Source organism: Dendrobium catenatum, unplaced genomic scaffold, assembly GCF_001605985.2.
Source record: "Dendrobium catenatum unplaced genomic scaffold, ASM160598v2 fragScaff_scaffold_290, whole genome shotgun sequence".
NCBI classification, from domain to species: Eukaryota; Viridiplantae; Streptophyta; class Magnoliopsida; order Asparagales; family Orchidaceae; genus Dendrobium; species Dendrobium catenatum.
The window spans coordinates 243,887-388,065 of record NW_021318752.1 but is presented as its reverse complement, the minus strand read 5'-3'; the positions used below and the strand labels follow the sequence as shown (position 1 = coordinate 388,065).

Below are 144,179 nucleotides of genomic sequence, written 5' to 3'. Positions count from 1 at the left end.
AATGAAGGAATTTATGACTAATAATAACTTCCATGATATCGGTTTTAATGGTCCAAACTTCACTTGGTGCAACAACAAAGAAGGCCTAGCAAGAATTTAGGAGAGGTTGGATAGAGTTTGGTTAAATTCCAAAGCTCTGATGGAATTTCCTAATTCAATGGTTAAGCATCTCCCTAGAATTTATTCGGACCACTGTCCAATTCTGCTATAGATTGATAATAAGAAGCACCATAACAACAGAGAATTCAGAGTTGAGAACATGTGGTGTTCTTATGAGGCAGCAAAAGGCATCATAGCAAAATCCTGGAGGAAAAATGATTTTGGTAATTCTAATGATATTCTTCAAAGGAAAATTAAGAGGTCTCTCAAAAACCTTTACTTTTGGAGCAAAAACAAATTGAAAGAACTGAATTTGAAGATACAAGAGTTGAAAAATGAGATTCTACAGTTACAAGACAAAGAAGCAAAAGATGAAGGTTTGAGCCAGGAGAACCTTATTATTCTTCGTAGTAAGGTGATTGATTTCAATACAAACCTGGCTAGAATTTCTACTTGGTGGATACAAAGATCCAAATGTTAGTGAATGGAAGAAGGTGAGAAGAACACTAGATACTACCATACATTTGCAATGGCTAAGAAAAGAAGCAACCAAATTTTACAAATAGAAAGGGAAGATGGATCACTGGAAACAAACCAAGAAGCTATTCATAAGATTATGGAGAAATATTACTCAAAGAAATGGGGAAATTGAAAATGCAGTTTGGAGGATTGGCCTAAATTTAAAACTTCTGATTGCATCGAGGAAGACAGCTTAAATATTTTGAAAGCTGATTATACCAAAGAAGAGCTGATATTGAAGCTGAGGAAACTGGACAACAACAAATCTCCTAGAGCTGATGGTGCCAACGCATGCTTTTTAAAAAAATTACTAGAATATTGTTGAAGAAGCAACTTGGAATGCAATTGATGAGTTTTTCAAATCAGGCAGGATGCCCAAGCAATGGAAGGAGACAGTGGTTCTGTTGATTCCAAAAGTTCAAAATGCTAAAGAATGCTCCAAATTCAGACTAATTTGCCTCTACTAAATGGTCTACAAGCTAGCTGCCGCCATGATTCTTAACAGATTCAAAAGTTGCCTCCCAAAAGTAATATCTGAATATCAAGGGGCATTTGTTCCAGAAAGAAGCATTTCGGATAACTTCCTTATTGCTTAGGAAATCACCAGCAAGATAAAATCGTCAGTGGCTAAACCGGTATATTTTCTCTTGAAGCATGACATGGAACAAGCATATGATAGCATGTGTTGGGAAACTCTAAACTAAGTATTGAAGCTCACCGATTTTCCTGAGAAATTGATACAGCTAATTATGCAATGTGTATCTAATCCAAAATACTCTTGGTGATAAATGGAAAAAGAACTAATTGGATCAATGCTCGTTGCAGCTTCAGACAGGGTTGTCCCATGTCACCAAGTCTGTTTATGTTATGTTCTGATCTTCTCTCCAAAGCTCTTCATGGTAAAAATGACATATTGGGGATGAGATTCGCTACGAATATGGAGAAAGTAACACATATGTTGTTTGCAGATGATGTTCTTATTGTAGCCAAGGCCTCTAGTAATAATGTCAGAACTTTGAAGTGCATCCTCAAAAAATATTGTGGCTGGACAGAACAAGTAATAAACTCCAAAAAATCAATGGTCTTATATGGTAAAAAAGTATCCAGGAAAAGAAGAAGCAAACTAAACAAAATATTTGGATATAAAGAAGTTAAGGAACTCAGCTATTTGGGCATCAAAGTGGAGTTGAGGAGACTTAAAACTGAAGATTTCAGCAACACTATTGAAAAGGCTATGAGAAAACTTAATTCATGGGGAGCAAGATGGTTATCTTTGGCTGGCAGAATAATCCTCATCAAATCAGCCTACTCAAATATGATTTCTTATCAGGTAGCTCATTCACTTATTCCTAAAAGTATTTTACTGAAAATTGACAAAATATGTAGGAATTTTTTGTGGCATAAAGAAAATGGAAATCAAGGCATGCACTACATTGCTTGGTCAAATCTTTGCCTTCCCACCAGTTTGGGAGGATTTGGCATTCAAGGATAATCAGAAAGGCAAGGACCTTTAAGACCAAGAATGGCGTGGATGTATTTACAGAGCAAAGACTAATTGCTCTGTAAAATTCTCAAAAGGAAATATGGTGACAAAATCTGGGAGGAAGGAATGAAGAGAGGATCTTCAACAGCTTGGAAAATTATCAAAGAAGGAATCAAGTTTCTGAAACCAATTGTAAGATGGGAAGTACATAATGGTAATAGCATAAACATTACTAATGACGATTGGATCTTAGACCGAAACCTTAACACTTGGCCAGCAACGTACAATGCTGCAGCTCTCTCAAACAAAAAGGTATATTTCCTTATGGATCAAGGAGGCAACTCAAATTTAAAGAAAATGGCTGATTTTTCTCTAAAGATATGATAAATCTTATTCAACATATGGAAAAAGGGGTGATTACCAGAGAAGACAAGTTAGAATTGATGTGTACCAATTCGGGGAAGACTATTTCATCTCTATGCGCTGAAGCCAATAACAGGAATCTTGACAGCAATCTAAGCAAATTCACTTGGCTTAAAAAATTGAAACTCAACCATAGAACTCATCTTTTCTGGTGGAGAGCGCTGAATGATGCATTACCAACTAACTCTTGGTTATGTCATATGAAATTTGCTAATAACTCAGCTTGTCCTAGAGGATGCCAGTTGAGGGAAGATACAGAGCATATTACTACTAAATGTTGTAAGCTAACTGAGATTATACTTAAACTGAGACACTAGGGATTCAACGTCCCTTCCTTTCAAAATCTTGATGAATGCATTGAAGAACTTAGTTCTAAAGCTAACAATGGCCTTGCAAAAATTTATGTAATGACCATTTATTTCAGTTGGAGGTCACGGAATCTGGGAAAACATGGAAAACTGAAACTTTCCATTGCTTACATAGCAGCTGAAGTTATCTCTCAAGCATCTTATCTTCAATCTATACCAATCAAGAAGAACTGGAGCACCAACCAGCAATTTGCTGCCCAAATCTTGGTGCGCCCCTCCTGATGGTTGGTTAAAGTTGAACGTAGATGCGGCTTTGTTGAAATCTAACTCTGCGGGAATAGCAGGACTGCTTCGAGACAGCAAAGGTAGAATGATATACGCATATGGAAAAAAAATGATACATTGGGACATTGCTCATCTGGAACTTAAAGAAATTCTCATGATGGAAAACTATACTCAATATTGGTTTTGTCAATACAAAGGTTTAATCATTGAAGGAGACAATGTGAATATCATAAAGATGCTCCAAGATTCTATAAGAATGAAGACTAATAAAGGTATGAAATTGGATCTCTCATTCCTACAAGCTTTCGATAATATTCTTTTTCTCTTTAATCCTTGAGAATGTAATACATTGGCCGATTATTGTGCCAAGCTTGCTTTGTTAGGTTTTTTTTTGGGACTCCTTTGTTGAAACAGAACTTCCAATAAGTTTTTTACACTTGTTTAGGAAGGACTGTCATGGAGTCATCTTTTAGTTGCCTATTGTACTTCTTTCTTTAGTTTCATTAATGCAAGTTGCATCCTTTATTCAAAAAAAAAAAACAACAATATGATGATCGTGCTCAAGGAACCTCTACTCTAGATATAACCAACTATGAGCATTTAAAAAATTTCTCGACTTATTTCCATCTATCCTCATAGCTTCATCATGTAAATGCAAAAGAAAATAAACCCTATCGTTCTTCCAATCATGCATGCAACAACTGAAAACATTATTTTCCTTTACCTTTAGCTCTAGCACAAAATTAGAAGACCTAGTCAGACGGTCATGTAATCACCTGCTGACATTATCCATTATTTCTTTCATGGAGTTGCCTCTAACCTTCTCAAAAATAGGCCAATTCATTATTAAAAAAAAAAAACTATATAAAGTTTAAAAAAATTATACTATCTCGCAAAGGAAACCTAAAATAAAAAATACCACTTAATATTAAAGGCCACTTGCATATGCATACCTTATATGAATGAGGTTTGATAAAATCAACATTAACACTTTAATAAACAACTGCTTTATGCAAATTTAATCCAACTACTGCAAAAAAAATCATTAAATATTACAGCTTTATAGCTCACCTAAAGTGTTAGGTTGGTGCAAACAATAACTTGAAATAAATAACCTTAATGAGAAATTAGATAGTTAGTACTTGATCCAATACTCAAAATAATTTTTTTTTAAAGAATCCAAAGACATAATCATTCTCCAACCTTCAATACTAATAAGCAATTATAAAAATATCATTTCTACAAATATGCTCGGTGTACTACAAAATCAGTTGATTTGATATTTTTTTATAGTTTATGTAATGTAAAAAATTATTACCATCAACAACATTAGAAGAATGCCCTTGATGAACAATGAAACAACAAGTACAAGACCATATGCTCTACATATTACTTTTTCCTGAAATCTGTTATCATCAATATTTATATGATCATTTAATTAATCTGAAAGCTAAATAAGAGCAAATTTAATATTTAATATCTAACTTCAATTTTTTAAATATATTTAATATCATACTTAATTAATCCTAAGTTTAATTAATATCAATATGTAAGTAATATCAAATTTGATTTATTTCATATTAAACTTACTTTAAAATACAATAATTTATTTCAAAAAATTTAATTTAAAAATTATTAAATTTAATTAATAAAAGTCAAAGTTAAATTACTTTATCTTGAATTCAATAAAGTTGAGCCCATAGTTTAATACCCGCTTGCCATATCTCTTTGCTCTCACCTATGATAAGTACAATTTTAAATTTAAAAAAAAATAAAAAAATAACAATTAAATGTCTCCCACTAACCCTAAATTTAAATCAATAATTAGTTATTAGGATTATAAGTTAAAACTTTAAATTATAAGGTTCAGAATGTATATATAATAAAATATTAAAAGAATTAAAATAATCCCCAAATTTTTTACAAAATATTAAAATGATACAAATTATTTGTCATATTAATTTATCGACTCTTTAATTTTTTTTTTGTTAAAACCCACCGACGAGCTTACGCGTTAATAGACAAAATGAGTACAACGTCCTTAAGGAGAATTCTAGCTCCCTATTACTCAAAGGTGCTACAAAAATAGTCTAAAAAGAATCTATGAGCTGGATTTCCTTGCTACAAAAAAACCTAACAACATTTTATAATGGCTAGAAATCAAAACCCAAAAAGACAAAGAAAAAATATTATCATTAAGGTCAATGTTGCCACCCAAAAAAGAAGTATTATCATTATGCTAAGTGTTGCCACCCAAAAAAGAGCCCTGCAGAGAAGGATGAGATATTTCCACACATTTATTCAGCTCAATCTAGTAGCACAAAAAACCAATATGCACAATAAAAGATAATTCAAATTTAACCTGTAGGGGAACACAACAATGCAACTGAAACAAAAAATTCATGAAACAAATATTAGGTAGGAAACAAACAGTAGAATTGATCATGCTAATAAACCAATACTAAAAATCTAAAAGAAAAGTCTGATCCCACAAAAGTAGGGTTGTAAATGAACTAAGCTTTGATAAGCTACTTTAGGTTTGGCTCAATAAAACTAGTTCAAGATAATTAAATTAAATAAACTTGAATATTTTTTTAAATACTCAGTGATTTAATAAACAAGCTTAAATACCTATGTTTTTGTTTCATTTATGTTCACGAACAACAATATTTGAAGCTCTTGATCATACTCAATATGAATCTAGATAAGAAGTTTGTTAGCAGCTCGGGTTATATGATCATACTTACAAATTTCTTATCATATTCTTTTGCCAGTGATAAATAGGCTGATAGAAAATTTGTTATGTTTTATTCTACTTAATTTTATATTTAGGGAATTACTTTTTTGCGGGGTTATTAATTTTAAAGGAAGAATGTTTATTATCATCAATTTTGTTTGATCAAAATGTTCATGAACAAGTTTTATATAATAATAAGTATAACTCGTATATTTGTGAACAAGCTTGTTTGGTAGTTCCAAACACTCTCTAGATGTGTTTGTTAGCATAATTGCTTGATAATTCAAAAGTTCTTGCTAGATATATTAGTGAACAGTCTCGTTTAACAGCTCAAAAAATACTCACTATACATGTTCATAAACATGCTCGTTTGGCATTTTGAAATAACCGCTAGAAATGTTCATGAACATATTTGTTAGTATGCTAGATAAAGCTTGATAAGGATTATTTGTTTAAAGCTTGATAAGAACAAATGAATCGAACATGAACCAAACACAATCCAATCATGAATATTCATCAACTTAAATGAACCAAGCTTGAACACGAACAAGAAAGCTTGAACTGATCTCAGGCTAACATGAAAAATCTATTAATAAATGAATATAAACATGAGCAAGCACATGCTCAACTCCGCTTAGTTCATTTACATCCATATACGAAATGATTAATTTAATTACTATTTAAAAAAGTAATTGGATAAAATTAATAATTTTATATTATCAAAGATTATTTTTGACCATTAGAAGAAGTTAGTGGACCAATTCGATCATGTTCTCATACTATATCAATTATTAACTATATTTTATTATCTATGATAAGCATTATATATATATATATATATATATATATATATTTAATATTATATTTTTTTTTAATTTTGTGTCAATAAATGAGTTTAAAATTATTAAATTTATTTTAAATTTAGTAATGTATATAAAGGTTTTATAAGGAAATCTTGATGTAATTTTTTAGTGTGTGAAAAATATTAATTACCAAAAATTAGACTAAACCGACAGGTTCAACCGTTTAATCTTTTAAGCTTTGTCTCTAGTGAAATATTAGTGATATATCGTAGGACCTCCTTTTCACCTTATGTTCCTGATTGATTTACTTTTTACATGATTAGGATGTAGGTCTATTAATTTATTTTTAGGGTTGTACGGCTGTCTAAAGTACAAAGGTGGCTAGAGTCGTGCTTGCATGCTTTAAACTAATTCATTTGCCGATGATAGCTTTCCATACAAGAATATTATAATCAATAGATGCCTTGTTGAAGCTCTTTTATTTATTTTTTTATCAGGCTTGCAATGAATTTGAACATGTAAAGTTTCATCTTCAGCTTCCATTCTAATTCAATAAGGAACAACTATGGTGGTATTTGTATATTATAAGAAAAACATTTTAAGTTACTTTGATTCTTTTAATTTTTGTTCTCTTAATTACTATGATAATGCATTTGTGAGGACATTTTACCTTATATATTATATACCCATCCCAACACTAACTTCTCTTCTCCATATGAATAGCTCTTTGGCTCCCCTAGCAAGTGCTCCAAAATTCATGTATTCGTATGCCTCTTACATTTTTTGAAATTAACCTAACATAATTCTTATTTTTCCTCTTTCCTTGAACACAAAAATTTATCATTTATGTATTCAAATGTCTCATTATGTTATAGTTCCTTTATATAAATTGTTACAACAAATTCCTTACAAGAAATATGTTCATGCCTTTGAATATTTCCTACAAATATTAGATGTAATGAATGGATGAAATATTCAAACCCTTTATTTGTTTTGGTAGATTAACTATATATGAATGATTATTTTGCATTAGTAGTTCTAATTTATATTTTGTAGAAATATCTATATTCAACAATTATGCTGTCAAAATTTTTAGTTGAATTAGGAGTGTTTTGATTAGATCAATCACACATAAGAACTCATCAGTTCTAGAGTTTTCAATTTCTATTGGAAGTTCTCTAACTAGGACAATCATTAAATTATTATTTGGTATTAAGTTGTATCCATTAGTATAGTCACATTCTGTTTGCTTTTTTTTTTTTTTGCTTTCTTTTATTGACTTTTGAAACATAAATCTTTAATATTATTTATACCTTTTAGTTAATCAAATTAGAATGAAAGCACCAGTAATTAGACTTTAGCTTACAATTATAAAGTGCATGAGAAAGTGGACAATGCTTGGAATCATTTCACTAAAGTTAGAGGATTTAATGGGAAGAAGTAATTCAAATGTCTACATTATAGTATTACAAATAAGGGAGGAGGAATAAATAAAATGAAACAACATTTAGCATGAGTTAAGGGAAATATAACTTCATGCAAAAAGGTTCCACTTGACATCCAATATGAGATGCAATAGAATTTTAATAAAATAGCAAAGAAAAAATAACAATCATGAGAAAACCTATTGCATACTATTGATCTATTTAGTGATAATCCAATTGAGGAAGAGAGGGGCTTTTGTTTAGTCGTAAAATCACAAAGTTCTAATACACATGGTAAAGAGATTGATAAAGAGAAGAGAAAAATTGATGAAATTCGTAATTTTATTGCACCTAGAATAAAATCAGGATCTCAACCATCCCTGAAAAGTGTAATGACATCTTAGGATGCTTTCATCGTACTGATTTAGCAGTTGCTAGGTGGTTTTATGCCAGCCGTATTCCATTCAATGCTATTAATTCACCGTTTACACAAAAGGCTATTGATGAAATTATTACAATAGGACCTGATTACAAATTACCCTTTTATTACAAATTGAGAGTGAATAAATTATGAGATATTTAAGAGGAATCCAAGTTATTAATTGAATTTTATAGAAGAATATGGAAAGAAATTGGTTATATATTAATGACTGATGGTTGGACAAATACAAGGAGTAGGACATTAATAAATTTTTTTGTTTATTATCCTTCTGGAGTTTCATTTCTAAAATCATTAGATGCATCTTATATCATTAAATTTGCCACAACATTATGTTCATTATTTACTAATATTATTGAATGGGTCGAAGTAGAGAACATAATTCATTTTTTTACAGATAATGAAACAAATTATAAGAAAGCTGGTGAGTTATTATATTAAAAATTTGGAAATATATATTGGTTATCTTACGCTTCACATGACATAAATCACTTTTTGAAAGATATTAGAAGCATGCCTTATATTATGAAACTTACAAGCAAAGCTTCAAAGATTAAAATTTTTATTTATATTCTTGCATTCATATTGGATTAGTTAAGGAAAAGAGCAGGTTAGATAGAAATTATTGAAAGTTAATTAAGGATGTTAGGCCCTCATGAACTAGCCCGAGGCTAACCAAGAGGGGGGGTGAATTTGTATTTTTTAAAAAATCTTTTAAACCAAAGCACAACAAAGCTAAAACCAAAATCACCATAGAAAACAAGTGCAGAAAAATTAAATGCGGAAGCAGTAAAAAGAACCAAGGGTTTATAGTGGTTCGGTCAACTTGATCTACGTTCACTCCCCGGAGGCGCCCTCCGAGTATTGCACTACAATCGTGACTCTCCTTCAGCCCCCACAGCTAGGCGGAGAAGCCCTTACAAACACCTCCTTTTTGCCACCCCCGGCAAAGCAAAGAACCCAACTTCTTTTTCTTCCACCTGAAGCAGGCAGAGAGCCTTGATCAATCCCTGAGGCTTACCTCTCCCAACCCATCCAAGGATAAGAGACTCTAGTGGAAGAAGAAGTGGAACAATACTTGGATCAACCTATGTGAATTTCCTCACAAGCTCCCCCTCATCAGATCCTCTCTCTCTCTCCCTCTCCCTCTATCTCCTCTAGGCTTTCTCAGGTCAAGACAGCAGCAAAAGATTGTTCAAAATGTTGAACAATAGCTCTTAAATAGAAGAGCTTCAAAATAGCTCATTAATTGCAAGTTGCCGACATTACCGTCCAGGATAATAAGTATATCGTCCTGTACGATCAGTGCAATTTAAGCCTAATCAACCGGGATGATCTGGGATGAATAGAAGAAAGGTATTCCTATCGTCTAGGACAATAATAAATCATCATGTACGATTAGTTCAAATCACAGACCATCGGCCAAACAATCGCTCTGAAAAGAGTTCTGGATGATTCAAAAATAGCTTGATCATCCAAGCCGATCTCACGATCATCCTGGATGATTAGTTCAAATTAGAGGAAAATCGTCCAAAGCATCACCTGGAATTTGAGCTAGCCGATCCTTATCGTCCAAACCATCGCCCGAAAATTGAGCTAGCCAATGTTGATTGTCCAGGAGCAACTAAGGTTTTTTGAATTGATCATCTCGACTGATCTTGCGATCGTCCAGGACGATGTGATGGTACCAATCATCCTTAATTGCTTGCCTTAAATGCCAGATTAATTTAGGCATGATTGTATCATATCGTCCAGGCTGATACAAGATCATCCTGGCTGATTTCCATAAATAAAGAATGCCTAAATATATCATGGCGGCTAATTCATTCTATTTTGAGGATATCGTCTTGGCCGATACAAGTATCGTCCAGGACGATCGGCTAATGAAGACTGTCTTAACAAGATGTCCTGATTAGAGTTTCTGTTTTGAACCCAATCGTCCAGGATGATAATAACATCGTCCGGGACAATGTGAGTAAAAATAAAAATTCTAAGTCAGATAGAAAAATATTACTCAAGTGTGTGTGTGTAGGGTTACTTAGCATCAGAACACTTCAATAGTTACAATAGACTCAAGAAAGGGAAAAAGAAAATTATAGACTGACTTAGACCAAGTCTATCAAATCTTGAGCTGCTTCTGATTGCCATCCGATCTTGTGGTCTTGAAATGTTAATAGAAAAAGGCAGCCGTAGTGTTTGCTAACATCAAAAGCATAATCCATGAAAACACATTTGCAACAATCTCCCCCTTTTTGATGATGGCAAACACTTTAACGATTAATTCTAAAACAACAGTCCAAAATATAGAAAAGCTTTCAAATTTTAGAAAAGAATAGTACAAGTACAGACATACTACTCCCTCTTTTGACATCTCAAAAAGGAGAAGGAAACCAAAACAAACTAAGGCAACAAAAAAACTAAAAGAAAAATGCAATGCAGAGAAAACAAACTACAGAAAATAGAAACTAAAACTAGAGAAATGAGGGACCCCTGATCATCAGATGGAGGTGGTGGTAGTGGCTGCTGAAAGTAACAAGAGAGTGAAGCAAACTGTGCCCCAAACCAGGCCATATTCTGGTCGCGCTGCTGCTACTGGCGGGTTATGTCCTCATCATGCTGCCGTTGCTGGTGAGCTATGAAAGTGTCGAATCGTGCCTCCAACTGATCAAATCTCTCCACCAACGGATCTAGCTGTGAGTGCTGGCGGAGAAGAACATGTTTAGCAATGGGAGCAGGAGCGTCCTCCTCCTCGGCCCCTTGAGATTCCCCAACTCCTGGATGGAGACGAGTACTGTGAAGGACATTGAAGGAATTGTTTGAGTAGCAGGGAGGCTGATGGTCGAAACGAGCATGATATTGAAGTTGGTATTTGATTTCAAGAACATATGTTATGAGGTGTCCTAAAGCAAGGTTGGGTTTCCTCTTATGACCTGGATCATGGACTGATATTAAATGGTCAATGTATCGAAAGATCAGGTCATTAGCATTAAACTCTCTATGGGCCATGATGTAAAAGGTAGTAAGTGAAAGAAGTGGAGTGATGTTGACTCGGTCCCCAGCTTTTAGAATAATGAAAGTGCGAAGGACATGTTGGATTGTCCTAGCATCTTTGAGTAAAGAGCTAGTCTCTCCAACATGAAAAAGGTGCATTGGTGTGGCGAAGAAAGTGGTTGGTAGAGGACCAGTTAAAATCAGGATTAGAGATAATGGTATGAAACTTATCCCCAGGGGTGGATAGCTGCAACAGTTCAGCACAGTCCTGGAATGTGATCTCGACAGGGCGTCGATTCACATAGGAGGTAAGGGCAGTGTTGGAGGAGTTTATGCAGAGGTTTGCAAAAAATAAGAAGTTCAGAAGAGAAGGGGACAGCGAGAGTAAGAATAAAGCATAGAGAAGTGTGAGTAAAGAGGTCTAATACTGGATATGAAAGGAGGACAGGATTGATTGTTCTGGAAAGAGTGATTCCACATTCTTTGTACTGATGGTAGGCAGCCTGATCTTCTGCCTCCCTGAATCGAGGGTCCAGTGTGGCCCTTGAGGAGCTTCAGAGATTTGTCGAACTCGCTTTCCACCAACTATAAACAAGAAACGGCAAGCAAACAGAGAGTAGAAAGCAAAGGAAAAGAAAGTGTGAAGAAAAATGGCTAAAATCTGACTGAATTTAAAGAATTGGCCGTATCATCTAAGACGATCATCGAATCGTCTAGAACGATCTGGTTCAATAATTGTGTACAGGACGATTGGTCAAAAAGACGGTTCGATCAGATATCAGCCGGGATGATTAGACATAGACGATCGTCCTGAGGAGTCAAGCCGGACGACCGTTGAAAAGCAGATCGTCCAGGCTAATTAGGTGTATCATCCAGGACGATATGGTATCGTCCAGGATGATAAAGTTCTGCAAAGTCAGAAAAGTCCAGCAGATGGATTTAGAATAGAGATAGTCCAATCATCCAAGATGATAAAAATATCATCCAGGACGATGTGACAAAATTTGGAAAACCAGGGAAAGATGGAGATGATCAGAGAGAGCCCTCAAACAATAAAACAAATCTAAAAATAACAACGACAAAATAAAAAAGATAAAACCAAACAAAGAATTTTTGTTTTAAAATTTTCTTTTTTTTTTAGTTTGCAAAGCAGCGTATGATAAATTTCCCAAATAATTAAATTTTAAAGATTCGAAAGATCAATGAGTTAACAATGTCAAAATCTAAAAATGGTAGAATATTCGATCTTGTTAACCCTAGCTCGGACTTCTTTCAGGGCACAAATCATCTTTTGAAAACAAATTGCCTAACTCAGAATAAACAAATTGGGTAAAAAGAAGATTCGTTCAAAACTTTCTCTAAAGAAAAATAACTTATAGAATAATATACCAAAGCAATTTGTCTCAATCATGATATTTGAAATCAAGCCTTTGAAAATATCAAGTAACCCATGAATTCTTCTAAAATTTTAAAAGTTTGAAAGAGGGGTAAGCTTGTCTTATGTGGGCTCATTTTATATCTCTTGTCAATTTGAATGACGCTCTTTGCGCATCTTTTATTTATTGAAACACTTTTGTGTATATAATTTTTTTCAATTTGGCGTCATTGCGCATCTTTTTGTTTTTGGCATCATTGGCCTTTTTTTTTTTTGTTCTTGCAAGCTAGATAGCTTTTTCAACAACTTTTAAAATATAATTAGTTGTGAGTAGATCTTCTAGATATTAGAGAAGAAAAACTCACTCTCTAATATAAGGAAGAATAGACCACAAAGAAGACTTTAGCAATTATATGATATGTGCAATGGCAAGATTTCATTTAACTTGAATGATATATAAAAGCTTTGAATATTATAAATATAAGGTACATTACAGTAGCAAGATAAAAAAGATCTTAATTTCAAAAACCAATTGTTAATATGGGATAGACTTTTGTTTAGAGAAAAAAATTATATCACTAAAAGAGGTTTGAGGGAGGGAAACCATCAACGGTGTTTCTCCCTTTAACCAATTTAGAGATGCTAATCATTGGCTATAAATCTCCAAAATTTAAGAACTAGGAAAAATCATCATAAAGAAAAGGAAAATAAAAATAAAAATAACTAAAAAGAAACCAGCACTAAAGACAGAAAACAACGATGATCAACACATGCATTTTAAGAATTTATTAAGCAGCAAGTTTAAGTAATTATGAGCTATGAGCCTCCGTTTGTCCAAGAATCATATGCTTCTCACGAGGTCTTTGGTGAGAGCAATCCTGCAAAAATCAATAACTGTCAGATTTAGGAACCCAAACAGGTTTAGGTCCCTTCTTATGAAAAGTAGAGTGCAATGAATGTGTGTTATGCTGTGAATCATGCAATTTTGGTCTCCACACCCAATGTGTACTATAGTGAACAGTGCAAGTGTGTGAGATGTGTCCTAGCATGCCACATGAAAAGCATCTAACACCAAGAAAAAGATTTCTTAAATGCTTTGGGTTATAATGCCTCTTCGTAGGTCTTAGCTTTAGATCAAAGGTGGGTGTCATCCAATTTCTCTTAATTATTTCCAATTCATTTTTAAACCTCGAGTTAGTACTTTCTAATGCAGCATTCTTAATCCTCAAATTTTGCTCCATCTCTTTAGATTTCTTAAAATCAGATTCAAGTGAGGTGTGTGAAGCTTTTAATGAATCATGTTCATCAATCAATTCCAAATACTTTTTATTTAATTCATCAAATTCATCAAGTAAAGCCATCTGATTTGAATCAATTATTGAATGACCTTTGAGAATAATTTCATGCTCTTTTTGTAAATTCAAAGCTCCAATTTTAAACTAGCATGAGTTTTCTTAAGTTTTTTATATGATGCATTAATTTTCTCGCAAATTTCAAATAATTGATCATAGGTTGTTTTACATACCTCTTCTTCCTCACATTGATCAAGATGATCTTCTGCCATTAAGCACAAGTTTGTTGTTTCTTCCTCAGGTTCAATTTTAAATGAATTATAAGCAGATTCTGCCCAGAATGCCTTTTGAATTCTCTTCTTGTCCTTCCTAAACTTAGGTTTCTCCTCACTCTTTTATTTGCTAGAGTGATCCTAAAGTGTAGGACAATCAACTCTGACATGTCCAGGCTTCTTGCATTCAAAATAAATAATATCAGAAGATCCTTTAGAATATTTGTTATCCTTACCTTTTCTCCAATTTTGATGATGCTTGTGACTCTTCCTTAGAAAGCTTTTGAATTGCCTTGTGATTAAAGCAATGTCAATGCTTTCAGACCCAAAAGAATCAGAGTCCATTTTATTGTCCTTCAATGCCATAGTTTTCTCCTTCTTTTTCTCACTTGCATCAAGATTTCTTTGATTCACCCCAAGCTTGAAAGCAATGAGTGAGCCAACTAAGTTATCAATTGAATAGGTATTCAAATCTTTAGATTCAATAATGGCGGTGATTTTAGTATCAAAAGAGGAATGAAATCATCTCAAAATTTTGTTCACTTTTTCATAATTTGAAAGTTCTCTTCCTAATGCATGCAAAGAAGTTACAATCTGAGTAAACCTTGTATACATATCAGAAATTGATTCAGAATATTTCATATGAAAAAGTTCGTAATCATGCAAGAGAATATTCAAACAAGATTGTTTAACTTCATTGGTTCCTTGATAAGTAATGCACAACCTATCCCAAATCTCTTTTCCAGTAGAGCAAGTAGAAACATGCATGTAGTCTTCAGATTTTAAAGCACAAAAAAAAACAGTTCAAATATTTCGCATTGAGTTGATCTAAATCTCTTTGATCAAAAGTCCAATCAATAAAAGGCACTTTAGTTTTAATTCCATTAAGTTCACAAGAAGGTGGAGAATATCCTTTTTTAATAAGCATCCACATGCGATAATCAGTTGATTGTAAAATAGTAAACATGCGAGTTTTTCAAAAATCAAAAGGTAGATTGTCAAATAAGGGTGGTCGAGTAATAGAATATCATTCCGTTATATTATGATTTCTAAAGTTAGCCATGGATCAAAAATTTAAAAAGTTTTCAAACTCAGTTTTTATGAATCTCGCTTTGATACCACTTGAAAGTTCATCAGGGATGTTAGGCCCTTATGAACTAGCTCAAGGCTAACCAAGAGGGGGGTGAATTGGTATTTTTTAAATAATCTTTTAAACCAAAGCACAATAAAGCTCAAACCAAAATCACCATAGAAAATAAGTGCAGAAAAATTAAATGCGGAGGCAGTAAAAAGAACACAAGGGTTTATAGTGGTTCTATCAACTTGACCTATGTCCACTCCCCGGAGGCACCCTCTGAGTATTGCACTGCAATTATGACTCTCCTTCAGCCCCCATAGCTAGGCAGAGAAGCCCTTACAAACACCTCCTTTTTGCCACCCCCGGCAAGGCAGAGAACCCAACTCCTTTTGCTTCCTCCTAATGAAGGCAGAGAAGCTTGATCAATCGCTGAAGCTTACCTTTCCCAATCCTTCCAAGGATAAGAGACTCTAGTTGAAGAAGAAGTGGAACAATGCTTGGAACAACCCTTGTGAATCCCCTCATAAGATCCTCTCTCTCTCTCTCTCTCTCCCTCTAGGATTTCTCAGGTCAAGACAGCAGCAAAAGATTGTTCAAAATGTTGAACAATAGCTCTTAAATAGAAGAGCTTCAAAATAGCTCATTAATTGTAAGTTGCCGACATTATCGTCTAGGATGATCGGTATATTATCGTGTACGATCAGTACAATTTAAGCCTAATCAGTCGGGATGATCTGGGATGAATAGAAGAAAGGTGTTCATATCGTCCAGGATGATAATAAATCATCCTGTACGATTAGTTTAAATCACAGACCATCGGCCAGACAATCACTTTGAAAAGAGTTCTGGACGATTCCAAAATAGCTTGATCGTCCAGGCCAATCTCACGATCATCCCAGATGATTAGTTAAAATCAGAGGAAAATCGTCTAGAGCTTCGCCCAGAATTTGAGCTGGCCGATCCTTATCATCCAGACCATCGCCTGGAAATTAAGATGGCCGATGTTGATCATCTAGGAGAAATTAAGGTTTTTTGAACTGATCATCCTAGCCGATCTTGCGATCATCCAGGACGATGTGATAGTATCAATCATCCTTAATTGCTTGCCTTAAATGCCAGATTAATTTAGGTATGATTGTATCATATCTTCCAGGCCAATACATGATCGTCCTGGACAATTTCCATAAATAAAGAATGCCTAAATATAACATGGCGGCTGATTCTTTCTATTTTGAGGCTATCGTTCTGGCCGATACAAGTATCATCTAGGATAATCGGCTAATGACGACTGTCTTAACAAGATGTCTTGATTAGGGTTTCTGTTTTGAACCCGATTGTCCAGGATGATAATAATATCGTCCGGGATGATGTGAGTAAAAATAGAAATTCTAAGTCAGATAGAAAAAAATCACTCAAGTGTGTGTGTCTGTGTAGGGTTACTTAGCATCAGAACACTTCAATGGTTACAATTGACTCAAGAAAGGGGAAAAAATTACATACTGACTTAGACCTTGTCTACCCAATCTTGAGCTGGTTTCGATTGCCGTCCAATCTTGTGGTCCTGAAATGTTAATAGAAAAAGGCAGTCGTAGTATTTGCTAACATCAAAAGCATAATCCATAAAAACACATTTGCAACAATTGTAAGACTTGGAGTAACTTAATTTGCAACAATATTCATCACCTTATGAAGTGTACCTAACCATAAGCATGAGTTGCAAGCATTCATCACCAGCAAGGCTTACAGTAATTCAAAGTTATATAAGACAATGAAGGGGAAAGAGGCTGCCTCAATTATTTTGGATGCAAGGATTTAAAATGAAAATTTAATAATTTTTAAATTATCAAGACCTCTAATTAGGTTATTAAGAATAATTGATATAGATGAAAAGCCATCTCTTGGATATCTTTATGATGGTATGTAGAGAGTTAAAAAAGTAGTAAAGGTTATGTTTAGAAATAAGAAAAAGAATGTACATGCCCTTTGCTGGTATCATAAAGAGAAGATGAGAAAACCAATTAAGACAAAGAATACATTTAGTAGCTTATTTTCTCAACCCTCATTTTCAGTATAACAAGAAAAATTATCACAACAAGACTGAATTTAAGAAAGGTCTAATACAATTGATTGGAAATAAAGATATATGTGCTAAAACATCTTTGGTAATGAATGAGGTGAGACTATTTTGTGATAATTTAGAAAGTTTTAGGAAGACAGTGGCGCTAACATTAGAAAAAGAAATGCAACCTGGTAAGATTACAAAATTTTGAGATTTCATTTCAATATTTACGTAAACTAGGATGCTTTTGTTTACAATACATATATTTGAACAAACCAATACATGTTCATTGATTTGTAGATGAACGGTGAAATATGTTCAGCTCTAGTGCACTAAACCTACAAAAACTGGCTATTAGAATTCTGAGTTAGACATTATCATCAAGCTGTGAGAAGAACTAGAGTGTGTTTGATAAGATTCATACAAAAAGATGAAATCATCTTAAAACACAAAGGCTAAATGATCTAGTATATGTTTGTTACAATATCAATTTAAGAAATAGGTACTATTTAAAACTACTTTAAATATCTTTTTAAATAATGATGTACATCTTATTATTAATTTTTTTATAATAATTATGTAGGTTGCAACTAAGAAAAAGAAGTTATGATCCTTTATGCTAATTTATTGACTTTTGGATCCTTGATGATGGGCTAACTACATAATTACATCTAGAAAACTTGGAGAAAAAATTTACAAAGATAATGTTATTTCTATAGATATAGAACCAAACATAACATCAACTGGACCAATGCCAAGTATGATTGTAGATTAAACTCATATATTTTGAGGGTGATATAAAATATAAGTTTATAATTTTATATTAAATTTTTTTAAGATGAAAAAAACTTAGCTAATATATGTGATAAAGATTAAATACCATGTGAGGATGCAGAAGTATTTGGAATGCAAAATTTTAGTGAAGGTGGGTTTGGTCATGCATCGTTTGATCACATAAATTTTGTGGATGATTATTAGATTCACTAGGAGTGTTTTTGAGTTATGAGTTTTTTATGTAAACAGATATAAACAATTGAATGTGAATTATTACTTCTTTGTCTTTATGGTATTAATTTCTCAATTTATTATCCCTATGAGTTTTGAGTTTTCTTATCAGTTAGTATAAAGTGCCACAATCTTGCTAAAAATGAAGAGGTAAGTTATATGTTTTCTATTTTATACATTTCTTAATTGTCTATTTTATCATATATTTTAATTCATTTTCTTTTTCAACAATTTCACATGCTAGGGAAAGAGAATTAAAGATGGTATGCATTCCTCAACACCCAACACATAATAGTGCTCAACAAAAATGTATGTATTTCTCCCCCAATGCAATGTTGTTAGGTCATCCTGTATAGAGATTGGGAGTCGTGAGATGGCTAGACTACCTTGTGTTAGAACATGTAGCCACAAGGTGTATCGTTTGATGAGTTATTTACTTATTTATGAAATATTTATTTATGTTTTATAGACTTACTTGATACCATATTTATATTATGTATTTTTTGTTTATTTTTTATAAGCTTAATTGATGTCATATTTAGGTTCTTTGATTAGTTTGATATGAAAATGTAATGTAGAGTAAAAATATTAGAGAAAAAATTATCATTTATTTTATAATTTTTAAAATTATTATTATTTATTATTTTATATGATTCAATTAATCAAATTATGAATCTCTCTTTTTTAGGTTTATTGTCCAGTCCGATTTTCAAAACCTTACAAAAATCTATTATAATAATATATATGAATGCACTATAATTAATTAATATAAATTACCTATTTAAAAAAGATTTATGAATTAACTAAATGTATAATGCATAGGCCCCTGGTGGGTTTTAATTAAAAAAAAACTAAATGTACTTAATGTCGCAAATCTGATTTCAGGAAATATAATTTTGATGATAGCAAACATTTCTGTTACTTCTATTTTTTTACGACTGCCTTATCTACTAACATTTTAGGTCCATAAGGTCGATTACAAATCAAGCCAGCTCAGGATTGTGTAGACTAGGGTTGAGTCAGTCTGTAAGGGCTTTTGACCTTTCCTTGAGTCGATTATAATAAAGTGGGTCTTAATGCTAACTCTTAAAAAAATTCTATCTGTTTGTTTTATGTTTTTGATCACATTGTTTGGGATGATCCAAAAAAATATCTTGGACAATCAATTAAAAACAGATACCCTAATTAGGGCATCTTGGTTAAGGCAGACACAATTAAGCAAATTTTCGTGGAAGATATTATCATCGTCTGGGATGATAGGCTCAAATCAGAAAGAATCAGCTGCCAAATCACTTTAGGCATGTTTTATTTTTGGACGATGATGTACTATAATTATGCCAAAATTAGTTTGGTAATTAAGTAAATTAATTAAGGTTTGATTGCTTGATCATATCATCCTGGATGATCCCAGGATCATCCATGATGATCAGTTAAATAAACCTTAATTCTTCCTGGACAACATGAACGATGCTCTGGATGATATGTATTAAATTAAACCAATCATCTAGGATGATCCTAAATTGGCTTGGATGATTATTTATTTTTTTATTGTCTAGACATGAATCCAGGGCGATGTTCTGGACGATATTTATCTTGTAGTAATCAGCCCGAACAATCATGAGATCATCCTAGATGATATAGTTATTTTTCCATCGTCCAGACATCCATCCAGGGTGATAGATTGGATGATATTTGATGACTTGAACTAATTGTACAGGCTATCATCCTGAGCGATCATAATAAAAGAACCTTCTAATAATCCAGACTCATCCAAATCATCGTATTTGATTGAGCTAAATTTGAACTGATCGTATGAGATGATCAGCCGATCATCCTGGATGATCTTTGATGATTAGTTGTAAATTAGGGCAAATTTGGAGCCCTTGTTTAAAAGATCTCTTATATTCTCAAGAGGAGATCTTTTGTTGATGTCCTAACCTAAGAGAGCTAAGAGGTGAGGGAGAGCAAGGAAGAGAGAGAGGATCTTATGAGGAGGAGTTTATGAGGGGTTTCACAAAGGTTGCTCCATGCAAGGATCTGAGTCATCTTCTCTGGTCATCATCCCTAGTTCCTTGGAGATTCGAGAGAGGTCTACTTCAATAACTGATCGAGGTTCTCTGCTGCTTCAAGAGGAAGTAAAAGGAGTTAGGTTCTCTGCCTACTTCAGGAGGAAGTAAAAGGAGTTCGGTTCTCTGCCTGCTTTAGGAGGAAGCAAAAGGAGTTGGGTTCTCTGCCTCACTGGGGTTAGTAGAAAGGAGTTTTTATATTAGCTTCTCTACCTTGCTATGGGGGTAAAAGGAGAGATACTGAGTTTAGTGCAATACCCAGAGGAGAGGCTCCGGGAGTGGACATAGGTCAAGTTGACCGAACCACTATAAAATTTAGTGTGTTCTTTCTAATTATTCTTCCACATTTAATTTTTGTACTTTAATTTCTATGGTGATTGTTTGGTTGTGTTTTTTGTTTTTGTTTCAAGAAATGTTTAAATACCAACTTACCCTCCCCCCTCTCCCTCCCCCCCCCCCCCCCCTCTTGGTTAGCCGTAGGCTAATTCACGACTTAACATCCTTGACTAACTTTAAAGTGGCATCACTGCACTTTCAAGTTGTATTAGAGCAGGATTCATAAAATTGGGTTTTTGAAAACTTTTGAATTTTAATCATTGGCTAACTTTGGCAATCGTAATACTGTGGAAGAGTATTTTATTACCCAATCACCTTTATTTGATAATATTCCTTTTGATTTTTGGAAAACTCACATGTCTACATTTTTACAATCAATTGACTATCGCATGTGGATGCTTGTTAAGGAAGGATATTCACCTCCGTCTCGTGAAATTAATGACATTAAAATTGAACTTTCTTTTACTGAATGGACTTTTGATGATAGGGATTTAGCACAGCTGAATGTGAAATATTTAAACTATTTTTTCTTGAAATCAGAAGATTAGATGTTTGTTTCAACTTGTGCTACTGGTAAGAAAATTTGGGACATATTATGTATTACTTATGAAGGAACAAATGAAGTTAAGCAATCTAGGTTGAATATTTTATTGCATAACTATGAACTTTTTTGTATGAAACCTACTAAATCAATTTCTGATATGAATACTAGGTTTGCTCAAATTATCACCTCATTGCATTCCTTAGGAAGAGAGATAACTAACTCTGAAAGTGTCAATAAAATTTTGAGATGCTTTCATTCTTCCTTTGATGCTAATATTACTACAATTACTGAATCTAAGGATTTGAATACTTATTCTATTGATAACTTACTTGGGTCACTCATTGCTTACGAGTAAGGGGTGAACCAAAGGTAACTTGATGCAGGTGAGAAGATGAAGGATAAAACTATGGTGTTGAAAGCTAACGATATAGATACAAATTTGTTTGAGTCTGAAAGTGATAATGTTTCCTTAATCACTAGGCAATTCAAAAGATTTCTAAGGAAAAATCATATGCACCACTAGAAGTGGAAAAAAGGTAAGGATAGCATAAATTTTAAAAGTTCTTCTGATATGGTTTATTTTAAATAAAGGAAGTAGGTACATGTTAAAGCCGATTGCCTTATACTTAAGACTCACCCAAGCAAGGAGAAGGGTGAGGAGAAACCCAAGTTCAGGAAGGACAATAAGCGATTCCAAAAGGCATTCTAGGCAGATTTTACATATGACTCCTCTAAGATTAAAGCTGAGGAGGAGACTACAAACTTATGGTGGATGGTGGACGATCATCTTGGTTAGTCTGAATAAGAAGAGAAATGTGAATTAACCTATGAATAATTACTTGAAGTCTATAAGAAAATTCATGCATCATATAGGAAACTTAAGAAATTGCATGCTTGTTTGAAATTGGAGTTTTTAAATTTGCAAAAAGAGTATGAAATTTTATTTAAAGATTACGCCCAAATTGATAGCAATCACATGTCATTACTTGATGAATTAAATAAGAAGCATTCCGAGTTGTTTATTAAGCATGATTCATTGAAAGCATCCTACACCTTACTTGAAACTGATTTTAAAATATATATTAATGAAGATGAAAGTAGGGAGCACTATTTGAAGTTTGATAAAGCTATTTTAGAAAGTGTTATCATGATGTTTAAGGCTGAATTAAAAGCACTTGGGAAAATAGGACTATACCCACACCTGATCCAAAGCCAAAACCTAGGAAGAGGCATTATAACTCAAATATATCAGCAAACGCTTTTCCTGGAGTTAGATGTTTTTCATGTGGCATGCTAGGACACAATTCACACACTTGCACTGTTCATCATAGTACACATTGGGTGTGGAGACCCAAAATGCATGATTCACAGCATAACACATATGCATTATATTATTTTTTTTATAAGAAGGGACCCAAACTTGTTTGGGTTCCTAAACCTGATGTTTGATGATTTTGTATGCTTGCTCTCACAAAAGGCCTCGTGAGAGCATGTGGTACCTGGACAGTGGAGGATCACGACACATAATTGCATAAACTTATTGGTTAGTAAATTTTGATTTGTATATTTTCTGATATATTGCTTGTTATTATTTTTTGTTCTTTCTTTTTAGTTTTGAGAGTTTTTTTTTATTTGCTATTATTTTATAGTATTTTCATATATGATGTTCTCTTTTTCTTTTTATTTTTGGTCAAAACTAAAATGATATTTTATGCCTTATTTTTGTTTTTAAAAATTTGTAATTAATAATTGACATCCCTAAATCAGTTAAAGGGAGAAACGCCGTTGATTATTTCCCTCCCTCTAACCTCCTTTAGCGGTGTAATTTTTTTTTTCTAAACAAAAGTCTATCTCAGGTTAACAACTAGACTATGTGATTGAGATCTTTTCTATCTTGATACAGTAATCTATCTTACATATAAAATATTTGAAGTCTTTATATTACTTTTAAATTTTTTGAAATCTTATCATTGCATTTATCATTTGAACTTGATTCTGTTTTGTGGTTTATTCTTCCTTATATTAAAGTGTGAGTTTTTCTTCTATAATATATGGAAGATATACTCACAATTGAGAGTTTTTAAGAGTCTTAAAAAGGTATCTAGCTTGCAAAAAATGATAAGGGCATAAAATGAGCCCCAAAAAGAAGAAAAACTAAAAAGATGGGCAACGACCATCAAAAAAATTAAAAGATACACAAAGTGTATCAAAAATCAAAAGATGTGCAAAGTGTGTTAATCAATTGATAAGAGACATAAAATGAGCCTACAAAAGGCAAGCGTCCTTCTCATTCAATCCTTTAAATCTTAGAAGAATTCATGTTTCACTTGATATTTTCAAATGCTTGATTTCAAATTTTATGATCGTGACAAATTACTTGGTTCATGTGTTACTTAGAACCAAGTTTTGAACGAATCTCTTTTTCTTATCCAATTGATTTTCTGAGTTAGGTATTTTATTTTTAAAAGATGATTTACTCTGAGAAAAGTTTAAGCTATGGCTAACAGGATAGGCTATTCTACCATTTTTTTGGATTTTGACAATGTTAACTCATTGTTCTTATAAAATTTTAATTCAATCACATGGAGAATTTATCATATTTATGCTTTGATGAAAAATAAAAGTAAAAATAAAAACCTTTGTTTTCATTCCTTTTGTCATATTTATTATATTTTTGTATTTTATTTTTATCTTTTACTAATTATTTTTTATGTTTTTAGGCCTTCTTTTACCATCTCCATCCATCTCCAGAATTTTAAACCTTGGTCACATCGTCCTGGATGATATATTATCTATTATCATCCTAGATGATCTGATAGTCTTCTACTTCAATTATCTGTGATCATCTAGGACGATCCTTCCCATCCTGGATGATCTTCTCAATTTCTACTCAATTATTGGTGATCATCCAGGACAATCCACCTGTTCGTCTTGGATGATCCATGTTTTAAATTTGGTCGATACATTTCATTATTGCCTATAATCCCAGAAGATCCACCTAATCATCCTGGATGATATACTTTTTTAATGATTGTCAGACATGAGTCCTCGAAAAGATAGCCTGTATCTAATCATCCCGGATGATGTCTTATAGTCCTGGATAATATTACCATCTTTTTTATCAATCTTCCCAGACATAATTATTTCACCTGATCGTCCTAGACAATTCTGCGATCATCCTTTTTAAACCGAGGCTTATAAATGATTTTTCTCACCCAAACTCTTCCATCCACCTTTGCTCTCACTCTTTCTCTAGTTTTTGTGTTCATGGCTGGTGGAAAGTGCTCCCGTATTCTTGTTGGAAGCTCCTCGAGGGCCAATCTTGACCCTCATTTCATTGAGGCGGTCAACCAAGCCACCTATCTGCATTACAAGACAGTCGGGATCGCCTTATCCCAGACTGTCAACCCACGTATGCTTTCTTACCCTATTCTCAACTTTTTTATGCACACCTCTCTAACTTTTCTCCTTACACTTGTTATTCCCTTCAATTCAGAGCTACATTTTGAATTTTTTTGCGAGCCTCCGAATCAACGCCTCCTTCAGTGCTCTTCAATCTTATGTCAATAAGCGTCCTGTTAAGATCACATATCAAGACTATCATAAGCTCCTCCTGTTGTCCACCACTAGAGACAAGATTCACATCTTATCTCAAGACCCCGATTATGACTGGGCTCTAGCCAATCACTTTATTAGGAACACCACTGTCTTCTATCATGTTGGGGAGTCTAGCAACTTACTCAAAGATGCTAGGACAATCTAACATGTCCTCCATACCTCTATTCTTTTGAAAGCTGGTGATCGTATTCACATCACTCCACTCCTTTTAATCACCACTTTCTACATTATGGCTCACTTTGAATTCAATGCTATTGATCTATTTTTTCAATACATTGAGCACCTCACTAGTATTAGGGATCCAAGTCATAGAAGGAAGCCAAATCTTGCCTTAGGACACATCATAACCTATGTCCAAGAATCCAAATATAATCTTTAATATCCTGCCCCACCAAACTTTCAACATGCTTCTACACCAATAACTCTTTCCACATTCCTCACAGTACTCATCTCCACCCAGAGCATGAGGAAGCGGAGGGAGCTGGAAGGAGGCGGCTCCTGCACCTGTTCCTATACCTGCTCCGCTCCGCCATCACTCACATCTGGATTAGCTGGTGGAGTAGTTAGACCAGTGGGAGATATAGTTCGAGTCCTACGTTGCTGTATAGGAGCAACAACATGCGTAGGATTTTGCTCGTTTGGCGCATACGTAGCTCACTAGCAGCGCCAGGGTGACCAGGATACAGCCTGGTTTGGGGAGCAGTTTGCTACTCTTTTTAGCTTTTTTCAGTTACCACCACCTCCTTCGGATGATCAAGGGCCATCCTACTTGTAGTTTGTTTTTTTGTATTATTTTTTCTATGATGTACTTTATTCTTCTTAGTAGTTTCTATTTCTTTTTTTTTGTTCCCTCCTCCTTTTTGTGATGTCAAAAGGGGGAGTAGTTATACTATTTTTTTAGTTATACTATTTTATAATGCTTAGTTGTACTATGTATTATGTTCATTTTTTAATAAAATTTGAACTTCTTGATTTACATTTATTTTTATTGTGATGTTTCAGTTGAACTGCTTAAGTTGTTTTTATTTTCCATCATAAAAAGGGGAAGATTATTATGAATCTAATTTCAAGAAATATAATTTTGATCATAGCAAACATTTCTATTACTTTAGTTTTTCTATGACTGTCTTGCCTACTAATATTTCAGATCCACAAGGTCGGGTGTAAATCAAGCCAGCTCATAATTGGGTAGACTAGGGGTGAGTTAGTCTGTAATGGCATTCGATCTTTCCTTGAGTCAATTATAATCAAGTGGGTCCTGATGTTAAGTCTTTGAAAAATTCTATCTATTTATTAGTGTTTTTTATTTGTGATCGCATCATCCGGGATGATCCAATATCATCCTAGATGATTAGTTAAAAATAGAAACCTAATTAGGGCATCCTGGTTAAGACAGGTGCAATTAAACTAATTATTCTTGATGATATAATCATCGTCTTCGATGATAGGCTCAAATAAAAAAGAATCAGCTACCAGATCTCTTAAAGCATGTTTTATTTTTGGACATCATTCAGGACATTGTTCAGGACATCATCCTAGACGATGCACTACAATTATGCCTAAATTAGTTTAGTAATTAAGGAAAGCAATTAATATTTAATTTCTTGATCATATCATCCTAGACGATCACATGATCATCTGGGATGATCAGTTAAACAAACATTAGTTCTTCCTAGAGAACCTAAAAGATGCTCTGGACGATATGTATTGAATTGAACTAATCATCCGGGAAGATCCTAAATTGGCATGGATGATCATTTATTTTTTTATCGTCTAGACATGAATCTAGGGCGATGTTTTAGATGATATTTGTCATCTTGTACAAATTGGCCCAGATAATCATAAGATCATCCTAGACGATCTAGTTATTTTTTCATCATCTAGACATTTATCCAGGGTGATGGTCTAGATGATATTTGATGACTTAAACTAATCATACAGGATGATATCTTATCATCCTAGGCAATCATACAAAAAGAACCTTCTATTCATTCAGACTCTCTCAAATCATCCTTACTGATTGAGCTAAATTTAAACTGATTGTATAGGATGATTAGACAATCGTCCTCGATGATATTTGATGATTAGTTGCAAATTAGAGCAAATTTAGAGCTCTTGCTTAAAAGATATCTTATTTTCTTAAGAGGAAACCTTTTGCTATTGTCCTGACCTGAGAGAGCCAAGAGTAGAGGGAGACAAAGGGAGAGAGAGAGAGAGAGAGAGAGAGAGAGAGAGAGAGAATCTTTTGAGGGGAGTTTGTGAGGGGTTTCACAAATGTTGCTCCAAGTAAGGATACGAGTCATCTTCTCCTATCGTCGTCTCTGGTTCCTTGGAGGTTTGAGAGAGGTCTACTTCAGAAACTGATCGAGGTTCTCTTCCTACTTTAGGAGGAAGCAAAAGGAGTTGAGTTCTTTGCCCTCTTTAGGAGGAAGCAAAAAGAGTTGGGTTCTCTGCCTACTTTATGAGGAAGCAAAAGGAGTTGGGTTCTTTGCCTACTTTAAAAGGAAGCATAAGGAGTTGGGTTCTCTGCCTCATCGGGTTGGTGGAAAGGAGTTTTTATATGGGCTTCTCCGCCTTACTGTGGGGGCAAAAGGAGAGACGCTAAGTTTAGTGCAATATCCAGAGGAGAGGCTCCGGGGAGTGGACGTATGTCAAGTTGACCGAACCACTATAAAATTTGGTGTGTTCTTTCTTATTATTCTTTTTTATTTAATTTCTGCACTTTAATTTATGTGGTGATTGTTTGGTTGTGTTTGTATTTTTGTTTGGAGAAATTTTTAAATACTAATTCACCCCCTCCCCTCTTAGTTAGCCTCGGGCTAGTTCACAAGGGCTAAACATCCCTGACGAAGTTTTAAGTGGTATCAGTGCACTTTCACTTAATGTTGCAAATCAAGAATCAAGATTGAGATTATGATTTTTTATGATAATAAATTATTATTGTTATGATTTTATTATTTCTCCTAGCATATATTGGATATTTTTCCTTATTTTTATGTGTAATAATATTTCAGAGAAATCATATACTACTCCAGATTGTTGAAGACTTCAAGACAATATAAAATAAGATTTCATGTAGTAGAGTCTGCATATCTCAATTTTTATTTCTTGAGTCTGAGCAAGTATGATTGTAATTGGGTAACCATGCATACATACGTATAGGGGGAGAGTGATATTTTATTTAAAATTAATCATAATGTATGATATCTAATCGTACTATACAATTTTACATATTTTTCCTCCAGAATGTAGTTAATAAAATCATGGCTTAAATTTTTAAAATATTCATACTATACGATGTGAATTCATATATACAACTAACAAAGTACAAAATTATATTTGCACCAAATCGTATCGAATGAACACATTAATTTTTGAATAATTTATATAATATAATTTGAATTTGTAAAGATGACTTATATAATACAAAATTATATTTGTACCAAATCATATTGAACAAACACATTAATTTTTAAACTTTTAATACATTATAATGTGAACTCCTACATATGACTGATAGTGTGGTATATCGATTTAGTCTAGCCAGTTCAAATGAACTCGCCGACCCTTATTAAAAAAATCCCCCTCATATAATTGCTCCTCATTTTGCGACAGAGAAGGGCGGATGCCTAGGGCGGAACTGAATGCTTGTGTATGGAGTTTTTGGGATCTTAATTTGCCATTTTTAGTAATCCATCGTGTTTGGGAATAAGAATCAACAACTCCTCTTCATTCATATCGCTAAAAGAGAGATAAATTTGGAAGAAATTTCAATGAATAAGTGGAATGATGATGAAAAGAGGAAAAAGTTAAGGAAGACAATTGGAAGAGAGAAGAAGAGATTTTGAGAGGGAAAGCATAAGGCTTTGGGATTTCGAAAATCCCCTCGTTGAATTTAGAAGGAAAGAAACCAAGCTGCAGGATTTAACAAGAACGGAAGTTGAGGCCGAGGTTGTGACAAGGATCGATCTGAAAGATTAAAGTGGGTAATTATAGTTTAAAATTTTAATATTTTGTATTTTCTTTTGAACATGACATAGTACTTTATATCATAGTTTTGCTTCAAAAGTTTTACTTCTTTTTGGAAACTATCATGGATGAAACACTATAAGTTTAAATACATAAATGAAAATTGATATTTTTGTGATGAAAATTGAATGAATGAATTAGCAAGAATGAAATTGTGGGCATATGTAAAAAAGGATTTATAAATATATATGCTACATGTATGTATTAAGAAAGAATGCATACGAAGAAATGGTATATCAAAATGGAATGAATATATAAAAATGAATCAAAATGAATAAATAAATAAAAAAGAAAGGGAAAATGATATGCATACAAACTTACAGGAATTTACCATCGTATGGTACTGGCTAGGGAAGTAACGTACCCGTACATGTAAAAGGTAATGGTTATGGAAAAGGAAATATAAATGGAAATTATTGTATGTTTGGTACATTTAGACAGTGCTCTGATACAAAATTAAATGTGAAAAGGAATAAATATTAAAGCTTTATAAATGTTATAAAGCAATGTGATTTGATATATATAAATGACTGAAACGAATGAAATAAAGATAAGGAAGGGAAAATGAATAAGATACATCTTAAAGGTAATATTTGTATTTTTTTCATGTTAATTATTTTTAATAGTTACCCACTATGTCTACTTTGTAAATTCATTCCATTAAATAAATTTTTCATGTAAGATTCTAAAATTTTAGAAATAGCCGAAGGAGAAGAGTTCATTTATAAAAGATGGCGTGCAATTGAAACAGGTAAATTACAATTTATATAAATATCAAGTATTTGAGAAATTTTTATTAGTGGCTCTTCAATTAAATGGAGAAAATTTGATGTTGTAATGCTTATTAATAGAAATAATTTGATCCTACCATCCGACTTTAGTTCCCACCTCATTAAATTGAGCATTCAGGTCGGGTCAAACAAAAGTGGTGTGAGAGACTAATTAAGATATGAATCATACTGGAAGAGACATTCTGATAATTATTAATCATTTAAAGATTTAATGAATATCTTATTAAAAAATAGGAACCAAAATGATTCTAGAGGGGAGGAGGAAGTGGAGGATGTTGAAAGGGTGGTGCTTAATATTAATATTAACCCTGATGCGTTGGCACAAATGATGATAGTTATGACTCTATTGATTCATGACTCAAGGAAGAAACCATCAAGAAGTAGTAGTGGTGGGGAATGCCTATGGATAAGTATTTCAAACTATTTTAAGATATAAGACCACCATTAATCAAGGGAGTCAAGGGACCAATTCAAGCTAAAAATTGGTTACTAAGGGTTGAAAAGATTTTACAAGGATTGCACTATTTAGAGTAGAGGAAAGTTTCCTTGGTAGCCTTTGCTCTTGATAGAGAAATAGAAAGGTGTTGCAATATAGATTTCAAGATTAAGTTTTATATCATGTGAGTTTTTGATGATACTAAAATATTATTGTTATGATTACTGTTGTTTGTTATCTCCTAACATACATTGGATATATTTTCTTTGTGTTGCTTATGAGTACTAACATTTCAGGTAAATCATACTCGAGATGTTGAAGACTTCAAGACAGATTAGATTAGGATTTCATGTAATGGAGTATGTATTTTTTCTATTTTTCTTGAGTCTGAGAGAGTGTAATTATAATTGAGTAACTATGGACACACATATTGGGGGAGTGAGTCAAAACTTTAAATTTTAAAACTAATCATACTGTATGATTTTAAAATCATACTTGATGATTTGTCATGGTAGTTCCTCTAAAATTATGTCCTGGAATTTTTTTTTAACTGTTCATACAGTACGATAATTTTTTATACAGACGACTCATATAGTACAAATTAGATACGTATAAGTTCATCCCAAAAAAACTCATTATTTTTTGAATTGATCATACTGTATGAAGTGGCGTTCATATAAATGAGTCCCAAAGTATGAATGTGCACCAGTTTGTCCCAAATGATCTCTCCAATTTTTGAACCGATCACACTATATAATTTTAGGTTCATACAGATGACTCATAGAGTACATAATGGGGTCGTCCACATTCATACCAAATAAAGCATGATTTGTTTAAATAGTTCATACTATACGATATAATGTTCGTACAGATGATTAATAGTGTACAAATTAGGATCGTATAAAATGGCACCGAACGAACCTGTTTAGTTTTGAAATGTTCATACAATATGATGTCAGTTCGTACATACGACTGATAGAGTGTGAAATTAAGTTAGTATTGGATCATACATGGATTTTTGAACTGTTCGTACAAACAAAGTACAATCGTACTGTATAATCTAAGTACGATCAAATTGAATTTTTTAGTTTTCTGGATGATTTTTTTTGTCTTTCATATATAATGGTTATAAAAATTGACACTTTATGATTTTGAGAATCTTGCTGCAGATTTCTTTGTAGAGTTAATAAGGAGAGGGTTTTTAGGAATGAATATTGAGAGAAAATTGTAAGGGGGTTCATAAGGTTACTCAAAAATAAGGATCTCTTATTTGTTCTTCAAGTTTCTCCCTACTTCCTTAAAGGCTCTTTAGAGAAGATTTTTAAAGAAGATCATAGTACTCTACCATCACTAGGAGGGTGTAAAAGGGCACTGGTTCTCTTCCATCATCAGGAGGGTGAAAAATATGTTTGTTCTCTACCATCACCAGGAGGGTGAAAAATGATGCTAGTTCTCTACTGTCACCGGGAGGGTGAAAAAGGATGTTGGTTATCTATCGTCCATGGGAGGGTGAGAAAGGATGTTGGTACTCTGCCATCACTAGTACGGTGAGAATAGACATCAGAACTCTACCACACCGAGTTGGTGGAAGAGAGGTTTTGTAAGAGATTCTCCACCTTACTATAGGAGAAAAAGGAGAGTCTCTTTGATTTAGTGCAACACAAGGAGTTTTCAGGGATTGGACGTAGATATATTCTGACCGAACCATTATAAAATTTAGTGTTCTTTTATTCCTTTATTTTTAGTACTTTTTTATTTTTTACATGTTTAATTATAGTGGTTGAAAAATATTTTGAGAAAATATATTATTATGTCAAATATCATAAATTGAATTGAAACACCATTTACTGATTAGACAATAAAGGAAAAAGAGCTAGCTCAGTTAAATGTAAAATATTTAAACAATTTTTTCTATGCCCTAAAATCTTAAGAAAATATACATGTTTTAACCTGTAAAACTAAAAAAGAAATTTTGTATAGACTTTGCATAACGTATGAAGAAACTAATGAGGTGAAAAAATCCAGATTGAAAATTCTATTACACAACTACAAAAATTTTTACATGAAATCAAATGAATCAATCATTGACATGTATACTCATTTTATATAGATAGTCATCTCATTGCATGCTTCAGGTAGGGAACTAACAAAATCTGAAAAAGTTAATAAAATTCTATATTATTTACCTACTACTTATGATGTAAAGATAACATTCATAACTGAGTCAAAAGACCTAACTATTTATTGTATTGATAATCTACTTGGATCACTAATTAATTATGAGCAAGGAGTGGCACAAAGACATATAGATGCAGGTGACAAGTAGAAGGAGAAAAAAATTAGGTTGAAAGTAGATGACTCCAAAAGTGATCAGTCACAGCTTGAGAATGAAGATGATATTACACTCATGATGAGGTCATTCAAAAGTTTCCTAAGAATAAAGTAATAGAGACGTCAATAGTGGAACAAAGGTAAGTTCCACAAGAATGCAAAAATTTCTAATGGTATAATTTGTTATGAATGTAGGAAGCCTAGATATATTAAATATGATGGCCTGAATCTCAAAGCTGATCCTAGTAAGGAGAAAGTTAAGAAGAAAACTAATATTCAAAAGGGCAAGAAAAGATTGTAGAGAGATGTTTGGGATGATTCAACTTTAGACTCCTCAGAAATAGAAGCAATAGAGAATGTCACAAACTTTTGCATAATAGAAGATAAACTTGATCAATCGGATCAAGAGGAGGTATGTGATTTATCTTATGATGAGTTATTTGAAGTTTCTGAGAAAATATATACTGCATATAGGAAACTCAAGAAACTACATGCTAAATTGAATATAAAATTTCTTAATTTACAAAAAGAGCATGAAATCCTTAGGAACGATCACACATCAATAGATAGAAACTACATGGCATTATTGGATGAATTTGATAATTTGAATAAGCAAAAAATTTATTAAAAATATCATATACTGATATTAAAAATGTATGTACGGTGTTTATAAATGAAGCAAATCAAAGAAAACATGAATTAACAGTTGACAACGCTGTTTTAGAAAGAGCAAACTCATTTATAAAAGAAAAACTGAAAGCTTTTAAAGAAAATAGGATACCCCCTACACTTGAAAATTTTTTTAATCTTGATCAGAAGCGTATAATTTCAAAACCTAAGAAAAGACATTATAACTCATATAGATTGATAAATCCTTTACTTGGTGTGAAATATTTTTTCATGTGGAATGATAGAACATATATCTCATACTTGTAAAATTCATAGTAAAACACATGTTGTGTGGAGACCTCAGATGAATAAAACACAGTATATCAAATATACATTTAGATTATCATTGCCAAGAGAAGAACCCAAATTCATTTAGGTTCCCAAGTCTAACATTTGATAATTTTGTAGAAACACTATCATATAAGTCCTCGTAAGAGCATTTGGTATATGTACAACAAATGTTTAAATCATATAAATAGAGATACGACTAAATTCATATTGTTGGAAGCCAGGAATAGAGACAAAGTGATACAAGGACATAATACCACTAGGAAAGTGGCAGGTACAAGTATGATTGGCAACAAAAATAATTTTTTTACTGAGAATGTATTATTGGTTGAAGGCTTAAAATATAATTTATTGAGTATCAGTAAGCTTTATGATAATAAGGGTTATAGTGTTAATTTTTTTTTACAAGCTGCATTATAAGCCAAAATGGAAGTGATGCGTTGCATAGAACTAGGGTAAACAATGTATACATACTTGATTTAAATTTTGTTAAATCTTATAATACTTTTTATCTAGAAATAATCACTGATAAATCATGGTTATGGCCTAGAAGACTTTGTAATGTAAGCATGAAAAATCTTAAGAAGATTACCTATAAAGATTTGATTAGAGGAATACCTAAATTAAACTTCACTAAGGATCACCTATATGATGTATGTCAATTATGAAAATAAGTGAAGTCCCAATTTTATTCAATTAAAGATCTTAGAACTAGCAAATCACTAGAAATCATACACATGGATCTTTTTAGACTGGTTAGCACTATAAGTTTAGGAGGAAAAATCTTTGGGTATATAATCGTTGATGATTATTCAATATTTACTTGGGTCAATTTCTTCTCTCATAAGTGTGAATCATTTGATGAATTTAGAAAATTTTCTACTTGGATTTAGAGGAAGCTATGGTGTGAAATTTTATCAATTCAAAATGATTATAGATGAGAGTTTGAAAATAAAAATTTAAAAGTTTTTATAAATAGTAAGGAATTGATCACAACTTTTCTGCACCTAGGACCCTTCAGTAGAATGGGATTGTTTAAAGAAAAATTAGAACTTTAATATAAGCCACTAGAGCCATGTTGGCTGAATATTCACTTCTGAAATATTTTTGGGCTGAAGCAGTTAGTATGACTTGTTATGTTCTAAATATGGTGAATATTATATCCGAGTTTAATAAGATAACCTATGAACTTCTTAAGGGGAGAACACCTAATCTTTCACATTTGTATTTCTTTGGATGTAAGGTGTTCATTCATAATAATGATAAAACTCCCTTACAAAAATTTGATCCTAAATTTAATGAATGAATTTTTCTAGGATATTCTAGTGTTGGAAAATCCTATAGGGGTTTTTATAAGAAAACTTTAGTACTTGAGGAGATCACACATGTAGTTTTTGATAAATTTGGTGTTTTTAAAGAGCTAAGGTTGGAGGAAGAACATATTGAAGATATCTCCCAAGTAATTAAAAAGATAAATTTTGATGAGAATGTTGAAAGAGAAAATATAGTTCCTAGAGAATGAAAATTTTCTAAGAGTCACCCTAAAGAATTCATTTTAGGTGAACCAAGTGAAGGCATTAGAACTAGGCATCGACTTAGCAAAGAAGTTAACCGCTTATCTTTTATATTAATGATTGAACCGTCTAATATAAATTAAGTACTTTCTGATGAATTTTAGATTTGGGTCATATAGGAAGAATTGAATCAATTTATTAGAAACGATGTTTGGGAATTGATTGAAAGGTATAAAGATCAAAGTGTTGTTGGAATTAAGTGGGCGTTCAAAAATAAAATGAATGATTCAGGTGTAGTGGTTAGAAACAAGTATAGATTGGTGGCCAAGGAGTATAATTAAATAAAAGGAAATGATTTTGAAAAAAAAATTTCCCCTATATCCAAACTTGAAGCGATATGGGTATTATTAGACTTTACCTGTTTTAAAGATTTTAAATTATTTCAAATGGATATTAAGAGTGCCTTTTTTAATGGGGTGATACAAGAGGATATTTATGTTGAGCAATCTCTAGGTTTTCTAAATTCAAAATTCTCTAATCATGTATTTAAATTAAAAAAGGTATTGAATGGACTAAAAAAGGAACCTAGGGCTTGGTATGATAGGCTAAGCACTTTTCTACTAGAAAGATCATTTGTTAAAGGAAGTGTGCATGCCACTCTCTTCATTAAAAGGGTAGGAGATGACATACTCATTGTTATAATATATGTTGATGATATCTTTTTTTGATCCACCAATAAAAATATTTGTGATGATTTTTCAAAAATAATGAGTAGTGAATTTGAAATTAGTTTGATGGGAGACTTGAGTTAATTTCATAGTTTTAGTATAAAATAGAAAGAGGATAAAATATTTATTAATCAATCAAAGTATATTAAGGATATTCTAAAGAAATATGAAATGGATAATGCTAAACTATTAAGTATACCAATGAGTTCCTCTATGTAGTAATATAAAGACTCTAAGGGAAAATTTGTTGAGCAAAAAAAATTTAGAGGAATAATTAGATCATTACTTTACTTAACTGCTAGCAGACCATATATCATGTTTATTATTTATTTGTGTGCTAGATTTCAAGCTTATTCAAATGAATCACAATATACTCATGTTAAAATAATTCTGAGATATAATCTAGGAACTCAAAACTTAGGGATTTGATATCCTAAGCACAGCTCTTCTTTTGAAATCATTGGATATTCTGATTCATATTTTGCATGATGTAGAGTTGATCGAAAAGCACATCTAAAACTTATCAATTCATAGGAAACTCTTTAGTTTCTTGGTTTAGTAGAAAATATAATTCAGTAGCCCTTTCTACTGCTGAAATAGAATACATTGTCTTAGGTAGTTGTGTGGCACATGTTCTTTGGTTAAAATAATAACATAATAATTTAGGATTTTATATTGGCACTATTTTAATTTTCTATGATAATACAAGTGACATATGCATTTCAAAGAATCCTATTTAATACTTTAGAACCAAGCATATAGATATAAGGCATCACTTCATTAGAGATCATGTGATTAAAGAAAAAATTGAATTACACCATATTACTAATGAGAATTAACTTATAGATATTTTACAAAACTATTAGCTTTTGAAAATTTTAACATCTTAAGAATCAGATTAAGTGTGATTGATATTAATGTTTAAAATTGTAATTCTGTAAATTGGATTTGTAATGTATTTCATGTATGTTGATATGTTTAGATTGTTTCTTTGTTTGTTTGTCTTTTATTAATTTTTCCTCTATTTTATGTTTGTTTGTCCATTTGTGTTTTTTTTGTTTTCATTATTACATGTCATGGATCTTAGGTGATTTATTTTTGAAACGAGTTTTTATTTATCATGTTTTGAATTAATTTTTCTTTTATACTTTATGAACCACTTTCATATTGTACGGATTTTATAGATTGTACATGATATTTTTTCCTTAGTTCAATAGATAAAATTGAGATTTTTATAAGGCTACCATATTGTACGATACATATTTGTATGGTACGATCATTTATTTTTTTATCTATATGATTGGGGATGGTTTTCCAATGTTAGTTATTTTTCACAGTTCGTACGTACAAAATCCCATTTCGTCTGTACGATCATGTTGTCAGCTTCTCATGTGGATGAACCTAATCGCCAGATATGATCATTATTATTATGATTGTCTCGAAGAAACACATGTTTGTTTGTACGATCGTATGGTTAAAAAGCTATATGAAATGACTCCTCGAAAATGGTAGTTTAAGAAAAGTCATTTCATTTTTAGAAAATTTCATTCATATGTACAAAATTATTTTCATCCCATACAATTTTAAAATCATACGTACGACTAAATTTTCGTAGTGTACAATAGTTTGTTTTTCTTTAAATTGAAAGGTAATTAATGGCTTTTCTTCACAATCATCTTCAAACTCAAACCATCTAATGTCCTAACTCTATAAATGGCTAGAAGCAGCAAGCGCCCACGAACTTCTAAGGCCTCTTCCTATCATTTTGAAAAACTTGACCATAACTTTCTCTCATAAGATAATGAAGAAGCCTACGGTCATTTCTTTGAGGCTAAGATAACTTCTCGTCTTCTAAACCAAAGAGACATTAATTTCCAATTATGCTTCTTTTTTTATTCAACTGAACTCACTTTCATTCTCACTCTAGTTTATGCCTATCATCATGACGTATTCCATTTTTCCTTACAAATATGAGAGTGAATGAAAATCACACTAGGATATCTTCATATGTTTTTAAGTAGCAAGTAGAAATTGCTAAGGTAGATTTAGGCACTTTCCTACATATTAAGACTGAAGGGGTTAAGACACACATAATGAACTCTAGATCCGATTTCAACTGGAATGAAATTAATCAAACTCTTAGAGGTGTTGCTCAAGTCAATCACCTATTTTGTGTGTACACCCTGAATCAAAATGCTAGGGTCATCCAATATATACTAAGGACTTCTATTATACCAAGATCTAGTGGTTATAACAACTTAACTCCTTTATTATCTATAGTCACATACCTCATCATGACTAACACTTTTATAGATGAAGCCCAACTGATTATGGACTATATCTTTAAACATTCTTATATTGGACTTCCTCATAATAGGAAAAAGAAAAATGTAGCTTTAGGATATTTGGTAGCCTACATTCTAGAAAAGAAGTACAACATGATTCATCCTGATTCACCTACTCAGCTTCCTATCTATTTTACTAATGCATCTTTCTGTGCACTTTTTAATCGAGACCAAGGAATTGAGGGAGAAGAATCTGATGAAGAAGGAGCACCTACACCTGGTTATGAACCCGATCAACATTTTTATCAAGAACTGATCCAACATTTTGATATATTGGAATCTCATTTTGATCAATGTTTTGATCAAATTGAGACTCACCTAAACTTGTAGGATGCAAGGTCCAATGAAGAGATGGGTTGGATTAGAGGACACTTCGACTATATCAACCACTCAAGTAGCTACGATCAATTGCTATTTTATGATGTCACCCCTCAACCACCTCCAAACCAGGGCCCTCTAGGATATTAGTTATTCTTTTTGTGTTATATCTTTTAATCTCATGTGAGGTCTTTGCTATGTTGTGTTTTTCCTTTTCTGGTATGATGTATTAGATGTATCTATTTCATGTGCTTAATGAAATGATGTTTGTCTTATGTTGAAGTTATTCTTCTTGAATTATTTTAATTTTTTATAAACAAATCAAATGTAGTTGATTTATAGAATAAAGTTTTAAAATATTTTGTTCCACAAATTATTTCCTTGTAAAATTTAATTTTTCAAAATTTTAAATTAAATTATGGTTGGATGTAGATTAGAAGATCATCTTCATGTTCTTATAGACAAATATTATTTAGCTATAATTATTGCAAAATAGATTTCTTATTTTTATTTTATTTCTTTTTCAATGTATTTATTTTTTTTTAATTATTGGAATTTGATTTAAGATTTATTGATATTAAAAAGACTAAAAAATAAAAAGATGCATAGAGCATGCCAGCTTGAAAGAGGCACAAAATGTGTCAAAAGTTTAAAAAGATGCGTAATGTTTGTCAAAACAAAAAGAGGAAAAATTTAGCCCAAATTGAAAAGATGTACAAAGTGTGTTAAAAATTGAAAATATGCACAATATCACAAATTAAAAGTTTCATACAATCCTTTCCTTTATTTTTCTATCTCTTATTTAAATCCATTTAATCAACAATAATAATATTTACTATTTAATTAGAAGCTAATCAATCTTTATTTCATCAATCTTACAATAATTATTTTTATTTGATATGTCTAAAACAGATAGTGAATCTGATTGATTTTTCTTAACCTAATTATTCTTTGATTTAAAATATGAGAGTTTCCTTTTTTGCTTTAGGACGTTAATATTGTCTTTGCAAATATTTTAAAATCTTCTTCTTGACCATCTATTAGATTTGTCAATAGAAACTTTCTTTTTCAAGAGGTAGTTCTTTTCTTTTTTTTTTGTCAAGAGTAGGAGTCATTAGTTATTGTTTGATGTGCGTATAATTTTTTGATGTGTGTATGATTTTTGTGTGTTTGATGTGTGTATGATTTTTGTGTGTTTGATGTGTGTATGATTTTTGTGTGATTTAATTGTATGTGTTTTGTTATGTATGTATGTTTTGTTTTTAAATCTTGTTATTATGTTTTGTGCGTATTTTCAAAATTTATTTAGGGTTTGTTTTTTAATTTATTATTATTATTTTGATTTTCATTGGAATCTTTTGTTTTTAATTGAGCATTTATTGAGGGAGAGCTTAGGAGAAAATGACTTTTAGTGTTAACTCAAACAATAATTATTTTGCCATTATAAAAAAATGGGGAGATTTTTGTAACTTAGATTTCAAGATTAAGTTTTATATCATGTGATTTTTTTGATGATACCAAAAATATTATTGTTATGATTACTATTTCTCCTAATATACATTGGATATATTTTCTTTGTGTTGTTTGTGTGTACTAATAGTTTAGAGAAATCATACTCCAGGCTGCCGAAGACTTCAATATAGATTAGATTAGGGTTTCTTATAATGAAGTATATAATTTTTCTATTTTTTTTTAGTCTAAGAGAGTGTAATTGTGCACACACACATTAGGGGAGTGAGTCAAAACTTTAAATTTTAAAACTAATCATATTATACAATTTTTAAATCATATTGGAAGGTTTGTCATGGTAGTTCCTCCAAAATGAAGTTCATCAAATCATGCTTGGAAATTTTTTTTATAATATTAATACTGTACGATGATAATGTTTCGTACATATGACTCACATAGTATAAAATGGGTACGTACTAGTTTGTCCCAAATGATCTCATCAATTTTTGAGCTTATCGTATTGTACGATGCTAGGTTCATATAGATGACTCATAGAGTATGATATAGGGTCAACCACATTCATACCAAATGAAGCATGATTTGATTAAATAGTTCATATTGTACGATGTCTGGTTCGTATAGACTACTCATAATATACAAAATAGGTTCATACATAATCATACCGGATGAACTTGTTTAGTTTTGAACTGTTCGTACAATACGATGTATGTTCATATAGTCAATTGATAAAGTACAAAATCATGTTCTTACATAATTGTAGATGGATTTTTAAATTGTTCGTATAGACGATCCTCTATCATACTGTATGATATGAGTACATTGAAGTTGAAACTTTTTAATTTTGTGGACGATTTTTCTTGTCTTTCATATATAAGTGTCCTAAAAACTGACACTCAATATCTTACTGTGAATTTCTCATAAGAGTGGAGAAGGAGAGTGTTTGGGAGAGTGATTTAGGAGTGAAGATTGAGAGATCTTTCGAGAGGAAATTGTGAGGGGATTCATATGGTTGCCCAAAGGTAAGGATCTCTTATTTTTTTTTCAAAATTCTTCCCTACTTTCTTGAAGGCTCTTGAGAGAAGATTTTCAAAGAAGATCACGGTACTCTACCGTCATCAGGAGGGTGAGAAAGGATGTTGGTATTCTGCCATCACTAGGAGGATGATAAATGATGTTGGTACTCTGCTATCACTATGAGGGTGAGAAAGGATGTTGGTACTCTGCCGCCAATAGGAGGGTGAGAAAGGACGTTGGTATTCTGCCATCATAAGAAGGGTGAGAAATAACATCGGTACTCTACCACATTGGGTTGGTGGAAAAGATGTTTTGTAAGGGCTTCTCCACCTTACTGTGGGAGAAAAAGGAGAGTCACTTTTGATTTAGTGCAATACTTGGAGAAGGAGTCTTTAGGGAGTGGACGTAGGTCTAGTTGGATCAAACTACTATAAAATTTATTGTTCTTCTATTTTTTACTTTTACTACATTTTTATTTTGTGAACTTTAAATTATTGTGGTTAAAAAATATTTTTATGAAAATTTATCATTGTGTTAAAGTAATAATCAGTCTTCTTAAATCAAATAGAATTTTAAAATTCTCAATTCACCCCCTTCTTGGTTAGCCTTGAGACAGTTGTATTAGGTCTAACAACCTACTTGAACTTTTACATTATTTCTTGAACTGTTCATATCGTACGATGTGAACTTGCACATACAACTGATCGAGTATGAAATTATATTTGTTTTAGATCGTAACAAATGAACTTGTTTATTTTCTAACTGTTCGTACAAATTTCATATAATACGATGTGAATTTGTATAAACGACTTACACTATACAAAATAATGTTCATACTAGATTGTACCGAATGAAGCCCTAATTTTTGAACTATTCTTATCAGACGATCTACGATTGTACAGTACAATCATATGACGGTTCTCTTGGAAATTTTAATTTTTGGATGATTTTTCACATGATTTCTATATAAAAGAGTCCTAAAAACTATCTCATACATCATTTGCTTCAAATTTCTCTTAAGAGTGATATTTTGAGAGTGTTTGAGAGAGATTTTGTGAGTGAAGAGTGGGAAATCTAGTGAAGGGGAGTTGTAAGGGATTCACAAGATTGCTCAAAGTGAGGATCTCTTTTTCTTCTTTAAATTTCTACCTAACTTTTTTGGAGGCTTTTGAGAGAAGATATTCAAGATTGGATGAAGGTTCTCTGTCTTCATAAGAAGAATGAAAAAAATACATGAATATACGATGCCATCACTTGGAGGATGTAAAAGGCGAAAATTCTCTACTTTCATTAAGAGGATGAAAAAGGACGCGACGGTACGTAGCCATCACTTAGAGAGTGTAAAAGACGACGGTTATCTGCCATACCGAGTTATTGGAAGAGAGTTTATAAGGGCTTCTCCACCTTAGTGTGGGGGCAAAATGAGAGTCACTTTTATTTAGTGCAATACCTGGAGAAGGAGTCTTCATAGAGTGGATGCATGTTTAGTTGGACCGAACTACTATAAAATTTGGTGTCCTTTCGTTACCTTTTATTTTTCTGGCATTTTTATTTTACTGTATTTATAATTTTGTGGTTGAAAAATCATCTGTGGTAGTCATTTCTAGAAATAACTGCATGTTTCAGGATTACTGATTTAACTTTATAAAATGATCTTAAAAAGGTTTTTAAATATCTAATAATTTTTTTTAATAACCAATTCACCCCCCTCTTGGTTTTCCTTAGGATACTTCTATAAGATCTAACAATCTACACGAACTTTCACTTAATACATACCCGCCTACTTAGTTCTCCAATTGAGCCGATGGCGATGATGAAAATTGGCAGAAAAAGGCAAAAAATTGAGTTAAAAAATAGACAACTTTGAAAATTTGAGTTCTCTAATTGGGCCTACATAGTTCTCTATTACTAAAATTATGATTTCATTTCAAAAAAAAACGTAAAAATTATTTATATTTTTGATCCTTTTATAATTAATACTTAATTATCTTCTTCTTCTAATTCATTTTTCAACTGTGATCCTTATAAAAATTTTGTCGTTTCTCGCTTGCCACTGAGGCTTCTTATTTTATAAAGTAGGGCGAGAAACATGAAAATTTATTACTAGGTGCGGACCTCTCCGGATGTGTTTTTTTTGTTTGTTTTAGGCTTCGTTTGATTATCCGGTACTTTTGTAAAAGATAGTTTTAAGAAATATCATTTCACACAACTCTCCTTGGCCTATTGGTTGAGAGCTAAGGCTTCCAATTAAGAGGTCTAAGGTTCGAGTCTATGTGTATGCGTTGTGTGTGTGAGTTTGCCTTAAATGGCCTAAATGTCCCAAAAAAAAAAAAGAAATATCATTTCTGAAAAAAAAATTCTAATGGAATAGCAGAAAAATAAAAAAAATAGAGTTAAAGAAATAAATTTACGGTTTTAAAAAGATGTCCTATCAAATTTGGCCTTAATCTCTACATAAATTGTTGCCAGATTGGCTCTGCCGCGAGTGAGTAGAACGTGGCCGTTCTCTCTGCTGGAAGCAAGTCTGAATGCGGGCAAACTATTGCATTCGGTCACCGGACACGAAGAATAGGTTCGGACATCCAATAAAAATTTGCCACGTCATATCTTGACTGTGCTTTTGACTTGCGCTTTAGTTGTGCTTTATCTGTGATTTTGATTACGTTTTGACTTGCGTTTTATCTGTAATTTATATGCACTTTATCTGCACTTTAAAGAACGCATTTTATTTTAAATAATATTTTATTAATATCATCCGCTCTGACGGGATGCAATAATTTGCCCTGAATGCGGCTACTGGCTAGTGGCTCGGTGCACTGCCTGCCCGCAAGTAGCTAGCAAGTAGAAAGTAGCAAGAAATCGAAAGTAGGCGGAAACACTGAGACAAGAATTCTCTCTCTCTCTCTCTCTCACACACACACTCGCATTCTTTCTCGCTTCCTGCCCCCGCCTATCGGCTCTGCTCTCATGTTGTCTCTGTTTATTGTCTTGTTGTTTTTGGTCGTTCTTCAGGAAGTTGGAGGCCTGGTTGCGATAGCTGGTGGTAAGTTCATTCACACTCTCTTTATTAGGGCAAGCTGTTCTCTTTCAATGTTGTATGGAGTGAATAAGAACGGCTTTCCGCCTTTCTACAAGGCATTTTCTCAGTTGAAAACTTTATCTTTTGATGTTGTTTTTTTAGATGGGAGACTTAAGTGGGGTTTAGTTCTGTGTGAGCATTGGTGGCTTTCTTCGTAAAATGCTTAACTGTATTGTGTTATTCGATCATTTCTGTTCCCTGGTGGCGATGGAGCTTAACTAGTGATTTTTACTGTTGTTTCTTCCTTATGAATTTTTTTTTACTTGTACATCCGTCGGATGTTTTCAGTACAATGGCGAGAGAATGGTTCTCCCGAGGAAGGAGTTTATTCGCAACGAATGATTGAAGGGCTAATCTGTTTCTTTCATGTGAAAAAGTTATGATTGCTTGGAAAACTTTAGTTTTCAGTTATGTTGACTTGGATGAAAATGCCAATTTCTGAGTTGGATTAATGCTCCATCCACCTTTGCCCCGAGAACAGTGCGACCTGTGTTTGATTAAGAATGTTGGTTGACCAGCATTGTACGGAACATTTTTTTGTCAACTACATAACAAAGAAGTCTGTTCGATCAGTCTAAGACTTCACAAGCTGATCGAGCTTCTAATGTAATATTGGTCTCCAATATTAATATAATCTTTTTGACAACGGGTTAACATGGCTTTTCCATTGAGAGTCAGAGGTTGAGCACCACACTTGAGTTTGGTTGATAGAGGCTCTGGTATAAGTTGGACTTGCTGCTTAACGACATAATTAGTTTTAACATTTCTTAGAGCTCAAAAAGAAGTTCTCAACTGATTGCTTGTTTGGAAAGTTATGAAAGCCTATGAGCGTTTAATTAACCATCCAATGTAGTAAACTTTGATAATCTTCTTCCCTTTCTTACTTCTTTCTCATTCTTGGTGGTTTTTTGATGGAATAACCAAACTTTTGAAGGGCATACTATTATCCTTGAACATCTAGCTGAAATCAGGTTACAAATTCCTTTGGGACGTGTAATTCATTAGTCCTCATCACCTTGAAGGTGATTGGTGAACCACCTTTCCTTTCCAACACTATGTAAGTTGATTTATGTATGTTCCGATGGCCAAGGCTTATGTATGTTGGTGGGAGGATCTTGATGACAAAAAACACTATCAATGCTTAGTGATGAATTTTTGTTGTAACGTGGGCATTTTGGATAGTTGAGGTGAGGGATTGGGTTTGCTTCTGTGGCAATATTTGATGAGGCTGGGAGGCAGAGGTGGAGTGGGGATAATTTAGTATATTTGTAGAAGGGTGGTGGTTTGTTAATGGCTAGGGAAGGCCTTGGCTGAGATGTAGGAATATGCTTTGAGGGCTGGTGATGTAGGTTTTGTTGTGAGGGCTAAACTCAAGAAGTAGAGGCTTAGGGTTTTGGATGTGTGGTGGGAGGAAGGTATTGAGAGTCTTGGATTTTTCATAGGATGCTTGTAAGGTTATGGAGTAGTGGTGGTGGCTAGGACTGTGGGAGGATGTGCCAATTGTAAGCAAGAGGGGAATAGTAATAGATCACAAAGAAAAGATAATGCGTTGGTCTTAGCAAAGTTAAAAGGGTTTGAATTAACCACCAACCTTCACTGCGTGATTTTTCTCACAAGCAAAGCTAAATATTCATACAAAAATACTCAAAATATTATACAATAACTGGTTATGCTGAAATCATACCAAAAATACATATATCTTGGATGACAATTTAGATCACGTTATGAAAGGAAGAAAGTGTTAGACCGGTCCATCGGACCGGTTCAGCCAGTTCACACGGGACCGGCCTAGTGCAACAGAGGTGGAACATCTCCACCTCCTGCGCATGGCATGGATGCCGCGAGGTCCATGGAAGCAATTTTGGAAAATTTTTTGAGGGAATTGTGAGGGAAATTTGAATGGAGGGACTTTTTAGGGATTTCCTTTTGATTTGTATGCATTAAATAGTTTGTTTTCTTAGGATTAGGGCATCTAGAATTTGGCTGAAATTTGAGATCTCTTAGATTTAGGTTTTCTTTGGGCTCTAGTGGCATCTAGAGATTTGGGAGAGATCAATCCTCCTCTCGAATAGAGGATCAATTGTATCTTGCAATTTTTTCTTCTTCTACTAGTGAATTTCAAGTGTTTTCTTCCTGATTTTCCCACTGGTTTGGCAAAAACTGCTGTTTACAGCAGGATTTCTGGCAAAAACTGCTGTTGACAGTAAAATTTCAGTGAACCTCTGCTCTGTTATCCGCTATTTCGGGTTGTTTCCTATCAAATTGGTATTAGAGCTATTTTTGGGACCTTTGGTGGGCTGTTTTGCTGAATTTCAGCAGATATTCTTGGGGTTTCGAAGAATAAAATTGCTGTTTTTGAAGGTCGAAGTTCAGCTTTTTATCTCTAAAAACATTCGGGCATTAATGGCGGCTAAGAAAATGGATGGGTTGGAGGAACACCTTGAAATAGAGATTGGACAAATGAAATTTGAAGTTTTATATCTCCAAACTCAAGTTTTAGATTTAAAAAAAAGATGTTTCAGCCATCCATGATAAGTTAGATTCGAAATTTTCCATCATGAAGGAGATGTTAAAGAAAGTGCTTGAAGGCCAAACCAAAATATCACTGTCGACGGGGAAGGAAGTCGCCGACAACTAGGGAGATGGGAAAAATCCTAAGCCATATGGCAAAGGGGAGATTAGTAGGTGATGACTCGAAAGGGGGAAGAGAGAATATGTACCGCAAACCCCTCTACAGTTAAACTAGAGTGTAACAGAGAAGGATAATTTGAAAGATCTTCTTACTTACTCCATTCTGAAACATTGATATTAAAATTAGATAAGTAAAAAGTAGTCTATTCAAATTATCCTAATATAACTAATTAAAACATCAAGAGTTTCATAATAAGAAACATATAAGATATACCTCAAATAAAATTTACATCTTAAATTAAACAGAGCTTTACTAAAACTTTTAAAATTTACTTACATACCCAAAAATCTTTGTACAATTTACACTTGAACTTTTATACACACCCAAAAAGTATGTAAACCAAAAGCATGATAGTCATCACCCCTTAAGGCCCTACAGGTTCCTTCCCTTTTCATGCAGTACAATTACTACAAATGAGCTAGTGCTCAATGAAATATACTAGAAATGCATAATAAATAATGACATGGGTTAAACATTTCCATACTAATAGTAAAAATGCATAACATTATTTTCCATCTTGTTGTCTATTCAACATTTTTAAACAAGTCATATGATGACTATAAGCTTGTGCACTCTTTTAGCCTTCCAATTCAAGGTTTGATCAAGATTCTCAACTTTTAGAATTGAAGTTGTTCTCTCATTGAAGGTTGAGTCCAAATTCTCAACTTCTAGAATTGAGAGTGTAGACTTATCTCGTTAGGCCTTTCACCCTTTCTTGTGCGAGCCTATCCCTCATATATGACTTATTTTACTTTCCTAATAACAATCATTTTTATCCCCTATGACATATGCTATTATAATCAATATTTTATGAATAATCATAGTCATGAATAAACTAAAGTAAATTAAAATAAATGCTATCAACGATATTTGATATGAATAGATATGAATTGTAATTAGAGAAAATATTTATTAATTCCTATAGCATTATTGGGTATCTCACCTGGTCTTCTAGAACAGTTAGGTAAACTGAATCACCTAAAGTATTCTGATTCTTTCTCCTTTTGTATACCACTTCAATTATACCCTTCTTCATTCAATCCAACCTCTTTCCTTTGCTCTCTTATTTGATTTCTAAAATCAGTTAAATTTTTCAGCCCCTCCACATGCTGCCTTCAGAATCAGCGAACAGAGATGCTTATGGGTGCGAGGAATGACGAAAAATGCTGTTTTCCAGTAATTACAGCAAAATACCTTTATTTTCCTATATGATTTCATCATTTACAGCACACTGCAAACTAGATCATCTATACCTTCTATATCTTCTTACCTTAATGTTGCTGAATTCTTCCCCTACAGCAGCCTTAACAGTCTTCTTTTCCTACAGCATCCACAACAACCTTCTTACCTCTTTTCCGTACTATTTTCAGCCAAGAAGGCAAGAACTACAACAACCCTTGTTTATATAAACACAACAGCATGCTGAATTCCACTTTAGCCCATAAATTTCAGCAACTCCCAACTGTTTCAGATATATTTCAGCAAACATCAGCATGTTTATTTCAAATTTTAGCAAACAAAACTTAATTCCAACATCAGTATAATTCAGCCACTAAATAAAGCCTCTACCTAATCTCTTACCTTAGTTTGCTGAATTATTTTCTTTTACAGCAGCCTATAGAATCAACACTAGCATTTTTCCTACCCAGTTCTTCACCGCCAGTTTCAGTGCAAGAGCCTCTATCGGGTAGGGATAATGGAATAAGAGGAAAGGGCTTGAAACAAAAGCTTAATATAATTATTTGATACCTGCTACCCTATTATCCACTATCAATTTAATAGAAATATCCCAAATCCACTAACGCCATCTAGCTATTCCCAGCCATAGGATCTAATCAACCGATTGCATGCTTGGCTAAATGCTACTACAACATGTATTAAACTATATTACATAACTGTACAGTTAATTACCTATTAACTATTTATTGAAAAGTTGTTTTTTTTAACAGTTAATATGAAATAGCTATGTATTTAAGAGTTATACATATATAAGTAATTGAATATTTTCAAATACTTATATATGCCAAAATGTTTGAAATTAAAATTAGAATTTAATGAAATAAATGAACATTTAAAAGAAGTATATGCTTACATTTATTTTGAAATTTTTGTGTATACAGAATACCTCTCCTAGAGCCTATTCTTAAGGAGGAGCCGGGCAGATGGTATGAGGAGAGGCGTGAGGAGGTGGGGAAAGAACGATGTGCTGATGTGGAGAGGAGAGGGGCGAGATTGGAATGGAAAATGGGTAATTATGACCAAAGGGGGGGGGGGGTTGCTGAATTTTAAAGCGGAGGGTTTTGTTATGATCTAAGGGGTGCTGAATTTGAGAGGAGAAGGTGAGAATTTGAAGAAAGGCTAGGGTATGAACGTAGAATGGATGATTGAGACACTTGGGGGGAACCACCCCCTTGGGGAAGGTGAAGTTATGAAGGGAACAGAGGCAATCTGAGGGTGATGAAGCTGAAGATGCCTATTTTTGAGGGAGATGATGCCCATGAGTGTATCTACAAGGTGGAAAGATACTTTACCATAAACAAGTTGATGGATGGGGAGGGACTGATGGTAGTTGAGATGTGTTTGGAAGAAAAAGCTTTAGCATGGTACCAGTGAAGGGATACGAGACGACCAATAAGGACCTGAAGGGAGTTTAAGGATTGCTTATTGGAATGTTTCCAAACCAATAGGGGAGGGGACTTCTACGAGTAGTTCTTTCCTTTGATGCAGGAGGGGACAATGATGGAGTATCGTTCGCAATTTAAGTACCTTACCAGTTGATTGGATTGGCTTCCAGAGATTGTACTAGGGGGAAACTTTATGAAGGGACTGAAACCCAAGATCCACGCAACAATTAAAGTGATGAGACTTCGGGACTTAGGAGAGTCTATGGAGCTAGCTCAATTGGTGGATGATCAGGGGCACCTAGGAATAGGAGCAGAAGGCAGCAGTTTAGGAGGCTCATACAGGATGTCCGACACCCTTTTGACATCCAAGGAATCAATACCGGGTACTCTTTGGGAGACTTAAATGGAGAAGACTACAGGAGGAAGACTTGAGGACAACTTCAAGAAGCTCACAAAAACATAATTATAGGAGAAGAGGGCGAAGGTGATCTGTTTCAGATGTGACGAGAGGTATACGTCGGGGCACAGGTGTAAGGATTGAACTCTTCAAATTCTTACCGTTTGTGATGAAGAAGGAATGGAGGAGGGGGTCGTCTTTCCACCTTGCGGACAAGGTGGATCTTTGGGAGGGTAGTATTGTTATACCGGTCCAGTCGGTTCACACGGGACCGGCCCAGCGCAACAGAGGCGGAACTTCTCCGCCTTTTGTGTATGCCGTGAGGTCCATAGGAGCAATTTTGGAAGATTTTTTGAGGGAATTGGCAGGGAAATTTGAATGTAGGGACTGTTAGGGATTTCCTTTTGATTTGTATGCATTAAATAGTTTGTTTTTCGAGGGTTAGGACATTTTAAATTTGGCTGAAATTTGAGATCTCTTTGATTTAGGTTTTTTTTAGCAGTAAATAGTTTGTTTTTCTAAGGTTATGGCATAATTATATATATATATATATATATAACATTTTGGAGGTATTAATCCTTAGTAGATATCTGCTACATAATGTATTGCATTTCAATTTCACTTTCATTTATTTATTTTCCATTTATTTCTCTTCGCTTTTTTATTTAGTACAAAAACACCAATTAAATTTTGTACCAATGAAGGTACAACCATTTCCATTTAACGTGCAAGGATAAGTTATGTTTCCCATCAAGTATCATAAAGAGTGAACTCCTTTATTTGCATGCATACACCTTTTTCCTTTTATTTATATTTTCTTTTTAATTCTTCTTTGTATATATATTATAAGTTATTTATTCATTTCATTTGTCTTTATATGCCTTATAAAGAATATATGTACATTTTTAAATTTGCATGTATTTTTAATCCACATATGCTCATCACACACACACACACACATACATATAACATTGTAACTTTAATATCTAGCTTCATCATTATGAATAAAATAACCTTCAAACATTTATAATTAATTAAATAAATAGCTAGGGGACTGTATGTAATAAAAAAGAATCATGTAATGGCTATAAAATAATAGTAATTACCCACTTTAATTATTTTTAGATGTTCAAATCCTTTCAAATCTTCAATTATGTAAAATAGACTTCCAATTCCCATCTCAACTCAACTAGGAAAATCTTCCACTATTGATATTAAGATTTAATTTCATTAATTAGCAGTGAACAACTTTACAAAATTACGCGTCTTCTAAATAATTCTGAATTGATTTGATCTTTAAGGCAAACTTCAAATGAATTGAGTGTCATCTATATGATACTGAAAGTTTCTAAGTTTCTAACTTTTCATTTCGTGAATTACTGAAAACTCTAAATAAATTAAAATTAATTATCTTGAATAAAGATTTCTTCCTTTCTTTTGAATTGAAACTCACCACTCACTAATGTGATTTGTTCTTGACATAATTTTAATTTATTATTTAAATAAATGCAAAATTATGCATTTATCTTTTCTAAATTAAATAAAATTTAAATAACTTTTTTATTTCCCGTAGTAGGAAATGGATGCTCTCTTTTCTTCCTTTCCAAAATTACCTTCCTTCCTATTTTTTCTTTTCTTTCTCTCCCAATTTCCTTCATTTGCAGTTAATTAAACTTTCCTCTTTGTTTAGATTAAAAATCACGAAATGATTTGCAAAAAAAAAATGATAAACAAACCTCTCTTCTCTTTCTTCTTCCTCTCGGTTGCTGCCTTCTCAGTTTCTTTCGTTCATTTGTCGAACTGGATGAAGTGAAAAGAAATTATCTCACGTGAGGAGTCGCTGCATTTCACTCTCGTACATGTTTCCTCACTCAAACATGCGATCCAAACCCGCTAGGTGCACTCCCGCTCGCGTGTGGCCCGTCCAGTTCGTCCGTTCGGTCCTTTTTTTGTACGGGTTCGCTCACCTTCTGCTGGGGCCAGTTCATTTGAACCGGCACCGGCTGAACCAATTATTACATGAAGTAGTAGCGATGGGTTTAGGATTATGGGATGATATGCAAACTGCGAACAAGTGGGGATTAGGAATAAAACACAAAAAATAGACCTTGTAGTCAATAAAGTCCCAAGGGTTTGGATCAGCCATGAAGCAGCCTCAAGAGGTTTTGCTCACAAGAAAAATCTAGTATTCATTAAAAAATAATAAATATTATACATTAGTTGATTTTATCTAAAGCAGAAAAAAAATACATCAATTTCGCATGTCAATTTCTGGTTAAGTCATAAAAGGAAGGTGAGTAATTCTAATTACAAACAATTCTGCAATCTTGATTGGAATTTTCTGCCAAATTTATTGGAGGTTGATTTGAATTTTTTTCCATTACATGTTTTGGAGGGAAGAAAAGTTGCCGTTGCATATATAGAAAGTAGAGTGGCGTGTGGTTTGAAGCATGTGTTGAATTTCTAAGTGTAAGGACCAGCCAAGTCTTGATCATTCTTCTCTGTTTTAATTAGATGGGTAATATTGATGATTATCTGGAGTCTTGATGCAATGCTCGGATGATGACAATAAGCATATGTTAGTGCTGCATCAAATTATTTGATGGCTTTACTTCTTGCAACACCAACAAGCCTTTAGCCTAAAAGTTGTGGGAACGCCTTGATTTTAAAGTGAAGTGTGAAAGGATAATAATGATCGACTCTTTTTGTGTAGAGATTTAAGATGGCCTTTATGATGGGAAATCTTAATACTGATTTTTTCTTTTTGTATATAACTAATCCCAAAGAAAAAAAAAAAGCCAAGATTATGAATAAGACTACAGCTGACTCTCTTTGAAGAGGGAAGATTTAGATCAAGCAAAACTAAGGATGACTTAATGAGCTTGACTCAAAGAGAGGGAACCTCTTTATTTTCTTGCTACTCCTAGGTTCTTTCTTGAATATTCTCTCTCTTTTGGTCCGTCCTTTTCTTTTATTTTTTGAGTCTTTATTTTACCACATTGAAAAACATTGGGATATGCTTCCTTCTCTTAAGTGGACCAGTTTGTATGTTCTCATAAATTGCTAACCATAATGCGACGGTGTAAGTTGAAGAGTGATGATTGAAGTGATAAAGTTAGTATCATCTCCGGTGAGAATAGGATAGTGAGGGTTGATCTCTCACCCTTTCTATTGATTGTTACAGATTCTTTAATGCCAGTTCACTTTACTTTCTTTATGTATATATGTGTTTTGGCTATATATCTTCTGCATTTACAGAAAGAAGTTCATAAAAAAAAACTTATTTATATATCTTTTGTTAGAATGTGGGAATCTCAAGTGATCTGTGTTTTTTTTGGGTTAGATAGGATTTTCCTTTTTTTCATAATTCTGTATTTATCTGGTTTCATTTCTGCTTTTATAGAATAACTATTAATGTCTTATGCATGCTAAATGCTCATTCATCTGAGCAGATTGTCCTCTGGATTTTAGCTGGGCAAATTTTACCTTGGCAACTTCTGCTTGTTCAGATCCAAATGCGAGGGGACAATGCTGCCGTTACATTAATGCCTTTGTTACAATTTCCATTGCACATTATGCTAATGAAACGGGCAAGCTAGGGGTTCCATCAGCATTCTCTGAGATTTGCCTTACTTCTGTTTCTGAGACATTTGGTTTGCATGGAATTCCGCATCGTGCTACAGTTTTCTGTGGCCTGGGCCCGAAGATTCAAGTTTCTTATCAGTGCAGTGGAAGAGGAACTGTGTTGGAGATGATGCAGTCTCCTGACTTCGGTGATGTCATTGTTAACTGTGAGATGCCGCTCACATTAGAAAATAATTGCAGGAGGTGTTTAAACTCTGGCATTTTATATCTTCACCGTCTTTTAGGCCCAGACAATAATGTTGCATTGAGTATGTGTCGTGATGCAGTTTTTGTTGTCCTAGTGACCCAAGGTGGCAGGGTGTCTGCTTTTGACATGGCCAGCTGCTTTTTTGGTTTACAAAGGCTGAGAAACCTCCCGGGTACAATAATTTGAAGTATAATTGCTTTTGAAGACTTACTCCGTGCATGAACTTAGTATATGTTTTGTTCGTTTTTTCTACTCTGGTTCCCAACATGTTAATTTAGTTATACCACAGATGTGGCAATAATTTTTGGTATACATGCTTTCTGCGATTTCCTTAGAATCATCAAGTACGTTTGTGAGAAGTTTGTATATCTTTAACTTTGTTGTTCAAATTATCTTTTATAATGGCATTGCTCCTATATTTCTTTAGGTTGCAGTTTATATTCATGTGCCTTTCTGCCTATAATCTTTTAATCCACTTAAGGTTGTTTTGTAGTGCTTTAACGTCTGAGCTATGTTATTCTCCTGGAAGATTAAGAAAACAAGTAAACAAGGAGGAATTTTCTTATGTTTTTTAACTGCTAAAGCATCCTTTATTAACCATATCAGTGTCAAAATGAGTTAATGGTCATGTTTTGGGATTCAACCTGAAATTGACCCTTATAATAAACGTGTCAAAATGATAGACCCACATCCAATGTGCTGGCAACCTGGATGAACTGAACTAGACCCAATAATTTGGTTTGATTAAACAAAATTTATAACTTGTCAACTATAGAATTTTGTTAAATTGATAAAAAAAGGAGATTATACCAACAACGAAAAGAGTTTAAGGAAAATAAATAAATGGGTAATTTTCAAGTCAAAATTGGGTTCACAAGTCAACCTGAACCGACTTGTATAATAAACAGGTTAGAATTTTGGACTAGAACCTTAATTGTTTGGCTTGGATAGGTTGGTCAGGTAAATTTTTTACACCTCCAGTTAACAATTTGGATTACCAAATGATTCACCTATTTTTTGTTCTTGTAATTAGGGGTGTAAATGAGTCGAGCCGGCTCGAACTCGACTTGATAATGAGCTCACAGTCGAGCTTATCGAGTTTCAAATTCAAGCTTGAGCTCAAACTCGAGCTCGCATATTAAATGAGCTTGAGTTCGAGCTTGGTTATACTCAGCTCGTCGACTTGCGAGCTTGCTCAGTTAGACTAATATAAAAAAAAATCAAAAAGCTGTATTATTAAAAAAAAATAAAAACGTTATCTATTTCTCTATATACTACCAAAAAACCTACAAAATATTAATTGCATTTAATGCAATAAATGCAACTATTAGCTTTTGTTCAGCTTTTAAAAAATATTATTTGTTTTTTTTTAAAAAAAACTTGCTCCTCTCTTCTCCTACAAACAAGGCCGTTATCTTCAACAACTCTTCTCTAACTGGTCGCTACATGTGCTCATGATTTTTTTCCCAACGAGTTCGACCTTAAGTTCGGTGATTATGCATCCTCACTTGCTCCTTTCTCCGACAAGCAAAGCTCACGAGTTGGCATCCTAACCTCCTCCTACTTTGAACCAACCTTACGATTTGAGCTTAAGCCCCTTACAACTCGTGTGACTAGACGTCCTGACCTCCTTTTCCGATGAAGCAAGCTCACGAGTCGGTCTTGAGCCCACTGTAAATTTGGCGCGCTGAGCTTGAGCTCACCATTCATCTATGAGTTGACGAGCTGAGCTCAAGTTAGCCCAAACTCGAGCTCGGCTCAACTCGTCCCTACCTGTAATTTTAGTTAATTTTTTTAAGAGGGTTAAGGTTTTCTTTTGTAATGTTTTTCTATTGTTGTGTTTTTTGGTATAAAATAAAGTCTTTGCTACTCTTACAGAGGCGATCATGCTGTCGCACCTGATTTTGATTCCTTTTAGTCAACTTGGAGTATAATAAATAGGTAGAATTCCGATAGACATCTCTTACTAACACCCATCTTGAACTACTTCCGTCAGGATAGAGTGGGTAAGAAACAATCTATTTAGACATTCTAACACAATAAAATTTTCAATTTTTGTAATTTATCTACACATTTCATATTTGAAAGTATATTCACAGCAAATAAAATACAAAGCTTTTCTAAATTTTCAAATAAAGTTTATATACCCAAATGTCTTATTATATAGCTTAATGCTCTTACTTCTATGTACAACCCAAAACTAATGTACCCAAAATGTAATCACCCTCTTGCCTAGAGCCCGGGCTCCTTTCCTTTTCCTACAGTACAACCACTGCTGGTGAGCTAAAACTCATTGAAATATATAATTCTAGTACATGAAAAAAGAAACAATATTCGACATTCAACTGTAAATATTGTGTAAAGGATAAATGCATACAACAGTGCCAATCAATGTGTATTCTTTAACTTTCACATATTTCTTGTATTGTTTATCTTCCAATACTTCAGACAAGTCATATGATGATTATTGACTTTTGAACACTTGCAACTCTCCCATTCAAGGTAGGATCCGAAATTTTAACTTTTCAAATAGAGATAGTGTTGGGTACCTTCGGTATGGTCCCTAAGGCGTCCTTATCAGGTCTTTAGTCTTTACTTTTGCGGGGCTATCCCTCACATATGATTTTTCTCATTTACTTTTTTATTTACCTTTTCATAAAGCTTCACATTTTTAAAATATATATTTGTATATCCAGTAACTCAGCTAATGATGAACTTAAAAGAACCAATTACATATAATATGATTAATATGGGAATAATGTTACCACAATTATATAAAAATGCTATCATTTTCCATACTATAAATTGGGTATCTTACCTCATTCTCTAGGGTAGGAGGATATATTTGTTTTTCTACAATATCCCGACCACTTTTTATTTTTATAAACAACCTGAAGAATGAACTTTATTATTTATACATGAATTCAAATAAAAATACCAGGATATATGAAAAATCTTAAACTTTTACCTCAATAAAACTCCTCATTCAACTCAAATTTCCTTTCCCTTTTCCTAACCTCCTTCCTCCCTTCTCTTCCTTTCCTTCTCTTCTCTTTTATTTCTTACCGTACTGCTTTCTATAATTTCTCCCACAACAACCCCGCTTCCATGTGCAGCTTGTGATTGGAGCTCCTAGGAACTTGCTCCTTCGACTTTTCTATAGACTAGCGGGTGGGAGGAATTGAAGAAAAATGCTTTTAATTAACTTCTTAACTTGCTAATATAATATGCACTAATAAAATTTCCACTACAATTCCACTACCCAGCACTCCCAGACGCATGATGCAGCTCCCAACAATCAGCCCATTGCATGCTTGGGTTAGTGGATATGCTACAGTAAAATGCATTTAATTAGTTTTAAATGGTTGTATGCTACAGAAAATTAGTTAATTAATTTTTAATAATATCAATCAGCGAAATGCATACATATATATTTCTTTTTGTATCCTTTTGGCTTTTACTTATATGTATCAAAATGATTGAAATTAAAAATAGAATTTAGTGCAAATATATTTGATATTTTATGGAGGTATGATAAAATTGGGTAAAGTTTGAGGAAAATTCATGCTTACTTTTTTGAAAAATTTAGGTATTGTACATGCTGCTTGTTCTTCATGGTCACAATGCCATTGAGGCTTGCACATGCTGAGTAGCGATTTTTATTACCCACTTATGATTGCACTTGCTACACACTTCTTTGAGGATGATAAGCTTTACCATATGAAGAGGACTTTGTACATATGTAATCTGACTCATATCCCTGAATCCTAAGATCTATTGGCTTTTTTAACAAATATATTGACTTGATAGAAGCAACATGGCTATGAAGTGCCCCAACTCTCAAGCCATGAACTAGTTGGATGTTGACACCTTTGGCTATACTTGTGGTGTATACCACTTTAAATTTATGAGCCCCAAATATGAAATTTATGCACTAGGAATATGTATTCCCACATGATAAGAACTCTTTGAGTATTTTATTTCAACATTTGTGTTCTATTTATTTAATCATGGTGTGATTTTATAGGAAACATGCAAAGTAATGAAAAAAATAATTACAAAATGATACAAAAGTCCATATATTGATGGGTAGGTAGTAGAGATCCCACGGATCAACGAAGCCAATCGAAGAGGAAGGAACGAGGGCGGAACTCATGTTGAGTATGGGTCCTAGCTGGCGTAAATTATGCTGATGTTTCATGCCCCTTTTAAGCATATGAATGGATGTCATCCATTCTAAGCTTGCTTGACAATTTTTTAAAAATTGCCTAATTATATTTTGATTTGAATATCAACAAGTTGGTTACATATAGAGTATATATTAGACCATTGTTAAACTTATCTTTTATAATATGTCTAACTTTAATATGCTTTGTACGTTCATGCTGCATGGGATTACGTGCGACATTAATGACCGACTTGTTATCATAATAGAACCTCATTGGATTTTTTTAATTCAACCTTTAAATCTTCTAGGTTAATTTTTAGCTGTAACAATTCAATGATTTCCAATGCCATAGATCTAAAATTGGTTTTTGCACTAAATCTTACTACCTCATTTTATTTTTTTCCTACAAGTCACATTGTTGTCTTTTAAGAATGTACAATATTCTGAAGTTGACATCATGTCAACTATAGAACCCATATAATTTTCTTTTATTTATGCTCGAAGAGTCAAATTGATAGGAAATACTTGATTTCAAGTATTTCCTAATCACTTTGGCAACAAATCTCAAGAACAACTGCTGTCCACAGCAGTTAAACAGCCCAAAACTGAGGAAAAACAAAGAAAAACTGCAGGAAACACGGATAAAAGACTTGTATTTTACTAATAGATGCAAGAAGAATAGCAAAGATACAAGGATCCTCTATTCGAGAGGAGGATCGCACTCCCCCAATCTCTAGAATACGATGTAGAGCCCAAATCAACAAGAGAAAACAAGAGAAGCTTCAAGACAATAACACATAACCCTAATCTTCCCCTTTACTCTCTACTTAATGCATACAATTCAAAATTGATACAAAAGGACTTAATTACCCTCACTTCCCCTCCTTTTGGCTCCAAGAACAATTTGAATTTCAATGGACCCCACCGATTTTCCTCCCTGTCGCTTCCGCCTCCTGTGCCGCTCGTTTCCGTCTTCGGTAAACGAGAGCCGGCCCGCTGGTTTGGGCCGGCTGGACCGGTCCTCTCTGGACCGGTTTAACACAAATCCTCTTTGAACTTTTTGAATATAATAACATTACCAATTCCTTATTTTATTTCTTGACGAGTTTCTATTTCTTTTGTCAATTTCATGAGAATCTGAGTTCAAAGGTGTATGGGTATTATAATAGTCCATAGAGGGAAACTGTGTTTCTATTCATAGGAAAAAAGAGAAAAAAAATGTGACAATGCAATGATGAAGGCTTTAGCAATGGGAGCAGTTTGTGATAATACAATGATAAAGGCTGCAACAATGGAAATGTTTGTGACAAGGCAACAATGAATAAAACAATTCTATAAAAATAAGAGAATATAAAAATATGCAGCAATGAAGGCCACAGGATTGTGATAATATAGTGGTAAAGGTTGCAGTAATGTAAATACAATAGAAAAAGCCAAGGCCTCTGATATCATGCTAAGAATTGGATTGAATTGATTAAGTATTTCATTCCAATATTTGTTTATATTTCTACAATTATAACAGGGCTTCTAATAGAAACATACAAATCAACGAACAATAATTGCAAAATAATCCTAATAGTCTATTGATTGATGTGTAAGTAATAGGGATCCCATAGATCAATGAAATGTCATCCAAAGTGAAAGGAGGGTGGAATTCTTGGTGACTTTGGATCCATATGCAAGCATTTCACACCAATAACTTAATTATTTACTAAATGAGTTATTTCATTATGATGATCTATTATTTGCTAAGCTAATTGCATTCCCAAGAGTAAATTCTGATGAATAAGAGATTAATTCAGCTTTAATGCTTCCTTAGCGGCCTCTGGTAGAGCCAGATCCAGTTGTAGATTATGTAATGAAAAACGTAGTTTAAAATGCAACTATGAATAATTGAAACAAGCATTAAGAAACAGCCTGTGTTAGACCACCCATCACCCAGGCTTGCTGTTATTTAGTCGAATTGTATCTCAATATATGCTGTAGTGTGTCGGATCATCATCATCATCTTAATCCCAACTATATACAAATTACATCTCGTATACCAAATAATCAACTTCACTTCCGTGGAGTGCTCCTTGAAATTTAATTGTACTTTGTAACTCAACTATTGTAGTGTTTATTATCTGTTCTTGTCAATGCACTTAACTGAAGAACCTAACTGCATTAGCATATGATACCTTTGAATCTCAGTCCTATAGGGTGTGCCAGATTCCTGTTCCTTTACTTTTGCTTCTAGTATACAGCACTCCTTTTCCTCTAGCATCTAGTACTCTTAAAAACATGAACCTCAATATGTGCAACCAGAGCAATTATCAGGAGGATATGGTTATTGATGTATATAGCATACATTGTTTGTCAAAATCTTTGTAGAGCTTGTCCCAAATTTGAGTTTATTCAAGTTGGTACTATCTTCTTAATATAAGTGTTGTATGTCCTAAAGCAGGATAACCTAATAAACTGTTGTAGAATGACACACGGCACACCAGTTAATGGAATTTTTAAAATTTTATCTGCTTAATATAAATTGATGATGCATCAATTTTGTTTCTTAATCTTTCATGAATACGTTTGGATTCCCTTCTATCATATACTACCCTTGCACCCTGTTTATCTTTTTTCATAGAATAGTAAATTAAATGATCCACTGAATCTAAATGCCTGCATGGTTGTACATTTCTGCATTTTTTTGTTGATATTTCTTTTTTATAACATTTTTGGTGTTTTTGTTAATTTTTTAGGATCATGTTCTCAAGTACCATCGCCTACTTGCATGGTTGTAGATTTCTTTTAAGTTTTTGTAAAAATTCCTTTTATGTAACCTTGTCTATGATTTTCGTGATAACTTTTTAGGATTATCTTCTCAAGTGCCACGGCCTAATTCTCCTCCAAGTCCGCCATCTTTCCAAAGCACTGTTCAGAACATAACCAATGTAACAGACACGCCTCTCAAGAAACATCAGCACTCATACCTGCTAACACTAATTCCAGCAGTTGGGGTTGTGATTATAACAATAGCAGTTCTCTTACTGCTAATTCTGTTAATACTTATTCACAAGAAAAGGAGGGAATTAAAGTGTTCAGATGACCACCTTGAGAAATCACGGAGTTCTTCACCGATACCAACCGTCCATAAATGTCAAGATGGTATGTAGAGTTTCTGTAGCTCTATGTGTAGTGGTGTTTCTAGTCTTTATAGTTCTATGTTTTTTGATACACATTTTTTATGTATGCAAATATATAGATGTATATTTGCAGGGTTTATAGCTGGCTTTTTTTATCTGGGCATGCCTAATGGCACAACATTAGATGACGCAAGAAACTTTTAGATCCTTGACTGAATCACAATGTATAAACCTTGTCTCTCGACTATGAACTTCATATTTTGGGTATATATAGTGTTTTGAATGTTAGAAACTGGCTTTTTACACGTGAATCTGCTTCATATTGTTTAGCAGGATGTGGTAATATTGAACTTTTTGGCTACATGGTTCTATTATGATTTTATTTGGAGTTTCTGTAGGAGAAAAGTTACTGATTACATGAAACTGTTGGCTTTTACTTTTGCTGCACTTTGAGACTAGGTTTAACTAAGCTTTACAATGTCTCAGCTTGTGTTGGCTAATCATATCAGCATATGCTCAAGCAGGGTTTGATCTTGTAAGCTTCACCTCTGCATTGTTTAACTAAAATAGGGGAGAGACTAAATCCATAGAACCAAGTTATGCAGGACAATCACAAGAAGCTTCAACAAGATCAATTTCAAGATCAGAAACAAAAAGTAATTAATTAATAATTTTCATTAATTATAATTAATACAAAAACTTCATTATTTGTTTAAGTTGATTTATTTAAATTTGCATTTCATTTAGTAGAAACTTGGATTATTCATGAAACTAACTAATTGGAAGCATTAAAAGAGATGCTTCGTCTTTTCAATGGAGGAGGTTGCAACTAATTTAAAATTGAGAACTATATTTCATGAAAGATTCAATGGCGGGGAGTTACCAAACTCACATGACTATCCAATAAAGGGAGGAAGGTTACAAATGTAAGGAATAATTAACAATTAAAATAAAATAGTGATATATCTTGAATATGATGAGGCACCCTACAAACACAAATTCTTAGTAAGATGAAGGAACCCTCCTCCATTTGAAAGCTCTCGGTTGACAAAGGAAGAACTACAAAAGTTTGGATCAGAACTTATGGAAGATTAATTGATTTAACTGTGCAGTCTACGAAGGAAATTTCTTTTGGGCTCAATATTATTATGTAGGACAAGTAGAGGAAGCTCCAAGAAGGTTAATTACAAGATCACAGATGATAGGAAATTAATTAATTTACTTTATTAATTTTGTAAATATATAATTAATGCAAGCACTTAGTTAATGATGTAAGGTAGTTCATTTTAAATAAGCTGGTTCATTCAATAGAAGCTTGGAAAATGCATAAATCATATTAATTAGTGGCATTAAGGGAGATATTTCATGTACTACCCAAAATTTCAACTAGGTGAGATGCAATTTTCTTCTAAAATAATATATCTCATTCTTCCCTCATCTTGGAATCAACATATCTGTTTTTATAAAATTCTACATTCCATTTCAATCATTTTGATTTTTTTTTTTAATTTTTTTATCTTTATTTTATTTTCATTTCAATCATTTTGATATGTGTAGAAAGATAGACATAATTAGGGTAGAGTAGTATTGATAAATTAATTTTCAAAAGTTTATTTAATGTTATTGTTGCAAAATTATTGTATTGTAGGAAAAAAATGAAAATTTCCAAAATTATATGCATGCAAGGATAAATTGACAAATTGATGGTGAGGATAACCTATAGGATAGTTTAATTACATAATTACTCAATTAAATTGCTGATCACTTAAGCTTATCTAATCCAATATTTCTGGTATCCATCTCATCCTTATCTACTCCCTATAAATAACTAGAAGCATAAACAAATCTGAAAGGAAGGAGGCTCTCAGTATAAGAAAACGAGAAAAAAATGGAAAAGGAAATGGAAATAAGAAGAAGAAAGAAGGGAAGGAGAAAGAAGAGCAGGCTCTCAATATAGAAGGGCCTCATCATAATAAAATAGAGAAGGGAATATGTGGAAAAGAAGAAGAGAAGAAGGAAAGAATTAGAAGAGAAAAATGTCACGACCTCGCCCGGGGGCTTGAATTAATGAGGCGGGAACAGATGATCGGACGATAAAATCATAAACTAAATCTATTTCCAGTTCAATGAAAGAGCTACTAAACTTTAAATGTATAAATTGATATATATATATATATATATATAAAATAAATTAAATACCTTTCTTCAGGTGCCTCACGCCAATGATACACATTTCTGTCTCTTCTACTCATTTGATTATTTTAAACTTACATGAAAGAAAAGTTAGAGCAACAGTAAGCCAAAGCTTAGCGAGTAACACATGCTTCTAAAGTACAGTAATTCAAGACAGTAGAAGTAATATGCTTAATGTCACTAGTTTCTTTTCATTTCTTATCTAAAATTTTATATTTCATTTAAACATAACACTTTAACATATGTATAAATCATAAATACATATCATATCCTATTCAATTTACTTTCATCATATATATATTCATATCTTTCTCATTTTTACATATAGTAGCACTGTCATAGGAGCCACCGTCTAGTACCAATGAAGGCACTCATTTACCATATCATTTTTCATAACCTTTACCATTTTAACGTGCACGAATACAATGTCCCCAGCTAGTACCATAAGGGAGTGAGCTCTATCATTCAATATACACATGCAACCATTCTATATATCAATTATATCATATTCATTCATATATTATAATACTTTGCTTTACATTAAGCTTTATGCACTAATATATAACAATTCATTTAATATGCGAGAGATAAATCATTGATTCATTTGCAATGCAGTAACGTAAATAACTTGCAATAACAATTAGATGAAATTTTAGAAATAATACAATTACTGTAACATAGAAACATGCTTACTCATCTTGATTCAAGGGATTTAATTTCTACACTCGTACTTCTTCCTTCAAGGTCAAAAGATTATCACCTATAAAAGCTTCCAGTGTTCTCTTCTAATTATGAAATCTTTCACTATTGACATTACTATTTTAATTTCATCATTTAGCACTTGACACTTTATAATTCCACAATAATTCCAAAGCAAATCATTAAATTGATTTGACTAACATCTTTAAAAATAATTTCGAATACATCCTTTATCATAGTATTAAATGGCTCTAATTCCTTCCAAAACCTCACTAAAACTTTCCTTCTTCCTTGAAATTCTTCCTTCCTCCACCGTTGAACCAAATTTTATATCAGTTGAATTCTTCCAACATAAAAATCAAAATGTATTTCTTATTATTTCTTCAACTAAAGAAACGATAAGTGAAAGTATATAACATCAACTAAAGAACTTACTTTTTATAAGAAAGAATTTCAAATATCAAATTCTTCTCCACCCTTTTCTTCTCTTACTTTTATTTGAACTTTCATCCTTTGCTTAGATTTGAAATCATATGATGATTCGCACAGAAAAAAAAAAGAAAAAAATTTCGATGAACATACCTTCTGCTTCCTCTTCCTCTCTATACTCTTCTTTCAGTTTGCTTCCAATGAAAAATAATGAGTGAAATGAAGATATGATGCACGAGGAGTCACTATATTTCTCCCCCGTACGCGATGCTTTGTTCCAGACTGCGAACCGAGCCCACTCAAAGTCTCCGCGCACGCATGCGGTCTGCCCAGGTCGCGGCCTTGTTCGCTGGATTTGTCGCTCAACCCGCTTCGTCCGTCCGCCTATTTTAATAATTGGCCGGTTCAAGTGAACCGGCCAGACCGATTCTTACAAAAAAGGAGGGGAAAAAAAGAGGCAGAGGAGAAGAAGAAAAAGGAGGAGGAGACAAGGGAAAAGAAGTGGAGAAGAAGTAAAGAGTGGAAGGAAATGAAAGATAAGGGGAAGGATAATTAAAGATTTTTACTAAGAATACTATTTTAATGTTTCTTTCTACAAATTGAGTATTCGAGTTTATAGGGTTGAAGGCTTAAATGAGAAGAAATCAAGTTGAGGTAAGAATATTACTTAATTTTAATTTATTTAGCTTTGATGCGACAAATTAAAAATTCATCTTAAATTAAAAAATTGTGATTATTAGGTTGCTTATGAAAGTATAAGATATCATGGTGATATAAATCTGGATATTCATCCCGATGAAGATCCTATTATTCATGTGAGATATTTGATCTCTAATATCAGGGTCAAATTATTCTTTGGGCTAATATTCATTAATTTCTATAATTTCATTGAGCGGCTATATACATGTAAGTAGATATTATTTTAATGAATTCAAGCTATTTTTAATTAGATAAATTCATCAAATTATTTGATAGAAAATATTATTTATTTAGGCTCATAGAGATTGACTATTACTTATTATGTTACCTTTTATGCATATTAAACAGATTAATTGATAACAGATGAATATCTATGCTAAGCAATTTAAAAGTTAGTGATGATGTAAAAATTAAAAAATACAAATGAGATTACCACCCCCAAATCATATCTTTGGGGGTGATGGAATAGTTTGAAGCTTTGGGCTTTGAAATTATTAGATTAATATTGGAGATGAATAAGATTTGAATTATCATATCCCAATTGAAGTCTCAGGATTTTTTTTTGTTTGACTGAAGAGTTATCACATTTTTGAGGCGGTGGTGCTGATTTTGGAGTACAATTTTGTTGAGATGGCAGAAGCATGAAGTTTTGTGCTCTTGATCAAACTGTCAATGCTAACCAAGAACTAGTAATTTGTCCGGTGCATATCAAAACTGATAGCATCTATTGAAAAAATAAACATGAACTTAAACCTTTTTTGTTATTGAGTTATTGCGCGCAATTGTTCACCTGGACCACTATCATTCCTTGGTAGCTTAGTTTCTTTACAATTGTGTTGGATGCTAAATGGGTTTTAATGAACCCTTTTATTTGTGGTTCTTTTTTTTTTTTCCTGTCTTCAACTTAGATTTCTCTTGATTAAGTTTATTTATCACAACTTTTGTTCAGTTACGTGGTTTTTTATCATTTAAGACATATGTTGTTGTGGCAATGCATTTATTTTAGAGACGGCTTAAGGCCGTGAGGGCTGACTCGGTAGTATTCAGCTTTATCATGAAATATTTGAAGAACCTTTTGAAGTGCCCACATCATGAATTGCCTATGTGGATACAAGTTTGTTATATGTTTAGGGATCTTTAACTTCATCTTTGTGTCAATCAAATCTTTTATTTTGTAGGCCCATCTCTCATGTTCCAACGGTTTAGCTACAAAGAGACAATGAAGGCAACAGATAATTTGAGCACCATCATAGGAAAAGGTGGTTTTGGAACCGTCTACAAAGCCCAGTTCAGTGATGGGACCATAGGTGCTGTGAAGCGGATGAACAAAATATCCAAGCAAGGTGAGGTGGAGTTTTGCCGAGAAATGGAACTTCTTGCTCGGTTGCATCATCGCCATCTTGTTGCTCTCAGAGGCTTTTGCATAGATAGAAATGAGAGGTATTGCTGTAATTCCTACTCTTCTTTCAGTTGGCGTTTTGAGGAGCTTGTAGAAACTATGCATTTTATTAATTTTTTTTTCCTTATTATGCTATTCTCTTATAAAGGTTTCTCGTGTATGAATACATGGAAAACGGATGCTTGAAGGATCATCTTCATGGTAATATAGTGTCATTCATGGCTTGTTACAATTTCTTTGGTTTTTATTGCAAATCACATTGATTTATGTCTAGTGTTGGAAACTATATATCTTGCAGCTCCAAGGAAAGCTTCTTTAAGTTGGCCTGCTAGATTACAAATTGCTGTCGATGTTGCCAATGCATTGGTAAAATCTAACTATATGCATTGCAAATCAATTCTAAGTTACATAAATAGTATGCATTATGCATCTTTTATTCTATGCTATTATGTTATTTAAGATTCAATCCATTTTTCAAATTAAGAATTTATGCTATGTTTTATTAATTAAGGCAATAAGGAAATATTGGCTATTTTGCGTCCACTTCCCGTTTTTTTTAATTAGCACTTAGTCCAAAATAGTAAATTATAATGCAGGAGTACCTCCATTTCTATTGCAATCCTCCTCTTTGTCACCGAGACATAAAGTCAAGCAATATTCTTTTGGATGGAAATTTTGTGGCAAAGGTAAACAAGGTTACTTGCTTATGTTGATATTTCATATTGTTATTAATTAGTGTGATGTACCTTGACAACCTTCTGCTGTATAGGTTGCAGATTTTGGTCTTGCACATGCTTCAAGAAATGGAACGATTAGTTTTGAACCAGTGAACACTGATATTCGTGGAACTCCTGGTAATTTATTGTATCGTATTACGCTAAAATATTTTTTTCAGTTCTTTCAGAATAGTAATCCAAGACCTATTTGAACATTTTGAAGATATTTTCCAAACCATGCTTTCATACGAAATAGCTGAAGCAAAATAATTTTCAAAATTATGACTATGAAATTAATGCTAAAATGAAATTTAAACTTTTTTAATCTACCTGCATCAATAAACAAATTTGCCGGCAAACCTAGATGTCTCAAATCACTAATATATTTTGCCAACCCAAAGTTGCTGAGCTTTGATTTTTTTCATCTATTTCATGACCAGAACAAAGGGGGATATACGTTATGTCACGATTTTTTTGAATCAGAAGAGAGATTCCATAAATGGTGAATCTATTCACTCCAATAACCGAGTTAGATCTGATGTATCACAGGGGATTTGCCTTTCTAATTGATTCCTAGGGATTGGATAAAAAAAATATATGATTGGTTGGGATTGGCTCCATTCCGCACTAATGGAAAGTGCTTGAATAAAATATTGATTAGCAGATATGTTTTATTACTAATTTATCTCCTCATAATTGTGGGCATTCTCCTCTTTATTATTTTCTTTTTGTATTTGTTTTGTATGCTTATATATGGGTATCCATAATTAGACAAAAATATACAAGTGATTTTTCTTTAATGTGATAACAGAGCAGGGTTAATGCTAACACTCAGATGCCACTCTTCCCTCTGTTGTTTCTTTCACAAACACGTAGTGCTAAACTTCGCCTACTTACACCTAATTCTCTCCTGCCCACACTCACTTCTAACTTATCGGGAGATACCTTTTAAACACCTTTGAAGGCATTTCTGAGTGTACACTTTGAACATCATTTCTCAAGCTTATTGTATTTTGTGTTATATGTTTCTATTCCCAAGACATACTTGGAGCACTGTAGGAAATTTGATGAAAGCAAACTATGGAAATTGAAATAGTTGTTTTAATCGGTATGCATAAGATCTGGTTACCCTTCTCAGAGTAAATCACTCTCATTTCAATGGATTTACACATTCGAGTTTCATCATAACAGCTTCGTTGATAGATGCAAGGCCTACCTAATTGCCAAATATTTTATTTAAGCAATAGAATTGACTACTCTGACACTTTTTTCAATTTTTTTATCATCATTAATTAAGGATGTCCTTTGCTGCAAATTTATGTGAGTAATGCTTTCCTTTATTGTGATATTAGCGAAGTTGCTTGTACAGAGCAACAACTGGGTATATTGTTCAAGGGGAATAAGAATATGCAAGCCCAGCACAGACATATATGGGCTTAAGCAAATCCTATAATCTCAGTTTAATAAATATTGTGAAATTTTTGCTGGGGTTGATAATCACGGTAGAACAACATATAACTTCATCTTTATCATACTTAAGTCATCTTATTGTGTTATCTTAGCAATTTATGTTAATGACATGTTATTAGGAGTGATAAAAAGATGTTACTAAAGTAAATCACTACCAAAATAAATGCTTAAAGTAAGAGAACTTAACGAAAAACTTAAAGTAAGAGAATTTAGAACTTTAACCACTTACAGAAAGATTCTTCAAACTAGTATTTTATTTAAGCTTCAAACATTGCTGATACAAAGTCTGCCTTCTAACTAAGAGAAGGCCTCCTTTTATAAGCATATAAATTTCCGGACTTCAAAAGAAACTCATAAGTCCGAATAATTAAGAGACAACCAAGACAATAATTAAAGTAAACAAGGATGTGGGCTCCGAAAATTCGACCCCGGCCTCCGCTCGCTTTTCTTTTTATTCGGCGAGGGAGTTTTGACTGATTAAGTTCCGAGGTAAATTTTGGATGGCAGATGGGTTTGTAGATAAGACACTACCCAGAGATTTCGCCCTCATTTTGTGAGGACTTTATGATCTGAGTTCTGGTTTCCTATAGCCGCAAGCCCCTATAATTAATTACCCCTCCCGATCACGAGAGAGAACTTTCGATAGGTTGTCATCATCCTTCAACCCCTTATTCCTCAACCTCCTCTCTCTCAACCTCTTGTTGTGCATAATATATACGAGAGAGTTCATTCTGAGTGTTGATAGCCGATTTCTTCTCTTTGTTTGCACTTGGCTATATGTACTCCAGTTTCGCTCACACCCAGAAGAAGCGTATTGGCTTTGTGCCTACTGCCCTATCAATCATATCCTATTGATTCATATCTCAAGGATTTAACGCCACTAAGGAGCGTATTGGCTCTGACCATAACCGCTATCTGTGGTGCCATTTGGCGGCAAAATCACTCGGTTCAGAGGGCTACGGGTCATAACCGTTTACCTACAGTGCCATTTGGCGGCGAAACTGCCGGTTAGAGGATACGTACCACGTCCTTACTGGCAAGAGATTGTTTGAGAATGGATCATTGTGATATTTTCGACTAGGCATTTGGCTCTTTGTGAGCTGAAGTAGTTTTAAATTTGTCCACCTCGGCAAACTGTTGCGGAGGGTGGATGGATTTTGCTTTAAGCGGTTGATAGTTTATTTCAATTTTAGATATTTTGAATTTTAGGATTTGTGGCATTTTGGACTTTGAGTAGATTTTTGGGATTTTTGAGAATTTTTTGGATTTTTGTGGGAATTTGGATGGAATTTTGAGTATTTGGAATGACATTTGAAAAATATTTGTGAACCCCTCTGGTTGAGATAAGAAATCAACACGGCCATCATCGGGGTGTTTGGGGTCATTTTTATTTGTAGTTTGAACCTTGTCGACTCGGCCAAGCTGTTGACCGAGGATCGGGTTTCTCGTAGGCTTTATGCTCTTGATAGTGAATTCTCATTGTTATAGGCCTTGAAGGCCTAATATGAATGTATTAAGACAAATATGACGGTCGCCACAACCGTATGTTTATTTGTTGGTTCGAACCCTGTCGATTTCTATTGACTTGTATAGAAGGATCGGTTTCGAACCTGAATTCACTTGTCAACCCGCGCAGCATCCCTGGACGTCACGTGTGTACCAATAACACGCTCGCCGCGGCCCATGCTGGTTTGGGGGTATTTTATAATTAAACCCTGTCGACTCCTTTTTACTTGCTAAGGAAGATCGGGTTTAAAATTTGTTAACCCGCGCAGCATCTCTAGAGGTCACGTGTGTACCAATAACACGCTCACCGGGGCCCTTGCGGGTTGAGATTTTATTTACCCCTTTTTGTGTACCTATGTGTATACAAATTACAGTGCACGTGTAGATGTATTTTGAAACAGACGCCTTCTGTCTGCTTGTACGAATGTTGCAAATCCGGTGGCGTGGCATAACAGCTTCTGGATTGTGCTGTTTGCTGCTTTGTACAGGTAGACTGTCGTGCACTACATGTTGCTTTCTGTATGTGGGTCGTAGTGCACTAACTAATCTCCTGCCTGGTGTTTGTTGATGCTTACATTCGTTGTAGTTGTTTCATATTTGCTTGCAGATAGTGTATTTTGTATACAACGAATTTTCTATAACAGCTCATAGGAGCTTGTATGTTCGAATCTTTTTGTTGCTTTTACTATGATCTGTAGTATTTTCACTATCGTTGACTTCGTGTTGAGAGCGTTGTTTGTAAGCAAATTATGCTTGAAGTTCTTTATTCAAATCCCAAACAATGTCACTCAATTCAATATCAAACCTTATTATTTGCATCCAAGCAAAGTTTCTTTTCCTCATATCAAGTTTAGGTCCAAGTTCTATTCGTTGATGTTTATTTGGATGCATGCCATTATCGTTCATGAATGATAACAAGTATCCCATAGTTGTTTGTAAGGGATTTTTATCTTTCCTTCACTAGCTAGTTGATGTTGCATGGATATTGCGACGTTAGATACCATAAACTGCCGGGCGAATTGTATCCATCACCAGTTCCTTCATACATATTGACTAATGAATGGCTCTGATTGTAGGCATGTTGATATATTCATCTATATGCTGATGTAGATTATAAGATGAGTGATATTCGTTGTATTTTCCTGATAGTCATTACAAACTTTTCTTTCTACTCGTAGGCTAGATGTTGTTTGTATGACCGATCTCCTACGACAATTCGTAGGACTTCACATGTGCCACAGGTGTGTTGTCTTCTGCTTGCAGGTTGTGTTCACCGACTTTGTAAGTTGAAGTTAACAATATGAACACCATTGTGTTCATTGCATATCTTGATTATCACTCACAAATGACCCATTGTATAAACAACATATCTTTTGTTATGCCACTATATGATTTGTAAGTGAATTTGTTATCACTTTATGTCAACTTGCATTGATTGTGAGAGGACCACATTCCAACTTGCACTTGTTTATGAATTGCTTGGATTTTAATAAATGATGTGGGTTCATGGATCTTCGTTGTCGCCTAAAGCCATCCATGAGTGTTCACAGGTTTCTTATGGTTGCTTGTAAATGGAACGTTGTATGTGTAGTAGGTCTTTTGTTGTCACTAAAAGAGCTCGTAGTGTATGAGCAGAGCTCTTATCAATTCATCTTTGCAAATAAGTTGTGTTATCTATTAAGAACATCACATCATGCCATAGGATTTGATTATATTCATATTCCCTTTAAGTTCAATATCAAATTATGGCTTGAGTCCAAGCCCTAGTATAGTCATTTGTTATGTTGTCCAAGTTCAAATACCAATACAAGTCCCTTGTGGTCTTGTAGAGTCCCAGTTCGAGTTCAGTTCAGCTTGAGTCCGACTCAAGTCTTACACAAGTCCTTCATCATTTGTCCAAGTTGTTCTTTGTTCAACTCATTTTAGTTCAAGTTCGAGTTCAAAATGAGTTCAATCGAGTTCTCATTCCTTACAACATCACTTGATTAAGTTTTAAGTTAAGCTTGATTTTGTCTCAAATTATGCCCAAGTTAAGTTCTTTCGAGTCCCAAATAAAGTCCACTGTTTGTTCTAAGTCCTTGGATATTCGATCCAAAATTCGGCAGCCTCCTGGCGTCTCCCCCGTTTAGGGGAAAAACTAAGAGGCAACCTTCCCCTCGACGCTACGTGAGCGCTTCAGGTAGGTGTAAAAAATGACACCGCGGTCGCATTTTGTATTTTTTATTCCCGGCCGCTACGTGAGCATTTAAGGGTTTTTTTTGTTTTTATAAGAAGAAAACATGCTAGAAATAAACACGAATTTCCCCCCTCTGCACCACGTGGGCGTTCGGGGGTACTTATATATAAAAATAAAGCAAAATAAAAATACATTTTTTTTATCATATTCGCCGCAAGCGTCGCACCGGTTTCCCGCCCTACAATGCTACTTGAGCGCCTCCGGGGTTTGCCGGCTTGTTGCTAGCATTGAGGAGGGATCCTTAAATCGTCGCAAGCATCGCACTGGCTTCCTGCCCTACAATGCTACGTGAGCGCCTCGGGGGTTTGCTGGTTCGTTGCAAGCATCGAGAAAAGAATCAATTTTTTTAGTAAAAAAAAAATTAATTATAACTAATTAACTTTTAAAAACAATTAATTATAATAATTAATTATAATTACAATAATTAATTATACTTAATTTTAATTAATAATAATCAATTAAAATTAAAATAATAAATTTTAATTAATCTTAACTAATTATAGCTAATTATTAATCATAATAATTAACAATAATTAGGATAATTAATTAAAATCAATTTCTCTCTCTCTCTCTCTCTCTCTCTCTCTCTCTCTCTCTGGACGGAGGAACCTAAAGGCGTCGGGTTTGATGGGAGGAAGAAGACAGGTCGAAATATGGGAGGAGGAGGTCGGCTGGGAGCTTGGAGTCGAGAGCTGCGAGAGGAATCGTGATCCAGGAGAGGTTTGCGGTCGGACAGAGGAAGCAGGGAGCGGACTTCCGTGTGGGTAGCGAATGGAAGAGGGGGAAGAGTCGTGCGTAGGAGAAGAGCCGAGAGTGTCGTGGGATGTGGGAAGAGGAATCGGAGAAGCAGCCAGTGTCGTCTCCATTCCTTCGCTATTTAACGACCTCTTCGGACGCTCGATCGAGGCCGGCTCTGAGCACAAATCACGGGATGCGACTCAAACGGCGCCGAATCGGCGCTATTTCGGCAAGGATTCGAGGATCCGTCAGGCGCAAGGTGTGTGTATGCAGGATTTTTCCATTCCTTCCTTTTTTGTTCTTTGTATATTGGTCAACAAAGGACAAATAATACAGAGCCACAAGGACAATAATAGAGTACTGAAAAAGACTTAAAGTAAAAATAAGTATAGTTGGTGGAGACCTTTTCCATTCAATGGATGGTGGATGGACCATCTATGGCTGGCTGTCATGTGCAGAGCATTTCCACTTTAGCTTTTACAATTATTGTAAGGTCCTCTGGTCATTAGTTAAAAATCATCTTCTTCTGGGGTCGGTTCTTTGCCAGGTCGGTGGCTGGGACCTGCTTCTCTTGACTGAATACTCATATGGTTTAAATTTTCCCATCGATCATTTTCTTTGTCTGACTTTGGGTACTCTTGATCTTGAAAAATGGCTGCAAACTGCTATTCATACGCCTTTTGAGGGCGAAGCTTAATTTGTTCTTTAGACTCGTGGGGAAATTTTCTGAGGAGAGTCTTATGGACTGTTTTTAAAGAAAATTCTTCTTTATTAGGAAGACTTCAAATCCTTAAAATATTATTTTGGATGGCCTGTTCCACTTGTTTAAGTTTATCAGCGATAATTATTGCTGACCACCATTTGACGGAGAAATTTCGGACTAAACATTTAACATTTATAAAATCACGATTAACTTCTACACTCCATGTTCATATCCATGGCAGTTGTCCTTGAGCGAAGAAATGAAATTCGCTCATTCCATCAGCTAGATTGTCAGAATTGATTTTTTTGTAGATGAGGTGATGTCTCGATCCACTGTGCGTAGAGCTATTGTAGGTCTGGGGGGAGGAGAGTAAGAGTTGCTCCCTTTTGCTCCCACCATTTGTAGAATCAGGTAGGAACTGGATTCTCTAATAAATCAGGATGAAGAATGAACATCCATGAATGACTTTTGTTTTGGTTTAGTATATAAAAAGCCTTATGCATGGCTTGGACATAGGTCCAATAATTAAATAAATATTTTTTTGGAGGATCTCACAAAACTTTTACGTATTCGAAGGATCGAGTTTGAAAGGGGGTGATACCCCAATCTATTGGATGGATAAGTTGCAGAATATTAGCTCGGTTGTAGGCAATTTGTCGTTGTTCATCGTAGTGATGTTTTAGAGAAATACAATTTAAGTGAACGAGAATTGCTTCATAGATATCTCTATCAAAGAATGAATCTTGGATAAATGGATTATCATTGAGATATTTACGAAAAAGAGACCATGGAGAGATATTGTTGTAATCTTCCATGTTAAGTTCAATAATGAGCTCTACGATTGGTTTAAGGATAGGCTCAAAAATATATGTTAGTATTTCTGAAGATGTTAGAGTGGGCGGAACAGGTGCCGCTAGTGTATTGGATTGCTTATCATGACCCTCGTGAGGTCCATATAAAAAGGTTCTTTATGGAACTATATTTGGTGCAGGGGGGGGGGGGGGGGGGGGGGGGGCAGTGCCTCGTCCGCGTATGGGATTTGTCCTGCCTCGAGCCATGCCGCCTCAAGGCCATCCTCTGCCTCTATTAGGAGCTAGTGGCTCATATTTCTTTGTGGTGCACCACCTCTGTTTGCTCATCTGAAATACCATGCAAATATTCTTAGGTTAAAAAATCAGGGCGGCTATTATTAAAGCCTTTTATATATTCAATTTGAAAATCAAATAAAGATAATTGAGCTTGCCAAGTGGCAAATATTTGTTTTGATGTCAAATTTTTTATATCCTTTTCTAGAATATATTTTGACGAACTACAATCTATTCGTAATAAAAAAAGTGTTTAATAAATCTTCTTGGAATTTAAGAATAGTTTTAACTATTGCTAGCATTTCTTTTTTAATAGTTGAATAGTTTGACTGAGCGGGATTCCATTGTCCCGAAGTGAAACGAACTAATTCTTCTCGGGTAGACGAAGGATTTCATTGTTTAAGAATTCCTCCATAATCTAAATTTGATGCATCAGTTTCAATTATTTTAAAATAAGCGGGATTTGCTAAATTGATGCAAGGCAGGTTTTTAACCTGTCTTTTAATAATTTGTACTGCTTTAGTACATTCATCTGTACAAGGAGCAACGTTTAAAATTGCGCAATAAAAGGCGCGCCTTGAGGCGCGCCTCAGCGCATTTTCGACCAATTAAGCCTCAAAGCCTACGCAATAAGTTTAGTTTATGAGGCTTACGCCTCAAGTACGCAATTTTAAACCTTGACAAGGAGGTGGATTTTTCCTTAATCGTTTATAAAGAGGTGCTGCATTTATGGTCATATTTTTATAAAATTCAGAAACATAATTTAAAGCTCATAAAAATCTTTAAAGCTGTTGTTTCTCTAAGATTTGATTGGGGAATTTATCTGCGAATTCTATATTTCGATTAATGGGAGTAATTGTGTCTTTTTTATAAAATGGACTAAAAATCTAATTTCAGTTTGAAAGATTTTGATCTTAGGGTCAGAAATAACTAGCCAATTTTTTTGAGCAAGCCACTTAAAGGTTTTTAGTTGTTTAAAGTGTTCTTCAATATTTTTAGAAAATATGAGAACATCATCAATATAAACAATAATATATTGGCTATATGAGTTAAAGATTTCATTCATTATTCTTTGAAATTCTGATGGAGCATTTTTCAAACCAAAAGACATGACGTTACATTCATACTGTCCAAAGGGGACAGTAAAAGCCGTTTTATAACGATCTTCTTCAGTGATTTGAATTTGTCAATAGCCTGATTTTAAATCAAATTTTGAGAATAAATTAGCTGTTGACAGCCGATTTAGAAGATCTCTTTTATTGGGAGTTGGATAGCGGATCCATTTTAAGACTTTATTGAGAGGTTTATAATTAATAATTAATATATGTTTGCCTCTTTCTTTTTCGGCATCGTTCATGACATAAAAAGCTATGCAACTCCAAGGAGAGTTGAATTTTCGAATTAAACATTTAGTTAATAACTCATTAATTTCATTTTGACAAAGATTTAAGTAATCTTTATTCATTTTAGAAGGCCTAGCTTTTGTAGGTATTTGTATTTCATTAAAATCATCTATGTAAGGAAGTTTAGCACAGTGTATTTTGCGATTCCAAAAGCTAATTGGATTATCACCACAAATCTTTGATATAATTTCAATGGAAATGATATCTTTTTTTATGTTTGGAAGTTAAAGTCTTACTTCAATTTCTTTATCATAAATCTCTTATGAAGAAAATTGAGATGAACTTGTTTGTGATTTAACTTGTTCATCTCATTCAGGATTATCTCTTTTGGGTCTGAAATAAAATCAATTTTTTTTTTGAAAAGTGCAAATTTGCATTAGAAGGAAGAAAACAAACTATTACAATCTAATCATAAAGTGCAAATCACATATTTCTTCTTCAGCAGATCAAACAATGAAGAAGGAATATCTGAAATGGTAAAGGAATCAAAATAAAAACTATCAGTTAAGGCAAGGTGGCACATTAATCGGCCACCTTGTTACAGTTCCTAGGAGTATGCAGAAAAATTACCTTATTGAACTAAAGAAGGAATGTGATATTATCGGAAATCCGGCTGTTAAGCTTGGATTCCTTCATAGAATCATGAAGGAACTTGATAACATTGTAGTTATCACCCTCAATTATTAGCCCTTTGCTCTTAAGCATCCAGTCAGTGATGAAGTCTTTGATTGAGAAGACGGCTTCTAGTTCAAGCTGGTTGATATCTCAATGGATATACTTCTTACCAAATGCTAAGAGCAGTTTGCCCAAACAGTCACGAACAATACCTCCAATGCTAGCCAAATTTGAATCAAGCAAAGATGCATCAACATTGATCTTAATCCAATCCGGTGGTGGGGGATGCCATGTAGGTACATACTCCCTAGGGAGAGAGACATCCCAGTTAACCGGCATTGAATTCCTTTTGGTTGCAGTAAAAAGCACATTTGCAACAGTCACCGAGGTGGGAAGGATCGGACCACCATGTTTAAAATTGTTTCTGCAGGTCCAAGAGTAGAAGACAGCAGTACAATAAATCTGAACGATGTCAAGATTGTTATGGGCAAGGCGTCTTAGATTATGGAGACAGTCAGCCAATGAACTGAAAATAGGAATGTTGATTCCCCACGATCTCAGCATATGAATAATGTCAATGAGATACTTACAGTGAACCGCAACATGAGCACAACTTTCAACTTCAGCGCACCCTCTAGCACACAGTTCATTATTTCCAATTCTTCTATACACTAAAAACACATTGGTGGGTATGGCAAACTTACCCAATCTCCACCAGAAAAGTTCGATTCTCGGTTTGAGATGTAATTTCCAGAGCCAAGCAGTGTAATCAAAATCATCAGTGGAACCCAGAGATTTGATTGATTCAGCATAAGCCAAGGAAGAGATTGATTTCCCAGAGTATTTGTAAAGAAGCTCCATGCAATCATCAGTGCCAATATGGATTTTACAGTTCTGAATTATAAGTTGAATCAAACTGCTATGAAAATACTGATTAAGTTCCAATATGTTCCAGCTGCCATCATCAAGAATAAAATAATTGAGCTTCAAATTCTCAAGATTATCACAGTCCGCTAGTGTTGGCCACTTGTTGAAGCACTTATCGAGTAACCAAATGTCATTCATGACATTGATACGTGCACCATTGCCAATTCTCCACTTGACAATAAGCATAAGGAAAGAAGATCCATTCAAAATGATAGATCTAGCTGCAGACTGCCCACTTTTTGGCTTGTCGTTCCAGGTATCCGAACCATATTTGGCAATTAAACATTGATGAAGCAGAGAAGAGGAATTCTGTAGGAATCTCCAAGCAACCCGAGCTCTAAGAAGGCCAATTTGCTTAACAGCAGAAATAAGGCCTAAGCCACCGAGAGCTCTTGGAAGGCAGAGCTCATCCCACGCAACATAGTGAAGGCCATTGGTCTTCACATCTTGATGCCAAATAAAGTCTCTGCAAATGCGGTCAAGTTCTTGTAGAATTCTCTTTGGGATCAAAGAATGAGCTGAGATAAAGGTAGCCAATGAGAGGAGAGAGGACTTAGCTAGAATCATCCTTCCCGCCATCGAGAGGGATTTAACACTCCATGCGTTTAGCTTTTCCAAAGCATGATTGATGACAAACTGGAAGTCCTGTTTAACCAAACGCCTAAGAGTAATTTTGGTACCCAAATACTGAAATTCATCAACAATTTTGAGATCAAATTTATTGCCGATTCTCCGTTTGATGATTGGTCTAACATATTTGCCAAACAGGATTTGTGACTTGGCCTGATTGATGCTCTGACCAGTCCATCCACAGTAATCCTTGATCAAATTCATCATGAAACGTAAATTATGGGATGAGGCTTGGCTGAACAATAAGACATCATTTGCATAAAGTAGATGGGTGATAACCGGTGCTCTAGGAGAAATTTTAATTCCTAAATGATGTCCCCGTTGGCTAATGACACTAGAGAGGAGCTGAGAGCATAAAATAAAAAGATAAGGCGACATTGGACAGCCCTGTCTGAAGCCACTCTTGGCTTCGATCCATCTAATGTTTTTTCCATTAAGGAGAATAGAGAAGCGAACATTAGTGACACATTCTAAAATCAGAAGTGAAAAATGTTCAGGAAAACCAAACCAGTTAAGGACAAGCCGCAAGGTTTCCCAGCACATGCTGTCAAAGGCTTGGGCCATATCAAGCTTCACAGCCATGAATCCCTTCTTATTTTTTGAAAATCTGAATATGTTAAAAATTTCCAAGGCTAAAAGGCAATGGTCAGTCAATGATCATCCCGGAATAAAAGCTACCTGCTCAGTCGAAATGAGTTTGGAAATGTACCATTTCATTCTGTTAACAATCATAGTGGCAGCAAATTTGTAAACAGTCTGACATAGGCTGATTGGTCGAAAACTGGATGGTGAGACCGGGAATTTGATTTTGGGAATGAGGACAACCAAAGTGTCTTTCCAGTTACAATTCATACTTCCAGTAGTAAGAAATTCTTTGATGGCTCTCCAGGTCACATCTTTAACAATATCCCAATAAAATTTGAAAAAAGATAAAGTGCAGCCATCAAGTCCAGTAGATTTATTTGAGCCTTGCTGGAACACAGCAGCAGCGAATTCAACCTCAGTGAATTCAGATTCCCAAAAAATTCTTTCAGCATCATTAATAATCTGATCCGGTTGAGCCTCTGGCCAGTTGAAGCTATTGCATATCGTGTGCTTCCATTTTTCTTCAAAGTGCTTTAAAAAAACGGACTCGATGAGATCCATGTCTTCAATCATAACATTGTTTTCATCCTTGATCTGTTTGATCAAATTCCCATTTTTCTTTGCTGAAGCATAAGCATGATAAAATCTGGAATTTGAATCTCCCTCCTCATTCCAATTAGTCTTGGCTCTTTGGTTCCACCACATCGAAATTCTAAGTAAGGTAATGTTAAGCTCCCTTACCTTATCCCGCAGAAGAGCTAGCTTTTCTGGATCAAGACCACCTTCAGCTTCCTCTTGCAACTGCAGATGTAGGATGTCATTCTTGAGCTCTTCTTTAAGAAGGTTCAAATTTTTACATTTATTTCTATTCCAGAAGAAGAGAGATCTTAGAGTTCTCTTAATTTTCTTGTTAAGGATTTCAGATTCAATACAAAAATCATTCTTGTTCCAAGCTATGGAAACAATTTTCCTGGTAGCAGGATATGACTTCCAAGTGTCCTCGAATCTAAAGGTAGTGACTTTAGCATGCTGTGTATAGTCAAATTTAAAAACAATGGGGTAGTGGTCAGTGGCAATCCTCGTCAAATGTCTAACAGTGGCAGTTGGGACAACCTGGAGTGCCGCAGTATTCAGGAGGCAGCGATCAAGATTCTGGCATTTCCTTGCTTGTTGTTACACCAATTAAATCTTGGACCGACCGTATTTAAATCATGAAGATCATGATTGCTCATAAATAATTTCATCTCCTTGGGACCTTTGGTCATGCAAAAACGCTTACCACCCATCTTATCCTCCTTCGAAAGAGGGCAGTTGAAATCACCACCAATAATAGTTGGTGTCTCATCCGTGAGTAGCTGTTCGAGGCTGTTCTAGAGCTCTCTACGAATATGAAATTCCTTATGACCATAAATCATAGCCACATTCCAAAGCTTGCCATTGGGAGCATTCAAAGCACCAAAAATAAATTGTGGGGAGTGATCCGTGACAGGGAATGTTATCAGACTAATCTTCCACATGACTAAAATGCCTCCAGCTGTGTTAATAGCTGGTTGATGAAAGAATTCCCAGTCATTGCCAATAAGTCTGTTAACAAACAACCTATCAATTGATGAAAGTTTGGTTTCAGCAATACCAATTAAAAAAACAGCATTATCTTTTACAATCTCCTTAAGGTAGAGGGATGCCTCCTTTTTCTTGACCCCTCTACAATTCCAAAAAACAATGAAAGACATTAATTAATGGAAGGGGAAAAGTCCCCTCTACAATTCCAACTTTTGTTTTCCTAGACGAAGGTTCAATTGGTCCAATAAAATCAAATTTTATTGGATGATCAAAATGATAGAAAATTATTCCTGACTGATCAGTGGAGATGGGCATGATCTTATATAGGAATGATGTTCCTAAGATAAATATGTTGAGATAAATTTTTAACTAATAAGAATGGAGTATCTATATAATATGTTTGCTGACATACTGCCACGTTAATAAGTTTATATTTAATTTTCATATTATTACCACTAGCTGATGTTAACTTTTGTGTGATTTTTTCAAAAAATCGTGAAGGGATAATACCTTATTGAATGCAATTCATGTCTGTCCCACTATCAATTAGAGCAGTTAAATTAGTGATCGCATGAGATTTATGGATTACAATCGTAATGGTAACAAACCATTTTTGTAGTATAACCTTGTGTTAGGAGTTTAATAAATGGTTGATTTTTGTAATTTCTTCTTCTTGATGTGGTAAATCAGTAAATTGTTCGAGTTCTAAATTTGTAATACGAACCATCATTTCTATTTGATTTTGATTAATAGTTTGAATCTCATCTTTGAGATTTCGAAGTTCAGTTTTGAGGTCAGATAAGGACGAAGGCGAGGAGCATGAGGCTTTTTCTTTAGCCTTCATTCGATCTTATACCTCGCGCATAGAATAATTAGGTGTTTTTGGTATTTTATCTAAAATGCTGTCCTTGGACTGTTCGCCAAGAAGTTTTAAATTTGATCCCTAGTTCGAGGATCGAAAACCTGACCAAGGATTTGGATCATTTGATTTTTTTGTTCTTCTGTTAAGGTATAAAGAACAGACATTTATACTATGGATTTATAGTAGTTTTCTTTATTACAAGATTTACAACATTGTGAATTATCAGAGATAGATGTGTTTTCAGACTCCAAGGATAGTGACTCTGAATCTGAAGATGGAGACTCTGAATCTGAGTTTAAGAGGATTTTCATTAATATCTCTTTGGTTTCTTCATTGAGTTTTAACTCGCTAATTCGCTTTTTAATTGGACATTTATTAGATGGCCGATTTTTCCACACTTGAAACATTATGTTTCTTTTGGTAGTGGGTCCCTTCTCTTTCTTGTGAGAAGAAGATTTTTTAAATTTTTTTAGAGTTTTTCCTTTTCTTGGAAGTAGACATAGGAAGGTCATGATTTGTATTAACCTCAGAGGCCTTTCTTTCTTTTCTGGATAAAGGGCTGGGGCAAGCGAATTGCTCGCAGAAAGCTCCTAACTGTTTTCGTTCGGAGATTTTTTCACTTTTGAGTTGTTGACTCATACGGATATCATTACAAAGGGTTAAACCAACTTTTATACATTCGCTAATAATTCTACCGAATGTATAATGCTCATATAAGATTTGACCATTTTTATTTCGAATTTTATCTTTTACTTTAGTTGCGAAGGTTGCAGGTAAACCTTCTAAAAATTTCTTCCAATATATAGAATTGGCATCAGGAAGATTCATGACTCTTGTTAAAAATACATCCTTGTACCAATGAAAATATGATAAGGATGGGCATTTTAATTTTGGTATCAGAACCATGAGAGGGTAACCCCCTCAGGCTGGTAGATCTGATTTGTTGGTGCTAAAATGAGGAGGCTATCTCAAATATTATTTTGCATTTTAAGTAAAGTTACGCTAGAGATTCTTGATGACTCTCGTTTCAACCTTGATTGATTTAACATGCGAATACATACTCTTGAGGTTTTGAAATTAAAATTCTTTTAGGCAATTAATTAAACTTACTTTAGAAAGGCAGTTAAACCTTGGAGGTCGTAAGCCCTGGATTTCTACGGATATAATTTTAATTAATTGATTTTCTTTAGAAGATTAATTTCAGCTCATTTCAAGAAACTCATTAGCCTACTTATTTTCCCCCAACACATCAAATCTATTATTCACCTATTTTTAATGGCATCTTCTTTCGCTTCTAATTCATCTATTTTATTAAAATCAAATATGCCCTCATTCAGGGATATTAAATATTCTGAATTAGTGGAATATCCACTAAATGAAGAAGACCTAAATCGCTGGTCTATTCTGAAAATTGATAAACATCTTATTTATCTAATAGGAACCTTTAATTTTAAAGGAAAATCATCCATCAAAATGACTGAATAGTCGATCACTATTGATTCAATGGAAAAAATTATTCCATTACTCTGCTTTGATGATCTTCGAACATACTTGCAAGAGTTTAAATATATCCATATCAGATTAATTAAAATTGCTTTTAAACCTCTCACTCTTCGAGGATTAAACGCATCCATCCTCACCTGCTTAAGAGATGACAGATTCCTAAATTGGGCTTAATCCCTAATGGGAGTTATGGAAACTAGTCTGTGCCATGGGGCAATCTATTTTAATACGTTTCCAAACATCAGTCTCTCTTTGACTGATGTTCATCTATTTGAAGGCATCAAACTTCACTTACAATTACATGGCTATGACGTTTTGCCAGGATATGAAACTATTGCATTAGTTTACAGAATCCATTTTTAGGTAATGAATACATTAAGTCCTAAAGTGAAGAAAGTAGTTCAACCAGGTAGTAGGACTACCCTAATTGAAACCAATCTTTTAGCGTCAAATATCGCCACTAATAAATTCAATCCTAGAAGATCTATTAATATATCTCGAATTTCAATTCCCTCCATGATAGGAGAAGAAATTAGGACAACCAAATCTGACGAATCTGAATTAGATTCTAGTCCAGGATTAATTCTTAATCGAAATAAAATCCTTCAACCACTTAGGGGGGGGGAGGGGGGGGGGGGTCAAGAGTTTAGATCTCCAACCTTGTCTGAAATGAATTTTTAACTTCATGATTTATATACCCAGATCTAAATTAAGGGAAACGATCATTCGTCATTATATGTTACCCAAATTCGTATCTTTTCGATCTTGGTATAGAAAAACATTCTCTGAAGAAGAAAGAAATTATCTCTCAGATAAGTATTTTGATACTCTAGAAAATCTTTATGAACTAAAAAAGGCTGCAATTTCCTTTGTTCTTTGGTTTGTTAATCAATTAACATCCAATCTCAGAATGATCCAACAAAAGGAACAAGATTCCAAGAATTCAAAAAAGGAGATTATAATGGCACCATTCGGAACTATCTCAACTTATCCGCAATCTGTTACACAACTAGTAACCTTGGTGAAACAATTAAATTTCACAAATAACACTATTCAAATAATTGAAGAAAATTTAGACAAAATTGAAACTAAAGTAAACCTAATCAATACTAGACTTGATAAACTAGAAGCTGCTCACAGTCAGCAGTCATCTTCTTCCTCACAAAATGTTTTAATAGCTACTCGACCTGCTATTAAATTACCTCATCCTACTAAGGCTAAATTCGACGAAGATCTTAATATGGAGGCTTTAATTAAACAAATTAAATCCCAAAAACTAACTACCTTAGATGAACAAATATCTGAAGAACATACTTCTGACTCAGACTCAGAAGCATCTGTGTCTTCAATAGAAGAACAATTTAGGCAAACCAGCCTAAACATGAATCAATTCGAAACTCTTCTGCATTTACAGAAACTCAATTATCCAAAAAAACTGTAAATCGATATTATTATAATCGACCTACTCCTGCTGATCTTCTCTATGAAGAAGACAATACTACTCCAACTATAACCTATGACCCAAGACAATTATATGAATGGAACTTTGATGGTCTAGCAGACGATCAAATTCATAAAATGGTTCAACGAATGTTAATCTATGCAACCGTTGTACAAAGCAAAGGTAATCATCCTTGGGAAGTAGTAAATGTTATTACACACTCGGATTCACCGGAGTCCTCAAAGGATGGTGGGATAATTACTTATCACCATCCATGAGATCTAATCTTTTAAGCGATAAAAGGCTAGATGACCTTTCAAAACCAAATGATGATGCAGTTTTTACCCTCATCCATAATATCCTAGAACCTTTCTTAGGATATATGACAGATGATCATGAGCAAATGCGCTCATTACTTCAAAATTTAAAATGCTCATCCTTATCACATTTTCATTGATACAAGGATGTCTTTTTAACAAGAGTCATGAATCTTTCTGATGTCAATTATATTTATTGGAAAGAAAAGTTTTTAGAATGTTTACCTGCAACCTTCGCAACTAAAATAAAAGATAAAATTCGAAATCAAAATGGTCAAATCTTATATGAGCATTATACATTCGGTAGAATTATTAGCGAATGTATAAAAGTTGGTTTAACCCTTTATAATGATATCCGTATGAGTCAACAACTCGAACGTGAAAAAGTCTCCGAACGAAAGCAGTTAGGAGCTTTCTGCGAGCAATTTGCTTGCCCTGGCCCTTTATCGAGAAAAAAAAAGAAAGGCCTCTAAGGTTAATACAAATCGTGACCTTCCTAAGTCCAGTTTCAAGAAAAGGAAAAACTTTTAAAATTTAAAAAATCTTCTTTCACAAGGAAGAGAAGAGATTCATTACCAAGTGAAACATAAAATATTTCAAGTGTGAAAAAATTGGCCACTATTCTAATAAATGTCAAATTAAAAAGCAAATTAGTGAGTTAAAACTCGATGAAGAAATCAAAGAGGTATTAATGAAAATCCTCTTAAACTCAGATTCAGAGTTTTTGTCCTCGGAGTCTGAAAACACATCTACCTCTGATAATTCATAATGTTGCAAATATTGTAATAAAGAAAACTCTATAAATCCATAGTAGAAATGTATGGTTATTATACCTTAACAGACGAACAAAAAATCAAATGATCCAAATCCTTGGTCAGGTTTCCGATCCTTGAACTAGGGATCCAAATTTAAAACTTCTTGGCGAATGGTCCAAGGACAGCATTTTAGATAAAATACCAAAAACACTTAATTATTCTATGTGCGAGGTATGGGATCGAATGAAGGCTAAAGAAGAAGCCTCATGCTCGAGGTTCATCCTTATCTAACCTCAAAACTGAACTTCGAAATCTCAAAGATGAGATTCAAACTTTTAAGCAAAATCAAATAGAAATAACGGTTCGTATTATAAATTTAGAACTCGAACAATCTACCGATTTACCACATCAAAAAGAAGAAATTATTGAAATCAACCCTTTATTAAACGCCTTACACAAGGTTATACTACAAAAATGGTTTGTTACCATTACGATTGTAATCCATAAATATCATGTAATCACTAATTTAACTGTTCTAATTGATAGTGGGGTAGACATGAATTGCATTCAAGAAGATATTATCCCTACACGATTTTTTGAAAAAATCACCCAAAAGCAAACATCAGCTAGTGGTAATAATATGGAAATTAAATATAAACTTACTAACGTGGCAGTATGTCAGCAAACATATTGTATAGATACTCCGTTCTTATTAGTTAAAAATTTATCTCAACATATCATCTTAGGAACACCATTCCTGTATAAGATCATGCCCATATCCGCTGGTCAGTCAAGAATAATTTCCTATCATTTTGATCATCCAATAAAATTTGATTTTATCTCAGACCCAAAAGAGACAATCATGAATGAGATGAACAAGTTAAATCACAAATGATTTCATCTCAATTTTCTTCATCAAGAAATACGTAATAAAGAAATTGAAGTAAGCTTTCAGCTTCCAAACATAAAAAAGGATATCTCTGATTTCAATAATGAAATTATATCACATATTTGTGGTGATAATCAAATTAGCTTTTGGAATCGGAAAATACACGGTGTTAAACTTCCTTATATAGATGATATTAATTAAATACAAATACCTACAAAAGCTAGGTCTTCCCAAATGAATAAAGATTATTTAAATATTTGTCAAAATGAAATTAATGAGTTATTAACTAAAGGTTTAATTCAAAATCAATAAATATTATTTAAATCACAATTCTTTAGCATGACACAAACCGAGCGTATCGAGCGGGAGAAAGGGCGGACGTGCGGAAGGCTTGGAGGCGACGGGCTCCTCTCCGGCAATGATCTTCCGACGAGAAAAATAGTCCAAATCAAAGAGGATGACGAGAGGAACATTCAGGTACGATTATTTTAAAGCGAATCTTTGTAATCCTCAAGAAATTTGAGATCAAAATTTTAGGGTTTTTATAGAAATGTGTTTTTCTTCCAAACTTCTTTAAGGGATCAATAGGGATTTATTAGAGGAACATTTTAACCTTAGAAATGAAGATTTTGGAGAGATTTTTGGAGAATGAGAAATTAGGGCTTTTTACCCAAAACCTAATTAATATTAAGTGCTTTTAGGAAAAGTGTTTCTAAGGTCCTTACGAATGATTTTAAAGCGAAAATTATGATTTTGGGTGTAAATCTCATTTTCACTAATTTTCTAAATTTATTTAATCCAAAAATTATAATATAATTATAATTATATGTTAAGGATTATTTTTAGAGCAATAAATTGATAAATTTTGTGATTTATGATTTTTTGGAAATTAAGATTTTATTAAATCCGAAAATGCTAATTAAATTTAAGAAAATTAAGTATTATGTAAAATGAGTTGGATTTTTATGTGCAATATTTGGTATTGACTGTTTAGAGGAACGACAAGTGTCGGAGCGACGTCGTACGTCGTAAAATTCTATTTTGAAGTCGTTAAGGTAGGTGTTTATACCTCATTTAAATTTATAAGTGCTTAATTTTTTTATGCTTAAATGAAGTTTTATGCATTTATTTTACTGTTTATTCATGTTTTAGATTCAATGATTTAAAGAATACCCTTCAAATTTCATATTTTTTTATTATGCATTAATTGGAAAACGTATAAAACACTTGAGCATGAAAATATATGAAACTTATGAAGAACAATTAAACATTATTGAAATATTTAAATTAAATCATAATTTCATGTGCATGTTGATCCGGAAATGCCAAATAAATGGTAATGGTGCTTGTAAAAGCCAAATGGTAATGGAGCTTGCAAAAGCCAAATGATAATGGGGTTCTTCGGAGCCAAATGTTAAAGGAAATGGCAAAAATTTGACTGCGTACCTGATCAGTACGAACACTGGTACTTCCAGGATGAGTGTATACATTTAAGATAAGTATATTTGTATTTGTATGAAAATGATGAAAGGAAAGAATGAAAAGAATGGAACTTTAAAGAAAGAAAAATAAAAGTAAGAATGAAAATTCAAATATTGTGATTTGCAAAATGATATGAAATGATTTCAATTATAAAAGTTTTTGTTATATGCATCTTATGAAATTAACTGAGCTATGAATTATCTGCTGAGCGTTGGCTCATTCTTCGTTTGAAATATTTTTTAGGAGATAAGTGATGGTTGCACGCCGACCTTACACTTATCGTCATAGTGGACCTCAGGAAGAAAAGTTCTTTTTTATGTTTTCTGTTTTCTGTTTGAATTTGAGTTTGAGTTGTAATTGTGTAAGAACAGTGATTTAGAGTTTATATAATTGTGGTTTTATGATTTTAATAGTTGAGTGAGAAGAACAGTTTGGAACACTTCCGTTTGATGTTATTAGTGGTTCTTTTATTTCTGGATGATGTTTATGTTCTGACATTAAAGTTTTAAATGGAATTGTTTATGTTTTTTATGGGTTATTCGTACGACCGACTGTTCCTGCCCTGTTATTATCGGGCTAGTCGATCGGGCCGGGTCGTAGCATCATGGATGTTCATTCTTCATCCTGTTTTATTAGAGAATCCAATTCCTACCTGGTTGTACAAATGGTGGGAGCAAAAGGGAGCAACCCTTACTCTCCTCCTCCCACACCTACAACAGCTCTATGTACAGTGGGTCAAGACATCACCTCATCTGCAAAAAATCCATTCTGACAATCTAGTTGATGGAATGAGCGAATTTCATTTCTTCGCTCAAGGACAACTGTCATGGATATGGACATAGAGTGTAGAAGTTAATCACGATATTATAAATATTGAATGTTTAGTCCGAAACTTCTCCGTCATATGGTAGTCAGCAATAATTATCGTTGATAAACTTAAGCAAGTGGAAAAGGTCATCCAAAATAATATTTTAAGGATCCGAAGTCTTCCTACTAAAGAAGAATTTTCTTTAAAAGCAGTCCATAAGTCTCTCCTCAGAAAGTTTCCCCACGAGTCTAAAGAGGCACAGACAAAATGACATTAACAAGCTCTGTCCCGAAATATTATTTTTTCCTTTCATTCCTGTTTCCATCTATAATGAATCCTGCAACCACTTCAGTGTCTTCGTTCATATTTCTTACAAAAGTCGGCCATTTGCTGATGCACTTGTCTAAAATCCAATTATCATTGATAGTATTAATTTCCTTACCATTTGATACTCTCCATCTTACAATTGGATGAAGATATCTTGCTCCATTTAAAATAATCATCCATGAAGATGAAGAATTGCTGTGGTGAACCGAGCTCCAAATATCTTGTCCATACTTTGCTGTTAAAGCCTTATTTAGCAGTGAGTTTGGCCTATCAATGAAATTCCAAGCGAATTTAGCTCTCAAAGGACCAATTTTTCTTACAATAAATTGAACACCCCAACCTCCAGCTTTCTTAGATCTACAAAGGACATCCCAAGCAACATAATGAAGTCCCTTATTGGCATCTTTTTTATTCCATATGAAATTTTTGCACATCTTCTCAAAGTTATATAAGACACCCATTAGAACTAATGAGTGAGATACTAAGAAAATTGGAAGAGATTGACAAGCCAAATTAATAAGAACCACCTTCCCAGCAATTGACATAAGCTTATTTCCCCAAGAGCTTAATCTATTGGCTGCTTTAACCAACAGATGTTGAAAATATGAAAAAAACAATCTTCTAAATGCAATTTTTATGCCCAAATACTCCATTTCTTCCACAACTTTGACTCGAAATATCTTTGTAAGGGATCTTCTATTCCTTCTTTTAACAGATTCCAAAAATAATTGAAGATTTAATAACATTGATCCTCTGGCCGGTCCAATTACAATAGCCATCAAAATTTTTTTAATTTTTTCATGCTCTTTATATTTGCTTCAGATAAACATATTATATCATCTGCATACATTAAATGTGAAATTAAAGGAGAATTTGGTGAAACCTTTATTCAAATATTTTTTCCCCTTTGAGCAAAGACATCAGTTAGTAATTGAGAGCACATAATAAGCATATAGGGAGACAAAGGACAACCTTGTCTAAATCCGCTTCTTGCTTCAATCAAATCCGATTGCCTACCATTAAACATGATAGCAAACTTCGGCTCTCTCAAACATTCCAATATCAATGTAGAAAAAAGCTTTGGAAACCCAAATCCATCAAGAACTTGTGCTAGGGTGGACCAACTCATGCTATCATAAGCTTGCTCCATATCAATTTTAATAGCCATCATCCCCTTCTTAGATTTGGAATATCTGAATTTGTTAAAGAGCTCCTGAGCAAGAAAAATCTGATCTGACATGGATCTGCCTGTTACATAAGCATATTGATACTCAAAAATGATTCTAGGGAATAAAATAGCCATCCTATTTAATAACATCTTAGCCACAATTTTGTAAATAGATTTCCAAAGGCTGATAGGACGATAATTTGGAGTTAAAGGATTATTTACCTTTGGAATCAAAATCACATTTGTCTCTTTCCATTCAGGACAAAGAAACCAAGTGGTGAAGAAGAAATTTATAGCCATCCAAACATCATATTTTATGAAATTCCAATAAGATTTAAGGAAAGAGTGAGAGATTCCATCGTTACCTGGAGATTTATTTAACTCCAACTTCTTGATAACATCCTCCAACTCTTCAAAAGCAAATTCCTTTTCAGTCATCTTCTTATCAACGTCATCTAAGACATTTGACGGGTTAGGCCACCCACTCAACCCGCAATTACGTCTTCTCCACTTAGAGTTGAAGTAGCTACAAAGATATTTCTCAATTTGCAACTGATCTTCTAAGATTTCACCATCATCATTTTTAATTTGCTTGATCCTATTAGAATTCTTTCTAGCCGAGGCATAAGCATGAAAGAATTTAGAGCTTGAATCACCATCCTTCATCCATTGAATCTTTGCTCTTTGCTTCCACCAAATAGAAAGCCTACCAATTGTTGAATTGAGCTCACAGACTTTAGATTTTAAAATCTGTAGCTTTTGATCCGAGAGCCCACCATCAGTAGATTCTTCAATTTGCAACTCAAGAATTTCATTCTTAAGAGTTTTCTTCAATTCTTCTAAGCTCTTGTGTTTAGCTTTACTCCAAAAAAATAGTGCCTTCAAAGATCTCTTGAATTTAACATTTAGAATTTCCACATTGCTACATCTTACTGGCTTCCTCCAAGTGCTTGAAACAATAGCATAGGATGCAGGGAAAGTAGTCCACACTTCTTCAAACATGATAGATCGGTTTCTTCCAAAACCTGAGGAAAAAAATCTTCAGTATTATGGGACAATGGTCGGAGGCTAGTCTAGCCAAGTGCTTAACAACCGCCACCTTAATAGTCTTCAAAGCTGCATAATTTATAATGCAACGATCCAATCTCTCCAAGATACGGGCTTTGCCTTCCTTGTTGTTGCACCAAGTGTATTTTGGGCCAACTATGTCCACTTCATTGAAGTCACAATTACTCATAAATGAGTACATGTCTTGAGTACCAGTAGAAAAGATAAACTTCTTGCCTCCCTTTTTATCATTTTGTGATAGCAAACAATTAAAGTCTCCTATAATGGCTGGATTTTTTATATTTGCTATCATTTCCAAGCTACTCCACAAATTCCTTCTTATGAAACAGCTTTTATTTCCATATACTATAGCTATACTCCACATTCCCCTATTAGCTATATTAAGCTCACCAATCACCACTTGAGAGTTAAGCCTCTTTGACAATAAAAGAAGCAACATCATTTCTCCAATAAGCCACAATACCTCCTGAAAGTCCTTCAGCTGGAAACAGAAAGTAATACCATTTATCTCCTAAGAACAATTTGAATTCACGAGATCAATGGATGAAATTTTTGTTTCTACCAGACCAACAAACAGAGCATCATGATCCTTAACTATTTCCTTTAAATATCGAGAGGCTTCCACTTTCCTAGCCCCTTTACAGTTCCAAAAAATTACAGACGTCATTTTTGAATGTTAATTGGATTGCTCCCATTAGCAATTTTTTTTGAACTTCTGTTCTTCTGCTTCTCAGTTGAAGATTGTTCTTACCAAGCGAATGAAGTTCTTTTTGAAGCTTGAACTTAACAGAACCAGCAGCAGTTGCATCTTTTAAGGTGGAAGCCATAGGATTTTCTTGATTCCCTTCTGCAATCTCACCTTCTTCTTTTTCAACTTTATCAGCAACCTCTTCAAAAGGCAAGGGATTCACTTCTCCGCATTCAGAATCTAAAACACTGAACTGATTATCATGAACAATAATTGACTCTGTGATGGGGTTCAACAATTTTGATTTTTGTTTATCACAATTCATGTCTATTGAAAGGACATCTTTATCTGCATTCTGCACCACTGGATCTGCATTAACATGCTCCAAATCAATTATTTCTGACAAACCTGATCTGCCATTTTCTGTAGTTGCCACCTTATCTACACTCTTTCCTGTAATAGCTATATCTGGAAGAGATTCCACAATTGACTTGGTTACATTTTTGCCGATTTGCTGGTTTTTAACTACATAAACAGCAGTAGATTTAGGATGAGGTCCTTGACCACCTCTATTAGGAGCTAGAAATTTCTTTTTTTCCCATATCGGACATGAATCCATGGGCCATAAGACGCATCTTTTTCCTCAATCAGCTTATCAGAACTGTAATTATTATCAATGCTTTGCTTCTGACAATTATAATTAACTGAATTAACCAATTTTTTATCCGTTTCACATTCTTCAATTATGTGTCCAATCTTCCCGCACTCGAAGCAAAAACTAGAAATTATTTCATATTCTAAATTTTGAAAGAAACGCCCTTCCGTTCCTTCTACCAAAATTCCCAATGGAAGTTGCTTGTCTAGAGCTACACGTACACAAACTCTAGCAAATTCTCTTTTGCTCCATTGGAACATATTGCCATCCAAAAACAAGGGAGTACCAACCATAGAAGCAATACAAGTTATGTTAATGTCATCCCAACAATAAAGAGGTAAGTGGGGCATCCTTACCCATATTGGTGATGACAAACCCTTCAGTGAAGTAGGTGAGAAATCAACAGTCCACTTATCTAGCCCAACGATATAACCACGAACATACCAAGGACCACCTGATAATACTCCTTCCATAGCTTCCATAGAGGAAAAAGAACATAGTACCCAGTCTAGACCAAGATTGGTTAAGTGATATTTTCCAAACTGAGACCATTGCCGGTGCAGCTCATTGGCAATAACATACATTGGAATGCTGCTTCCAAACATTTTTACCACAATCGAGTTATGAAGCTTTTTAGAATTCGATTTAACAGATAACTCAAATATCTTAACAGCCTGCCCATCTGCAGATAGGATGGATTCATCTCTAATAAAATTTATTTTGATATTTGGATGTTTCTCCCATGGATTTGCTTCCTTTTCTTTAAAAACATTCATTGATTCTACTTGAGCATTTCTACAATCAGCATGACTACCGTTATCCACATTTTCCAAAATAGAGCTTTCTCTGATAATGTCATTTCCAAAACCTTTTACAAATAGATTCATTTTTTAAGACGAACAAGCTTTAAAGTCATTAGATCTATTTATCACATTAAACTTCTCAATCAGCTTTGGAGTTTTGAACTGAACATCATCAAGAATTTCCTTTCCTATTGTGGGCTCCAAAAATTTGGCCCCGGCCTCCGCCCGCTTTTCTTTTTATTCGGCGAGGGAGTTTTAACTGATAAGTTCCGAGATAAATTTTGGAAGGCAGATGTGTTTGTAGATAAGACATAACCCAGAGATTTCGCCCTCATTTTGTGAGGATTTTATGATCTGAGTTCTTGTTTCCTATAGGCGCAAGCCCCTATAGTTAATTATCTCTCCCGATCACGAGAGAGAACTTTCGATTAAGGCTAGTCGTCAATCAGATACGTAGAGAAACATGTATCTGGCATATAGTAGCAGCATTGATATGGAATTTGAGAACTGGATTTGGATTTGAGAATTTGGGAAGTTTGGATATTTGAATAGAGTTGATATTTAAAACAGAAATTGCTCTATTTTGCACTTAAAGTGGATGGCGGGGGAATGGATGATAGACCCGATCAAGATCTCATGGTTCTTTCGTCCCAGGCCATCGTGGTCCCTGGTCTACTTAGTCAGAGGAGGTAGTCTACCCAACCTGACAGAAGGATCATTGTCGGCAGCCATAGGTTGCTTCGTCCAAGGGGACCTTGTAGACCTGGTTTGAATGTTTGTCTAAGGGGACAAATTTGAATCCACCTTAGCTAACAGAGGGCTTTGTGCCCTATCAATTATATCCTATTGATTCATATCTCAAGGATTTGATGCCCATAAGGAGCGTATTGGCTCTGGCCATAACCGGTATTGCGTGGTGCCATTTGGCGGCAAAACCACTCGGTTCAGAGGGCCCCGGGTTGTCATAACCGTTTATCTTGCGGCGCCATTTGGCGGCAGACAGCTGGTTAGAGGACACGTACCACGTCCTTATTGGCATGGGAGGAGTCCGCGTCCGTTACAGCAGAAGGATACAAATGCATATAAAGGTATCAGATTCATCAAGCAAAAATTCCTTCAGAAAGAGATTTGCCGGACAATCACATGCATAGAAATTGAATCCGAGGATGATGTTGCTGAAGAGACATACGAGGCTGATGATGATTATGATGAACAGCCCGTAGAAGCCGAACCTGCACCAGAAGAGCTTGAAGATAGTGGACAGGCAGCCACTATGGATGAACTAAAAGAAGTCAATTTGGGAACTGAGGATCCTCGCCCAACCTTCATTAGTTCTCTCCTACCCGAGGAACAAATAGAAGAAATAAAAGAACTTCTCTGTGAATTCAGGGACTGCTTTGCCTGGACATATGTTGAGATGCCTGGCTTATCCCCTGACGTAGCAGTTCACAGATTAGCAATCAAACCGGATGTAGCACCCGTTAAACAAGCTCCAAGGAGAATGAGATTGGAGATTGAAGAACAGGTGATTACTGAAACAAAGAAATTAATAGAGGCAGGCTTCATCCGAGAAGAAAAGTACGCCGACTGGATTGCCAATATCGTCCATGTAAAGAAGAAGAATGGTCATATTCATATCTGTATCGAATTCAGGGATCTCAACAAGGCATGCCCAAAAGATGACTTTCTGCTTCCAGTGTCAGAGCTTATAGTTCACAATACTTCCAACTATGTTATGTTCTCCTTCATGGATGGATCGTCGGGCTACAATCAGATTAAAATGGCGCATGAAGATGAAAGACATACATCATTCAGAACGCCTATAGGCATATTCTGCTACACAGTCATGTCTTTTAGCCTGAAGAATGCTAGTGCCACTTATCAACGGGCGATGACTCGTATATTTGATGATTTGATCCATCAAAAGGTTGAATGCTATGTAGATGACTTGATCATTAAGAGCACGGACCGAAAAGATCACATTGATGATTTGAGAATTGTGTTCGAGAGGATCTGAAAATATGATCTAAAGATGAACCCTCTCAAGTGTGCATTTGGGGTATCCTCAGGGAAATTCCTAGGATATGTTGTTCGACATCGAGGCATCGAAGTCGACCCCAACAAGATCAAAGCAATCTTGGAGATGCCACCTCCAAAGAACCTTCGTCAACTCCGTTCTTTACAAGGACAACTGGCTTTCATTCGGAGATTTATATCAAATCTATCGGGTAGGTGCCAACCATTTTCAAAGCTAATGAAGAAAGATGTCCGTTTCAAATGGGATGCAGAATGTCAGGAGGCATTTGATAGTATCAAGAAATACTTGTTAAATCCGCCCATTCTCGCAGCGCCAATTCCGGGGAAGCCTCTTATACTGTATACAGCTGCACTAGAAGAGTCCCTCGGAGCACTATTGACCCAGAATAATGAAGAAGGCAAAGAAAATGCGCTCTACTATATCAGTCAAAGGTTGATTAGAGCAGAAAGCCGTTATTCCCCAATTGAAAAGCATTGTCTGGCATTGATTTTTGTAATTCAGAAACTCCGCCATTATATGTTATCCCATAAAATCACACTGATATCAAAGATCGATCCGCTGAAGTTCTTGATGACAGGACCAGCGTTGACAGGTCGTCTGGCCATGTGGGCAGTATTTTTATTACAGTTTGATATCATATACATGCCACAAAAGGCGGTGAAAGGACAGGCCTTGGAAGATTTCCTCGCTGCACATCCGATCCCGGCAGATTCCGCATTAAATGATGATTTGCCCGATGAGCAAATAATGCAGGTCGAGGAGAATGAAAAGTTACCGTTCTGGGAGATGTACTTTGACGAGGCTTCATCTATTAGACCTGTCCGACCTCCAAATATTGCAAGAACCAGAGCCGGTATCGGTCTTGTTCTCATACCACCTGAAGGAGGCATAATGAGGTTTTCATTCAGTTTGACTGAACCTCGAACCAACAACGAAGTCGAGTACGAAGCTCTAATAGTAGGGTTGGAGATTGCAGTTGACATCAAAATTTAAAATCTTCAAATCTTTGGTGACTCTCAACTTGTGATAAATCAAGTCTTGGGCATCTATAAGATTTCTAAGGTTGAGTTGGCTCATTACCACCAACAAACATTGAGCTCCTGAAGCAAGTGTCAAATGTTAAAATAGTTCAAATTCCTCGAGGACAGAACGCCAAAGCAGATTGTTTGGCCAAATTGGCCAAGGAAATGACAAATTCTAATGAGGAGAAACCTATATTTATCGGAGTTTACAACCATCGGATCTTAGAGCCTGCTCTATTACAATTCTCGAAGGCGGAGAGAATTACAGATTCAAGTCAGCAGGATGAAATACTTCTAGTTGATCCTCAACCTCTCCATCAAATCATTATGAAAAATTATCCGGAAGGATATCATACGGCCAAGAGACATAAAGCTAGTCAAGCTTCAGAATTGTGGTGGCATTTTTTAGATATTGAAGTCGAAAATGATTGGAGACAGCCATTCATTGACTACTTCAAAGAAAACAAACTCCCGACAGAAAAGTCTATGGCCGCACAAATTCGGAAAAGGGCATTGCGATATGCATTTGTCAATGACACTTTGTACAGACGAGCTTTTGATCAAATGTGGCTAAGGTGCCTAGGGACCAGGGAAGTTGATAAAGTGGTATCAGAAGTCCACGAAGGGCTTTGCGGAGCACATCAGTCAGGTCCCAATATGGCCGCTAAAATCAAAAGAATGGGTTATTATTGGCCGACTATGGTCAGAGATTGTATCGACCACGCTAAGAGATGTCACGAATGTCAAATTCACGATAATGTTATACATTAACAGCCAAATCCACTACACCCAACAATAGCGTCTTGGCCATTTGAATGTTGGGGCACTGATATTATTGGTCCAATAGATCCGCCGTCATCAGTAGGACACCGTTTCATTCTGGCAGCGACGGACTACTTTTCCAAGTGGGTAGAAGCAGCTCCATTCAGAGAGGTTACATCGGAGCATGTGATCAATTTCTTTACCCACAATGTTGTCTACAGATTTGGTGTGCCACGCCGAATAATCTCAAATAATGGTACTGCATTCAAGAGTACAAAAATTTACAAGTTCGTTGATCGGCATAAAATCGATTGACGATATTCATCCATATACTATCCAAAGGGTAAATGGATTGGTAGAAGCCTTCAACAAGATGCTAGTGAAATTGTTGAAGAAGATTCTCATCAAGAACAAAAGAGAGTGGCATACGAAGATGACAGAAGCCTTGTGGGCCTACCATACAATCTAGAAAATGCCAACCACAGCTACTCCGTACTCTGTAGTGTTCGGTGTTGAAGCTGTATTACCATTGGAGATTGAACTACCGTCACTTCGGGTAGCAATTCAGAATGACCTAACTCAAGAGCAAAATGCCCGCCTCAGAATGGAAGAGCTCGATGCACTTGATGAACTAAGGTTACAAGCTCAACAAAATCTAGAAATCTACCGGGGAATAATGGCAAAGTCCTTTGATTGAATTGTGCGTCCTCGATCATTTCAAGAAGGGGAATTGGTCCTGGTGCTGAGAAGGCCAATCATCCCACATCGAAAAATCGGTGGCAAATTCGTATCCAATTGGGAAGGTCTGTTCGTCATCGAGAAGGTGTACCAAGGAGGAGCTTATCAGTTGATCGATCTGAACGGTCAGAGGCCTATACCGCTAATCAATGGTCGACATCTAAAGAAGTATCATGTGTGAAAATTCCATGTCTAATGTATTTTACAATTATCAAAGTGTTATATATGTATTTATCAATGCATGCTTACATTCACATTTTGAAATTCTCTTGTATAGTAAGAATGCATTTCAGAATCCCTCATCGGACTAGGGGCATTTTAAATATATATTCAGGTCGACATCGCGCTGCGTGCTGACATCTCCGAATAAATATTTAAAATCTCAAAGATACAAAGCCTATCCAAAATGTCCCTGCGAGACAGGGGGTATTTTAAATATTCATTTGGGTCGACATCGTGCTATACGCTGAGATCCCCAAATGAATATTTAAAATCTTATATTCCAAATCTATTTCATTCTGAAATGTCCCCGCGAGACAGGGGGCATTTTAAATATTTATTCGGGTCGACATCGAGCTGCATGCCGAGATCCCCGAATAAATATTTAAAATTATCAATCCAGATATTCTTTTATGCTAAAGAATACAAATATTTGTTTTACAAAGTATATGCAGGTGATATTTCAAAAGATAGAGACACCGTCTTCTCCAACAAACCAAGACTCAAAGGTCAAGAAAGAGACTTTTGTAGCTACACACTCCTACAAATTGAGCCGAAAAAGCTTGAAGTCTTTCGACAAGCTTAAGGTTCGAATGGGTGTAAGAGGTTGGATCCAACAAGCTCAAATATGGCCGGATCGCTGGCAGCTCCGTCTACTCAACAAGCCATAAGAAAGGCCGTAGTAGCGGAACCCCCACTTCGTCAACCCGTCAGTAGGGACTATAGAAAGTACAAAAGCTAATTTGACTCGACCAGTTCAAGTGATCATAGTCTACAAAATTCTCCCCAAATGACTGGAGAATCAAAGTTCCAGTAGAAGGATGAGTCTCAAACAACTACCAAATGTTCGTAGGCTCCAAAATCTAAAACCACGAAGGATGACTCCAAATCTACCAACTTCAGTGAAATCAGCATTGGGAAGCTCAATTCCCATAGCTCAAGTCTGAAGCTTGAATGGGTGTATGAGGTCGGATCCAACAAGCCCAAATATGGCCGGATCGCTGGCAGCTCCATCTACTCAACAAGCAATAAGAAAGGCCGCAGTAGAAGAACCCCCATCTCAGCAATCAGAGGACAAAGAGCTATCAAATGCTAGCTCTCCCAATCTGATGAACTCAAGTGATTCAGATTAAAGTCTTCTCAAGTGGTTAAGGATCAAGATACTACCTACGTTCGGTACTATCAACTGAATTCAGAACCTGCAAATCCTTCAACAAATCCGTAAAGCACAAAGCGAGGATCGAAGGAATCTTTCTTCAACAAGTCCGTCAAAGCACAAAGCAAATGACCGAAGAAAATTATCCCAAAGTTCGTGAAAAGCCTTAGGTTGAACTAAGGGGATTCCGTCATCAACAAGTCCGCTAAGCACAAAGCTCTGGACCGATGACTTTTCTCCATCGACCTAATACAAACCTAAGGGTTTAGGTCATCAACCTCTCCTCCTTCAACAAGCCCACTAAAGCAGAAAGCACAGGGCCGAAGGTATAAAAATCTCCTGACAAATCATTATTGATAAATCAGGTAATCCTCCACCAATGTCCGCAGCATAAAGCACATGACGGAAGAACTAGAATCTCGTGGCTCAGTCTAAAACTACGAAAAGAAGCATCCCGAATAATATCTACAAATGTCCCTAAAGACTGGAGGCATTTTAAATATTTATTTGGGTCGACATCGCGCTGCATGCCGAGATCCCCAAATAAATATTTAAAATACTATGAGCACAAGTCAGAGTACAACCACAAAAGTCTCAAGGGCAGTAAAAAGAGAGCTCGTCAACAACTGAATTTATAAAATCACTTTATTTTATTAAGTTTAGAATTCATATACAAATTTGCGGACTAGATCTTTTTACAAGATTATATCAGCTGAAAGAAAAGAAAAAGTACAATGTCCTTCGTAGAGGACTAAAATCTGTCTCCTAAACTACATCTGAAGAGGAAGTCCACATTCTTCTCTTTCCAAAGTCCAGGTATTCTGCACTTCTAGGACCTGCATAAAGCAAAAGATAAGTTAGCAGAAAGAGGAGGAATCATAAAAAACATATGTAAGAAGCTACAAAAAAAGAAGCTTGTACCTGAAACAGTGGTCTCCTGAGGTGGCTCACGAACAAGTATCTCGCTCCTCTCGAAACCTGTGCAGAGCAAAAAAAAAAGGAGTATCAGAAAGCAGCTAAAGAAAGAAAAGAACAGTACAAACAAAGTAAAAACGTACCAAAACTGAAGTCTCCTGAAGCAGTAAACTGGCTGAAGCTCTGATCATCTTCTTGTAGTAGCCTGCACAAAATATAAAGCAGTATCAGTATGAGTATGAAATCAAAACTAAGAAAAAGGGGAGAAAGTGTACCTGAACCCAAAAGCAGCTGTGGAGAGCCTAAGGCAGCAAAGTCCCACCGACTAATGAATCTGCAAAGACCAGATAGATTCTAAATGATACAAAATTGTTAGAAGCAAAAGGTGATAATACTATCCACTAGCATCAATCTACAAAGTGAAGCTCTAAGGATCTAAATACAAAGTACTCTATCACTACCTCGAGGATCTCTACCCCAACAAGAGAAAATCTATCAACTATACTGAAGATTACAAGTGTATCCAGAAGATTTACAAAGACACAAAGATAAACTTTTGGAGATCTACTAAATAAAAATCTTAGTGTGACATCCAAAGGAACTTTTGGAGATCCACTAAATGGATACCCTAGTGTGACATCTAGAACAAATATCTAGAGATCCATAGGGTCAATCAGCATACAACAAACATGATTCGCTTCAGACGCGTATCACATTTGTTGGGGGGCATTTGTTAACCTCTGTATAATACCCAATGGAGTAAAAATGAAATCATACCTCTGCTATAAATCTTCTGCCAAATCCCTGATATCCTGCTGGCTGAAACCTCGGACTGCCGAACCATTCAAATCCCGCAAATCCAGCCGACGTTCGCGTCGCTTCTCCGTGTTTCTTGCCCAAATCTCGTTCCACCTGGATGCTCCTCTCGTCTTTAAAAGCCAGATGAAACGAGGCTTCTGCTTTTCCGATCCCATTGCTCTCCCACGACACTCTCTACTCTCCCGTCAAAGCCCCTTCTCTTCCCTAGCTAACGAAGCTCCTACCTCTTCCATCGTTGCTTCCGAACTCACGGAAGAGCTCCGACCTCCAACCCCAGATCCCGTCGCCTCTCCTCCACTCGACCTCCTCAGGCCGCCGACCTTCAGCTCAAACTGAGAGAGAGAGAGAGAGAGAGAGGGAGAGACCGATCCACATACCTGTACCCGACGCCTCCCCATCTCACCACTGAACCCCTAGATCCCGATCCTCTTGTGGTCGGACGGCTTCGCTCCTCCGACTTTCCCTTCTTGTCCGATCGAAAGAAACAACAGGGAGCTCGCTAGCTGGGAAGGTAACTCTCTCCCTTTCGCGCTTCTTTGGCTTGATCCCGTGAAAACAGAGATTTGAAGGGGAGGGAAGTTTTTTATTTATTTATTTACTTATCTTAAATTAATTAAAAATAATATTAATTATAATTAATTTTATTTTTTTAATCAATTATCATAATATTTAGACGAGGTAGGCGAGTGACCCCTCGATCCACGTGTCAACCACGACAACCCCGTGGAGGTATGAACTGTTCTAAAACTCAAAACCTTGCTTCAATGTCCATGACAAACTGGAGAATCTCCCATGCAAGCCTTTATTGCGCGTGGTGGGATGGGACCCCGGTGCGGCACGTACGGCGAAGCGGGGTCACTTATTAAGTACCCCCGGGCGGGGGGAAATAAAAAAACTGCTTTTTCAAAAATGCTTTTTATAAAACCCCATGCACGCCTTTATTGCGCGTGGTGGGAGAAAACAAAAAAATACAACCGCCGCGGTGTCTCACCAACACCAACAGTGCACGTCTTTATTGACGTGGCGGGTAGGCGGCCTCTTGGTTTTTCCCTTAAACGGGGGAGACGACGGGAGGCTGTCGAAATTTTGTCTAAAATACAGACAAGGACTTGGAACAATTTGGGACCTGGACTTGATTGAACTCAGAAGAACGACGGATTACTTGTACTTGGACTCTTGAACAAAATCTAAATGACTTAATAAAGAATTAAACCCAAGTAAAATGAAATCGGACTGAACTCAAGCAAGAATTGAACTTAGACTCAATCTTGAACTTACAAGGACTCAGGGGACTTGAACAAACTGCAAAGGACATGGACTTGATTCATATCAAATGATAATGGACTTTGATTCAAACTTGAGCCAAACTTGCATATGACTTGAACTCATGTGGGACTTAAGCATGAACAAATTTTAACTCAAATGACAAATCTTGGACTTGATTTGAACAACTTGAACTTGGATCACTTGGACCCATATTCAAGCAAATGCAAAGAAGCTTAATGTGGACTTCAATGAGTCATAAAGGATCCGACTTGAGTGAGTTATAAAAAAATGAGCTCAAGATAAAGGTGGAAGACCTATCCAAATCTTATCCAAACAAAGGACTTGTGCACAAATTCACTATAAGCTTTGGCATAAATTTTGTTTGAGCAAACATATTCAACCCTTGCAAGTAATGGTGATCAATATATAGTAGATGTAGATATATGTTGGCAGTAACAGAAGACTCTTTGATATGCCTACGATGGCCCATCTATGAGTGAAAAAGAGCATCATATGTGGAGGGGTTGACAATGAAATGTGACCCGCCTGTGGTCAATGATACATTATTCTATTTCTAACGGAAGAGTCTAATGATGATGTGAGAGACTTATCCCAAATTCAACATACTCAGTGTAATATGTAATGAATGCCATGAAATCCCTACAAGTGACATTTATGTACAATCAATGTGGAATGCCCATAGGTGAAGCAAGAGAATTGTGGGGGATGCAACCCTCTTTCTACCAATGTTAATGTACATCAGCCCCATCTACAAGCCACGATGATAGATGTATCAAAGGCCTAATGGATCTTCTACCTACAAGGGAAAAGATCATAGTAGATGAAGATGCTTACTAGCGATGATGAAGTATTCATTGCATATACAATAATACTCCTACGGGTAATGATCAATGGTGGACAAAGGAGGAGCCCCTACAGTAAACGTAAAGCGCCTACAAGTTTTTTTTTTGTAGCAAAGAATATTACAATACCTCCCCCAAACCAACAATCATCCAATTGAAGTTAAGTACACCTTTCTTTCACAAGAAGAGATGAATGACATGCAGTAAATACAAGTACCTACGGGCCATTATAAAAGATCATGTGTACTCGACATGACATCTACAAGCAAATATAAAGATAATATGACAAATGAGAGCTTCTACGAGCTGTCGTAACCCATCATGTACCCATCGCAATATTCACAAGCAAAAATGCTAAAAAAGGATTCAACAAATGCAAGCATCTACAACAAAGGCAGGAGATTAGTTGGTGCACTACGACCCACCTGCAGAAAGCAACAATATTGCACGACAGTCTACCTGTATAAAGCAGCGAACAACTCAATTCAAAAAGCCGCTACGCCACGCCACCGGATCTGCAACATTCGTACAAGCAGACAGAAGGCGTCTACAATTATTTTAAAATACCCCTGCACGTGCACTATAAATTGTATACACATAGGTACATTAAAAGGGGTAAAAATAATTATAAAACCCGCATGGGCCCCGGCGAGCGTGTTATTGGTACATACGTGACGTCTAGAGATGCTGCGCGGGTTGACAAGTAAATTCAGGTTCGAAATCGATCCTTCTATACGGTCAATAGAAGTCGACAGGGTTCGAACCATTAAGCAAATATAAAGTTGTGACGACTGGTATGTTTGCTTTAAAATATTCATATTAGGCCATCAAGGCCTACAATAATATGAATTCACTAATAAAGGCTCAAAGCCTACGAAACCTGATCCTCTATCGACCAATAGATAGAGTCGACAAGGTTCGATCCATAAAGGAAAATGACCCCAAACACCCCGATGATGGCCGTATTAATTGGCTATCTCAACCGGAGGGGTGCACAAATACTTTCAAATTCCATTCAAATGCCAGAAAATCTAAACTCTACAAAGTCCAAATCCAAAAAACCCAAAAAATTCAAAAATCTCAAAGTTTAAGATATTCAAATTTTGAAATCTAACTATCAAACACTTAAAGCAAAATCCATCCACCCTCCGCAATAGTTTGTCGAGGTGGACAAATTTAAATAAACTCTAGCTCACAAAGAGCCAAATGCCTAGTCAAAAATATCACTAGGATCCATTCTCAAACAATCTCTTGCTAGTAAGGACGTTGTATGTGTCCTCTAACCGGCAGTCTCGCTGCCAAATGGCACTGTAGGTAAACGGTTATGACCCGGGGCCCTCTGAACCGAGTGGTTTTGCCGCCAAATGGCACCACAGATAGCGGTTATGGCCAGAGCCAATATGCTCCTTAATGGCGTTAAATCCTTGAGATATGAATCAATAGGATATGATCGATAGGGTACAAAGCCCTTTGTTAGCCAAGGTGGATTCAAATTTGTCCCCTTAGACAAACATTCAACCCCGGTCTACAAGGTTCCCTTGGACGAAGCAACCCATGGCTGCCGACAAGGATCCTTCTGTCAGGTTGGGTCGACTACCTTCTCTGACTAAGTAGACCAGGGACCACGATGGCCCGGGACGACGGAATTATGGGATCTTGATCGGGTCTATCATCCATTCCCCCACCATCCGCTTTAAGTTCAAGATGGTGAAATTTCTATTTTTAAATATCAAAACCTTCAAATTTTCAAATATCAATCATTCAAATACCCAAATCCAAACCCAATTTCAAAATTTCAAATCCCAAATTCATGCTGCTACTATATGCCAAAAACCATGTATTATATACGTATCTGATTCACGACTAGCCTTAATCGAAAGTTCTCTCTCGTGATCGGGAGGGGTAATTAACTATAGGGGCTTGCGCCTATAGGAAACCAGAACTCAGATCATAAAGTCCTCACAAAATGAGGACGAAATCTCTGGGTAGTGTCTTATCTACAAACCCATTTGCCTTCCAAAATTTATCTCGGAACTAGTTCAGTTAAAACTCCCTCGCCGAAAGAAAAGAGCGAGCGGAGGCCGGGGCTGAATTTTCGGAGCCCACACTTGAAAAGAACGTATTTCAGGATCTTCAGTATAGTAGACTTGTTATTTCTGGTGTTTGTGGCACCAGAACTGTTTTGTTCTTAAGTATAGAACTAAGAAGAGACTTTGGAACACCATGAAGTTTAGTTCCAATTTGTTCAAACATTTCTTTCCGATTCTGCCAGGGAGTGTACTTTTTGTACATCGAGTCTCCCTTGTACCCGAAATACTTGAAGATCTTGATCACCAATGTCGTAGTTGATATCAATACTTGTGCCCACAGTGGTTCATTGTACCTACGATATACCCACTGTTGTTATCCACAAGTGACTTATATATTTGCGGGGACCCGTTGTATCCACCACGACCTCTTGGAAATATTCGTAGGAGAACCATTGTCCTTGCATCACGTCCACCTTTCACCAATCTCAGGTGGTTGTTCTGATGAACTTGCACTTGTTTGCAGGGACGGATTTTTGATTGCTACATATGTGTAGGACTCATACACCTGACAACTGTCTGTTGCCTTTTACATGTATAGTACATTGACTTTGTGGGGACTGTTGTATCTACTACGATCTCTTGAAAATATTCGTAGGAGAACCATTGTTCTTGCATCACATCCACCTTTCTCCAATCTCAGGTGGGTTTTGAATGATTTGTATTTTGTAGTGACAGATTTTCCGTTATCGGTCTCCAATATTGCCTTCTTCAATCAATAGGCATTTGTAGAGATTATCATAGTATACTCGCATCGAGGTCTTGTAGTTTGAGTTCGAGTTAGGCTTCATCTAGACTCGGGTTCATCGAGTCTACAACCCTCACTTAATGTTGTATAGCACGAGTTTAAGTGCGAGTTCAAGTTCTTTGTCCGGATTCAAAGTCTTCTGAGGTCTTTGCAAGTGCAATTGCATATTTGAGTACAAGTCCTTTGTGGTCCAACTCAAATTCTTGTTTGAGTTCAAATGATTGAATCACGTTTCAAATTGATTTTATTTTGTTTGGATTTGACCTTTAGAAATCATTTAGGTTTTGTTCTGATCCTCTGTTTGCGTTCAATCAAGTTCAAAAGTCCACAGGTTATTGTTCTTTGTTGTTCATTTGAGTCCCAATGCTTGTTCTTTTGAGTTCAAACAGGTCCGGGTCCGAGTTCAAGTTCAGCTTGTTCAAATTCTGCCCAAGTCTCCTATTTCAATGAAAATTTCAACAGCCTCCTGGCGTCTCCCCCGTTTAGGGGAAAAACCCAAGAGGCAACCTTCCCCTCGACGCTACGTGAGCGCTTCAGGTAGATGTCAAAAATGACACCGCGGCCGCATATTTTATTTAAAATCCCTGCCCGCTACGTGAGCGTTTAGGGGTGTGGAGCACGAGTCAGAAAAAACACAGATTTCCCCCCTCTGCACAACGTGAGCGTTCGAGGGTACTTATATATACATAAAAAAGTATTTTTTATCCACTTCGCTGCAAGCGTCGCACCGGTTTTCCGCCCTACAATTCTACTTGAGTGCGTAGGGGGTTTGTCGGCTCGTTGTTAGCATTAAAGAGGGATCCTTAAGTCCTAGCAAGCATCGCACCGGTTTCCCGCCCTACAATGCTACGTGAGCGCGTAGGGGGTTTGTCGGTTCGTCGCGAACGTCGAGAAAAGAATCTTAGGTGACTATCCGCCTCGTCGTAGGTGTCGGACTAGCTTCCCTCCCCACAACGCTACGTGAGAGCATAGGGGGTTTGCTAGTTCGTCGCGAATGTCGAGGACGGAAATCTGAGTTTAGATTTTTTATACCTTCGGGACCGGTGGATCAGTGGACCGGCGGGGGATGGCACGGATGTCGAGGTAACCCACTTTCATTATGATAATAATATTAACAATAATAATAATACTAATAATGGTAACTATCGTTATTATGATTATTATTACTATTATTATTATTATTATTATTATTATTATTATTATTATTATTATACTCAATAATAACAATAATAACCCATAATAGTATTAATAGCACAAACTAACCTAATCCCTTCCCACTATACGTGGCTCGGCTCGGGCAGAGGAGGCGGCTACAGGTAGGGAGATCGGAATATGGGGTGGAGATGGGGTTCGGGTAGATGTGGTTTACGGGATTGAGGAAGACTCCTCTCTCTCTCTCTCTCTCTCTCTCTCTCTCTCGGCCAGAGGAACCCGAAGGCTGCAAATAGGAAGGGCGACGGGAAGAGGAAACCATGAGGCAGAGGAGAGGGGAGCTCAATCGCTGGGTTCGGTCGGGTGAGATGATCGGTAGGAGGATTTCGGGTAGTATCGACGGAGCCGAGGTAGTAAGGGGGAGAGAGTTCGGAGGAGGGGAAAGTGCTAGAGCGTGCGAGGCCGAAGGCCTCTCCTCGTCTCTTTAACGACGTCCGGTTGAGATCGTGAGGAGATCATGCGACGTGGGGAGAAACGATGTGAGACATGGTATCATCGTGCGAAGAGGCGACGACGTGCGAGCGACGTGCGATGGCAGGGAGCAAGTGAGATTTGAAATTTCTTTTCTTCTCATTTTTTTTTGTTTGCTGGATACGGGTCAACACCTATACTAGCAACCGGAGCAGATTTCTTCACAAAATTGTCAACGGGCTCTTTAATCACTAAAGGATCAAGCGATCTGGATTTCTGGAGTTGAATTTGCGAAGATCTCAATTGATCGATGCGATTATCAGGTGGAATCGAAGAGGATGACTTCCGGAGGTCAGAAGTTACCGCCGATGAAGCCACCACCATGAACGGGAATGCCGCCCCAAAATGCGGGATCAAACAATTTGAAAACTTGAACTTTCTCTCACTAGAAAATCGCACAGCTTCTCTCACGAGAAAATTGCACAGCTTCTCTCAAATAATAATTATTAGGACTTATGAGTTTCTTTTGAAGTCTGAAAATATGTATGCCTATAAAAGGAGACCTTCTCTTAGTTAGAAGGCAGACTTTGTATCAACAACGCTTTGAAGCGTAAATAAAATTATGGTTTGATGAATCTATGCAAGCCCAGCACAGCCATATATGGGCTTAAGCAAATCCTATAATCTCAGTTTAATAAATTTTGTGAAATTTTTGCTGGGGTTGATATTCACGGTAGAACAACATATAACTTCATCTTTATCATACTTAAGTCATCTTATTGTGTTATCTTAGCAATTTATGTTAATGACATGTTATTAGGAGTGATAAAAAAGATGTTACTAAAGTAAATCACTACCTACAAATGTATTTTTTTGCTAAATGTTTAGGTCATCCCATATATTTTTTGGTAATATAATTTTCCTACAACAAGAAAAGTGTTTATCTAAAAGAAAGTATACCGCTCACCTTCCCGAAGAACGGGTTTTTTAGGTTGCAAACTTATCGATAAACAGATGGCTACGAACATAGGGAATGTTCCAAGATGTCTCTTGTTATTGACCTTTGGTTGAAAAATCAGTCTTTTTGTTATCAGGCTAGTTGTTTCATTTGTTGTGGGGGTTGTGAGTAAACACGTACAAACTCCTAAATATGAATATTGAGATATTATTCTATGTATCTTCAGATTTATTATGAAGTCAACAGGGAAATGATTAATAAACATTAATAATAGCCATTTTAATGTAAAGCTTTCTCAGATATTTATATGTTAGGTCTATTGATGATATATTTTATTATTGATTTATATCCTCATAATTGAGGATATTCTCCTTATTATTCTCTTTCGTATTCATCTTTTATGCTTATATATAGGCACCCATCATTTTTAATCGATAGACAACAAGAGATTTTTCTCCTCCACATCGAAGAAATCCACATGGGATCTTTGTTGATCTGTGAATGCAAAATTAATCAAATTATGAGCTAAATAAATGAAGGTAAAAAATTAACATACCAATCTAACTTAAATACAGCCAACCAACTTGATTATGAACATCACAAACCTGATCTAGTAAAAGGCCGATTATCTTTGTGCTATTAACTTTAAAAAGACTTGCTTATATCTTGGACCATCATTAAAGGAGTTATATCAATTTCTGCGTCACATCATTTATTTCTAGGTCTAATTCAGCTTAGTTAGGATGATTTTTTGTCATGTGATCTCCTATCTAATCTTCCTTCAATAAACCAATCCTTGCCAAACAACCAATCACCATCCATCGTCCTGTCGACCTCACTCATGTCTTCATCTACATGGACATTTTCTGTGGTGGTCAGATTAGGATTTCTATGACCGATTCTTGCATTTGCTTCTTCATCACCTTAAATTCCTAAAATTCTATATCCCATTTTCGATTTATCTCCAAACTATTTTAAGGTTAGAAGTGTCATCCTTTGCAAACCCTAAAATTCCTAAGGTCATCTTCATGTTCAAGGCCAAATATGGATTCAACTTTCTTGGCCAATGGTATTATGGTAGCATTTCCACCACTAATCCTACACACTATGAATTGAATTCCTATGGTTTGTTAACACATAAAACACCAGTACAACAAGTTTAAGTCTTGGAATAAATTATTTACAACAATCCAATTTACCATCAACATGGATGGCACAAATGTGGCGTGCGCAATAATAGAAGAAGGCTAACTATTTCTTTCCAAATTCTAAGTACACTGATGCTCAATTAAAAAACAGCCCAAAAGAGATTCTTAAATACAAAATAATCCATCACCAACGTATCGGCCAAGATGGCTAGAATTTTTACTGACACTGCACGTCAATGTGAAAATCCTGTGACCGCCATCTATAAAAATTTAAAGTAGATTTCTTCATGCAGCCCAATAAACTGTAATAAGAGATCATGATGAGGTCATCGATAGGATATTTCGGCGCGTACCAGAGACGACCACGGAGATCGACGGCCATGATTGAGAGTCTCTATTATTGATTTTACTTGTACCAGCAGTTTATATGTTATGCTTTTATTTTTCGTAGTTCCCATTTTACCCCTGAGGGTATTAGTTGCTCTTGTAGCCCCAAGGGGCATTTTAGACTTTTGCATTTACTTTTATTTGGAGCCTATTTATATGGCCCCTTGTATCTTGTATGAGATTAGTGATTTGATAAATGAAATTTCTATTGTGTGATCTCTTTGTGAGTTCAAAGATCTCTTAGTGAGTTCTTATCAAGAGATCTCTTTGTGAGTTCTCCTTGTATTAGCTTTCTTGTTCTACTCCTCATCCACGAGCACGCCATCCACACCATCAATTGGTGAGAAGTCGGGCCCCTTTGCCTCCTTGCCGCTGCCTTGAGCCCCATCCGCCGGCTCCATCAACCCGGCCGACCACCTCCACCGCCGGCTTTGCATCTCCTTTCTTATTCCCCCCTTCCACCATCCTCCCACCACCAATCTTCTTGGGATCATATTCAAATTTGAATTCCAAGTTCAAATTATTTCCAAATTAGGAATTTCCAATTTTGGAAAGTTTTTGAATTTTGAATCTTATTTCACATAAAACGAAATTGGGTTCATGAGGATATTATTTTCCTAGTCATCATCCTAATTTGGAATAATTTCCCCTCTCTACCACCTCTCTCCCCCTCATAGATGTCGCCGGCCCCCCTATGGGAAATCCCATTAATGACTTAATTAAACCCCCCAAATCCTATTTGAAATTCAAATTAGGATTTAAACTTTCCCTCCACTCCTCTTAAAACTGAAATAATTTCAGTTTTATTTCCCATAATCTCTCCTTAATTGAAATTTTCAATTAATGCATTGATTACATTAATTGGAATTTCAAATCCCTAATCCTTCCCTCCTAATTTCACAAAAACTGAAAGTAAATCTCAGTTTGCTCTCAACCAGCCCGCCCCTCTCCTTGTTCCACTGCCGGCTCCCCTCTCCCTTGTCCAAGCCGCCGCCCCACCCACCCTTCTTGGGAGATCTTTCTTGCGGCGACCATCCGGCTCCACTTCAAGGATGCATGGACGAACCCGAGTGGAACTTCGGATTTGAATACGACAACAACGGAAGGGTCAACATCCTCCGATCACAGTTCTTCGACGTCGGATTTGACTTCGACGATACCGTCGAAGAATACTTGGACCGGATCTTGCCGACGCTAGTAGATTCCATTGACGAACACTTCTCCGTCTACATGTGGATTATCAAAGGTCGATCTACCGTGCCCCCTCCGCCTCCGAGATCCTTTCCCACGGCGACGTTCCTTGGTACCTCCATCCTAGTGGCAACCTCGATGCTAGTTTGGACAATCTTCCGTCGCTCAACTTAGTCCCCGTAGGAAAGAGAGAGTTAAAGGTCTTAAGGTGTGAACAACTTTGTATTAATTATGGGATTTTATTTACTAGCCTTTGCTTTATGTTTTCTTTTGCGTTTGCTTAAATGGTTTAGCCCTCTTGTTGTAGTTTCTTTGCCTAGCAAGTTGAACATTGCGAATTACTTGTAATCAACTTAACTTTGATGCATGATTATATAATTCGTCGACCTAGAATTTAATTTTCTTTTAACTCTTGTGTAACTCCACCATTGCATCACATCAGATCACCTCTTATTGTCTTAAGCAACATTCATAGCCATATTAATGCTTCTTCATCGCTTTCCTCTTAGTTAAGAATTGCTAACCAAACTGCAATTTCATATTTGAATATTTGAAATTGATTATTTTTTTTGGCTAAACCAACTTAGGTTAGTGTTACTATGTCAAATAAATCCGTCACCTTTTTATCTGCAAATGCAGTTTTTTATCTCTGTGATTTTTCTGCAGTGTGATATTTGTACAAGTTTAAAGTTACAATTTGGTTGCAGGTTACATGGATCCAGAGTATGTGATCACTCAAGAGCTAACTGAGAAGAGTGACATCTACAGCTACGGTGTGCTGTTACTGGAGCTTGTGACAGGGAGGAGAGCAATACAAGATGGCAAAAACATCATTGATTGGTCTCAGAAGTTTCTGTCCTCAGATGCCAGACTGCATGAACTAGTGGACCCAGCCATTGCCATTGCATTCGATTTTGAGCAGCTTCAAGTAGTGATTGAAATCATCCAATGGTGCACCCGTCGAGAAGGGCGGGCAAGGCCATCAATCAAGCAGGTGCTGAGAATGCTCATGGAGTGCCTGGACCCTGTTCAAGATGGCTATTCTGGAGCCATGGAACATGCAGGAGGAATTGAAAGAATGGCTGGCAAAACAAGAACTCAAAGAAATGAACTCATAGCTCAGAGTGGCGATGCTAGGTGTCTAATGTCTTCTTCAAGTACGTCAAGATCCTATTGCAGCCGCAGCATCTTACTGGAGACTGGATTACCGCAATCTCCTCCAAACACTTTCTTTGCCTGAGGTATTGGTTTTGGTTTGGTTTTGCGTCATCACTTTTATTTATTTCCTATTCAGACTTTGATTTTTGTTAAAAGTTTTGTCCTTCTTAAGAGTTCCAATATTTCTATTGTACAGACACATAAGTTATATCTATAGGAAAATTTAAGGCAAGTTTTGGTGAAGTTCAAGGCAATTTTGTTTGAATTAATGAATAGTGTATTATTTGGAATGATTTTGAACTGTTTTGCTGAGGATCTATTTGTATAACTTTGAGATCTATTCTGCTTTGCTTTGATACTCCTGGTGACGAAGCTGTCATCATAGTTTGGGAAATGTCTTCTTAAAAGAAGTGCTAATTAAAGTCTCAATTTTTTTACTCACATTAGCGTTCATGCGACACACTGATGCGAGTTTTATATTGAAAAATAATCGCGATGTGTTGAGATTGCTAATAAATAGACGCAGTGGCAGTTATTCCTTATTCTTCTTAATTTCGAGAGGTATAATCTGTTACAAATAAGTGGGCTGTTGTGTAGTGTTTGAGCACAGGCCGACTGAAAGGAGTGAGAACACTGAAATACTCCATATCCATATTCGGGTAGGGACAAGTTTTCATGCTGGTTAAATGTATTTCGAACATATGACTAATTCTCAGTGGAAATATTTACTGTTACGATCCATAAGAAGGCTTCGTGATTTACTTTTAGGTTTATGCCTTTCTTAGCTTTTTTTTATTTAAATTTTTAATTACTTTCTCGGATTAATGCATTTTTCTTCCTTCCCCATCTATCCTTATCTTCCCTTGGAACTGTGCCATTTCTACCCAGTCTTCATGATCCTATTGCAAACGTTAACCTTCTAATTTTATTTTTAGGTTAAGCTTGGTTTTGCTTTACAATTTTAGTTGGTAAATTTGACTTTACATGCTTTACAATATTCATATTTGAAAATTAGCTTCAAAATAGAGGGTCAAACTTCATTTGAACTATATTCAAATCGTGTTCAAATCAAATTGAGTATTAGCATTAAAATTGTGGAGTAAGATATTTTTGCACATTTTACACCGAAAGTAATCATGCAACATTAGTATTAGACTTGTTTACATACTATCCAATCATGTATTTAATTGTTGGAATCATGCAGTGCAACCACTTCCCACTTTATTCCTTTCATTCAATTTTTTTACAATCCCTGTCAACCAAGCACCTACTAATGCTGTGGGTCATCGAAAGGATGTTGCTCGTGGGGGTTAGAATGCAAATGATATGGTCATATTATTTCATAGGACAAAAACGATCATAAACCTTTATTTTTTAAGCAAGCAGATCAATGGAAGAGCAAATGCGATCATACATATCGTTCTCCATAAATAATAGTGGTTTTCATCTATAAATCTCGATGGATAATAATATATATGATTCAAAAAAAAATATATGATGCGATAATCACGAGATTTTCTTTATTCAATACAGTATCTAAAATGAGATTTATTTCATGTGGGTATTGATTTTTTACATGTGTAAGCCGTCATAATTAATTACATTTTAAGCATTGGCTTAAGAATACTCTCGATTATGGATGCTATTTTATTCTCTTCTTCGTTTGGTGCATAGATGGGTACGTTCTTAAATTCTTCTTATCTAATGGTGATATACTCTTCTCTTCCTTTTTAGTGAGGATTAAATCTTTCAAATTTATGAATATTTGATTAGAAGTGTCACGACCCGGCCCGGTTAACTCGCAAGTGCGAGGCGAGAACGAAAGTCGGACAGTAGGAATTAATAAAAAAATTTCACATTACTCTATTAACATGTCTCCAAATATACATGTTTGGTATACTCATATGTTTATTTGTATATAAAGATAAAACATGTGTAGTACATGTAAAGAAAGAAGTGTGAGATTCATTCAATGAGTTCTAAAAATTGCATAAAAAAGAATTTACTCTTGCATCAAGTGATCATAAGCTTAAATAAGGAAACATGCTAGTCATAATAATATCATAAAGAGCATAAAAAGGAAAATGTCATTTCTATGTATTTGAATGTAAAAAGATTTTTTAAATTTAAAGGAAGTCCATTTCACCTACCTCAACTTGTGCACCACTTCTGGTTGTCCAATCAAAGCCTTCCCTCCACACGTTCAATATCTAAAAGAGACATACACAATGGGTAAGTATAACTAGTCCCCACATAACTTCCTAAACTCTTAATATATGATAATAAAGAGCTCAATCTTATGTCATGTCTTTGTTTTCAAATTAAACCTCCCACTATTTCATGAAATCTCTCATTCTCTTTCTCTCTCAATTAGAATTTAGTCAAAATCTTCGATTTTATGCATGCAACATCTCTTCCTCCACTTAAAATATAGTTAAAATAAAAATAATTTTCGGATTGAATTAAACCAAAATTTAGAAAAACTTGCATTTCATGTGAAAGTCCTAAATTTGTCTCTAAAATCCTTCCCAAAACCATTTGGAACCACAAGGCTAAAAAAATTCTATGATTAGGAAAAAATCCTAAATTCCAAAACTTAAGATTTTCATCAATCTTGCATTATTTTTCAATTAGAGGGTCTCTTATGTCATTAGGAACAACTCTTGTGAAGACATTTCCAAAGAAAAACAACTTTGAGTGAAACCCTAATTTTCAAAATTCACATTTTTCATGAAAACAATTCATTCTTAGGTTTAAAAATATCCCCTCACCTTTCACTAAACTTATCTCAAAGAAAACTCAAGTTTTCTCAAAACCCTAACATTCATTCCTTACAGAAAACTCAAGGAAAAGGAGAGAAAACTCTTGCAAATCACTTACCTTAGCATTTCTTTAGTTTTCCCTACAAGCTACTCCACGAACGACCGCCGAAAATCGCTCCCAAGCTCTCATGTCGCCGTTCCTACCCAAGCCTTCTCCTCTCCGCTCATTTGGGCCACAAGAAACGAATGGGGGACCGAAACATTTCGGTCCCCTGTTTAAAATGGAATGCCTTCATATTAATTGCCTAATTACCTAAAAGCCCTTACTTAAACCCATATTTATTCAAAAGACATCAAGGGCAAAGTTGTCATTAAGAGTTTTCTGAAAATTTTAACTACCAAAATACTTAAAATTCGATATGGGTTCTATATATCGTTTCACTTAGAATTTTGCGCACTATTTTATAAAATTTATTGCGTCGAATTTCGACGACTTTAAAAAATTTACTTAAAATTCGTCGCGACGCATTGAAAATCGTGCGAGGTCTAAAACGGCATTTTTGCAGGTTTTACATGAAGTTTGAGTTTAGAAGATCAAAGATTGATTTAACATTAAAGAAGAAACTATAGATCTAGAATTTGTTTAGGATTTAGAGAAGATACATTAAGGGATATACAATCTGGGTTTATGCTTGCTTGGAGTGAGTTGTCAGCTAAAATCCTTAACACAATCAATCACCTTATGCATATAAGATATGAGGCTTCTATCCTAGGGAATCAAGGATTTTAATTTAGAAGTTCAAACCGGGGATATGTAAAATATGCAAATGCATTCATTTATTGTCATGTATGATGTATGAAATAAATGCATAAATAAAATATTTTATTCATTTATCAAAAAAATAAATACAACCCAGGGTCGCTGTAAATATAATAAGGTGGCCAAGCCCCACTACAACATACTTTGATTTCTACATCTATGAATTTAGGTTCAAATGAATTTGCTTGTTTTCTTCTGGCTCCAAGTCTTTTATATAATTTCAAAAAAAAAAAAAAATACCACTCAAAGAAGGTGTATTTTGCTGAACGCAACTTGACTGAGGTCTTACAAGCTTGGAATGAGCCAATCATTACCTTTGCTGAGGATGATTTGATGCTTAGAACGGCAGATCACAACCACCCTCTATATGTTACGGCATAGAGCGATAGTATTATGATTAGTCGGATTTTGATCGATCCCAAATCTTCCGTAAATCTTATGAGCTTGAAAGTATTGAGATCATTGTGCCTCGATGTGAAACATCTTGGGAAAGATAAATTAATGGTACATGGCTTCAACGAGAAAGGGCATAAAATCCTTGGATCATTTATGCTCCCTCTTGTATTTGGGGAACTTCACATAGAAGCCAAGATTCATGTTATTAATGCGGACACTTCATTCAAGGCGCTACTAGGTCGCCCCTGGCTGCATGAATATGACATTGTCCCATCAATAACACTAGTGTATGAAATATCTCAAGGAATGAGAAGAATTCAGGATCTTTGGTGATACCAACCCTTTGCATTACATGAAGCAACAGTTTATGAAGATGCACAGTATTTCATACCAAAGAAGCAGAAACCTTCGAGTTCTCTTGAAACTAAAGCATCAAACTCAAAGGCTGTAAATAAACCCAAACAGGAAGGTGAGAAGAAGCGTGTGGGAAGAAAGAAGGTAATGCAAACTCTTTCCAAAACATCAAACATTCCTAAAAAAAGAAAACACGTACCTCATCTTGGGAGTGACACAAATGAAAGTGATGTCACACCTACAAAATCCCAGAGGATACGCAGTCAACAGCCAAATGGAGTAGGGAGGTTGTATATTCAAATGATGATTATGACTACGACTCTGTCTACATGAACATGGTGTAGGGTGTGTTCTCTAGAAGATTAGATAGTCTGTCGATCTCTAATAGTATGCTCATAGTTACGCGTGTTCCCCTACAACACTTCAAGGAAATCATTTCATGTGAAGTGCATAAGATTGAAGAACTTAACACCCATTATCTGCCTCCTCTTAAGAAGGGGATTGCACCCGAAAACTACTATATTCAGCGGGAATGGGCGAAGAGGAGAATAATGACTGGTGTTATATGCAATTCGATTCTGAAGAGTTATTTCAAAAGTATTCAAAGAATGCTACGAAAGTAAATCAATATTCATACTACTAAATGACAACCTAGTACATTCCCAGGCATCTAGTATGGAATAAATCCGCGTCTATTATGACATAAAGATATAGTTGCATACAAAGGTATCATATTCATCAAGCGCAAATATCTCTAGAAGGAGACTTGTCGAGCAATCACTTGTGAAGAATTCAAATCTGATAATAATGAAGATGAGACATATGAAGCTAATGCTTATAAAAATCAACCCGTAGAAGCCAAACCTGCACTAGAAGAACTGGAAGATGGTGGGCAGGCTGCTACAATGAATGAACTAAAGAAGATCCTCACCCAACCTTCATTAGCTCCCTTCTACCAGAAGATCAAGTGGAAGAAATAAAGGGACTTCTCTATGAATTCAGAGACTACTTTGCCTGGACATATGCTGAGATGCCTAGCTTATCCCCTGACGTAGCAGTTCACAGACTAGCCATCAAATCTGACGCAACACCCGTCAAACAAGATCTAAGGAGAATGAGATTGGAGATTGAAGAACAGGTGATTGTAGAAACGAAGAAGCTTATAGATGCTTACTTTATTCGTGAAGAAAATTATGTTGATTGTATTGCCAATATTGTTCCTATAAACAAGAAGAATGGTCATATTCATATCTGCATCGACTTCAGGGACCTCAACAAGGCATGTCTAAAAGATGATTTTTCGCTCCCAATATCAGAACTTCTAGTTGACAACATATCCAACTATGATATGTTCTCATTTATGGATGGATCGTCGGTCTATAACCAAATCAAAATGGCGCCTAAAGATGAAAAGAATACATCGTTCAGAACACCTATAGGCATATTCTGCTATACGGTCATGCCATTTGATTGTATCGATCAGGTCCCAAAATGGCAGTCAAAACTAAAAGAATGGATTACTATTAGCTAAGAATGGTAAAGGATTGCATTGATTATGCTAAGAGGTGTCACGAATGACAAATCCACGTTGATGTTATACACCAACCGCCAAATCCACTGCACCCTACAATAGCATCCTTGCCATTTGAATGCTGGGGTACTAATGTTATCGAGCCAATAGATCCACCGTTATAAGCAGGACACCGCTTCATCCTGGCATCAACCAACTATTTCTCCAAGTGGGCAGAAGCGGCTCCATTTAAAGAAATTACGTCCGAGCATGTGATCAACTTCTTCACGCAAAATGTCGTCTATAGATTTGGCATGCCATACCACATAATCTCAGACTACAGTACATCTTTCAAAAGTACTAAGATTAATATATTTATCGATCAACACAAGATCGACTGGCGATATTCTTCCATATACTATCCAAAAGTCAATGGCCTGATAGAAGCCTTCAACAAAATACTGGTGAAATTGTTAAATAAGATTCCCACAAAAAATAAAAGAGAGTGGCATACGAAGATGACAGAAGCGTTATGGATGTAACGTATAACTTATAAAACACCAACCAAGGCAACTCTGTCACGACCCGGCCCGATTAGCTCGCAAGTGCGAGGCGAAAACGGAGATCGGATGGAAAAGAGACCAATCAACAAAACATTACATAGAATTTTCCATAAAGAATTTAGCAAAACTAAACACATCTCCAATACATGTATGAAAGAGCCACTATGAATCCAAGTAAAAAAAAAAATTTCTTTTCTATTACTTTTACCTTCCGTGTTCGGAGTTAAAGCAGTGTTGCCACTAGAAGTTGAATTACCATCTCTTCGGGTCGGTATCCATAATGAGCTAACTCAAGAACAAAATACTCGGTTAAGGATGGAGGAGCTCGATGAAGTCAGATTGCAAGCTCAACAAAACTTAGAAATCTACCAAGCGAGAATGACAAAGTCCTTTGATCGAATGATGTGTCTTCGATCATTTCAAGAAGGAGAATTGGTCCTGGTGTAGAGAAGACTAATCATCCCACAAAAAAAAATTGGTGGCAAATTCATATATGCATATAAAGAAAAATAATATATGCTTATATCTCAAATAAGTCCAAAAATATTTATCAAATTGGGCCGAAATTATTTTTATAAAGTATAACTATTTATTCTTAATCCATTGAGTCAAGAACTCTAAAAATTGTTAAGGAATAAATTTTGTAAAGATTTTTGAAGTCCTGGGTTTTTTTTGGATTTAATTAATATAATTAATTCAAATACCAAATGACAACCAATCATTTGCGGTGGCGCACACAGTTTCCAATCATTGATCACTGGCGATCATTGATGTGGCAGCCATTCATCAGCCCCACCATTTCACTTAAAAAAGTCATCCATAGATCTCTACCGTTGATCCCACGTGGTTGGGAATCAATAGTCAGGATCTCGATTGATCACATTCGGCGTATTCCATTGCCCATTGAGTCGGATCATTTGCACTGTGCAGCAAAATCAAGGCCTTCCATAAGATTTCATGCAAATCAGACGGTTTTGGAATCATCTTCTTCGCTTGAATAGCTGAAACCCCATATTCACAAAAGCTTCTAAACTTGATATATGATGGATTGAATGATTATAAATTTTAGACAAAGATAAATGCCTAAGGCTTAAGAAATACCTCCACACGAGCAATCTCAGATGGTGTTTGAGGGTTCAATTTCTTTGTTGAGAGATGCTCTACGAATTTTTTGTAGACTACAAGCTTGGAGGAAGTCTAGATGAGAATCTTGACCGACTGGGACAAACAAACTCACGGTTCTCCAGCAATCTCATCAGTCGCAAGCTCCAAACGTTAGGGAATCAACAACGACAAAAAGATTGAGCTATGAGATGACAAACTGAAATCTCAGGACTGGGGGGCAATTGCCCCCCTCAAAAATTTTTTTATTTTTTTTATAGAAGAGTAAATAATTTTTTTTATAGGAGAGAAATTTTTTTTGCCCCTCCAAAAAAATTACTTTTGCCCTCTCTTAAAATCTCTCGTCCCAACTTGTCATAAAATATTTATATATTTTTTCACATTTAGTTATAATATTTTCATTCATATTTTTCATGACAGTTTAATTACATATTTTTTTTCTTGTTTATTTTTCTAAAAAAAAACTTTTTGTACTATATAGATATATAATATTATTTTTTAAATATTTAATTATTTTTGAGTTGTATTTGTCCCCTCAAAATTGAAGTTGGTTCTGCCCCTGCTGGGAGGTGACTGAGTTTAGAGTGAAGTTTGAATGAAAATTTCACATATTTTTCCCTATTCTAACTACTGCAACTGTTGTTGATGGCTTGGATGTATCAGGGATGTTTCTTGGACGCTTGACGGATGGCCTAGGTCATTAGGCAATAGGAGAACGAGCTGGGGATAAGGAAAGTGACACTAGGTTTTTCTCATCTGGGGGGAACACTAGGGTTATTTTAGGGCTAACTTAGGTTTAAGCTAAGTTAGGATTATGATTAGGAAGCTTTTGAAGTGCATTTGAATTTCTGGGAGGGTTTGGTCTTAGAGGGAAATGAGTATATGGGGAGTGTTGACTAAATTAGCCTATGTGTGCATTTAGTTGACTATTTGACAAGTCAATTGGTCAAGCCTTGTTGATGTGGACTTGAGGAAGTGTATGTGTGCTTTTGGGATCAATATCAAAGGGTTCGAGGGAGTGGGCTGAATATTTGAGCAAATGATGATGGTATGGTGGAGTTTGACCAACCTTGGTGGTTTAAGCAAGTCAAACTAGCTAGGGTTTAACTCATGGTGAGTTTGGAGGTGTTTAAACCATATAAGGGGAAGCCTTTCTTTTTCCAATTATAATTTCAAAAGATATGAATATTTTAGGACTTTTAGAGAACTATCATGATTGATAAAAATGATTCATTTATTTGATATACACATAAATCATTAAAAAGAAAGCTAACCACTAAAGATTCAACTTCTTATATTCAAAATATCACGATTAAATTAGACTATAATATAAAAAAATGTTACACACTTCATTTGGACCATCATCATGATTTAGGGACTATTATTCATGATGATGGTCAAGGGGACACTATATTGGTACATAACATTAGTCCAAAAGAAATTTCTTATGATAGGGGTGGTTGTTTGAGTGAGTGCCATGGACTTTATCAACTTAGTGAGGTAGTCGACCATGACTAAGATGAATCTTCTTTGTCTTGTGGATGGACAAAAGGTCCAAACAAGTCCGTTCCCAAATGATGAATGGCTAGGGTTTATTAATAGTTTGGAGCTTATGCAAAGGTTGAAGTTGCATTAGAGCAAACTTTTGGCATCATAAACATTTCTTAAAGAATTCCTTGGCATCCTTTCTTAAAGTCGTCCAAAAATATCCTTGCCTAAGGACTTAGTGGGCTAGCATCCTTCCTTCGGAATGAATTGTACACTCACTAGAGTGAATTTATTTATATCACCTACTACTTTTCCTATCGTGTATACATCATAAGTAGATTGAGCATATCAATCTTCTAAATATTTTACCTTCCAAGACTAAATAGTCAGTTATCTTAATTTTGGATCACCCTGGGTCACTAATTTCATCATTAATTTGTCTAATCTTGAGGTATTCAATATAATAATCTACCCAACTCATTAGTCAATTCCCTTCAATTTGCATGATTTATTGTTCTTCTATGGCTGGATTTAAAGTGACTTGGCACAACTAAGAGGGTGGGAGGGTATTAATTGGTTATTTAAAATTTATTACATAGCAACATAGTTGTAGCTAAAGTAGTTTTGAAAATAATAGTAAAGCTTCAAAATAAAAGTACTAAATATAATTTTTTGTTGTTGTTATTTTTTAGAGTAATGGAAATTACAAAAAGATATTTATAAGAAGGATTAAAACAAAATATTTTTATTTAGAGAAATTATATTGAGAAATATTTTTGATAAGTTTTCTTAGATGCAACAAAAAAACTTTTAGAAACAAAAATCTAGAAAATATAAAAAATACAAGAAATAAATAACACAATATTTTAAGAAATGCAAACAAGGATATTTTATAGATGTTCAATTGGCTTGACCTACGTCCACTTCCAAGTTCCTCCTAAGACATTCCACTAGAAAACACTCCTTTTGCACTCAGCAAGCTAAAGAAACCCTTCACCATTCTTAGGTGGAGAATGTAATGCCCCAAAATCATAAAATGAATTCGTTTTAAAATATAAAAAATTGGCCTTCAGCACTACGTATTTTAAATAATATTTTGATGATTTTAAATAATAATCATGTTTCTTTTGTGTGCTACTTACATTTCAGGTAAAACATACATCCAAGTATTTTGATGATTTTAAATAATATTGATTATATCACATTTTTCTCTTGCTTTATATATTTTACTTGTTTCTTTTCTGTGCTACTTACTTTTCAGGTAAACCATACATAGAGCTAAGTCAAAGACAAAAACTCAAGAAATTATTGTGATTAGTCTGGTTAAACTTGATACAAGAGTCTATATTTTATTTTTCTTTAAGTCATTTGTATAATTAGATATATATTAGCAAGACAACCGAACACACACTCATGAGTAGGGATGAAAATTAAACACTTAAATTCTCTGTTAAATTATACTGCATGATCTCAATCTTACTACATGATTGACTAATTTAGAAATTAAGTCATATATTTATTAAATTAATTTTTAGAATAACTAATCATATTGTGCAACCTGAGTTCGTAGATGGCAATAAGTTATTTTAATAAAACACCGCCATTGAATCTAAGTTACAAAATTTAGGTAAATTTAAAATTTGAATTTTGACATAATCATATTTTATGAAAGATTTTGCACTATATAATTATTAATTGGTTTTGCTTAATTTGAACCATTGATCATGTAATCAAATCAGGATCAAATCTTAATTGACAATTATATTTAATAATCCAAATCATCTAGTATGATTTAATAAAACTTGTGGTGGATGATTCTTGATTTGATATAGCTTATCATAACCTAGGATTACTTAATGGAAGGATATTCCATCACATGACCTCCACTATTTGATAATATTTCATTTGACTTTTGAAAAATCAATAAATTGATTATCACACCTGGCATCTAATTCAAACTAAATATTAATCTCCTTATAGAATTATGAATGGCACTAAAGTTGAAGCTTTTTTTTACTAAATGGAGTTTAGAGGATTGTAATTTTGCATAAATACTAAATGTTTAAACTACTTCTTTTGTGCACTTAAATATGATGATTATATGCTTGTGTCCACTTGCATACTAGAAAAGAAATATGAGATAGATTATACATTACATAAGAAGGAAAAAATGAAGTTAAAAAATCCATATTGAATATCTTGTTTTATGATTAAGACCTTTTGGCATGCAACTTGGTGAAACTATTATATATATATATATATATATATATTATAACATCCTTGCATGCACTTGGTAAAGAGATTTCAAATGCTACAAAAGTGAAAACGATTCTTAGATGTCTACCTAAATCTTGGGATGCCAAGATGATGACGATATTTGAATCTAAGGATTTGAATGCATATTCTATTGATAATTTACTAGGTTCAATAATTGCACTTGAGCAAAAAAAAAATCCAAAGAATTGCATATATAGGAGAAAGAAGAAAAGAGAAAACCATTGCCTTCAAGGCCGACTATACATATAGTAACAACTCCAACGGAGGCATAGAGGATGGCATAGCCTTTATGTAAAGCCAATTCAGGTATAAAGGAGTGCAATTCATATTGGTGTAGAGGCGAGTACCCCTCTACAATCACCTATGTTGAACTGATGAGTCAGATGATCCTTTGGAAATATCTTTGGTTCATTCTATTCCTATGTGGCTGCCTAAGACTTCCCTGATCGTCGTCCTGAGTCATTCTTTCATGTTCTATAAATCATGACGAGTGGTGTACTCCACATTTTCCAAGTTCACTAATGGTTCTTTTTGAGGTCGCTTGCAAAGTGAAGCCTATCATCTAATTTATGGAATCAATTCATGTTCATTACAATAAAGAGATATTAGATCTGAATCTATCAGGTGGATGATACTATACCATACTAGCAGATTCCCTAGTCAATTAGGGGACTTATTAATGAGAGTGGAGAATGGGGGAGAGTGGAAGATAGAGAATAGAGTAAAGTGGAATGGACTAGCAAAATATTCACTATTTGAGTCATGAATACAATAATAAGCTTAAAGCCCAAAGGACTATAACTCTCTAAAAAGTCTAAAATTCTAATCTCTAACTATCCTCATCACCATATATTTAGCATTTGGGGGCAGAGGGAATGGCTATACAAAAAAAGAAAAAAAGTGTGGGCTATATGTGGAAACCTGTACAATGCTGCATGTTGGCCTAATACACGTGGCGTCTATTGGTCACCCTTGGGAATGTCAAGATGAGTGACGTGTCGTTGGGTGAACTTAAGAGAGGGTATGTAGGTGTAGAGAGAGTCTTGAGAGGGGGAAAACACATAGTCAAAGGGTTGTCTCTTGATGCTAGCGAGTGATATGAGGGGCTCGGCATCGCCCTTTAGATGAAGGAAAGCTGAAGTGTGAGCGGGAATGGCGATTTCAGGAATGAGTTATAGTTGAATGAGTGACAGATTGTTGTTGTTGATGCTTTCCTGTAAATGAGCGTGAAGAGCTCAAATGGCTCTGAGGGTAAGAGCTTGACTAAGATGAGTGATAATTTTCTTTTTTGATTAGGAGACCTTCCAGTAGCCTAGCGTAGGGGGAGTTCTTCGAGCAGATGCAGGTGAGTGACACCCTTTCCTTAGGCAAATTCCTTTGGTAGCCACTGGTTTGTTCATTAAGACATCTTCTCTTAAGAAGGAATATCTTTGTTGCAACCCAAATTGCAATATGTGAGAATACCCTTGAAGGAAACTAATGATATGCACCTTCAATATGATTTTCCATTCAATTTCATTATTATGTATGAGAAACTTTTTCCTGCTAAGAAGATTTGCATAAATGTTCCAATTTCTCATCTTTGGAAGAAATCAACAGAGACAAACATAAATATATCTTCTAAGTAAAAGGTTATAACTGATAAATCGATGTAAAAAGAGAGAATGATTCCTATCAGAAAGTTGTGGGATAGTAACCAGAACATAGGAAGATATAAGAATATAAAGTAAAATAACTGTTAAAATATTGGAAAGTCACCAAATCCAGAAACATTAGGCACACAAGAAAGCACAGTAATGATTTATAGAAGTCACAACCATCCATGTATAATCAGTTACGATTAGGAAGAAAATAAATTTGTGTTGCTTATGAACAAGAGTTCATGAGAAACCTCCTGCTGCACTTTTGGATTGTTTTCAAATCCTCAAGTACTTGCTAGTATTTGAATTATGATTCCAAATTTACAAGTGATTAAAAATATTAATTTCATCCAGTTTGATCATATATTTGTACACATCTGCTATAGAACATGTAGTGTGAGTTCATTGCCAAGAAGTATGACCGGAAAATGAAGAGCAAGCAAATACATGTAGAAGTTCTGATATGATATTAATTCCTGATACAATAGTCCATAAGATAAAGAACTGTGTTCTTTTTACGAAACATGCTGCAGTGCGTATTTTAAATTCTAGGCTTTCAATCTCTAAGATGTGTACCTTTGCTTATTGAAGGCTTAGGCTATTTATTGCAAGTTCAAACTTAAAAATTAGTCTACCTGCTTATTTGCATACTAAATTCAAACCTAGATGTGACAAAATTATGAGAGGTAAGCTTGTTGCTATTTCATCAATAACTAATCTTAATTTTAATAATAATTTTTTTAAAACATTTTCTCTAACAAAGATGACAGAGATGATGAAACATATCTGCACTTTTTTGGTATAGTAGCTTAAGGTCTTGTACTTGTAAGCTCCTCACTAGAAAAAGAGGTGGTATTAATAATTTTTTGAACTAACAATAAATTGACCGTGCACTTTTTATTAATCATAATCCTCATAAGGTAAAATTCTCTGAATAACACTTCAATAATCAAATGAAGCGTCGGCTAAATATTACAAAAATCAGTTGATAAATAGCATACATCTGTAAACCTATGGAAACATTTGGCATTATTTTATGTTGTTTTTATCTTTTGTCAAAAATAAAAAAATAAATACAACAAAAGCTAGCATTTGGCTGAATATGTTCCCTATTTTTAATAATAATGGGATTTATTTCCTAAAATTTAGAACACACCCTTGGAGGTGTTTTCACTTGTTTTCTAAACGTTATTTTAAATAAACTAATTTTAATTACCATTAAACGTTATAACTAATTATATTATCAATAAATAGTAGTATTAGCTCAATTTCTAAAATTACTCAGCAACTAAAAAAAGATTAGGATTTTTCTAAAAACTTATGTTTCTTATCTAATAACTTCATTAAATAATAATAATAATATTATTATTATTATTATTTTCGACATAGCAAACATTATGAGCTTGTTTGAAAGCCAAAATAAAATAAGGCAGAAACAAAACAATAACAAAAGCAGCCTTAGCAAATATATCCTGATTTTATCATATAACAAAAAAAGAATCCATTTCAGTCACTAATTAGCTTTTTAAAGTAATACCAACAATTCCATTATCGAGATAAATATTAGCAGCATCATAGTCATCTTTCAGCTTTAATTCTGATCCTCTTAGTCATCTTTCAGCTTTAAACCTGATAATGGGTACTCATCTAGTCCAATGCCATCTATATCCAGAGGATCCTCTATCTCTTCTGGCGTATAAATTGATGTAAGGTGTCCTGCACCTATGTACAAATGTTCCATGAGCTAAAAATGCATTACGTACTGTTAATACAGTTTGGCTATATAGAATAAGTAGCAGCAAAAATGTCCATAATAGCTAGGAAAAAATTATGATCAGTATTTTCTGGTAAAATTTTGATTACAATGAATTATACGACATTAGATTTATTTTGAGACAATTCCATTACAGGCAACTAGGAGGTACTAGCCAAGCTCGCCTTAGAGGAATTCTGCCAAGAGGTTCACTCATCCAAGGCATACCGGACTCAAATGGGAGTTCGCCCGAGTAAGGACAAACAAGGGTAGGTACTCGCCCTAGAGAAGCTTGAGACCAAGGAAGCACACCCCCCGAATAGACTTGATTGAGGAAAGAACTCATCTTAGCAAACCTTGACCAAAGGAGGAACGTGCCTCATAAGAACTCATCCTAAAGAAAGGTTCACCACAATTGAAGCAACTTATCTCTCTTAGAGGTCCCCTCATTCAATCTATATGAGATGCACACCTAACAATCACACAGTAATAACCTCATCAGTCATAAGCTAAGGTATTTGCCTAAGAGAACTTACTAAAGACACTTATTTGAGAGGACTTGCTTAAGACACTCGCCCCTAAGGCATTTGCCAAAAGAACATATCACATGTATCACATAAGGTAGCCAGAGCCACGTTAGATGCTAGCCTACGTGTACATGACTGGATTGTGGTGAACCTTTCTAATAAATCACCGAACATCATCAGATCGCAAAATTGTTCGTGTCATTGTAATTGGAACATCAAAATTGTCAAGGAATGACCCCCTCTTCTTCAAATTTAAGTGAACACAATAAAAAAAACAATGATCTATAGATGTGACATTGCGTGAAGTTGCCCAAAGCTTTGATCATGAAACAAACTTCACCGACACAAGAGATTAAAAACCATTATAAAACACAAAATATTTATTAATTCCAATATTACTAAATTTTTTGAAGCAATAAAAATAAAAAAATTAAATTGTATCGAAACAATACATTGAAATTAGAAACTAGTATACAATTTATATAAAACACAAGAGAGTCATTAAGAATAACCAAAACTCCATGAGAGTAAATTTATAAGCAAAAAAAAAAATGAAAACATTGTTTAAAATTTACTGACATTATGTTACAGTTGAATGTGTCGGAGATTCGAAGCGGTTTGTATTTAACTTACAGTTGATGGTGGCGGAGATTCGAAGCGGTTTGTATTCAACTTATAGCTGATGGTGGCAGAATGATGGTCATTCTATTTTCTACAAATGTGTAAGTGTACATCAAATAATAACATGAAAAGTAGAGTGTCGATCTCATGAGAAAAATTATATCATAGAATGCCCTAGTATCTACTACAAATAGCAAAATTTATCCTACTGAGGCGTGGTGGAATTAGTTTTCTATAGAATTACTACAATTGTTGAAAAGATACTTTAATTAGAGTAAAATATTTTGAACTTAAGATGATGAATAATGCAATATTTTCCTAGGTAGACTCTTCTAAAATATGTTGTGAATCAAAGCATATTCATCCTTAGACCTCCGTCGAGCTTGTAAGGGTATAAAATAATGTTCTCACTTAACTACAATGATTATATTTCCATAGGACCCAAAAATCTATTTATCATATGCCTAGGTATGAAAGATTTCCGTTTCAATCATCCAATTTGTTTCATTAAGTTTTAACTTCAAATATGGTCATTGCATAAATTAAATTAAGATTGACAATGATAGAAAACAACATTCATTCATTTCATAAACTAGACACTACAAAAGGAATGACATACTTACTTCAGATCATAAGCCCAAAACTAAGAATTAGCCAACCATAGAAATAATTTCACACAAAATAGGATTCATTATAATACTACCACAATTACAAGTGTTTAAGTGAAAGAAAATATCACCCAAAATAGCTTTTACAATAAATTACAAACAATAGATGCTTTCCGGATCGATCTCCCTTAAGCATGATCACTATCAACACTTCACTCCCACTTCCTTAGTGTTTTGTACATAAAAAAGACAACCAGCCCTAAACAATAAAAAAACTATTTATACTTAACACAAAATAACATAGACATCGTGGCGCTTGAAAGGATGGTGTTACATAAATGAACTAGCGCCTTAGTAGTGAAAAGATAGTCTCTGTCATGGCATTGGGCTTAGTTGACATGACGCTTCAACAATGAACCACTCCAACTTCTCTTCTGCGGCGCTACAAGAGATTTGGGGCTACGACGCCCCATGGCATTGGGGCGCTCCAGATGATGGCGCTGTGGCGTTCAATTATTTATGCATTTTTCAGAATATAGTGGCGCAACGACGCACTACTGACAGTGCTGGGGCGCTACCAACACTGTAACGTGGAATGATCGGCCTCAGGGCGCAACATTAATTTGTAAAATTCCCGAACTTAGTTGTGCACCCATGCTCCAGAGTGACACTGGGTTTTTGTCAATGCTAGGATGTGCAATGTCTAGGTGCCTCAGAGCTGAAGCCAAATTTTGAATTTTATGGACTTTTCTATAAATCTTTTACACATCAACTTAAACAATTATTTTTATAGAAATTTATGAACAAAATTTTCACTTATTAAATTCCCCCTAGCTAAAGTTATTGGTTGCCCTCAAGCAATATGATTACACTTATAATTATATCCTCTCGTCTGAATAAAAATGCATATTAGAATGATTAATGGTAGAAAAATATTTAATTACAATAAGTAAAAGATTAACAATCTTAGTTAAATAAATAATTAACAACTTCCTAACGAAGCATTTCCATTAATATTCATATTTAGATTATCTCCTAAATGTGTATGTGCAAAGTTGACAACCTAGTTAGATTGAGTGATTTATCTTTTAAAACAATGTTCATACTTTAGTTAACTTGCAATTTAGTTATAAACATCATTATGTATTAAAATGCTTACACTTCCCCTTTTCAATTTAATCATAGGTCCTTTTGGGTAGAATTAAGCCTTTCAGGCACCAATTTTGAATATGTTGGTACTAATCTTCTTTTTCATTTTCACTTTTCCTTTTCTCACAATCTCTTCTTTTTCTATTTCATTTACTTTCCATAACATCTTAGTAATGATTTTGAATACCTAATTATTTTCTCCCTTCAAGTAACCAAAATTTGATTTTAATTAAGGTTATTTGCAAGAATTCATAATGCCATACTTAACTTGTAACAAATTTTAAAGTAAATCTAAATACTACCATTTCACTAAATTTAGTCTATCAAACCTAAAAATGGTAGTCAACTGCAAGTGACTGATGTAGGAATTGAAATTAGTATGAATAATTATCCCATATGATTTTAGTTAGTTGTTGCTAAGATTGTTTGTTTTAAATTAAATTGTTTTCCTTTATTTATTCAATTAAGAACCTTAAGTATTGTATTTTTCTTATTTTACTCAATCTAATTGTAAATTCTATAATGGTTGAGTGAAAAATCATAGAGTGCAATTGAAATAATAATGAGCAATAAATATTATAAACAGGTAGAAAACTATAAATTGGATAAAACATAAGGCAAAAGACTATCACAAAATAGTAAACTACTTTAATATCTTGTAAAAGAAAGTGCTCCAAACATAACATGATTATGATACACATATATCCATACAAATATCTTTTGAGCATACCAACACAAAACTAATGCAATAAAAAGTAAACATATAATATATTTGGGTTGCCTCCCAAGCAATGCTAAATTTTCAGTCTACAACTAAACTCTGCCAAGATGTTTACTCGGGATAAACCAACTCAATAATGTTCCTTAGATGCTCTATGTCCCCTCCTAAGTGGGGTTTTAAGTTTTTGGCCATTAACTTAAAAATTTTGGGTGATCTTGTTATCCTGAATCTCTATAGCACCATTAGGAAACACCCTAATTATAGTGAATGATTATGACCACCTGGGCTTAAGTTTTTAGGGAACAATTTTAATTTAGAATTAAATAAAAGTACTTCTTGTCCATAGATGAATTTTTCTTAAGAAGCTTATGATCATGTCATCTTTTCATTTGCTCTTTATATATCCTAGCATTTTCATAAGCTTCACTTTTAAACTCTTGTAACTCATTTAACAATATAAATTTCTTTTCTGCAACTTCATTAAGAATAAAATTTAATTCTTTACCGCCCAAAATATTTTATGTTATAATTTCAAAGATTGGTGGCAAGTTTTGTAAAATGATAGAGAGACATTCCAATTGGTATTTTATAAATATTCTTATAATCCCATAATATATCATCCAACTTTAAAGCCCAATCTTTTCAATTTGAGTTTACAAATTTTTTCAGAATTCTTTTGGTTTCCCTATTACTGATTTCAACTTGGTCACTAGTTTGGGGATGGTAAACTATTGCAACCTTATACTAGATATCAAATTTGGTGATCAATGTCTCCACTATTTTATTAAGGATTTGAACCCCAACTTGGCACTAGTTTGGGGATGATAAGCTATTGCAACCTCATACTAGATATAAAATTTGGAGATCAATGTCTCTACAAATTTGAACCCCCCCCCCCTACCCAATACTGATAAAAACTTTAGGCTTTCTAAATTTAGAAAAATATATTTCGTTAAAGAAGTAAGCACTACCAGAGCATTAGTTTTGGGAGTTGCAGCTCCTTCAATCCATTTAGAGACACAATCAGCATCAATCAATATATATTGACATTCATGAAATTGCACAAATGGACCCATAAAATCAAGCCCCCAAACATCAAATAATTCAACTTCCAACACGTAGTTTAAGGGTATTTCATTTATCTAGTAATACTACATACCGATCACATTTCTTAACATAAGCATTAAAATACTTAAACAACACAAGCCAACAAATTCTTCTTTTTTTTTTTTTTTGATAAAACTGTCAATTGCATTAAAAGTAAGAAGTAAAACAAGAACAAAAAAACTAAGTAATAGCTACCCTATCACTTTCCTCCTTTAACAAAGAATAAAAAGTAGGAGGAATCTTATTGACTTCTAGAATGTCCCAAAAGAAATCTCCTTTCAAAGCATAGTTAGCACACCAATGAGCTAACTTATTACAACTTCTATTAACAAAATGAAATTGAATTACCTCAAACTCCTTAAGAAAATCCAAATCCTCCTTAGAACGGTCCACCGCTCGGTTGTCAAGACTAATAGAGTCCTAGAAAATGTGTAATGACGTTAAAGTTGTATCCTTCAACAATTAAGTCTGTAGCATTCAACATCTAGTCCTTGATAACTCTTCTCAATGAACAGAAAGCCAGTAACTCCAAGTATTAAATGTCCCAGTGCACCACCGAGAATCCAAAGGATAGAAGCATCCTTCCTCTATGATCTCTAAATATGCCTCCAATCCTGCTTCATTAGAGTTAAGTAGAGATGCATCTATGTTCACTTTAATCCATCCGGGTGGAGGGGGATGCCAAGTAGAAGAAATCAGCTTATACTACTGGTTAGCACCCCAGTGGTCCGAATAAAGATTAGAAGATGAAGTAGATGCATAGGTGATAGCATTGGTCATAATAACTCCGGCTCCCAGCTCTTGGCCTTCATGAATTAGCTTGTTTCTACTCTTCCAAGAATTGAACACCAATGCACAATAAATTTTAGCAATAAATGGATTCTCCTCTCCTTGCTTCCTCAAAAAATATAAGCAATCCTGTAAATTGTTTAAAACTGGTAAAGCAAAACCCCATCTGTTAGCCTTTTGAATTACCTGTTTTAATTTCAAACATTTCACCGCCACATGCTCTCCATCTTTCATATCACAGCCTCTTGGACAAAGGTTACTTCCAATCAATCTTCTATGCATTAAGAAATCCGTAGTAGGGATAGCATTCTTCAATAATTTCCATCAGAAAAATGAAACCCGAGGATTAAGTTTCAGTTTTTTGATACAATTCCAATCTTGGACTAATATCCATTCATTCTCTTCCCCATTAACATTAGCACATCTTGCCATGGCTGAAATAGTTTTTCCAGAATGAATTTTCAACAGTTCCAAACTATCTTCATGATTCTCCAGCTCAATCTTTATATTGCAGATTACTTTCACCATTTCCTCCCCAAAGAATTCCTGCAGCTTCTCTGGTATCCATACTCCCTCCGAAATAAAGCTAGACAGATTAGTTAAATTGCCAATCTCATTTGCAATGAAAGTGGGCCAACTGTCCAATCTTTTATCAAGTATCCAAATATCCTTCATAATATTTACTGAAGTCCCATCTTTAATGCTCCACCTAATAATTTGCTTTAAAGCCTTGGCTCCACTTAGCATCAATTTCCATGTTGAAGAAGAGTTCAACCATCTATCATCATCCTAGACATTCTTACCATACTTAGCAGATAAAGATTTACTAAGTATAGAATTTGGCTTCTTAAAAAAGTTCCAAACCAGTTTTTCTCTAAGGGACTCCACCGTATCTATAGCTGAATGTATGCCAAGGCCTCCTTGGCTTTCCGGTTCACATAACTCTTTCCATGCCACATAGTGTAATCCGCTATCCCCATTGCTTTTATTCCACAGAAACTCCCCACACATCCTGTCAAGTTTCTTCAGTACAGATAACGGAATCAGAGACATTGATGTGTAGAAGGCATGAATGGCTTGTAACACAGATTTGATAAGGATTACTCTGCCAGCCGAAGAGATAAACTTCTTACCCCATATGTCCAATTTAAATGCTGCTCTCTCCAAGATCTTTGAGAAGTCTTTTGCCACAAGTCTTCTTAAAGTAATTTTAATGCCCAAGTAATTGAACTTTTTGACCTCCATGAACCCCACAAGCTTAGAGATCATCCTCCTCCTCCTCCTTTCCATATTCTTACTATAAATAATAGAGGATTTAGAAACATTTATTTGCTGACCCGTCCAGCTACAATAATCCATAGTGATTTTTTTTTTATTTTCTTTAGATTCTCCAATTCGGCATTAGAGAAGATCACAATGTCATCCGCAAATAACAAATGTGAAATCCTTTGAGCCATAGGGGCAACTTTTAAGCCCAAATTCCTCCATTTGGTCAAAAAAGCATTAGTAAGTAATTGGGAACAAAGAATGAATAAGTAAGGAGATAGAGGGCAACCCTGTCTAAAGCCGCTCCTTCCTTTAATTCCTTCCAGTCCAACCCCATTAATTTAACCAAGAATACAGGATCAGTAACACATTCCATAATAAGATTAGAAAATCTTCCTAGAAAACCAAAGTAATTCAACACTTGTTTAAGGGTGTTCCAAGCCATACTATCGTATGCCTGCTCCATATCTAGTTTTATTGCCACCAATCCCCTTTTAGATTTAGAGAACCTAAACTTATGAAAATGTTCCTGACCAAGAAGCATATGTTCAGTAAGGCCCTCCCTTTTATGAATGTCACTTGTTCCTCAGATACTAAGCAGTGAATTACTTTCATCAATCTATTCAATAATACTTTAGCCACAATTTTGTAAATTGACATGCATAGGCTAATTGGCCTAAAATTTGAGGGAGATAGAGGATAACTTACTTTGGGTATAAGTACCACCAATGTCTCCTTCCATTTGGAAGACATTTTACCCGAAGTAAAGCATAGTTGAATAGCTTTCCACACATCCATCCCAATGCTCTTTCAATATGCTTTGAAAAAGGAATATGTTATTCCATCCACTCCAGGAGAAATGTTGTTGCCAAGTTCTCTAATCACCTTCTCAACTTCTTCGAAAGAAAAAAACAACCTGCAAGATTTCACATTCTTTTTGCTTCAAGGTGTTCTCATTTGCAGGCCAATTGACCAATTGGCATTCCCTGTACTTCCATTTGCTGCAAAAAAACTGAAAAAAGATGTTTCTTATAATAACATGATCTTCAATTAACTCTCCATTCTCATTCTTCAATTGCTTGATCGAATTGCCATTCCTTCTACCATTAGCAAAGGCATGAAAGAAAGTAGAATTCGAATCCCCTTCTTTTATCCACTTGGCTTTAGCCCTTTCTCCCCACCATGTGTTCAACCGTGCAAGAGTGCAGTTGAATTCCTTGACTCTGGTTCTAAGAAGCAGAGCTTTGCTGTCCGAAAATTGCTATTCCGATGCTTCTTCCAGCTGCAGTCCTTCGATCTCCATCTTCAAACATTTCTTCAATTCTTCCAGTTTTTTATATTTAGCCTTACTCCAAAAAAACAAGGCTTTAAGGACTCTTGACATTTTCTTATTAAAAGCTTCCATATCATCTCCTCTCACTGGTTTTGCCCAAGAATTCCTGACCACCGATGCTGCAGCTGAATAAGACAGCCATCTTCAAATTTGCAAAATCTGGTTATATGAAATCGCTGATAAAACAATTTCAATACAATGGGACAATGGTCAGATGCAATTCTTCTCAAATGCCTCACTACTGCTTGATTAATCAGTTCCAAAGCTTTCAAATTCAGCATGCACCTATCCAGCCTTTCCAAAATCCGGGCGCTTCCACTTTTATTATTGCACCATGTAAACTTAGAACCAAGAATACCCAGATCATGTAGGTCATTCCTATTCATAAAAGCCTTCATTTCAATTGACCCATTTGAGAAGGAAAATTTCCTCCCACCTTTCTTCTCATCTTGAGAAAGAATGCAATTGAAGTCGCCTCCTACCACAGACAGAACCTCCGGCTTAAAATTTCCATCCAGAAAATTCCATAGTTCTCTTCTACCTTGAATCTCCCTGCTACCATAAAAAGTAGCTACCTTCCAACAGCCCTTGTTGAATACCTTCAGCTCCCCCAGCACACATTGGTCTGAGGTCTTAATCATGGAAAATGAAGCCACATCAATTTTCCAAATCACCAGAATTCCTCCAGAATTACCTCTAGAAGGCTGCAGAAAATAATCCCAGTTCTCACCCATCAACTTGCCAAATTCTTCTTTAGAAAGAGAAGCAATCTTGGTTTCCATAATACCCACAAAAAATACATCCCAATCTTTTATATACTCCTTCAAATACAAGTAGGCCTCTTTCTTGTTAGCCCCCCTACAATTCCAAAAGCTAATATAACTCATTTGGATAAGAATGGGGATATACCCCCACCCCTTCTCTTGCTCATACTGTTTTTAGCTTGCCTAGAAGCCATATTCAATGGGCCCAAGTATCTCAGTTCCTTAGCTAGTTTAATTTTTTGAGAAGAAGCCTTTCCGTTACTCAGAGCAGTTTTCTCCTCAACAAGATTATCAATATTCTTCTCAATGCTACCCGTGCAGCTACAACTATGTCATTGGTTTGACAACCCTCCAGATTATCAACTACTTCACCTTCTTTCACCTCCTCTTCTATGGAATCAACTTGAATTTCTACACCATTGCCTCCCTCACTTAAAGAGTTCAGCAATTCAAATTTATTACCTGACGTAAAAAAGGCCACCTGGGTTGAATCATTCTCCAAATTCCCCTTGGGATCTCTATGTTCTGCCAAATTTCTGGCTTGGAAACTAACATCCACCTCAGCTTCAATAAAATTCACGGCATTTTCAACTGAATTACGAACTACAGCAGGCTTGCTAGCAACTTCCAGCAAGTTTGTCTTAACTTCTGCCAGTTTTCCATCTCCAAGTTTGCATAAGTTATTGTCTCTGCCTTCCAGATTTATCAATACACTTCCTTTTTTCATCACATTATTAGAAGGCTCCCCATTAACAGATTTGAGTGATCCACCTCCCATTGGAATGAATTTCATTTTCTACATTCCCAAGGTCTTCTTTTTATTCCTTCTGTTATTGACTAACGACCATGAGTTTGTATCTGGAATTATCTTGATACTAATGCCCTGTTCTGTAATACTTCCACTAGGCTGTCTAGTAATCTCCACTGATCCTGCATCCTTCTCAGCAACATTGCAAGCTTCCTTCAAATGGCCAATATGTCCACATTCATAATAGAAGTTGGAAATTTTCTCATATTTCACTTTTTGAAAAAATTTGCCATTAACTCCTTCCACCCAAACACCAGTAGGCAATTGTTGATCAAGCTGAATTCGGATGCAGATCCTAGCAAATTCTCTCCTCCCCCATTGGAACATATCCCCATCAATCAAAATGGGTTCACCAATAGAAGATGCTGTCCTTGAGACATTGATTTTATCCCAGCAGTACAATGGCAAACTCGGCATCCTAATCCAGATTGTAGAAGACATCCCTTTGAGTGAGTTAGGATTAAATTCCGAGCTCCACTTATCTAGCCCAACTATATGCCCATTGACAAACCATGGCCCTCCCGATAGAACATTCTCCATGGCCTCCTTAGAGAAGAATGAACATAAAACCCAGTCAGAACCAAGGCTTGTTAGATGAAATTTACCGAACTTCGTCCACCGACGTCTCAGTTCAGCCGCTACCAGCTGCACCGGAATACGCCTCCCAAATACCTTCACAACAATGGAGAATTGTAACTTCTCTGAATTAGCTACATTGGGCTCAAATAATTTGACAGCAGATCCATCTTCCGTCAGAAAAGAACCACAGGACGGAAGATTGACTTTAATATATGGATGTTTAATCCATGGATTTACTTGTTCTTGTCCAGATGATAAAACACTGGTAGTGCCCTCTAATACAGGATTAGATTGATTTCCTCCTACAGCTTTTTCACAAACAATTGGTTTGCAAACTTGAGCCTTATCATACAAATGATCGTCTCCCATAACAGGTATGTGTTTCACACTGGCGAACCTGCTAACAATTAACTTCCTCCCTGATGACAATGAACCGTCACTATGATGAGGAAATTTCCTTTCTTCTTCAATCATAACTTGTTTACCTTTTTCCAACACAGGTGATACCACCGCAACCTTCTCCATAATTGGTTCTCGGATAACCAAGGCCGAATTGTTATTTCTCAATGCCTCCTCCAAATATGATTTACCAAAAGTCGCAGATGCTATTCCCTTCTACGACGGAACATTCCGGTCATTGAAGGTGGCCGGAAGGTGATCCTTCATCCCCGGCGTGAATCCTGCCAACGGGTGATTCAAAAGAATTTTGAAAAATCTTACTGAAAACCGGGTGTTTCTCTCACTAGGTATTGAGTTTCTCGTACTGAAAATTTCAATGGTATACAAGCCAATAAATTCAGATTGAAGAATTTTAGAATCAATTTTAAATCTTTCAAAGTTACTTTCATAATGTGAATCATGACATTTCCTAATTATGGGTTCAATTTCTTTCTTACTGACATATCTCCTAATGTTTTAATCGTTATATTTTTTGAAGAGAAATGGTTTATCCCAAAAGCATAACTTGGCATCATGCATAAACTTTCACTTTTGAGTAGATAAATCAAAAGGAATCACACCACTTATAATAAAATTTACTATATTAACATATCATGGCAAACTACTCAAATGCACTGCAAATAAATGCTCATGAAAGAAGAATTCATTAATGTAGCAATCATACAATTAAGATTCTTCCAAATCAAGTCTTTTATTAATAATTTTTACATCACATTCTTGCAACAAAAGTATCTACCTCACAAATCTAAGCTTGGCCTCTTTTTGTCATAAGATATTTGATTGTAGAATGATCTATATAAATAAGAACCTTAGTGCCAATCAAATAGGATTTGAATTTATCAAAGACAGACAATTGCTAGTATTTTTTTTTTCTATAGTTGTATAGTTCTATTAAGCAGTAATTAAAGTTCTACTAGCATAGAATATTACATGAAACTTTTTATATTTCCTTTAACTTAAAAATAACTCCAACGGCATAATCACTTGCATCACATATTAATTTGCTTCTTATACAATTTGAAATTTTCATAAACATCATTTATGAATTCTTCTAACACATTCAATTGTATTAGCCTTTTCTCTTAAGCATCATTTGTGAATTCTTCCATCTTTTTCTATATAAAAGTTCTTTCTTTACTACATAATTGGATTTAACCTTCTTCTGGGTCAGCTTTGAGTTGACAAGCTTCTAACAAAATCTTATACACACATACGAACAGCTAATCTCTCAAATATAAACAATAGACCACCCAAAAGCTTTCTTATATGTGCTAAGAACTTTATCAACGTACCTACTTGATATTCTTTAAGCTTAACAGAGATAATGATAGGTAAAATTGCTTATTACTTAAGAAGGCATATTTTAAATGGGCAAGCAATGCTTTTAGTTCAAGCATAGGTGCCTCTAAGACATGATTTCAAAGACTTCCTTATATGCGTTGGAGACAAAAACAACAAATGAACAATGAAAATCCTGTAGAAATACTAATAATAATGGCTACTTGTGAATTATAACTTCAATTTGAAAGCAAGATACAATTAATTTACAATTCGAGAGGTAGCCCTCACAAACAACCTAGACGCTGCTAGGAATCTCTCAAAGAAAAAGCTAAAGCAAAATAAAATTAAAATATTCATAAAACAAAACAAACCCTAAGCTTAGCCTTAAATAAGCTTCTCCTACTTCCCTCCTAAATCGGCCCCCTCTTCCTAATATATTTCCCTCTCTAATTTGAATTTCCATTAGAAAATCGTTCCAAATTAACCCCTTCCTAAATCAGCCCACCTTTGCTAATATATTTTCCTCTCCAATTTGAATTTTAATTTTGAAATCTTTCCTAATTAATCCCTTCCTTAATTATACTTCTCACATAATCAGTTAATATTTTACTGGGTCCCCCAAAGGTTGTCGATGTATCAATACCCCCCCCCCCAAAGTACTACCTTGTCCTCCAGGAGGTATGAAGGGAGTTGTTGCTGAATAATTTAGTAGGACTCCCATATAGCCTCATGCTCCAGTAGATCCTTCCACATGATCTACAATTCCTAGCTTCTTGTTACTCCCTATCACACTCCTTTGACCTCCAATGGTTCTAATAACAGCTCCATGTTACCTGTCAAAGTTGGCAAAAAAGAAGAAGATGGAATATACTCTCCTATCACCCGTCGCAACTGGGACACATGGAACACTGGATGGATAGCTAACAATGGCGATAACTATAAGTGATATGTCATGGCCCCACTGCACTCCACTATCTCGCATGGACCAAATATCAGGGGGGATAACTTAGCATTTCATCTCCTTGTTGTGGTTTTCTATTTGTAGGGACGAAGCTTCAAGTAAACCCTATCCCCAACTTCTAACTGAATGTCTCTCCTTGGAGCATATGCTTTCCTCTTCATAATTTTTTGAGCTCTCAACAAATGCCCTTAAGCTCCCCTAAGATCCTAGCTCTATTCTCCAAGTACTTTGTCACTGAAGCCACTGGTGTGCTGCCTTATCCATAATTATCAAGTATTCTGTATAACTCTTTGAACATTGTAGTATGAGTTCTTAAATGATAGGATGTGTTATCTCAATACATTGCCCAAGCCAACCATTTTGTTCACGACTTTGTTGTAACTAACATAAAGCACCGTAGATAAGTCTCTACACTACGATTGACCACCTCTATCTATTCGTCCGTCTAAGTATGATAACTAGAGCACCTTTTCAGAGCGGTCCCCTGCATTTTGAACAATTCCTTCTAGAACTAGCTCAAGAAAATCTTGTCTTGATATGATACAATTGATTCCAGAATCCCATGTAGTCTCACTACCTCCCTCATGAAAATCGTCGCTATCGTTACTATTATGTAGGGATGGCGACTAGGAATGAAATGGACATACTCAATCGATCCACTACCACCAATATTGTAGTGTATCTGTCAATGAAGTCCATGGTCACCTCCTCCCACACCTTTTCTGAAAAAGCTCGTAGCTGGAAGAGGCCTCCTGGAGACATAGCTAGATACTTATGCCTATGGCATATATCACAGCTAGTCACCATCTTCTTGACATCCTTCTGCAGAGAGCCAGCAATATGTCTTTTTGCCCCCTAAATGGCCCCAATGGCCATTCAATGAAACCCCTGAAGCAAGCAGGGAATGTAAGAAGAGGTCTATATAAGCACAAACCGCCCATAATGAAACAACTTCTGTCCCACTACTGAATATCCCCAATGGTTGTCCTTATTTTTTGCAAACTCCCTAATTTTCCTCAACTTTGTATCATGTTTGCTCTCTCTTCTTAGTCTTCCCATTCAACCACCAAGGGCATAGACAATGCCATAATCCGTGGTTCCCCAATGCACTATATAAACCATTTGCTTTGTTTCAACTCCCAATTGGTACTAAATCTCGAATTCATAGCCCAATAACGTGAAAAGCTATCAATGATGCACCTTAGTGACCATTCTTTGCTCCAACAAGTACTTCAAACTCCTGGTCGATTTTGATTACAAAATGTATTCCCAATAAATAAGACCACCATTTCTGAATGACCAACGTGATTTTCATTAATTCCCTCTCATAGACTGACATGAGGCTTGCCCTGGATGTCAATACGTAACTGAAATAGACCGCTAGTCTTTGGTCTACATGAGTACCGCTCCCAACCCAAAACCTGAGGCATCTATCTCAACTAGAAAGGGTTGGCTGAAATCTAGAAGAGCTAATACTGACACGCTGGTCATAGTCTTCTTCAACTCAAAAGCCTGGGTGGCTAATTCTCCCCGTTTAAAGTTATCATTTTTATGCTATTCCATCAACAATCCCGCTATAAAACCATATCCTTTCACTAATTTTCGGTAGTAGTCTATGAGTCCCAAAAATCTTCTTAGTTTCGTTACTATTTTGGGTACGGGCCATCTAAGCATGTCCTCAATCTACTCTGATCAGTTATCACTCCATCCTGAGATATCGCATTTCCTAAATACTCCACTCTGGGTTGGGCGAAAGAACATTTTTTTAATTGGCAAATAAAGAGTGCTCTCTTAAGGTGGGAAGCATTATTCCCAAATGCTCCCCCTCAGACCTATTATATATCAGTATATCATCAAAAAATACCAGCACAAACCTTTGCAGGTAGGGTTGGAAACCCTATTCATCAAGGACTGGAAAGTGGCTAGTGCATTAGTGATGCCAAAAGGCATCATCAAGAACTCATAGCATCTCTCATGTGTTCGAAAGCTGTCTTGTGTGTGTCACATGGTCACATTCTGATCTGGTGGTATCCGAATTTCAAGTTGATTTTGGAGAATATCACAAATCCATACAACTCATCTAACAGTTTATCAATAAGTGGTATAAAAAACTTATATGGTATAGTTTCCTTATTCAGGGCACGATAGTCTACACAGAACCTCCACCTTCCATTCTTCTTTACTAACAATATAGGACAAGAGAAAGGGCTTACACTGAGTTTGATAATTCCAGCTTCAAGCATCTCCCTAATCAGTCTCTCAATCTCATCCTTTTGGACATGAGGGTGGCAATATAGTTAAACACTAATAAGAGAGACTCCTACCTTCAGAACGATAGTGTGCTTAAGTATAATACCCAAAATATTCAAGTAAAGGCAGGCATAAATTTTTTTTAAATGTTAATTGAAGCATATATTACTTATGAAGTCAATTATATATGCATAACTAATATAAGAAATAATTGTTACATATGTCAAAGTTTTTTTTCTTATTTCCACTAGAGCCTCTACGTTCCACTAACCAAGCCATGCATTGGCTGGATTAGATCTTACGGCTGAAAATTTTTGGTAAGCCTGTAGTGGAAAAGCACTAGAGATTATAATATAAAATAATCTGAATAAAATGCATTAATCCTATAGTGGACTGGAATTTTCCTCAGTTATGCAGCATTAGTATTCTTCTCTCATTTTCTATCAACTGACTTAGGGTACGAAGGAGCTGAAGGTCGTGGAATGCTATGAGAAAAATTCCAAAAATATTTTTCAGCAAATTAAGGTAACATAAATTAGGCAAATGTTTTAGTTAGTAGTTGAAAACTTTATTTGGCTGAAACCAAGTGTAGTTTGTTATTTATCTAAGTAAGGCTATTGCTTTTAGTTGATGTAAATTCAAGAAACAATAGGGGAAGTACTGTTGTTTGCTGATGCTAGTTAAAAATATATTAAGGCTGAAGTGGTAGCATAAAATATTAAAGAAGAGTACTTAGAAGAAAAGGAAAAAGATTTTATGAAATGAGAAAGAGTGCAATTGAAATTGTCTACAAGAGAAAATGCAGACAAAGTCTAGGAGAACAAATTCCTAATGAGGTTAGATACCCAAATAAGGTTATAAGAATTAGTTAATGTTTTATTATTGCACTTCATCTTTATTATGCTTATGACCACATGTATTTCAGTTTATTTTAATTATTTTGTATGAACATGGACGAATATGTATGAAATTATTTATGCAGAGAATAATCTTTATCAATATTAATGATTTCGTAAACATGAAAGGGTAAATATTCATAAACTAATGAATGAATAAAAAGGACAGCTAAATGGCAACAAAAGCGCAACTAAAGGACATCAAAAGGGCAGCTAAAGCACAGCTATATCATCAAAGTATATGTCATTAGGGCTAAAAAGGATGACTATATGAAAAGTGAAATAAGTTATAGATGGGGGATAGGCCCGCACAAGTAAAAGCGAAAACCCGACAAGGTAAACCTACACTCTCAATTATAAAAGTTGAGAAATTTGACTCAACCCTGAATAAGAGAACAACTTCCATTCTAAAAGTTAGAAAGTTAGACCCAACCTTGAATTGTAAAGCTGAAAGGTACAAAAACTTATAACCATTATATAACTTGCTTAAAGATGTTAAACAATTTTGGAAAGATGAATAATACTACTAGGCACTTCTTAGGCTCAATATGGCTTTTCAATATATGTTTTAACTATGTTAGCATTATTAAGCATTTCTTAATTGTTTATTATTATTTCTTATAAATTGCTTGTATATTTCATTGAGCCTAGCTCATTAGCAGTGGTTGGATCGCAGGAAAAGGGAATGAGCTCTTGGGACATTAAAAAGAGATGACTGTTCTTTTGGTGTAAATATGTTTTGAGTGTATAAAGAGATCTAAAACAAGATCTGAATGCTAGATGTATAGACTTTTGGGTATGTGAGAAAATTTTAAAAGTTTTAGTAGAGCTCTGTATTTACTTAAATTATATTTAATGATCATTAAGAGGCATTATATGCTTCCCATTATTAATTATGGAATTTGATAG

At 34.9% G+C, this 144,179-nt stretch overlaps 1 protein-coding gene and 1 long non-coding RNA gene across 3 annotated transcripts; one reads left to right on the top strand and one right to left on the bottom strand.

Annotated features, from left to right (window-relative positions):
• Positions 1-43,861: 43,861 nt before the first annotated feature.
• On the top strand, positions 43,862-112,804 carry LOC110094310 (probable receptor-like protein kinase At1g49730). Of its 2 annotated transcripts, none has more exons than XM_020819514.2 (9): positions 43,862-44,132; positions 53,391-53,885; positions 60,735-61,028; positions 66,205-66,466; positions 66,574-66,626; positions 66,724-66,791; positions 67,022-67,111; positions 67,195-67,279; positions 112,016-112,804. In XM_020819514.2, exons 1-9 carry the CDS (start codon positions 44,057-44,059, stop codon positions 112,546-112,548), a joined length of 1,956 nt encoding a protein of 651 aa, XP_020675173.1. In that variant the 5' UTR covers positions 43,862-44,056; the 3' UTR covers positions 112,549-112,804. The 2 variants fall into 2 exon arrangements, with proteins under 2 accessions (XP_020675173.1, XP_020675172.1); XM_020819513.2 differs by having other exon boundaries at positions 53,334-53,885.
• On the bottom strand, positions 99,715-115,467 carry LOC110094311. The gene is made up of 6 exons (XR_003700237.1): positions 115,347-115,467; positions 114,617-114,676; positions 100,494-100,552; positions 100,362-100,423; positions 100,225-100,281; positions 99,715-100,139 (listed from the first exon to the last, which is right to left on the bottom strand). It is a non-coding gene; the product is annotated as an uncharacterized LOC110094311 (long non-coding RNA).
• Positions 115,468-144,179: the final 28,712 nt, after the last annotated feature.

What these genes read in the sequence shown, in the direction of transcription:
- LOC110094310 (XM_020819513.2), top strand. Translation starts at nt 44,057, where the DNA reads ATGTTGTCTCTGTTTATTGTCTTGTTGTTTTTGGTCGTTCTTCAGGAA. An exon ending in CCTGGTTGCGATAGCTGGTG is followed by an intron (nt 44,133 to 53,333) that starts GTAAGTTCATTC and finishes TCATCTGAGCAG; the next exon opens with ATTGTCCTCTGGATTTTAGC. An exon ending in ATGGAAATTTTGTGGCAAAG is followed by an intron (nt 67,112 to 67,194) that starts GTAAACAAGGTT and finishes TCTGCTGTATAG; the next exon opens with GTTGCAGATTTTGGTCTTGC.